At 28.0% G+C, this 119977-nt stretch overlaps 5 protein-coding genes across 6 annotated transcripts; 2 read left to right on the top strand and 3 right to left on the bottom strand.

Moving 5' to 3' along the window:
- The first annotated feature begins 1804 nt into the window (after positions 1-1804).
- Positions 1805-77063, top strand: LOC109594902 (segmentation protein cap'n'collar). The gene is made up of 9 exons (XM_049961686.1): positions 1805-2736; positions 47743-47928; positions 47984-48059; positions 69334-69671; positions 70288-70570; positions 70631-70852; positions 74209-74485; positions 74543-75305; positions 75365-77063. The coding sequence occupies exons 1-9, from the start codon at positions 2272-2274 to the stop codon at positions 75515-75517; spliced, it is 2763 nt and encodes a 920-aa protein (XP_049817643.1). The 5' UTR covers positions 1805-2271; the 3' UTR covers positions 75518-77063.
- LOC109594901 (la-related protein 1B) lies at positions 76599-79004 on the bottom strand. Of its 2 annotated transcripts, none has more exons than XM_020010162.2 (4): positions 78165-79004; positions 77921-78000; positions 77467-77863; positions 76599-77307 (listed from the first exon to the last, which is right to left on the bottom strand). In XM_020010162.2, exons 1-4 carry the CDS (start codon positions 78308-78310, stop codon positions 77232-77234), a joined length of 699 nt encoding a protein of 232 aa, XP_019865721.1. In that variant the 5' UTR covers positions 78311-79004; the 3' UTR covers positions 76599-77231. The 2 variants fall into 2 exon arrangements, with proteins under 2 accessions (XP_019865721.1, XP_049817644.1); XM_049961687.1 differs by having other exon boundaries at positions 77226-77307; positions 77455-77863.
- Positions 79005-79119: 115 nt separating this feature from the next.
- LOC109594893 (cysteine-rich hydrophobic domain-containing protein 2) lies at positions 79120-82149 on the bottom strand. The gene is made up of 4 exons (XM_020010154.2): positions 81883-82149; positions 81679-81804; positions 81408-81618; positions 79120-80566 (listed from the first exon to the last, which is right to left on the bottom strand). Exons 2-4 carry the CDS (start codon positions 81798-81800, stop codon positions 80399-80401), a joined length of 501 nt encoding a protein of 166 aa, XP_019865713.1. The 5' UTR covers positions 81801-81804; positions 81883-82149; the 3' UTR covers positions 79120-80398.
- Positions 82150-82529: 380 nt separating this feature from the next.
- LOC109594897 (short coiled-coil protein homolog) lies at positions 82530-83439 on the top strand. The gene is made up of 2 exons (XM_020010158.2): positions 82530-82726; positions 82781-83439. Exons 1-2 carry the CDS (start codon positions 82663-82665, stop codon positions 83137-83139), a joined length of 423 nt encoding a protein of 140 aa, XP_019865717.1. The 5' UTR covers positions 82530-82662; the 3' UTR covers positions 83140-83439.
- A 242-nt stretch (positions 83440-83681) lies between these two features.
- LOC109594886 (semaphorin-5A) lies at positions 83682-111516 on the bottom strand. The gene is made up of 6 exons (XM_020010142.2): positions 111198-111516; positions 89087-89200; positions 87239-87335; positions 86672-87182; positions 84478-86278; positions 83682-84181 (listed from the first exon to the last, which is right to left on the bottom strand). Exons 2-6 carry the CDS (start codon positions 89187-89189, stop codon positions 83853-83855), a joined length of 2841 nt encoding a protein of 946 aa, XP_019865701.2. The 5' UTR covers positions 89190-89200; positions 111198-111516; the 3' UTR covers positions 83682-83852.
- Positions 111517-119977: the final 8461 nt, after the last annotated feature.

The following is a 119977-nucleotide window of genomic DNA, read 5'->3' as shown; positions in this document are numbered from 1 at the left end:
AATTTTTAAAAACATATAAAACAAATAATTTTATAACGGAAACCTTCAGTTTATCTATAATAATTTTTATTAAATTGATACATTTTTTTTAAATATTGTTTAAAAAACGTTTTAAAAGTATATACCTATGTTTAAAAAATGTTTTAAAACAATACACTTTTAGAAGATACAAATTTTAATTAAAATTAATTATCGACTTTTAATAAAATTCTAATTAAAGCAACTTAAGAATTTGATATTAAAAACTATTTACAATTAAAATTATTCCAGTTTTGGGTTTTTATAATGGAATATATTTTATATCTATCAATATATTTAATAAATTATATACAGATTTCGATATAATCAAATAATTCCGATAAATAAAATTTGCTTCCGATAATTTTATATATCGGATGTTGCTAATTTTAAACATAACAATAATTATTATTGATTGATAAATTGTTTTTATTATTGTTAAAAAAATGTTTTAAAATAATACATTTTTAGAAGCTACAGATTTTAAATACGATTAACTTTATTTGTTGACTTTTAATAAAATTCTAATTAGAGCAATTTAATTTGATTTTTGTATATTATATTTAAAAACATAATTGATTAATGCTTAATAAACTATCGAGCATTATTGTATGTAACATAATTATTATAATAAGAAAATAATCTAGTTTTAAAATAATGCAAGATAGTGTATTTTATAATATATTTTATATCAATATAATGAATAAATTATTCACATGATAATAAAAATGTACAATTGAGTAAAATACTTTATACCGATAACAAGTGTGAAATGAAAACTGACACACATTAAAATAACATCAATAATATGACTAATCAGCATTTATCAAATTATATTAAAAAGAATAAAATGTTCTTAATAACACCGCAATAATTTATAATAAAAAGCTATCAAGTGAAAATAAAAATTCGTCAGAAATGGGTGGGATATCAAAGCTGGACTGTTGTCTTTGTGACTTAATCGCTTGTTTTTATTCCTTCAGATCACTAAACCCACATAATCATTATCCGAACGCACATATTTGGACTGTTCTTATTCGATTTCAGTGCGCAACAGCCGCACGCATCCACCGCCACTTTTAAAAATTCAAACTTCTAGAACGTTCCAACAATGATTATTAAATTTAAACTAATATTATTAATCTGTGGTGGCTCAATTAACTCACGGAAACCGGACAAGCATCAATTGAACGAATTTATGGTCAATAAAAGTGAGGTTTTAACTGTCACAAAACCTTAGGGTTGTAATTATTAATAAATATTCAATGCGTATTTAAATGTGTACCGTTTTTTTGGGGCCGATACGATACCGTTTACTGTGTCAGTGATTTTTTTGAATACGAAATCACTTCCTATGACAAGGGCAGGGGGCAAAATGAATATTTATACCGTTTTTAAAAACACAACCTGACGTCACTCGTGCCTTTGAACGTGCGAGCGTCGACGATTTCTAAAATAATTTAGTCCGGTTTATGTTAATTTAGCAAAAAGTTTTACGATATGATCCTGTTGGAGCAACGTTTTCACATGATCTACGGATTCACCGTCCAGGAACAAATATCATTTTGTCGGGTAAGATAATCTGTTTGTTTGCGTTTGTTTATTTGTCGCCGTACGAAACGGTGTTCCTTTATTGTTTTATTAAAAAACGGACGAAATGCGCAGATATTTCGGTCTGCCTTGTGAAAAATGTTGTTTTGGAAAGCGTGTGCATAAAACAAAGAGATGCAAGTGGTGGTCTATGAGTTGCCCCACTCTAGTTTTGTTGAGTTGAGTTGTGGCGAATTTTACACATCGCATTTGATCGCAGCGTTTGTAGGTACGGTCCCGTTTGCTCAGTGCGCATTTTGTTCCAACTTGTTTGTGTGTATTTGAGCTGGCGATTTCGAATCGGTGCGCCGCACGTCAATATTAATAATAAAACGTTGTCGGTACGACGTTATAAATAATCGTTGTGTCTGTGTGCGAACAGTCAAGTGAGTCATTTAAAAACAAAGAAACCAGTGTCAGGTAAAACTAACCCCAAATTTACCGGTCAAGTGTATTGAACTGTCAAACGAGTGCATCAGCTGTTATTTGCGTCTGTTACAATGAGACTGATTAAAGAAAACCACTACAAGTAAAATGTTCCCGTTATGTAATTTGTGATTTACCGTGCTGAACAATGAACCTGCCGCAAAGCCCCGAATAAAACCGCCTCAAACAAATTTATAGGTTAAGTGTCGCTGGTGAAAAACAAACCCACAAACAAACATGTTGCTGTTGAAAAAGGTGTATCGCGACGAGCTCCTGCAACTGGCCCTGATCCTGAGCCTGTTGCGGGTCAATCAGAACGGCGTGCTGGACTACAACATCTACAACACGGTGGCCAACCTGGACTTTGGCAACGGCACCAGTTGGAGGAGCCTCAGCCCGACCGCTTTAAGATCACACTTAGCTCACCCCAAAAGTTTGGACTCTGTACTATTGAATTACGAAAGGGACTTGTTCGCTGACCTAAACTCATTGGGCAGATACAACCGGCCTTACTATCGACACCCTGATGTCACTGCCTACTTGTTGAACATTGAAAGGGGTGCCCCGCTGGCCAATGCCGAAACCTTAGCTGAAACGTTGCCCGAGGTGCCTGCACCACAGAACACCACACATGAACCCCACACCGAACCTACCTCAACAAATGAACCGGCTACTGAACCAGGCCTAGAACTCACCCAAGAGGTAAACCAGTAGCCATATGTATTTTATAAATAGTTGTCAGTCAGTAGTTTCTTTGTTTTATTAGAATAAGCGTGTTTTGTTTTTGTGCCAGTCCAATAGGACCATTTGGCAGACGGTTTATTTGTTTTGTTTATGTTTTATTTATCTGGACTTAGATATACAGTAATTTGTATTAGAAATTGGAAATATATTTATAAATGATGCAACAATCTTAAAATGTGGAAGGTAATGATGATTCATCAATTGTTTATCTGTGTGATTTTGTGAATAATGGACCCAAATTGCGTGTTGACAGTGATGTTGTTATGCAAAGTCAAGACGTGGTGGTGGCGAAATGAGGATATACAAAACAATGAAACTATTTTTGCTTCACAGATTGAACGGATTAACGTCTGTGTTTTAATAAGTTAGAATAAATTTAGATAAGGCGAATATAAGTTACTATAAATAACCATACACAATAAAAAGTTGATACTTTCTTTAGTTAGTTTGTCCTGTTATTTAAAACACTTATTTCATTTTATAATATTCATTATTAATTAAATAAAAGTGCCAATAAGAAATATTATATACAGGAAACAATTTTCTAATAAGATATGTATAAGAAATTAAACATAAAAATAACTGAAATATTTAAGAATCAAATTAAGAACAAAAATGCAACAAAAAATAACATTATTAAAGGAATTTTCAGAAATTTACCAGGTTAATGAAATATTTATATTAAAATTATAATAATTAATATTTAATTCGTATCAAAGTATATATTATTTTTATTATTGATTTGGGTACATGTTATTTTATTTTTAATTTTAAATTTATTTTAACAATTATTATTTTTAATAGTACTTAACATGTTTTATGTTAAAAATGTTCTAATTAAATTAATTTTAATTAAATTCTAATGTCAAAAATATTCCATACTAAAAAAATGACAAAATTATATTCTTTAAGTTTGTAAAAAATATTTATGATTTAGTTTTAATAAAATTCTATTTAATTTCATCATGCATTTTAAAAAATGTCATATTCATTTTCTATTTAATGTTTTAAAAGAAAAAAAAAATATGCTTTGTTAAATTTGTATTAATTTTTATTGTTTATTATTTTAAAACTTAATAAACCACCAGTTAATTAATTTTTAATATTATGTATTTTAAAAAGTGACAAATGATTCTGATTTTTAAAATAAATAATGTTTTCTTTAATGAAATTGAAATTAGAAATTACTTATATTTTATGTTTAAACAATTGCACATTGAAATGATTTAAGTAATATTTATATTATATTCTTTATCCAAAAAATTCTCATATTAAATTATGAATATTCTTTTTTTTTTAATATTTTTATATTATTCTATTCCTTTTATTTAATTTTAATGAAATTATAATTTCTGGAACTATTGTGTTTATTATTTTAATCCTTAATAAATCATAAATTATTGTTTTGATATTACTCAACGTGTGTTGAGTTGAGAAATTATGTTTATATTTTTTATCAATTAAACTATGGATTATGATTCTTAATATTATCTGTTCTGTCTGTTTTAACCTTTCTTTAATATAACGGAAATTAGAAATTATTTTAATAATATTATAGTAAAATCTAAAAAATTTCATATTAAATTTAAACAATTGAGAGGACAATTAATTTTTTTATTATTATAATTATTATATTATTTTAATATATTCTATTTCTTTACTAAAATTTTAATGAAATCATTATTTCTATAAATATTTTAAATTAAATAAATTTATCATTATATTTAATATTTTAATCCTTAATAAATCATTTTTTTAAATATTACTTAATGTGTTTAGTAAGTGAATAAAATTTTATATTTAAAATTTTTAAAAGAAATAATGTTTTTATTATGAATATTAAAAATTATATTTATATCCTTATATTTCATTTTTATTCACTTCTATTAAAATTTTATATTAAAAAAAAAAAAATAATTTTTATTAAATTTAAAAAATGAAACTATAAATTATTTTTAATATCATTTAATATATTTTAAAAAGTGACAAATGATCCCTATTTTTATAATTTTAAAATAAATAATGTTTTTGTTAATAAAATGGAAATAAAAGATTATTATAATTCTATTTTTTGTTCAAACAATTTTTTAATATGTTTCTATTATTCTATTTCTTTATTTAATTTCGGTGAAATATATAATTTCTAAAAATATTTTATACTCAATTCAAAAAATTTAAAGGAAATTTGAATTTTTTAAATTATATTAAATTATCCTTTTCTTTATACCTAATTTGAATATTAGATTGGAATCTGAAATTTTAATTTCAGTAAATATTTTGTAGTAAATTTATCATTGTTTATTGTTTTAATACTTAATAAATCATCACTTATTATATTTATTTTTAATTTTTATTTGAAAGTTTTGAAAGAAATATACAATGTATGAATGTTTTTATCGCACAATGAACATTAGAATTATATTTATATTTTTATATTTCTTCTTTTCATCTTTGTACCAAAAAATACCTCTCATTAAAATTAAAAAAGTGAAACTACCAATTATTATTTTTAATGTTAATGAGTTTTAAAAAGCATAAAAATGATAATATATTTTTACGTTATAAAAATAAATACACTTTGCAAATAATTTCGTTGAATTATTTTGTTTATCTTGTTTTTAGCATTTTCACCTTTATGCACAAATGAATAACACAGTTATCAATTATTCATTACCCATCAACTCGAGTTTTAACAAAAACATGTAACGCAACTAGATTCATTTAACGACACACGCTTCGTTCAAATGTATTTTCCATTTAATCAAACAAAATTGCCCTTCATTATCGCCATTTAAAACTATTATGTATGCGTATCAAAGTGGCAATGGAACGCGTATATTTTTCCTCACCCAATTACCAACGTAATTTTGAATAATTATGAAACAAATGCGTTCTCTTCAAACGTCTAATAATTGGTAAATCATCGTTGGCGAAAGATTCCATTTACATCTCTCATACTGTATTTACAGTGTTGGAAAAAAGTATAGGAATAATTATTTACTTGTTACAAATGTTACTTAATGTTTTCCTTAATCTGTTGAAACTATGAAAAAATCTAATTTACTGCAAGATCGGCCCATTAATCACAATGATATTCACATGTTTTTGTTTTTTTTTAATAAAAAAAAAATCAATTTGGTCTGGAAAAAAGTTTGGAATATTTTATTAATATTCATAAAAAATTAACAATAACACAAATATTTCAATATTTTGTGCCGTAATCTTTGGCTGCTATACTTCCCAAGAGTGCTCAATAGGATTTAAATCGGGGGACTAAGACGGCCATTTAAGCACAGTTAAATTTTTCATTAGAAATCACACTTTAATAATTTTAGCCATCACCTTGAGTGGGGAATTTACACAGAATCTTCGAAACAGCACTCTAAGTAATGTTTTTGACATTCCACATTGCTATCGGCCACTTTTACTAAGTTCAATTACTCTTTTCCTAAATTGAAGTGAAAAGTAAACGTGTTTAGGCATTACTATCACGACACCGACCAAAAATGTTAAGAATTTAAGTACAAATGACCGTAAATAAAATAATATTCCATACTTTATTTCATGTCAAAAAATGTATCCTATAAAAGGACCTAAATAAAAAACGATGAACGTCAATATTAGTATACTGGACGATAAACACAAACAAACGAATTTGTTTAACACGATTACAACATATAAGAAAAAATCCAGGGCATAAAAACCCAATTTTTAAAAATATTCCTTACTTTTTTCCACCACTGTAAGTAACATGTCCGACGTTTATAGTATAAGATGTGTAACAAAAAAAAAAGCAAAAAAAAGTATAGAAATATTAAAACATATTTTTTATACAGATTGGACAAAATTTGTATTAAGTCCTATTTCTTTGGCCACCACTGTATATTACTATCAAGTAAATTTTTTAGCGTGATCTTGTGATAACTCATTTGAAAGGTATTTTTATTTTCTATTCAATGCGGTTTTATAGTTATGACCATTTAATGTGTTTAAAGAAACTTGGATAAATTCGATTTTCCTGCAAAAAGTAGACGTTACAAGTCAACATTTACAACAAAACAGAGGACAGTCGTTTACTTATGAATTGTTGTTTGTACTTATAATAGCAATCAGGGGCTGACCTCACTGTGTATATATGTTTATATATATATAAAGAAAATAAAAAACGCATCGATTTACCTTTGAAAATAGCCCGTACTTAATATAAAAATAAGTAGAATTGCATTCAAACTCGGCCTTGATCCATTTGGTGTGGGTTTTATTAAAATGCAGCCGGGACAAACGCGATATTATTGTCCGTCCGATGGCTTTCGAATTAGGTTCATTTGAATCGATCGCCTTTTGAACCCGGCTCATTAATATTGCATAAGCCATTGTTGCCCACCACCAAAAAAACATTTTTTATTCTTACAATTAGTTGTTTCTATTTTTTTTCTTGCTGTGTGTTTTCGTTTTATAAATAGAAGTGTTTACGTTCGCGGGCTGTTTTTGTTCGGTTCAGAAATAGACGGTTTCGGGTTGGGTTTTGGATGGCGCCCACCCCCACTACAACCCCAGATGCGAAGTACTTTGTACATTGTCGACGTTCGTTATCTTTTCACGAAAACAATTTTACTGGAATATGTAATTAACTAATTATTTTTGATACGTCACTTTATCGTTCAGAGTTGAGCAAGGACGCGACGTCGTTACCTTTGTTCTGGTGTTTGTGCGCTCCAAAACACGGTTTCTAAATGTGTAGAGGGTAACGCAAAGGCGAAACACCTAAATATTTACGAAAAAATTTGACTGGTGACGTAGCTAGCGCAAGGTATCGAGGTGGATTGTATGCGGAGATTTGTTTTATTTTAAATTGAACCAGAGAGTAAACAAGAAAATATTTTGGTAGTCCTTAGTGTTACCAAAACAAATTTGGCAAATTACAAAATTTGTGTTTTTCAATTAATTGTGTAGCTCTTTAATATTAACAACTTTTCATGTATCTCAAATTGACAAAACTTCAAGTAAAAATTCTAAAAAATTCGAGTAATTTTCCTATTAATTAATCCTTATCAAATATTTCTAAACTCAAAATTCTAAATAATTCATTATTTATAATAAATGTCAGATATTATCACAATTTTAAAATAAAAATATTAACCAAAAATGATAAAAAGTCCAGTTTAGTTTCTTATGAAAAATATTAAATTCTTAAATTTTCTTTAATCAAATAATTAAAAAAATAAAATTTATTTTTATAACCTTTTACTAAAGAGTTTATATTTTCCCTATTTTTTTCTCGTCAAAAATTTAAATTAATAAAAAAATTAAAATGAAATTATAATAAAATTAAAAATAAACAATTAACATAAAAAAATTAAATTTTTACTTTAAAATTATGAAGTTTAAAATATTAAATTTAAAAAATTAAAAATAAACAATTGAATGTAAAAAATATCGTATTTGATTTATATTTATTTTCTTTTTTTGTATTTTTAATTGGTATTTTATTGAAATAATATTGAAGTTGTTATTTTATATTTATAAAATTTAAAATATTAAGCTTAAAAAATTAAAAATAAACAATTAATTAAAAAATAATAAAATTTTTATTTTATATTTATAAATCTCGTCATAGTAAGTTTAAAAATTAAACAATTATTAAATTAAAAAAATAAATAATATTTATAAAAGATGAAATATTGGGCTTAAAAAATTAAAATTAAACATTTAAATAAAAAAATTAAAACTGTGAAATAAAAAATTGCCATTTAAATTTAAAAATATTGAAATTATTATTTTATTTATAATTATAAAATTTAAAATATGCTTAAAAAATTAAATATTAACAATTAAACAATTTAATTAAAAAACATAATATTTTTTATTTATATTTATAAAAATTGAAATAATAACCCTAAAAAATTAAAAATAACCATTTAAATTAAAAAAAAGTTAAAATTGTGAAATAAAAAATTGTCATTTAAATTTAAAAATAATGAAATTGTTATTTTATTTATAATTATAAAATTTAAAATATGCTTAAAAAATTAACAATTAACAATTAAACAATTTAATTAAAAAACATAATATTTTTTATTTATATTTATAAAAATTGAAATAGTAACCCTAAAAAATTAAAAATAACCAGAAAAATAAAATTTTTGGTTTATATTTATAAAATCTAAAACATTAAGTTTAAGAATGAAAAATAATCAATTAATTAAAATAATAATAATAATAATAATAAAATTTTTAATTTAAATTTATAAAGTTTAAAATACTAAGCTTAAAAATAAACAATTAAATTAAACAAGACATATATTTTTTAATTAAAATATGTAAAATTAATGTAACTAAGATTAAACAATTGAAAATAAACAATTAAATTAAAAAAAAATAAAATTTTTTATTTATATTTATAAAAATTGAAATAATAAATTCAAAAAATTAAAAACAACCATTTGAATTTAAAAAAAAATACGGTACTTAAAATATTAAATTTAAGAGATTAAAAGAGGGATTTAAATTTATATAAATTATTTATAAACTGAAATAAGCTCAAAAAATAAGTGACCATTTAAATTAAAAAAAAAATGTTATTTTAAATTTATAATACTTTAAATATTAAGTTTAAAAAATTAAAAATGAAGAATTAATTAAAATAGTAATAATAATAGTAATAATAAAATTATATTTAAAAATTAAAAATAACTATTTGAATTAAAAAAAAAATATTAAAATTTCATTTTTAAATTTATAAAATATAAACAAAATAATTATTTTAAATTTAAAAAATTGGATTAAATAGTACTTGTTATCTGTGAGTTATTTTCAGGCTTTCAAAAAACGTAATACTATTAGATAATTATCACAATTTGATAATAAAATGAAAAAATTCAATTAAAACAAAAATTGATATATATCAATAAAATATTTAATTTCCTATATGTACTTTAGTATACTTTTAATTGAAATATTTTAAATAAGAAAATAAATTATAGTTTTTTTTAACGATTAGCAGAATATTGTGCAAAGAAATAAACTAATTTTTATATAAGAAACAATTACTATATACTTACTTTTCTATAATTATTTAAAATTAGGACAAATTGATTTATAATTAATTCTTAGATAAGAAAAAATCAGATTGCTCATGATATCAGTGAGTTATTTAGTCAAATTTCTACGCGGGATCTTAATATAGTTATTAATTAATAATTATCACTTCATAATAATTAATTCATAAATATTATGATAAGTTTCAGTGATTATAATCAGCGAAGCATGTGTAAAATTGGAAAATATCGTGTAAAAATTATTTTTCAATGCAAATGAATACTATTTTATTTAGCAATTACTTGTTTAAAAAACAATCAGATTGTACTAGTTATCTGAGATTTCTTAATCTGATAAATTATTGTTTATAAAATGTAATTTGTGATGTAAATATTTTTAAATTAATCACTTTTGATGGTGCCAAATTTAGGGGCATTTAATTTTGTTAACGACAATTGTGTTTCTCTTGTTGTAGGTGAAAGCCTAAAAGCAAGTAGCAAAAACAATACAAAACTATTCAATTTCTCTTTTCAAACAAATTCTTGAACACTTTTAACAATTTTCTTGTGCAATGTGACAATTGATAATGACAATTTACATTTTTGTAATACAATAATAGATCGTTAAGCCGTGTAACATTCACAATTACTGGTGTATTAGGTCAAAGCGATATACACGCAGAAATTTACAGCCTTATTAGGCGCTTCATTAAGGTGATCAACTTGCATCGCTGGAATTGAACGAACTGTACAACCGAAAATAGAAAACACTGCCACTTTCTATAACGAATACTTTATTCACCCATTAACAATATGTTAGTTAATTCAGTTAATTTTAAATTTTTTATCAATATAAACGTCCAAAATTGTGAGGCGGAGCTGTTGACAAAATCGATTATATTCGGTATTTCGTAATAAATTGCCCATTGCCATATTTTATTTGGTCGTTGAACACTAGAGGAACCAGTTATTTGTTGTCTTGTTTGTAAAGCTTACGTCTGACACGGTTCATGGTCTAATAAACTGTCTTAATTGTGTATAAAGCAATTAATTAAATTATATTCTTCACCGTAATTCCGAACTGCATCCAGTTCAGTTGGCACATTTGAATAATGGAAGGATGGGGAGTTTGTTTCACCTCTCTAACATAAACGCGGCCGGCGTCCAAGGAGGTGCAAATAAAAAATTTAATTCCTTGACCTTCCCTAGGATTCGCTGAGTCATTTACGTGTTCGATAATAGAAAACCTGTTAAAATAGACGTGAATAAGACCACATTTTTTTTTCTAACATTATGCCATTATTAAATGGAATTAGAGGCTAGCCATCAACAACATGATTAACGTCAGTTGTGTTGACTTTCATGGATTTAAGGTCTTTTAGTGTGCAGTTTTTTAGACTTATGGAAATAATTATATTGTTCATATTTTATACATTATTATTATTAATATAATTATTATAATAAAAAAATATACATAAATTAAAATTAACTTAAAAACGTATTAATAATTACAGAACTAGTTTATAAAATATTAAACCATTTATTAAAAACAAATATACAATTTTAATATAAGAATACATTAAATTGTAATAAATCATGCTGTTTTCTATTTGAAATATAAATAATCTTAGCTGGAAACAAATTGTATAAGAAATATTGTATAATAATAATTTTGTGCAATAAATTTAAGTCTTAATCTGGTCTCTTAAATCAGCTCAAAGTATATTCAAAATGTATAAATTATTATTATTTTAATTAAAATTAAAAAAAAAATGCATTAAAAATTAAGGAACTAAAAATTAAAATGAACCATTTATTAAATACATATACTCAAATTTAATATAAAAATGTATTAGATTATTATAATAATGTTTTGAATATAAATTATATTAAATGGGTACATAGCAAATTTCAAAGAAAGTATTGCATATTAATAAGTTTGAGGCACAATTAAAAATCAGATTATTTTAAAGAACTTAACTATGGAATAAATATTTATATTAAAATTAACTTTAAAATATATTAATAATTAATCATTTTTTAAAATATAATGAACCATTTGTTAAATACAAATATACAAATTTAACATAAAAATGTAGTGCTGTCACTGTTTTGAATATAAATTGTATTAAATAGGCACATGCCAGATTTCATAAGAAAGTATTGCATATTAATAAGTTTGAGGCAGAATTTAAAAACACATTCTGCTGATGAATTTATTTCTTCTATTCAACTAAATTATGGAGTAAAATTTGTTTTAATTAATTAATTAATTATTAACTGTTTAATTAAATCATGGAATGAAAGTTATATTAAAGTTAACTTAAAAATATATTAAAAATTAAAAAACTATTCTTTAAATAAATTGAACCATTTGTTAGATACAAATATACAAATTTAATAAAGAAGTGTATTGATTATTATAAAAAAATGTTACTGTCACTATTTTAAATATAAATTTTATTCAAATGGATACAAACCAAATTTCATAAAAAATATTGCATATTAATAAGTCTGAGGCAGAATTAAAAATGCAATTTTTCTAATTAATTTACTTCTTCTGTTTAATTAAATCATGGAATGAAAGTTATATTAAAATTAACTTAAAAATATATTAAAAATTAAAGAACTATTCTTTAAATAAATTGAACCATTTGTTAGATACAAATATACAAATTTAATAAAAAAGTGTATTGATTATTATAAAAAATGTTACTGTCACTATTTTAAATATAAATTTTATTCAAATGGATACAAACCAAATTTCATAAAAAATATTGCATATTAATAAGTCTGAGGCAGAATTAAAAATGCAATTTTTCTAATTAATTTACTTCTTCTGTTTAATTAAATCATGGAATGAAAGTTATATTAAAATTAACTTAAAAATATATTAAAAATTAAAGAACTATTCTTTAAATAAATTGAACCATTTGTTAGCTACAAATATACAAATTTAATAAAAAAGTGTATTGATTATTATAAAAAAATGTTACTGTCACTATTTTAAATATAAATTTTATTCAAATGGATACAAACCAAATTTCATAAAAAATATTGCATATTAATAAGTCTGAGACAGAATTAAAAATGCAATTTTTCTAATTAATTTACTTCTTCTGTTTAATTAAATCATGGAATGAAAGTTATATTAAAATTAACTTAAAAATATATTAAAAATTAAAGAACTATTCTTTAAATAAATTGAACCATTTGTTAGATACAAATATACAAATTTAATAAAGAAGTGTATTGATTATTATAAAAAAATGTTACTGTCACTATTTTAAATATAAATTTTATTCTTCTGTTCAATTAAATTGTGAAATGAAAGTTATATTCAAATTAACTTAGAAATATATTAAAAATTAAAGAACTATTCTTTCAATAAATTGAACCATTCGTTAGATACAAATATACAAATATAATAAAGAAGTGTATTGATTATTTTAAAAAAATGTTACTGTCACTATTTTAAATATAAATTGTATTCAAATGGTTACAAACCAAATTTCATAAAAAATGTTGGATATTAATAAGTCTGAGGCAGAATTAAAAATCCAATTTTTCTAATGAATTATTTCTTTTGTTCAGTTAAATCATGAAATGAAAGTTATATTAAAATTAACTTAAAAATATATTAAAAATTAAAGAACCATTCTTAAAATAAATCGAACCCTTTGTTAAATACAAATATATAAATTTAATAAAGAAGTGTGTTAAATTATTATAAATATTGTTGCTGTCACTATTTTAAATGTAAATTGTATTCAAATGGGTACAAACCAAATTTCATAAAAAATATTGCATATTAATAATTCTGAGACAGAATTAAAAGTCCAATTTTTCTAATTAATTTATTTCTTCTGTTCAATTAAATCATGGAATGAAAGTTATATTAAAATTAAGTTAATATATATTTAAAATTCAAAAAACTATTCTTAGGATAAATTGAACCATTATAGAAATTTAATATGGAAAAATACTGAATTTCATAAAAAATATTGCATTTTAATAAGTTTAAGGCAGAATTAATAATCATACATTTTTCTTTATAATAAAATTTGTCTTGTAAAATATAAAGTACATGTTTTTCTCGTATATGTAAAATCTTTGGAAGAACTTGCATCGTCGCTGCTTTAGATGTGTAGGAAAAAACTTGTTTATTCCGCAACTTTTTCCATAAGATCATTCCATCATCAGCGTGGCGTTGTTGATTTGTTGTCGATCCTTGACTTTACGTAGACATGCAAATTAATACGATCACTGGTTTTAACTGTTGCAATTTAACAAAAAAAAAAAAATAGAAAGATTTCCAAGTGCAATCTTATCCCGCTCGTTGTTTACGAGATGTGATTTCATCTCGGGCCAGTTTAGTCAGTAAACTTAGAAAACTCCAACCTTGAAAAACATCGCACAACATTAACAAAGCACCGTAATCATCATCCTTTGTGTTCACGCCTTGTTAACAAAAAAATATATGTATTAGAAGTCGCAGATTGCCTCAAAACCAGAGTCGACATCCCAGAAAGTTGTGTAAGAATTGGCCAGCACCAGCGTCGATCGGTCTCCGCCGTTTCTGCCGTCCGCACTAAATTTAGACTCCGGTTAATAAAGGCTTCTGAGAAAGTGGCGTGCGAAAATAATAAATAGACGGCATCGGACGGACGCGTGGGCCCCGCTGAGGTCGTCGGTGGACGGCGAGAAAATATAAAAAGGCGGCCGCGAGGTCTCCGATGCACCGGCCGCGACGCCCAACGTTGTTTTGTTCTCGGGACCGTGCAGGACGGCGACACGAGGTCGTTCCCATCGTTTTCCTGGCACCGGTTCAGGAGCGGTCTTTCCTAAAAGTCCGTAAACGCCGGACCACGACGGTTTTCCTTTAATTGGATGTGGTCTGGGTGTGTGTGTGTGTGTGTGCTGGACGAAAATAGACGGGCGAAATTTGCACGATGTTTTTGTAGAAAGTAAATAAGATGTTTGACCTACTGCGACGCATTTTATTCGTACAACATCCGTAGTACTTGGTGCTGAACGGATTTTTCGGCTGCGTTCTGAGGTCGGCACGTGGGGGAAGGGGTAATTTCTCTTTTGACGGTCTAAAAATTTTTTTTCGCCACTGCTGTTACACGATTAGTGTCATCTGTGGAGCAGATATTAACCCAAAAACTCATTCAGTTGATCCCCAGATGAATGAAGATTTTTTGCCACAACTAAATACATATATTGAATAAAATGTGATGGAGATAAATCTAATTAAAATAAAAGACAGTTTCACGTGATCAAAATAAAATGACCACAATGACCACAAAAGCAGTTGCTAATCAGTGGTTTACAGGAGAAGGAAGTGTTGACCATAGAATTTTTCTTACCCCAGTTTGTGCTTCTCTTTATATGGCAACAACTTGGTCAAAGGTTGGATTAATGTGGGGAAGGACAACTTTAAGACATGGAATAGAATGGGCTGAAGGTGGGGTACTTTTTAGAAGGCACCTCGGAGAAGACGAAGTCCATAAGTTTTGTGGACAAAATAGCCGGAGTTATGGTGTGGTGTGAAATTCTAAAACCCCACTTTACCTTTCAACCCTGCAAAAACGATTTCATAATGTGGGGGTTACTTTGGATTCACCAAGATCTCATGATTTACCACATGACACTTCGAAATTCTGTCCTTTCTCCACAGAACTTTGATGGATCTTTAAGCATCAAGTAGAGGTGGTATGGAAGGGATGAAATTGACCACTTTATTAGATCAATGCCAAGGAGAGCTGAGGAAGTTTGAATCACTGAGGAGGATCAACTTATTATTAATTTTAAAAAGTGATTCTGATCAATATGTTCAATATTTTTGTCTGAATTTTTATTCATTTACTACCCTCTATTACCCCAAGCTTGACACCACAAATCAATGAAATGTGGCCACTGGATTTATGTGTTTTATTATTAATCTAAAATTACTCACATTTTATTTGGCAAATTTTATTAAGGGGATATTTTTACTCTATTTCTCTAATAGATTTTTTTTTGTTTTGTTTTTTTAATTTTAATTATATATTTATAAGATGTAAATACGTTACTATGTATTTTCTATTACTGGCACACTAAATATAACGATTCAATGAAGATTAAATGAAAACAAACTATTTTAATAATAGATACGTACTAAATATTTTCTATTAATTGCACAGGGAATTTATTTGTGTAAAAATCATTTAAGAAGATTGCGTTAAATGATCGAAGTAATAAACATTTTAAGAGAAAAAAATAAATAATTTTGTAGTAATAAACACATATTAAGTATTTTCCATTTATTGCTTATTAAATATAATTGTTTTTGTTATTAAATTATTATTTTTTAATACGTTTTCTAATTTTAATAAATTGCACAATATTACGTGAAACAGATTTTGTTAAAAATATATTTATTTAATAAAAAATTTAGGATACAAGTTCAATTTTTGTGTGGGAAAAACTTAAAATTTAAAAGATAAAAATACTTTCCTGCAGTATTACGTGAAACATTTCTTAGATTTTGTTAAAAATATGTTTATTTAATGAGAAAATCAGAATACAAATGTAATTTGTGTGGGGAAAAACCTAGAATTTAAAATATGAAGATACTTTCCTGCAGTAAAAGTGAAAATTTACATAGATTTTTGTTAAAAATATGTTTGTTTTATAAAAATTTCAGAATACAAGTTTAATTTGTGTGGAGAAAATCTTAAAATTTAAAAGATGAAGTTACTTTCCTGCAGTATTACCTGAAACTTCACTTGGATTTTGTTAAAAATATATTTATTTACTAAGAAAATCAAAATAAAAGTTTAATTTAAATGGAGAAAAACTTAAAATCTAAAAGATGAATATACTTTCCTGCAGTATTTCGTGAAACCACTTAGATTTTGTTAAAAATATATTTATTTAATAAAATAATCAAAATACAAGTTTAATTTATGTGGAGAAAAGTTTAAAATTTAAAAGATGAAGATACTTTCCTGCAGTATACGTTGAAATTTGCATAGATTTTGTTAGAAATATATTTATTTAATAAGAAAATCACAACACAATTTTAATTTGTGAGGAGAAAACCTTAAAATTTTACAGATGAAAATACTTTCCTGCAATATTACGTGAAACTTTACTTAGATTTTGTTAAAAATATATTTATTTAATAAAATAATCAAAATACAAGTTTAATTTATGTGGAGAAAAGCTTAAAATTTAAAAGATGAAGATACTTTCCTGCAGTATACGTTGAAATTTACATAGATTTTGTTAAAAATATATTTAATAAAAAATTCAGAATACGAGTGTAATTTGTTTGGAGAAAACTTTAAAAATTAAAAGATGAAAATACTTTCCTGCAGTATACGTTGAAATTTACATAGATTTTGTTGAAAATATATTTATTTAATAAGAAAATCAGAATACAATTTTAATTTCGTTGGAGAAAACCTTAAAAATTAAAGGATGAAAATACTTTTCAACAGTATTACGTGAAACTTACATTACATAGATTTTGTTAAAAATATATTTATTTAATAAAATAATCAAAATACATGTTTAATTTATGTGGAGAAAACCTTAAAATTTAAAAGATGAAAATACTTTCCTGCAGTATACGTTGAAATTTACTTAGATTTTGTTAAAAATATATTTGTTTACTGAGATAATCAAAAGGCAAGTTTAATTTGTGTGGAGAATACAAATTTAATTTGTGTGGGGAAAAATTTAAAAGATGAAGATACTTTCCTGCAGTATACGTTGAAATTTACATAGACTTTGTTAAAAATATATTTATTTAACAAAAAATTCAGAATACAAGTTTAATTTAAGTGGAGAAAAACATAAAATCTAAAAGATACTTCACTTCAGAATTACATGAAATTTTAAATAGATTTTGTTAAAAATATGTTTGTTTAATAAAAATATCAGAACACAAGATTAATTTGTGTGGGGAAAATTTAAAGTTTATTAGATACTTCCCTTGTCTTGTCTTGTCTTGTCTAAAATTATAGTAAGTAAACGAAATAAATATAAAGAAAATTAAATAATTAAAATTCTGTTACACACTTTTTAATTGATATTTAATTGCTTAATTAAGTAGATGTTATTACTAAATCTTTTTTAATTAATACTTTTTTGTTTGATCTCTTTATAATGATTTTTTTTAATTGGATTATATTTTATATAAAACATTGTATCTTATTATTTTCTTTTAATATCAAATTAAATTTACTTGAATGTAATAATACACAATAGAATACCTAGAAAAAGATTAGAAAAAGATTTTAATGATAAATGTCGAAAGTGTAAAAGTAAATTCCAACAACTACACAGTTTTATTTGACAAAATTGTTTGATTAAGATAAACCTGTTATGTAATTTATACTTAATACACATAGAAAAATTCTAAATAGTCTACTTAAATAGGAATACTAAATAAATATTAGCGAAGACCAGTCATTTTTGACATTTGAATACAATTGTACTCTAATCTAATGAAATATTAATAAATCGGACACGTTGCCTTGTGGGTCAATATTCCCTCGACCGTTTCGTTCCTTCATTCACCTGGTATCTAGTTTTTGTTTTGTTCTGGTTTTACGCAACGAAAACAACCGCAACCAAGATAATTTACCACCAATTCCTTCCCATTCGGTCACGTTGTTTTTGAATCGAAAAATAGGCGCAGAAAATCGGTGCGTGTGCTAAACTAGACAAAAAGATTTATAAATAACCCCATCACGGTCAAGATCAAACGTTTTTGTTTATTGGGAAATCGTTTTTTGGCCGACGTCTCATTCGAATTTGGCCAATGAACCGCGATGGGCCAACGCATAAATGAATAACACTCCGGAGTGTTTTCTAATTCGGAGGCGTAACCCGCGGTTTAACGGGTCTATCCTCGCGTCTGGGGGAAGCACCGAAAACGGCTTCGAAATTGACGTGCTCGTGCAGGATTTCCACGCGATTAAACGGAGGAAGAGACGGACAATAATTACATGCATTGCGCAAAATTACAACGTCGTTTCTTTTGCGTCTTAGAAAACGCGGAGAACTGAAATCCTTAATCTCGTTTAACGCCATTATCGATCGATTTTAATCGATATTTATTGCGTGCGAACGCTTTGGTATCGGAAAGGGACATTTATCTATCGTGCTCACAATTTGCGCATAAAACTAAAATAATGATGTACTTTTTATGTTGACGGTGTGTGACGTAAAGTGTTTGGAGGATAAATAAAAATTGTTTGGTTAATTTTGTTGTTGATAAAATTTGTCTTTGATTCGTGTACGTTTTTGTTATGTTTAATTTATTTTGAAATGTTTTAATGCGGAATATAACTGAAAGGCGATAAGATATGAAAATGTGCGATTTGAGTTGTTCAGTTTTGTCGTTTATGTTCTTGATTTTACGACGAAATAAAACGAAATTAGTGGTAGGCAATTTCTAATAGGAAATGTAAAAATAAACGAGTGCCATTATGTTATTTATTTTATCTGTTTTTGTAATTTTAATAAATTGCACAATGTTGCGTGGATATATCTGGATAGATTTTGCTAAAAATATACTTTCCAAATGTTCTCTGTGTCTCACAGTATAATTTTAGATATCTAATCCTTTAATTTAAATAATATATTTGGTTACCATGTAAAAATCTACTGTTTTGTTTGTTTAAAGAGGAATCTTGGCACAATAAACACAAAATAAAATGCATTATTCAAATATTTTGCTGTGGAATTTGGAAACTTTCCTGCATTAAAAATGTTGTTGATATTATTAAATAATGTTTAAAAACACGTATTTTTGATATACAGGGTGATTCACCTTACTGATATGAACTAATATATTTTTGTCAATGTGCATACCATGAATAAACTGTTCAACTTTATGATTGTTGATAATACTGACATTTTGACAGGTGTTGAAATATTTTTAATAAATTAATAATACTCTTTTTGACACAAAATAATAAAATTACTGTCGTCAAATTGGAACGTAAAAATAATAAAAGTATAATTAATTAAGTTTATATATTATTAATTTTAATACAAATTATTATAATTATCAAGGTCATAAAATGCTAATAATAGTATATTTTTTGAAATAATTTATTTCTTAAGTTTTTATTATTTTTTTACTTTATTTTTATTTTAACATAAGAACGTCAAATTGGATGAATTTTTTTATAAATTTATACATTTAGAACATAAAAATTGTATAAAAATATAGTTTTTTAGAGAAGAATAATATATTTTTAAATATTTCGATATTATTTAATTTTAACAAAAATTACTATATTATTGTGTTAAAAATCAGAAACAAATTCTGATAATAAATAGTAAATAATATTTAAAAAGTATATTTTTTAGAGTAATTGTATATTATTTAATTTTTTTAATATTTTTTTGTTTAAATTTAGTTTAGGGCCACATAATTTAATTCTTAAGCCCTTATTTTAACATAAAATAAAGGATGTCAAATTACATAAAATTTTCAATAAGATTTATACATTTAGAACCTAAAAATCGTATAAAAACAGTTTTCCAAAAAAAAAAAAAAATAAAAAATTTTTTTTAACATTAATTAAATTAAATTAAGATATTAAAAATAAGATTCTTATAATAAATAGTACATACTATAAAAAAATGATTAATTTTGTTACTTTAATTTGGGGCCTTTATTTTAACTGGATAAAAATGTAGACTACTCTATTAAGTTCTTAATATTCAGATAAACATTTTAATAGTAAATAAATAGTAAATAATATTTAAAAAGTATATATTTTTAGAGTAATTGTATCATTTAATTTTAATCCAAAGTAAATAATTTGTTAATTTAATTTAGGGTCTTTTAATTGAATACTTAGGTCCCTATTTTAACATAAAGGACATCAAATTAGATAAAATTTTTGACAAATTTATATAGTTTTAGAACATAAAAATAGTATAAAAGTTTTACAAAGAATGAATAATATTTTTTAATAGAAATTAATATAATAAGGTTTTATAAATCTAATAAAAATTCTAATAATAAATAATATTTAGAAGGTATATTTTTTAATTTTAATCCAAATAAATATTATTGTTAGTTTAATTTATAGCAACATATTTAATTCATATTTCCTTATTTTAAGATAAAATAAAGGATGTGAAATTAGATAAAATTGTCATAAATAATATTTAGAAAGAATATTTTTAGGGTTATTTTATTTTATTTAATTTTAACCCAAAATATATAATTTGTTCAGTTTTATTATTATATGATCAAAAATGTGAATTTAGAACAATATTAAATTAGACAAAAATGTAGACAAATTTTATACATTTAAAACAAAAGTCAAATATACTTAAAACAAAAAAAAATTCCGAATATTTTCATATTAGTTGATTTTAACACAAATTAATATAAAAAAAAAATCAAATTGTTTGAAAAATTTATGGTAAATCTAAAGTAAATTATTAGTTTTTGATTGTTCATAATACAATTCTTAAAAAAATTAAATATCTCAAAAAAAAAAATTGAAAATAGGAAATTTATTATTCCACTGGAAAAATAAAGTTGAAGTGACTTCCATTTGAACATATAACTTCCAATGAATCAGGAGAATCACCCTATATATTATATACAAACCCAAATTTAGGAGCAAGCGAGAAGAAACAACAGGAGTAAACTTTAATTTTTAAGGTAAGGAGAGTTTATTAGGTGGCACGGTATGCAACCACGCTTACACCGAAGTATAGTGCTGGTTGCCTACATCAATTCTCCGTACAATGGTGAATTATCTGCGGTCATAAAAACATTTTTTCAATTTACGCGATTGTGCGTCACAGCTTTAAATATAGATTTACTTTATTGTGCACTTTAGAGTCGTACGTTCCAACGTTCCTAACTACTTTAATAATCGTGTCATAGCGTATCATTAATTGGGCGTTGTGAACATCAAGGCGACCACCGTCGTAAATAAAAATTGTGCTTCACGTGTTCGAACGGCGCACAAACGTATTATCTGCAGCCACTTGTTGAATAATAATAATAATAAAAAAAAAACGTTGCGTCGAGTTATCGCCCCGATATATATCTAAACTGTGTGACTAACAGGCTTTTTTGTTATTAGTGGGTACTTGAATTTTGCATTAGCGAAATGTGTTTGCGATCTGTTGCAATAGAATGTCCCTGAAATGACACAAAAAAAATATACATAACGACGTTCTGCGTATGTGTCAATTAACGGTTCAACGTTCTTGGCCCACTCATGAATTTTGCGGTGTTTCGCTGTAAATTTCTTCGTCACATCTTCCTGACACGATGCGGTCCCCGATTTACTCATGTCCGAGTTTAAATGAATGCCCGGACAAGTTGTTTTATGTCTCGACACTGAAATTTAATGGTCGAATTATGCTTAGAAAATTCGGCCGATCTAAAACATTAATATATTTGATAATAACACGTTGTTTTATGTACGCAACTCTGAAGGATAAAGTGATGCACGTGTTGCACAATAACATATTATTATCTGGTACAGTTGGTGTACTAGATAATTTTTTGGGTTCGTAGGTTCGTGAAAACGTTTTATTACAATTTTTTTACGTAATCGACTTTCTCCGTGTGTTTGTCTACACGTGATCCTCGGTTGCGGCCTTATCTGTGAAGAGTTGTCGTCGTGAGGTCTTATCTAATTCGATTTGATACTTGTTTATGGTATTAGTTATGAAAAAAATGTCGATTTATTTAGATAAGGTAGTGCCAATTTTGAAAAAGTTTTGATAAAGTTATTTTAAGACTGGTTGAGGTTAATTAAATAACAATTAAAGCACTTGATTACAAAAAAAAAAAACAAGAAAATTGAAAAATAAATAATATTGATATAAAAGTTTTAATTTTCTTGCACAAATAATATTGTTTTAACTATGTTTGTTGCAGTTCTTATAATTTTGTTTAAAAACCTGTTTAATTTATATTTATATTTGCAAAACAATAACAATTGTTGTACCCATGGTAGCATTGTTTATAATATACAATTACAAAAATAAGTTATTATAATTTAAGTTTTACCTTCTCAGACCATTTAAAAATTACCTTCAACAAAGTACCCAATAATATATATACAAATGTGAGTAGATTCATTTTTAATTTATTTTTTACAATTACTTTAAAATATTAAATACAAAATGTGCAGTTTTAATAATTCAAGAATTACATTTAGATTTAAATTTAATTGAAAAAAAAATGGATTGTGTACCTACTCTTAAGATAAAAAGAGAAGTATTAGAAACTTATTTTAAATGATTTCTATAATTATTGTATACATTTTTTAGAATTATTATAATTCTATATAAAATACTCTTTTTGCCTCAAATAAAATAAAATTATATACAAATTGAAAAAATACAGAATGTGTTTATTTATTTAAAAAAAAAACAATTAAAATTAATTTAATTTATAATAATTATATATAAAAAATTGAAACATAAATATTTTAAAAAAGTATTGTATAAAAAAATAAAACAAAAAATAAAAATAAGACAGAAAGAAAATAGACAAAAAGAAATTATACGAATGATTTTAGCTTAAAGAAATATATAATTATTTGGTACTTTTTTTTGATTAATTTAGCGCAGCATAATTTAATTATCAATTCCTCATTTTAAAATAAAACTAAAGGACATCAAAGTACGAAAAAAATTGAATATTTCAATATATAATGATAAAAATGATTTAAATTAAAAATAAGTATATAATAATTAGGTATATTTTTTACCAACTAAAAGTAGTAATTATAAATAATAGATAATATTCAAAAATATTTTTAGAATTGTTAGATTAGTTTAATTTAGGACAACTTCATCTAATTTTAAATTCCTCACTTTCAAAATAATATAAAGGACAATCAAATAGAACAAAAAAAAATAGAATAAAAAATTAAATATTCTCTATATTAACATGATAAAAATCATTTAAATTAACAAGAATTTATTGGTTGGTACTTTTTCCAACTTAAAATACTAATATTATTTAATTTAACCCAAAATAAATAATTCAATTAGTTTAAATTAGGACAAAATAATTTAATTTTCAAATAAGACAAAAATAGAATAAAAAAATAGATATTCTCCATTTTAACATAAAATGATGGAAATCATTTAAATGAAAAAGTAATATTAATAATTTGATACTTTTTATCAGTTAAAAATAGTAATTATAAAAAGTAAATACTATTCTAAATATATATTATTTAGAATTGTTGAATATTATTTAATTTTAACCCAAAATGAATAATTTGATTAGTTTAATTTAGGGCAAAATAATTTAATTCGGAATTTCTTACTTTTAGAAAAATATAAAGTACATCAAAATATGATAAAAATAGAATAAAAAATAGATATTCTCCATTTCAACATAAAATGATAAAAATTATTTAAATAAAAGAGAAATATATAATAATTTGGTACTTTTATCAACTAAAAATAGTAATTATAAAAAGTAAATAGTATTCTAAATTTATATTATTTAGAATTGTTGAATATTATTTAATTTTAATCCAAAATAAATAATTCGATTAGTTTAATTTAGTCCAAAATAATATAATTTTCATTTCCTCGTTTTTAAAATAATATAAAAGATATCGAAATAAGACAAAATTAGAATAAAACAATTATATGTTCTCCATTTTAACAAAAAGTATTAAAAATCATTTAATATATATATATATATATATATATATATATATATATATATATATATATATATATATATATATATATATGTATACAATATATATTGTTTAGAGTAGTTGAATGTTATTTAATTTTAAACCAAAATAAACTGAATTTTAGTTTAATTTAAGACAAAATAAATTAATTTTAAATGCTTCACGTTTAAATTAATATAAAGTACAAATAGGACAGAAATAGAATAAAAAAATTGGTTATTCTTTATTTTAACAAAAAATGATAAAAATCATTTAAATGAAAAAGAAATATAAAACAATTTGGAACTTTTATCAGTAAAAAATGGTAATTATAAATAGAAAATAGTATTCTAAATGTATATTATTTAGAATTGCTGAATATTATTTACTTTAATCCACAAAAAATAATTCGATTAGTTTAATTTAGGACAAAATAATTTTATTTTCAATTCCCCACTTTTAAACTAATATAAAGGACATCAAAATAGGACAAAAATAGAATAAAAAAAATTTTCATAGAATGATAATTATTTAAATGAAAAAGTAATAAATAATAATTTGGTACTTTTATCATCTAAAAATAGTAATTATAAGATGCAATTAGTATTTTAAATATTTTAGAATTTTAACCTAAAATAAATAATTTGAATTATTTAAATTTATAACAACATATTTAATTCGGAATTTTTTAAATTGAATAAAGGACATCAAAATAGGGCAAAAATGTGGGATATATTGTTTAGAATTATATTAAAATCATTTAATTTTAATTAATTTGACTAATTTAATTTCAGATCATAAAATTTACATTTTAATTCATTTTAAGATAAAAAATTTAATTTACATTTGATTACATTTAATTTACATTTTAAAGTAAAATGAACGATGTTAATTAATAAGTAAGTTAAATATAAATAAAGTACAGAATATTTTAACACAACATAGATCAAAATTTCTAGTTATTAGTTAAAAATAATAATAATAATAAATAGAAAATAGTATCTTCAAAAGGTAATCATCAATTTAGGGTAATATTAATTAAATTAATTCCTTTTTTAAATATAATAAAAAATTAGACATTGATTTAATAATAATAACATCTGATATATGATAAATAATAAATAATAAATAATTTGACTTTTTACTTCATTTTAAAATTAAAATAAATACCAACACAATAAAACCATTTTTTGTTACGATAATGGAATTTATTTAATTTAAGTTCCCCTTTTTAAAATAAAAATATAAAAATTATAAAATATAAATAATTAATACAGAGAATTCAACCACAAACAGAATTTATCATTTATTGTGAAATAACGTCCAAAACCAAATAAAATACAAAATAAATATGTGTTATCAGCAATAAATTTTAAAAAACTAATTAATATCTGGCCAAGAAATTTCAACATTATCGAACTGTAAATAAAGAAGATTATTGTAATTAGACGAAAAAAATATTTAACCCGTCTTCAACTATTTTTGATAAAAGTTAAATAGCACGAGGCCCCTTCTCCAAAAATCCACACGAACAAACGAATATTTTAACATTTAATGTCCCATCAGCAGTTTCTCTTTTAATTTATTCGACGTCATTAGAATCTCCCGATCGGTACCAAAGCTGTTTTATGTTGCTAATCAAGCGTGTGCCACGGTCAAATTAAAACATACGAAAATCCATCACTAACTACCGAACGACAGAGAGAGAGATTTCCCAAAAATTACGTACAACAATGGGCAACCAATAAATAAGTCGTCGCATTATTAATAACTGTATAAGTGGATAATTAGTGGCGCGTTATCAGCGAACGAGCACTTTAGATACGGGGAAGCGCTCCAAAGGCAATCAGTCGAAATTCAGATGTCGATGCGAAATATTAACACAATTTATTAGTTGTTTATTTGTTGTAAACTTTCGATAGCTTAATGCACTACCACGTGGTGTTGCCGTCCGTGTACCGCTGTAGTAACGAAAGTCAAGGATATATGTATATTTTATAATAGGGTACTACCGCAAGCGCTGCTGTGTTTATTTCGTCCGTTATCAAAAATTAATTATTATCCCGCACGACGAATTGGTGACCGGATCGAGACGATTTGTGCGTTCGGAAGCGGAATCCGATCAGTTCTGTGTTGTTTGTGTATTATGAATAGTGATTATTTTTGAGGGAAATACGAGGAGAAAAATGGTGAGTTTTCTAGATTTTTAGGTCGACTTAATTGCCCCGCTCGAGGAAAAACCGATTAAATTGGCGTCGTGCTTTTGCTGCGGGACGATTTTGCGACGCAGTACGCGGTTTGGGGGCCGTAGGGCCTTAAAATATGTTCGGTTTTACGCACACACTGATCTTGTCATCTTGGAAAACCTGATGACGCAATTGCTTTAAATAATAATGTAAATAAATGTTTGCTGTCTTGTACGTTGTACGTGTCTATCCAACTAAATGTTGTCAGGGTTGTTTTATTGTTTATTTTCTTGAAAGTGTCCCCGTGTGCCAAATTGGATTAGGCCCTGGTGGCTTTTAAATTTGCAGCTTCCGTGAACTGGGTTGCGTCAATGGTGTTCGGTGTTTGTAATTTGAAATAAGAGATGGCGCGCGTGTGCACTGGTATAAACTGGGTTGCGGACGTTTTAACACTGTTCAAGTCGAAGAAGTAAGGATTTTTGATGTGCCTTGTAGCTACGACGACATAAAGTTTGGAATTCCATGATCGATTTTTAGAACCAGTGCCGTATCACGGAATACTGTAATCGTGGATTTTACTTTAGATTAGATTGCTAAATAAATATAACTATGTATATAATATAATATGCATGTATTGTTGATATGTGGAATGTGACGAAGGTTGAACAATAAATTTTTTGATAATAGATGTACCATAAATGTGTGTTATTGATTAAGATTTTAGTAAAATCCCATTTTAGTTTCTATTTAGATATTTTAGTAATTTTTTTAAAAGCAGTATATATCCCCTTTTTGTTCATATAATTATTTACATTAAAACCAAAGATTAAACATATATTTCTAGCATAAGCATTTATAACATATTGTTAAAATATTAAAGACTTAAGTTATTAAACAGTTTCATAATTATTGAATTTTTTGTTTTAAAAAAGCCCAAAATACTTTTAATAATACATATAAAGTATGTTTAATACTTACTACACAATCAGTAGATGATTTTACAAATATACACATAAAGGATTTATTACTATTTTTCTTTATTTAATTAAATATTAATTTTATCTGAAATAAAAGATTTCAAAAACAAGTTAAAAATCAAATGTTACAAAAGGTATTCATTTTTATGAATTTTCTTTTATAATTAACAGTATTGCTATTTTTTAATAGTTTTTTGTTAAAATTTTATGTGGTCAAATTAATAATTATTAAAATAATTTATAAACTGTAGATTTACTATTTTATTTACTATTTGTTGGTCCCCTTAATAATTAATTAATTATTTAATAATTATTATTAATTAATTATTTAATAATTATAAATATTAATTTATAATTCAATAATTTGAGATAAAAAATCAGTAAATGATTTAAAAAATATACATATAAAAAATTTATTATTAATTTTCATTATTTAGTTAAATAATTATTAATTATATCTTAATATTTTATATGTGATATAGAAAATTTAAAAAATAAGCAAAAAACAAAATGCTACAAAAGATATTTCTTATTTTCAAAAGGTTTCTTTCTTTTATAATTGACATAATTGCTTCTTTTAATATTTTTTTGTTGAAATTTTAAGTAATTGAGTAATGATTATTAAAATATTTTATAAACTCTATATTTACTAATTTTTCTATTTGTTTGTCCCATTAATAATTAATTATTTAAAAATAATAAATATTAATTTATATTTTAATAAATTTCACTCGAAAATATGAAAATACAACAAACAGTATGCTTTTTAAAATATCAATCAACTCAGACAATCAAAAATGAATAAAAAACAAATAAATATCTTATTATATTAATTATCAGTTAATTATTTATTGAAGTAATAAATGTACTTTTGGAATATTTGTAAAAAAATTCAAAAATTTTGCCTATAAAATATTTTATAAAACTGTATGTTTATCAAATTTTAATATTAATAATATTTTACTATAAATAATAACTTAATAAATATTGAAATATAAATGTTATATTCTTCTTAAAAATATAATAAAAAATAAATACAATTATCTTGTTCTATAATTATTTATTAATTATTATTTATTTATTGAAGTGATAGAATTTTTACAAAAGAAAAATAGACAATGGTTATTTCAAGTTAAATAAAATATTTAAAAAATTGTGTAATTTTAAAATTAATATTTCTGTTTCTTAGAAAATTATTTATTGTACCCGTGATGTAAATTTTCAAAATCAATATATTGTATTTATTTTCAAAATTCTATAAACTATTTTTTTAATTAACTTGTAGTTGAAATGTTCATATAAAATATTTTATAATCTGTATATTTACCAAATTTTTTATTTGTTTAGCTTTAATTTATTATCAATAATTTAAAAAATATTAATATTTTAAAAAATATAAAAATATAAATGTTATAATAAATAATAAAAAAATACGTATAATGTTCTATAATTTAGATTTTTATTAATTTTTTATTAATTTGTACTTTATTACTATTATTTATTATTATTAATTGTTGATTATTTATATATTAATGTAATAAATGTAATGCTAGAAATTTTTTACAAGAATTTTATCTGTTTTAAGAACTTTTTTGGTTATTAAAGAAGTATAATTTTGAATTTAATAAACGTGTCTCAAAATAACAATTATTTTATTTGAGATTTAAATATAATAATTACTAAAATAATAATTTTCTATTTATTTATTAATTAAATATCTAATATTAATTTATATTTCAATTATTTTCACTTAAAAACTATAATAATATTAATAAATAACCCTTTTAAAATAATAATCAGCTTAAAAAATACAAAAAAATTGTAAATTTACAGTTTTTCTTCTTTTTATTATTATAGTTATTTATCAAATATACTATTTTTATTATATTATTATTATTATTTTTTTGTATGAAAAATTTGTCTGTTTTACATATTTTTAGATTTTAATAATATTTAAACGATTCAATTATCTTAAATTAAATTTTTGAAAATTAAATTTAAACTATTAAAATATAACTTTATATTTATTTGAAAAATATACAAATAGTTGGTTCTAATATCATTGTTCTAAAATTGATTGTTTATTTTTATTAATTATTAATATTAAAGTTAAGGACTTTCTTGTTATTTTTGAAGTACACAAATATCTCATTGAAAGTACAAATTATATTTTATTAAACCCATAAAGTTATTTTCATTTAAGTATTTAAACATTTTTAATTAAGAAATTCAATTTTTTGATTAATCTTGATCATCAAAAATATTTTATATATAATTTTTATTGTATTATTAATAAGAGTGTATTATTTAATTTACTTATACATCTTCTATAAAAATAATACAACGAAAATATTACATTAATAATTATTAATTAACTTTTATTATTTATTAATTTTTAAAGGAAAAAAATATTGTATTTTTTTATATATATAATATAAATAAATAAAATGTACTATTCAGATGAAAAAAATATATTTTTTTTAATTTGTGAAGGAATTTATTGCAAAAATGAACACAATAATTAATTAAAAACCTTGTAAATTCAAAAATTATTTCAGTAATTTAATGGCAAGAGTATTAATTTCCGTACGTCCTCATTAAATAGTAATTAACTAATAGGATATTTAACAACTATTATCCAACAATTTGGAAAAATTCTTTCTGCTAAAAGCCAAAGATTTACTGGTCGGAATTTACAACCACCGTATTTAATTGCAATTGTTCTAGCCCCCTTAGTTTCATACACATTGACCAAAAACCAGGTAAACGGTACGTCTTTACACCGACGCTTAAGAAAGGGTTGCCAAAGTGGTGGAAAGTTGCGGTCAGACGATTATTCCTAAAGAAAACAATTGATATTTGACAAATGACTTTTTCATGTTATGGGGTGGTCAAAATGTAAAGATGACAAATGATGTTAGGACACATTTCGACTGTCGGTTTCTTACATGGAGACGGGACCACCTCCACGGTACACGAATAGTACCAGAACTATTAATATTTGTCCTGTCGTGCGTGTATATATATATAAAAAAAAACATCCGATACGTCAGTGATATCGATCATAAATCTATGTAAACATTATCTCATTTCATCTTTAATTGTTTATGCGATCTAAATAATCAGTGGTATTCAGGCACACGGTGTATCTGAAAGACATTTATCAAATGGGAGAATACCGATCGATTTTTGGTCCTTTGCTTTGATGCCATTGCGGCAACGACGTGTTGACCATCTTTAACTGGCTCAATAAAACCTTATTAATGGTGGTTTTTTGAGTGATATTTTTTGATTAATGTTACCACCGCAACCAATAAAACGACTTGCTGGCAGAAGAATATGCTTTTTTATGGTGGTTTAATTGTACCAGTTTGTTTTATCATTTGAACGTGTTTTTTTAGAATTAAATAGTTTATCTATGTTTCCTTTCAAGCTTTTTAAAATATTAATATTGTGTTAATTATTTATGAAATAATTGTAATATTTTTTCTGTTCATTTCTTATTTTTAGTTACTAAAAATAAGAAATGAATATTATTATTATTATTATTTTATTGTATTTATACTGATGATTAATTAAAATTAATTTGTGGAGTTTTTGACACTTCATTTTTACTTTTTAAAACTTTCATTCGTTGTTGTCATTTTCTTGTTTCAAAATTCCTTTTCGTTCAAAAATGTTTCTTTATGTTTATTATTGTTTTTTTAGATTTTCTTCTGTATTTTACTTTAAAATTTTAAAAATTTGACGTTTATTTCATGTTTAAGTTTTTAAATCTATTTCTAACTTTATTGTGTTTAAACATATTTCTTCTACACATTATCATCATTAAACCTTTTCCATTTTTTAATACAAAAATCCTTTCTATTCGTTTCCTTATTACAAGGACTGTCCGGAATTTTTTGTTTCATTTTATTAATTAATTAATATTATTCTAAATCACTATTTTAGAAAAAGTTTAACCTTATTTTTATTATAATTTATCTGAATTTCTTTTTTTGTTAACTAAAATGCTTAACCATTTTTATTTTTAATTTATTTCATCAAAATTATTTTTTTTTTGTTAGACAAATTCTTTATTTTAACATTAAAAATGATAAAATAAATTTTTTAACTTATTTTATCATTTTTCTTTATATTTATTATTATATTTTTAGTTTTACCTCTGTTTGTCATTATCAAAAGTCTTCTTATATTTATTTTCAATATTTTATACTAAAACAAAAGTTTGACGTTTATTTATTTCATGTTTAAGTTTTTAAAACTATTTGTTCTATACTTCTATTGTGGTTAAACCTTTCTCATTTTTTATTATAAAATTCCTTTCCATTCTTTTCTTATTACAAGGACTGTCCTGTTTCTTTTATTTCATTTTACTAATTAATTAATATTATTTTTCAGAAAAAAATTGAATCTTATTTTTATTAAAATTTATTTAAATGTCTGTTTCTGTTAATTAAAATGCTTCAATATTTTTATTTTTGATTTATTTCATACTATTAATTTATTTATCTAAACTAAATTTGTTTTTTTGTTAAATAAACTCTTTATTTTAGTTTTTTAAATGATAAAATAAAATTTGTAACTTATTTTAAACATTGTTCATTATATTTATTATTGTAATTTTAGTTTTTCTTTCGTATTTCATTAGTTAAATTTTTAAAACTATTTCTTCTACCTTTTATTGTGATTAAACCTTTCCCATTTTTATTATAAAATTCATTTCCATTATTTTTCTCATTACAAGAACTTGTTTGTTTGTGTTTCCTTTATTTCATTTTATTAATTAATTAATATTATTCTAAACCTTTTTTTAGAAAAAAATTGAACCTTATTTAATTAAAATTTATCTAAATTTCTGTTTTTGTTGACGAAAATGCTTAAACTATTTTTATTTTGGATTTATTTTATGCTGTTAATTTATTAGTCTAAATTAAATTTGTTTTCTTGTTAAACAAACTCTTCATTTTAATTCTAAAATTAATAAAATAAAACTTATTTTAAATATTTTTCTTTATATTTATTATTGTATTTTTAGTTTTTCTTTTGTATTTCAATATCAAAAGTCTTCTTATATGTATTTTCGATCTTTTATTGGCAAACAAAAACTTGACATTTATTTAATGTTTAAATCTATTCTTTCTACCCTTTATTGTGGCCACACTTTTCTCAATTTTAGACAAACTTTTCTATATTTCACTATTAAACTTTTTCTCATATTCTCATTAATAAATTTAAATAAAAAATTAAAAATATAAATTATACATATTTTAAAGCTCTTCATGGAGATTATTGAATGTTAATGTGAAACCATAAAACGTTTATTAATTATTAACTTCGAAGAAACCATTAAATATTTTCAAGAAATGGTTACTTTGATACTGTTTATTTTAAAATTGTGTTTTAATTACATTATTCCAAAATGTGGAGTTTCGGGTTTAAACTTCTGCACTTTATCATCAATAATTTTTTAAAATATTTTATCTTAAAATTGTTATTTACCAAGATTTAAATTTATCAGTTTATTTTTTCTCATTTAAGAACCTGATTAACATAACAGAGTTTATCTTATTCGTATTGTTTTGTAGATAAAACTATTATCATTTTCTAGAACGTCATATATATGTATGAAATATAATTTAATCTGTGAGTTTTGTTAAATATATTTATAATTAGATTTGCATTATATTTTATTAATTTTTGGATATCATTTTAACCAAACTAGTTTTCTAGAAGGTGCAATAAAATGTATTTTTTTAGTTATAATATTTGAATCTTTTTCATTTAACGTGCCTATAAGTTCTTGAAGACAAAAAGGTTTCCTTGTGGGTCAATAAACGTTGTGAAATCGTGGTTTTCCCTTGGCCACAACCTAAGGAAATCAGACCATCGTCTTAATTCCTAGATTAAATATGAATAATGTCGATATGAATCATCTTTATCTAAATAAAATGTAGACAATCGCTTTGTTATACACGGCGCCTGAATATCAATTAATAAATCCAATAAAACCGATAAAATCTACAATTTAAAAATACAAAAATGTGGAACGTCTTCTAATAAATTATGCATGTACGTATAAATATAATTATACGGGGCACCAAAGCAAAGACAATGTTTAATAATTAACGGCGGCCCCAGCGATTCGAGAACAATGGCGGTTTTATAGAAACATTATGATCGGAAACATAGGACCGGTATTATTCGTTTTTCGTTGGCGTTTAATTGGTGGAGAGCGATAGGTGTACGGAGGATAGGTATAGAATGGAAAACAAAGAGGTCCCGAGGTCACTACTCGCAGACAACAAGATATCAACCGTGACCGACGTTGAAAAAAGAAACCCGCAGACATAATCGCACTGGACCAATCAACGATCACTTTTCAACGGGTCCGGTACGGTCAGGCCGGGTACCACCGTCAGCTCACACCAAAAACACGATCTATTATGGCCCCATGCTTCACGTCCCGGTTAAAATTTGTTACGTTTCTCCCTTCGAATCATCTCGGCGATGATGAAGGTGGCGCCGGCTCCTCGTGAAGGCCCAAAGCGAAAGATGCGTTAGATCTGGAACGCTCCGGTTAGGTTCTTCAGCACACCAAAAGCCCTCGCCGGATCGTGACCGGTAATCGATATTACTTGAAGTTCCCATCCAATCTCGGCGGAGTTGAAAGAGTTCAACGTATCTGCGACGGAGGCAGTGCCTTTGCTATGTGAAAGGCGCGGCCCGATTTAGTGGGATCGACGGGGGTTCCATCGGACCTATCTTGCATCATTAGCGGGACTTTAGTGGGGTGCCTACCATAGACAGCGCCACTAATCGATTTTTTTTTCCTATCGTTCGGAGCCCTTCTGGAAATTTTTAATCACGTTATGCCCGTTTTAATCAGCTGGCGGTGCGTCATTTTGTTCGGGGAATGAAACCTAGAGATAATTTACTATAAAAATTTGTTACGTAGTTTGAAAAATTGATTAGTTTGGAGCAACAAATTCATGCTATTTTGTCGTGGTCGGTTCTGACAAGGTTTATCGTAGGAAATATAGAAAAATTTTTGGCAAGATTAATAGTTTTATTGATAATTTTCTATATAATAAATCAGCATGTCGAAATCCGTCTGTACACTTATGCAACAGCCATCAATCAATACAATAAAACAACACTGATATATACCAGAATTATCTGATAAAGGTCAATTGCTTTGTTTAAGCCGAAATTGTTGATACAAATATTATTAAAATTACAGAAAAACGCATATTTTGATATTTATCTCTTCATAACAATAGAAACTCGAAGGAGTAATCTGCATTTTTAACATTTACATCGTCAATTATTTGCCTTGAAACTGAAGAAAATATCAACTCTAGTTTAGACATCCTCTTCAAAATTAACTATTCATTACTTAAAACAACAATTATAAAAATAATAATAAATAATAGTTACATGGAGAAATGGTGGATGACGAAGCTTCCTTTGAGGTGACATTTAGTCTTCCTATAAAGAAACAGAAGATTTTTATATTGACTAAAGAAACTCGTTTTTGAAAAGTTTTAAGTCATCAAAACTTTTTTAAATACTGTACCACCAAGTTTACCAGCCCTTTTGGACGAAGCCTTTTTCTAATGAGTGATTCATCTCAGTTTAATGTCTTTAATTGAAGTACGATGATTTTGTACGAGGTACTGCTTTATTTCTTCCTTGGTGCATGCTTCAAGATGATCTTGTCGTTGTTCATCTTCAATTATTGTACTTGAATACTTCGTTTTTAACCCCAAAAATTGTTTTAAATACAATGTAGGAAAAAATAAATAATGTACTCAGAAAGGGCTTTCAAATAATATATAAAGTTTACTACAAAATTTTAAAATATAATATAAAAATTATTATAATAAATCTTGGTGAGTGGTCACTATGTAAAGTTCCAGTTACAGTCAGTTCATCATGAAGTCATACAAATTTTTCATCAGTTAAATGCTGTTCCTCCAAGTTTATTAGTCTCTTTACACGAAGCCTCTTTCTAATGATTGATTCATCCCAGTTTAATGTCTTTAATTGAAGTACGATGATTTTGTACGAGGTATTGCTTTATTTCTTCTTTGGTGCAGGCTTCAAGATGATCTTGACGTTGTTCATCTTCAGACCATCTTCATCACCTCCAACTTCTTGTCTAAAAAGATTGCGAAGTGGACTTCCTCTGTTCAGTTAATTATTGTACTTAAATACTTCGTTTTTAAACCAAAAATTGTTTTAAATACAGTGTAGGAAAAAATGAACAATGTAGTTAGAAAAGTCTTTCAAATAATATATAAATTTTACTACAAAAATGTTAAAATATAATATAAAAATTTATTCTAATAAATCTTGGTGAGTGGTCACTATGTAAAGTTCCACTTACAGTCAGTCCATCATGAAGACATACAAATTTTTCATCAGTTAAGACTTTTAAATGCTGTTCCACCAAGTTTACTAGAGTCTTTGTACGAAGCCTCTTTCTAGTGATTGATTCATCTCAGTTTAATGTCTTTAATTGAAGTACGATGATTTTGTACGAGGTATTGCTTTATTTCTTCTTTGGTGCAGGCTTCAAGATGATCTTGACGTTGTTCATCTTCAGACCATCTTCATCACCTCCAACTTCTTGTCTAAAAAGATTGCGAAGTGGACTTCCTCTGTTCAGTTAATTATTGTACTTGAATACTTCTTTTTTTAACTCAAAAATTGTTTTAAATATAATGTAGGAAAAAATAAATAACATACTTGGAAAGAGAGTAAAATATAATATAAAAATTTATTCAACTAAATCCTGAACCAAAAACGTAAATTACTTTTTTCATTACCTAACAGCAAATTAAATTATTGATAAACAAACAAAGTAAACATTCCTTGTACGCATCAAACACAATATTAATTAAATGTTTTATTTATTACTTCATTGATCTGAGATGGACTGATACAATGGACTAATGAATTATTAGAGCGAATTAATGTTGGTTGTGATTAAATTACTTTGTTTTCTAATGTAATTTTTTGCACACTACATGCACGATGTAGCATTTTAATTATTTTTCGAAAAAGCTTCGATTGATCGCATGTCCAGATAAGGCAATAACATCGCCCAGTTCGTTTCGATGTATTTTTTTTTTTTTCACCTTCCTCTACCATCGAGAGTAATCATTTTTGTTTAGTTTAATTAACTCATTTAATATTTTCGATATTCCTTTTGTATGTTGCATGAGTCGGCGTTTTCCTAGGGGCGTCCATAGTAATTTTATTGATGCCTTAAAACCAGTTCTTTTCTCGTCTGAGTTTTTCAATTTTTACGTTTCGGGTTTGGGGCCGTTCTTTGTGAAATTCTGCCTCACAGGTAAAACGGAATATTCTGCAAGTGAACGTTTTTTATAGCCGAGAAAAAAAACTTTTGATTTTTTATTTAAATATATGGAAACCATCAGTTACAAAGTTTAATATTTTTTCTTAATATAAAGTTAATATTTTTGAAACTAAAATTAATTAAGAAACACAAAGAAAATGTCAAATCTTTATCTTTGTAATTTGTTTTTTTTTAACTGATTCTTTAATTTTCAACCTTTGTAGCTCTTCATGAAGACCAAAATGAATCAATTTGTTTTAGTAATTACTTTTAATTGATTCTTTTATTTCTAAATAACATTCTTTTGTACTAATTGGGCACACCATTATTGTTCACCTAGTCACATTAATACATATTAATAAATTGAATATATAAGACGAATTATACGTGATTAATTGACTAAAGAGACTTAAAATACCAAAATGAAGAAAAAATAAAACAATTTAAATCAATATTGTTTCCATAAAGATAATAGAACATCTTCCAAACACGTTTAGCTCTTCATGAAGACTAAAATTAGTTAACTTGTTTAACTACTTACTTTCAATTGATTGTTTTATTTCTCAGTAACGTTCTTTTACATTAATTACAGAGACCATTATGGTTAATGTGGTCAGATTAATATATATTAGTAAAGTGAATGTGTGGAAGACGATTTCACATAATTAATTGATTAAATACGTATAAATTTGAAAATCAAAAACAATTGAAATTAATATTGTTTCTATAAAGATAACGGAATATCTTTAAAACAAGTTTAGCTCTTCATGAAGACCAAAATGAATCAACTGGTTCTAGTAATTGTGTTCAATGGGTTCTTTTATTTCTCGATAACGTTCTTTTGCACTAATTGTACATACCATTACAGTTATTGGTGTCATTTTGATATATATATATTAGTTTAGTAAATGTCCAAGACAATTTCTGTACAAGTAATGGGTTAAATAGCCTTAAAATTTGAGCACAAAAATAAAATAGATATAATATTGTTCGGGCAAAGATAATAGAACATCATCCAAACAAGTTTAGCTCTTCATGAAGACCATAACGAACAAACTTGTTTAACTAACAACGTTTAATTGATTCCTTTACTTGCCACTAATGTTCTTTTACATTAAACATGAACACCATTATTGTCTTGTGTATTTGAATTAATTATTGTGACGATAATCAATAAAATATTATTAATTTAGGTGTCAGTAGTAGTGGTACCACCTTAAAATCTCCAGAATCGAATCATGTCGGACAAAAAACAAAACGAGCCCGAAAAAAGGTCAAAAGAAAAAGAAAATAAAAAAAAACGTTTGATACGCCGTTGGTCGTGTTAAAGGAAACGACTGGTATTCCGATGATTAAAGTTAGAAGTGAGAGAGAGAGGGTCGGAGCTTTTATCCAATGAAGACGGTCGATAGAGCAATTCACATAGAACTGAATTCCTATTAAGAAGGATCATTTATCATCTGTCGCCACAAGCTTTAAGCCGGGTCGAATACATGCATGGTAGATACGCCGACGAACGGCGCACAACACAGGGTCGTATCCCATTCCCCCAACAATACGATATAAATGAATATAATAACTTAATTATTGCACGCATAAGATGGGGCGAATAATTTCATTCAAATGGCCGTTCTAATGAACTGTGACACCGATGATTGTGCCACAATGGCGGTTGATGCGTTCAATAAAAAGTAACTGTTCGAATTTCACGTGTTTGGACGTCTTGTTGTGTGCGGGTTTGTTCCCGAAACAATTCAAGATGTAATTAACTAATTTGTTGTGGTGCCCGCTAATGAAAGGACAAATTTTAATTTTTTCGGTGACATGCAAAACAAAAGCGTTTAGTAGAACGAAACGTTTAAGTCATACTATTTTGTGGTTACTTCCTTTTTGTTAACCAGACCTAAACCTTCACAGTTCAATAGTGTTTCAAACACTTCCTTGTCAAACGGATATTTGTTGCGTTTTATTTTGGTTGTTTGTCTGTTATTTCGACAGATTATTGTATTGTTTTTATCGTCACAAATTCATAAGTTAATATTTACTGATTATGTTATCAGTATTAACAATAGAATGGAATTGCGCAACATGAGCATTCACCATTATTTCAAATTTTCCAAATTGTTTAATATGCATTCATATTGTTTTAATTAACAATTAAATTCAAAAAGCTGAATACTTTTCATCTTTCAAACAAGTTTAGCTCTTCATGAAGACCAAAATAAATCAGTTTGTATTACTAATTACTTTCAATTGATTTTTTTACTTCTTAGTAATGTTCTTTTACATGAATTACACAGACCATAATTATTTTTGTGGTCAGATTAGTGTATATTAGATAAGCGAATTTCAAAGACAGTTTATAAATAATTAATTAAGTAAATGGGATAAATTTTGAAACTAAAAACAATATATAATATTTGAAATTAATATTGTCTTCATAATGACAACAGAGCATCTTCCAAACAAGTTCAGCTCTTCATGAAGACCAAAATAAATCAATTTGTATTAATAATTACTTTCAATTGATTTTTTTACTTCTTAGTAATGTTCTTTTACATTAATTACACAGACCATAATTATTTTTGTGACCAGATTAGTGTATATTAGATAAGTGAATTTCAAAGACAGTTTATATATAATTAATTATGTAAATGGGATAAATTTTGAAAATAAAAACAATATATAATATTTGAAATTAATATTGTCTTCATAAAGACAACAGAGCAACTTCCAAACAAGTTCAGCTCTTCATGAAGACCAAAATAAATCAATTTGTATTACTAATTACTTTCAGTTGATTTTTTTGCTTCTTAGTAACGTTCTTTTACATTAATTACACATACCATAATTATTTTTGTGGCCAGATTAGTGTATATTAGATAAGCGAATTTCAAAGACAGTTTATATATAATTAATTAAGTAAATGGGATAAATTTTGAAAATAAAAACAATATATAATATTTGAAATTAATATTGTCTTCATAAAGACAACAGAGCATCTTCCAAACAAGTTCAGCTCTTCATGAAGACCAAAATAAATCAATTTGTATTAATAATTACTTTCAATTGATTTTTTTACTTCTTAGTAACGTTCTTTTACATTAATTATACAGACCATAATTATTTTTGTGGCCAGATTAGTGAATTTCAAAGAAAGTTTATACATAATTAATTAAATAAATAGGCATAAAATTTAAAAATAAAAACAAAATATAACATTTAACATTAATATTGTCTTTATAAAGATAACAGAACATCTTCCAAACAAGTTCAGCTTTTCATGAAGACCATAATAAATCAATTTGTATTACTAATTACTTTCAATTGATTTTTTTACTTTTTAGTAACGTTCTTTTACATTAATTACACAGACCATAATTATTTTTGTGGCCAGATTAGTGTATTTTAGATAAGCGAATTTCAAAGAGAGTTTATACATAATTAAGTAAATAGGCATAAAATTTAAAAATAAAAACAAAATATAACATTTGACATTAATATTGTCTTTATAAAGACAACAGAGCAACTTCCAAACAAGTTCAGCTCTTCATGAAGACCAAAATAAATCAATTTGTATTACTAACTACTTTCAATTATTTTTTTTTTACTTCTTAGTAACGTTCTTTTAGATTAATTAAACAGACCATAATTATTTTTGTGGCCAGATTAGTGTATATTAGTAAAGTGAATTTCAAAGAGAGTTTATACATAATTTATTAAGTAAATGGCATAAAATTTGAAAATAAAAACAAAATATAACATTTGAAATTAATATTGTCTTTATAAAGATAACAGAACATCTTCCAAACAAGTTCAGCTCTTCATGAAGACAAAAATAAATCAATTTGTATTACTAATTACTTTCAATTGATTTTTTTACTTCTTAGTAACGTTCTTTTACATTAATTACACAGACCATAAATATTTTTGTGACCAAATTAGTGTATATTAGATAAGAGAATTTCAAAAACAGTTTATACATAATTAATTACGTATATGGCACAAAATTTGAAAATAAAAACAAAATATAACATTTGAAATTAATATTGTCTTTATAAAGATAACAGAACATCTTCCAAACAAGTTCAGCTCTTCATGAAGACCAAAATGAATCAATTTGTATTATCAATTATTTGCAATTGATTATTTTATTTATTAATAACGTTCTTTTACATTAATTACTCAGACCATAATTGTTTATGAAGCCAGATAAAGTCGAATTAATTGGTTTTAATGTGAATTATCTTTAACATGTATGTAACAACTTTTACTTTCCTTTAACAAAAAAAAAAAATTACAAAGCATATGTAAACATTTTTCACAGATTTCCCATTATCTAATATTATTTTATCTGGATTAATAATTGGAGTGTTGTTTACTTGTGTTGCTCAAGGTTTAAGTCGCGTTCAAGCAAGTTTTCACTAGTTTTCCCATTGTATTTTTATATTTGATAAGACCACTCCAAATCCTCATTGTATAAATCTTATCTTGTTGTCGTAAAAATAGACTGCGTTTGTTTGAAGTGGTCTTAGTTAAAGGCCGAACAGATCTAAACTCAACGATATGCTGATGTTTTGTTTGTTCTTTTGTAATAAGTTAATATTTGCATTTTACATATTTTCGTAATAAATTCTAATAAATAAAAATGTATTTTCATACACAATAGCATAGTTAATATATTTTTTTTTTTTTATTTAACATGGAAACTGTTGCCTTGTAACGTTGTAATTAACTCGTAATCTTGATGTGGCGGCGTTGAAAATAGGAAAAAGCCATTGCGTGCGTATTTTTTTCGCTATAATGTATTAAAATGCCGAAAACCACATTTGAGATTGCCTTTTCATTAGCCCCGACCAACTGGATGTATGTTAATTTCGAGTAACTTCAATTAAAATTGTAATGAGAAATTTTTAATGAATATTAATGGTGATTTTTTTGATTAATGATTGTCGATCAGATAGATTAATAATAAAAGTCGGGCTCTGTTTGATAGTCAGCTTGAGGTAAGTCTGGGCGTGGTGGGGGAGAAGATGGAAGACAAAGCCGTCGTCTTACATTTTACATTATGTTCAGTATACGGAGAAAATTAAAGCGCCACATGAGTTATATCATTAGTTATTATTAAAATGAAGCAAAAAGATAAACGGATCGAAAGCTCCAACGACAATTGTGCTTCGGAATACAGGGTCGAACTCATTCTCATCATAAGTTCAATTATATATAACTTTTGTCCTAATGGTGTAAACAATACAGGAACATATATTTTAAAATCAAATTTCAAGTATGGCGTTTTATTATTTTACGGATTTAGCACTTAAGTAGATTAATTGATAAGAATAACACTTTGAAGTGTTTAAATACAACTATTTCATAATATTAATTGCGTTTGCTGTTTTTTTCCATTTTAAGTCGTATTACAAGAGAAATGGATATTTAATAATCTTTAATTATGTATAATTCTGTTAATCCGTTTATCTAGTTTTTATCAAGCAATTAAGTCTAGAAAAATAATTTTATAGATTACAATAAAGTTTTTCTAAGTAAATATTATTTTCTTTTGAAATTTATCAATAAAAATACTTTATATAAAACATTTAATTTATAATATAATTATATTGTTTTCCTTTAGCTTCCAATGGCTAAAATAATCATAATTTATTAATAATATATCAGTAAAATTAGCTAAGAAACATTAAAACTCTTACTTATATTTGCTGCTAATGTAAAATTTCAAAATAAGAGACTAAAAATCTTATTTTGTTATTGTGATTTTATAATTTTTCTAATTAATATTTGAATACTCAAAATAATAAAAATATTATAAAAACTATTTTTTTGCATTTTTTCTTTGAATTCTAACAATCAGAACATGTGACAATATAGTTTTTATACTTTTAATTAAAATTCAACTTATTAGTTAGAAATTTTCAAGTAATACTTAAATAGAGTGTTGTAAAACGAATTTATTAATTAAATTCGGTAAAATCCAAAGAGATTTAATTAGATTTAATGTTAAAAAATGGAATATTTTATCTGTACTTTATATAATTATGTGATATAATTTTAATTAAGTTCTTTAAAGTACAAAGATAATACAATTAATTACATTTGATATTAAAAATTAGAAAGTTTTATCTTTTTTTATTGATTTTTATTAATGTGTACATGAATTTAAAATATATTTGTTAATTTTTCAAAAGACACATTTACTCATACTTTTATTGAACATATTTTTTTTTTGATTTTGAATTTTATTTTTTAATAATAGTATGTTTCTTGTGTATAATAATAACAAAATACTCGAAAAATAGTTTTTTTTTTAAATAATTTTACTAAAAATTCTTCTAACAAGTAGTACAAAATGAATTTTAATTAAATTCTTTAAAATTCAAAGATAATACAATAATATTTCATATTAAAATATAAAGTATAAAATTAAAATATAAAATTTAAAATGTAAAATAAATATAGAATATAGATATCCAAATAAAAGTTTAGTGTTGGTTAAGGAACATTTGAAAATCCTGTTTAATTTTTAATAAGTAGTATAAAATGAATTTTAATTAAATTATTTAAAATTCAAAGATAATACAATAGTAGAACTATTTTATAACTCAACCAGAATAGTTATTTATCATTTAGAAGGAATCCATCAAGTTTTAGAAAATGATAACAAGAGAAATTGAGTTTTGGGAACAAAATATAATTGAAGTGTTAAGTAAATTAGGTGTTTGAATCTAAAATATTATTTTTATAGTAGTATCTCTTGTTGGTGTTCTTCTATCTGGTAAATTTAATTGTTATAAGTTCTTTAATTTTCTATGCTTTTTGTAAAAATTCTTCAGAAATGAAGATAATGATATAAAACTTCAAGTTTTAAGATTTTAAATCAGCTAAAATTGATCAAAGAAACTTTTAGCAAGTTGTTATGACTTTACCCTTTATTGTTCTCTTATTAACCTGTTATAAGTATCAAAACGATATCCAAATGAAGGTTTTGTGTTGGTTAAGAGACATTTGAAAATAGTGTTATGAATTTTTATAGTAAATCTATTTTATAATTTAACAACAATTATTTTTTATCATCTAGAAGGAATCCATCAATTTTTAGAAGATAATAAAAAGGGAAATTGAGTTTCAGTAACAAAATATAATTGAAGTTTAAAGTAAATTAGGTTTTTGAATCTAAAATATTGTTTTCCTAGTAACAACTCTTTTTGGTGTTCTTCTATCTGGTAAATTTAATTGTTGTAAGTTTTTATTTAATTTTCCATGTTCTTCTCAATTGCTTTTTGTAAAAATTCTTCAGCTCCTCACAAATCAAAATATTGATGTCAAATTTCAGGTTTTAAGACTTTGAATCAGCTGAAATTTGATCAAAGTTTGTAAAAATTCTTCAGCTCTTTACAAATCAAAATATTGATGTCAAATTTCAGGTTTTAAGACTTTGAATCAGCTGAAATTTGATCAAAGAAAGTTTTAGCAAGTTGTTATGACTTTAACCTTTATTGTTCTGTTGTTACCCTATTATAAGGATCAAAAAGATATCCCAATGAAAGTTTAGTGTTGGTTAAGAGACTTTTGAAAATTCTGTTATGAATTTTTATATTAAAATCATTTTAAAATACAACTGTCTTTTATCATCGAGGAGAAATACTTGAGTATTTATAAGATGATATGAGGAAAAATTAAGTTTTAAGAACACATTATGTTTGAAGTTCAAAGTATATTTAATACTGTTCTTTTAGCTGTAACTGTTGTTAATATTTCTCTATCTGGTCATGTGATTTATTCTTATTATAAAGACAATAAAAAATATTCAAAGAAAGCTTTGAACATTCTTTCATAATTGTGCACAAAGGAATCTAAACAAAACATAATTAAACGTCCGTAACTGAACAGAAGTTCTAAGGATATTTCATGTGAATTACTTAGATCAAAGCACTTTGTGCATCCCTCCTAGTTTTTTCCCCAACACCAATAATCTTCCGCCAATTTCCGAGATGAAAGGATCGTCGCCCGATTAAAATTCCTAAAAAATCTATTAACCAAATCCATCTAGTCGGACCCGAATCAAAAACAAAACAAAAAAAAAAGAGGAGCTTGGCCCGCGGCCTTCCACGGCGACGTGCACGACAAGATGGCGGGCGGCGTGAGCGGAACGGCGTCGCTCCAACGTGAACCGAGAGAGAACCGGGCTCGGCACGTTGCGGGAGACAAAAGGTGTGGCGGCTCCGGGTCCGCATTCGGTCGCTTTTGCTCCGATAGTTTCGGGCTACCCCATGGTTATCTCACACCCATTGTCTTCCAGGCCCCTCCCAGTTCCAATCGAAATGTGAGAGGAGAGAGTCGCAGCGTCGTGCCGCTGTTCCGATTCACTCTGACGATGTGCTCGTTCACTTTTCTCGACTTTTTTTTTAACCATATATTATTATTTTTATTTTTTGTTTATTTATTTGTCTTATTTATTTGTGGGTTTGAATTAATTAAACAATAAATAGGTGTGTCTTTTCCAATTGACTTGATTGGCTAATATGTTGTTAAAACAAGATATTGGAGTAATTAAATTTGAAATAATAATAATAATAATAATAGTGATAAAAAATGTTTATAATTCACTCTCAAATTTAAAAAACAACTGATGTTTTTTATTGTTATATAAATATAATTTAAAAATAGCTTAAACATTATTTTTTTTATATATTTAAATTATCATAATGATCAATTGAATCAATTTTTTTTTCAAATTCATAACTATTAATAAGGTGATTAATGGAATATATTATAATAAACGAAGTTTTATTTCAAAAAATTTATTTAAGCATTTAAATAGAAGATGAAAAGACACATACAACAAAATTAAATACAACAAACAAAAATTTTATTTACATTATTTTAAATGTAAAAATTATATTCCACAAATCAAAATTTTTCAGTTAAAAATATGACAAAAAAACGTAAATTATAATTAAATAGTTAAATTTTGAATCATTTTTAATAAAAACTTGTTAAACCTTTTTAATTAAACACGTAAATATTATTATAAGCAAGAAATATGTTATAAAAAAATTAATAAAAAGAGACGAAATATCATTTTTTTAACCTTTAATGTGGTTGAACCTTTTTTTGTATTTTAAAGAATTTTATTAAGATTAATTTTAAATTTCTTTTTAAGTATTACTCAGGAAATTTTATGAGTATGTTACATGTATTTTAAATGAAATTCTTAAAAATATTATTAATAAAAATTATTCATCTTGGAAATTGACAGAAGATTATTGATTTTGGGAGGACTGCACAAAATGCTTTGATTTATATAATTTATATGAAATATCCGTAAAATTATTGTTCAGTTACAGTCGTTTAATTACATTTTGTTTAAATTCCATTGTGCACAATTATGAAAGAATGTTCAAAGCTTTCTCTGAATATTTTTTATTGCCTTTATAATGAGAATAAATCACATAACCAGATAGAGAAATATTAACAAAAGTTACAGCTAAAAGAACAGTATTAAATATACTTTGAACTTCAAACATAATGTGTTCTTAAAACTTAATTTTTCCTCATATCATTTTATAAATATTCAGATATTTATTTTCTTCGATGATAAAAGACAGTTGTGAGTGTATTTTAAAATGATTTTACTATAAAAATTCATAACAGAATTTTCAAAAGTCTCTTAGCCAACACTAAACTTTCATTGGGATATCTTTTTGATCCTTATAATAGGATAACAACAGAACAATACAGGTTAAAGTCATAACAACTTGCTAAAACTTTCTTTGATAAAATTTCAGCTGATTCAAAATCTTAAAACCTGAAGTTTGATATCAATATTCTCATTCGTGAAGAGCTGAAGAATTTTTTCAAAAAGAGCATAGACAATTAAATAAGAACTTACAACAATTAAATTTACCAGATAGAAGAACACCAACAACTGTTGCTAATAGGAAAACATTATTTTAGATTCAAAAACCTAATTTACTTTAAACTTCAATTATATTTTGTTACTAAAACTCAATTTCTCTTCTTATTATCTTCTAAAAGTTGATGAATTCCTTCTATATGATAAAAAAACTATTGGTTTTACTATAAATATTCATAACAGGATTTTCAAGTGTCTCTTAGGCAACACTAAACTTTCATTTGGATATCTTTTTGATCCTTATAACAGGGTAACAACGGAACAATAAAGGTTAAAGTCATAAAAACTTGCTAAAAGTTTCTGTGTTCAAATTACACCTGATTCAAAATCTTAAAACCTGAAGTTTGATGTCAATAATTTAATTTGTGAAGAGCTAAAGAAGCTCAATAAATTGCGAAGAACAATAAAAATTGAGTAACATTGTACAATAAAAGAATACCAACAAGAGTTGGTGTAAACTGATTTTTCTACAACAACATTTAAATTCTAGAACACACCAGATTAGTATGATTTAAACTTGTAGTATTAAGTTTGTAAATATTCAATAATCTTTATACTTTTTTGACGACCAAACAAATAATTCATAACAATTTAATCAAATGTCGATGCTTGAGGTTATCAACGGACTTAATTAAACAAACCCAATTTAATAGTTAATTTACGTCTAAAAATAGGTTTATATACATATTTTTATTATATTTACTACAAAAATAAACACTAATCCAGTTTATTTCTCAAATAATCTCACACCAAAAATCGTTTGCTTTCAGGATATGGATCTAATAGAAGTGTTGTGGAAACAAGACGTCGATCTTGGTTTCTCCATCGAACAGGCCAAAGCCGAGAAGCCGGAACTCGACGCCGACGCCGACGCCAGCTCCCCATCAACCAACGACAAAGATGAGGTCCACGAGAAGCTTAAGACCCTCAAGGCCATCAACGAGGGCACCATCAAAGTTTGTACACATTATTTAAAATCTGATCGTTGGTTGACCCGTGATTTTTTCTCAGGAGGAGCCCAAACGTGACGAGGCCGACGAAGTCGATCCATGGGCTGGCATTGATTACGTCGTCGACACAGAAACTGGTAAGTTTAGTTCTTTGGTTTTATTTCATTGGGGGTGGAATGATCATTTGGGTGTGTAGTATTGTAAATTGTGCTCAAGTTCTTCAAGAAATTGGAAATTCCTGAGAAAGGTAAGTGTTGAATATCTTCAGCAACAGTCTTCATCGAGTTAACGTGAGTAACTGAAGAATTTTCCCATTGAAATTTAAATCGAAGGGTTAGCGAAGCTGCACTTCTGCCATCCATTGTTGATTTAATATAAATTTGCGATGAAAAGATTGCCAACAATGCTGTAGATTAGTTATATTGAAGAAATGCCCATTGTGGCTTTACAACAAATTACCATATAAACGTCTTGCGCCGATATTACGTTGAATACAACTGTTACAATTAGAAAAGCCCTATTGTTGAGTAGAATCGTCTGAAAACCGTCGCTTTGCAAGTTGTCATGACTATAAACTTTACTGTTTTCCTAGTTACATGACGCCATGCTTTTGCTTCTTCTTACAGGTGATACAATAAACAATGTAAACAAAATTCATTCACTTTCCATCAACATTTGGATTAGTTTCATTCGCCTAGACGTTATTGCAGACTGACCAAAATGACTTACACTTTTTAGCCTTACAACTATATTATCGAATTGAGTTAACAATAGAATTTACAACTGTGCCACATTTAATTATTAACACTTACTCCCAGCCCAAATTGGATTAACAACACAGAAACTGAAAGTGATCAAAACGGTGTTCAATCTTGATTTTCACACATTCACATTTCTTTTTTTTTGGTCCCATAAACCAACAAAAATTAGATAGTCCGTGTTCAATTTTGGGGTGGTTCCACGGCCACATTTTTATTTCCCAAAAAACCGCCAAGTCATCCCGTGGGAAGTGGTAATAAAAAAATAAATTCGTCCACCACCTGCCTTTTCGATTTCCAATTTGAAAGAGCGGAGCGCTCCGTAATTATGGTGCCGAGCAAATAAATGTAATTTCGGCGTGTTATTCAACCCCCACTAGAAGCGGAGGGTCGGTGGTATAATTAACCTAATCAGTATCGAGTAATTAATGATTTTCACGGTCCCCAGGCCCGGCACATCCGAAATGTCACAGTTTCATGCCACCATGTTCTTAATTTAAATAAATTGACGGCGGAGACGCACATGTCATCAATTAGGACGGACCTTTTCTTCCACATGTCGCTGCCATTGGCCATTGTTGGGTTTTTGTTTCATGGATGATGTGCTGGGTCTTGAAATGGTTCAGGAATTGTTGAAGTGGTTAAGTTGGTGTATTATTTAAACTATTGCTCTCTGAAACCCTCAAGTACTAAAATTGGTGTACTAATTCAACTGTATTCTCTTTCGTTTTGTCACAGATCTTTATCTACAATAAAAGATTGAATAAAATATTAAGTCATGACAACTCGAAAAACTATTCATATTTTTCAGCTCATTCTGTAGAGGCATTGAATCATTTAAACCTTGTAAACTTTGGTGCTTTAAGTTAAGGTTTAACCCTACGACGAACGAGTAAACGGAATTTAGTACCTATATACTAAATTTGAATGAGCTTGTTAATTAATTTCTTTTTTATTTTTACATGTATTTTAGTTTTTAATAACGGGAACGCCAAAGAAGAAACAATAGGTTCTAAAATGCTCTCTGAAACTCTCAAGTACTAAAATTGGTGTACTAATTCAACTGTATTCTCTGTCGTTTTGTCACAGATCTTTATCTACAATAAAAGAATGAATAAAACATTAAGTCATGACAACTCAAAAAACTATTCATATTTTTCAGCTCATTCTGTAGAGGAATTGAATCATTTAAACCTTGTAAACTTTGGTGCTTTAAGTTAAGGTTTAACCCTACGACGAATGAGTAAACGGAATTTAGTACCTCTATATTAAATTTGAATATGCCTGTGAATTAATTTCTCTTTTATTTTTACATGTTTTTTAGTATTTAATAACAGGAACACCAAAGAAGAAACATTAGGTTCTAAAATGCTCTCTGAAACTCTCAAGTACTAAAATTGGTGTACTAATTCAACTGTATTCTCTGTCGTTTTGTCACAGATCTTTATCTACAATAAAAGAATGAATAAAATATTAAGTCATGACAACTTGAAAAACTATTCATATTTTTCAGCTCATTCTGTAGAGGCATTGAATCATTTAAACCTTGTAAACTTTGGTGCTTTAAGTTAAGGTTTAACCCTACGACGAATGAGTAAACGGAATTTAGTACCTCTATACTAAATTTGAATATGCCTGTTAATTAATTTCTCTTTTATTTTTACATGTTTTTTAGTATTTAATAACAGGAACACCAAAGAAGAAACATTAGGTTTTAAAATGCTCTCTGAAACTCTCAAGTACTAAAATTGGTGTACTAATACAACTGTATTCTCTGTCGTTTTGTCACAGATCTTTATCTACAATAAAAGAATGAATAAAATATTAAGTCATGACAACTCAAAAAACTATTCATATTTTTCAGCTCATTCTGTAGAGGAATTGAATCATTTAAACCTTGTAAACTTTGGTGCTTTAAGTTAAGGTTTAACCCTACGACGAATGAGTAAACGGAATGTAGTACCTCTATACTAAATTTGAATATGCCTGTTAATTAATTTCTCTTTTATTTTTACATGTTTTTTAGTATTTAATAACAGGAACACCAAAGAAGAAACATTAGGTTCTAAAATGCTCTCTGAAACTCTCAAGTACTAAAATTGGTGTACTAATTCAACTGTATTCTCTGTCGTTTTGTCACAGATCTTTATCTACAATAAAAGAATGAATAAAATATTAAGTCATGACAACTCAAAAAACTATTCATATTTTTCAGCTCATTCTGTAGAGGAATTGAATCATTTAAACCTTGTAAACTTTGGTGCTTTAAGTTAAGGTTTAACCCTACGACGAATGAGTAAACGGAATTTAGTACCTCTATACTAAATTTGAATGTGCTTGTTAATTAATTTCTCTTTTATTTTTACATGTATTTAAGTATTTAATAACAGGAACACCAAAGAAGAAACATTAGGTTCTAAAATGCTCTCTGAAACTCTCAAGTACTAAAATTGGTGTACTAATTCAATTGTATTCTCTTTCGTTTTGCCACAGATCTGTATCTACAATAAAAGAATGAATAAAATATTAGTCATGACAACTTGAAAAACTATTTATATTTTTCAGCTCATTCTGTAGAGGAATTGAATCATTTAAACTTTGTAAACTTTGGTGCTTTAAGTTAAGGTTTAACCCTACGGTGAACGAGTAAATGAAATTTAGCACCTCTGTACTAAATTTGAAAGTTATTGTTAACTCATTTTTCTTTTATTTTTACATATTTTTTAGTATTTAATAACAGGAACACCAAAAAAGAAACATTAAATTCTAAAATGTTTTCGGAAACTCTCAAGTACTAAAATTGGTGTACTCATTTAACTGTTTTCTCTTTTATTCTTATATTATTTTAAGTAGTTTCTCTTTTATTTTTATACATATTTTAGTATTTAATAACAGAAACACTGTTTTCCCTTTCGTTTTGTCGTAGATCTTTGTCTTCAATAAGAGAATATATAAAGTTTAAAGTCATGACAACTTGCAAAACTAATACATACTATTCAGCTGACTTCGTTCTGAAAGAATTTTATTAAACTATGTGAATATTGGTGTTTCAATTTACGCATTGATCCACTAGCAAATCAAATTTGGCACCATAGTGCTAAATTTTAAAAGCATTGTTAGTTATTAACGTTCTTTCCCCTTTATTTTGACACGTATTTTAACCTCTAATAACAGCAACCAAAAAACAACAAAATATGAAGTCATGACAACTTGCAACCGTCCTCCAGATCTAGAAAATTTCTTAATTCGTGGTTCACTAACTCAGGACGGATCCGTCCGTTCCGTCGTTCCGAATTGAGTGTTAATGATCGTGCCCATTTTTCGGAATGCGGGACCAAGAATGCTGCAATTGTTAGTCGGGAGTGCGGAGGGATTTTATTAAAATGTTTTTCCCTTTGACATTTATTTTTGTGCCGTAATATTTGCTGTCTCATGGTAAATTTAAAAACACCATTACTCGTAAGTTCCTTCTCTATTCGGCTGATGTAAAATTTGAAGGGTCACAATGGATCTAACTGCCATTGTAGGATTATTAATCTAGCAGTGGTAAACTGCTTCCATCAATCTGAACAGTCGGAGAAGTGTTTTTGCATTAAGGAATAGAGGGGTGGGCCCCCCCGGCTGCACGGCCTCGCCGCTTCCCTCCCCGAAGAATCATGGAGGCTTTCCGTTCGAACGGAGAGATAAATTATCTTGCATTCTGTGCGGATAAAAAATAATCTGTATCGATTCCTGCAATCGGCGATGTTTGTGCGGAGTGTGAAAAAAAGGAAAAATTAATAATTACAAGACGCCTCCGATGGTCGAGCCCCGCATACTTTTGATGTGACGGCGCTGACATTTTTCCCATGAAAAAGCTTTTTGTCTAATAAAAAAAAAAATACATACTTGTGTTGTGTAGACGTGTTCATAAAGGGAAATATTAAATTGGAAGACACTCAAACGCTGTCATTAAGTGGCTTGTCTGGGATGTAGCCAGTTCTTTGCTACCTTTTTTAAGTGGATTAACTTTAAGGTGTATTCTTTTTAAAGAATTTAACGTCGCATTGTTAGAAATCTTGAAGTGGGATCAAGGTCTCCACTTCTTTAATCTATTGTTAATGAATCTTTGTTCTTTTTCTAAGCCTATAATTTTAAGATGTTCTCGATGAGGAGAGGCACGGCTGTGTGTACACTTCATCAAAATATTTCTTGTTAGCACCGGCTTTTTGACGAATATTTATTCAATTAATTATATTTTTTTGACAATGCGTCTCTTGTTTTATTAATTTTATAGAAAAATCGAATTAAATTGTTATACTTTATTGAATACTTGTTATTAAATTATTACATAAATTATTTTGCGATATAAAATGTCGTAAATATTTGCAAATAAACTATTATTTCACGTTTGTGGCAAGTGCCGGTCATTGACCATAAAATTATAAAAATTACCTGTTAGATTTTGTTTGGCAAATGCGGAACTAAATATGTAAATATAATTTAGGTATGTGTAAATTTTTTTTCAATTTAATAACCACCACCATACATGTAAATAAAAAATGTATATTGGCTATGTTAATATTAAATGTTACTTCCTACTTAATTTACTCAAAATTAAAATTATTTGTCCGTATAAAAAATTAGAATTCAATATTCCTACATTTTTATAAATTAATTTATTACATTTACGAAAATATTAACAAACTGTTGGTCAGCGTAATATTTTTAAATAATATTTTATTTTGTAGTTTTCTTTTTGTTAATGCTTCAAATATTTTGGAATTTTGAAAATTACCATTTTTAATGTTATTCATTCATTTTATGTATTTAATTTTTCTTTAAGATGATTTAATAAATTATAAAAATACAAAAAAATATTAGTTAAAGGAATATTTTATTACTTATTAATAGACTGAGAAGTTTATTACTCTTTATTAATGCTTCAAATAAATCTTTTTAGTACTTTTCAGCCCTTTATTGTTAAAAATTGATAAGACTTATCATAAATATATTTTATCACTAATTAATAGTCTGAGAATTTTATCATTTATTTATACTTCAAGATAAATATTTTTTAATCCTTTTCAATCCTTGACTATTTAAAATTTGTAAGTCTTATAATTTATAAAATTTTTTAAGAAGTTATCAGTAAAAATGTAAAATTCTAGTTGAAATTTAAATATTTCATATAAATATTACAATACTTTACTTTTATTTACGAATTAAAATATAAAATAAAAATGAATAAATAATTTAATAAATTTTTCATTAAAAATGTTTAAAAAATTATAAAAATAATGAAACAAATTATCAGCAAAAAGAATATTTTATTACTTATTTATAGATTGAGAAGTTTACTATTTATTAATTCATATAAATATTTTTTAGTCCTTTTCAGTCATTCAATATTAAAAATTGATTTAATTGAAATTAAATAATAAGTCTTTATTTACGAAACTATGTAAGAAGTTATCACTGAAAATGTAAAATTCAAGTTGATTCAATATTTGACTAATATTTCATATAAATATTGCAATAATTTACAAGTTTACTTTTATTCTCAAAATAAAATATGAAATAAAAATAAAATTTAATATATTTAATAAACTTTTTTTTTATTTTTTATTAATAATATTATAAAATTAGAAAAATAATGAAAACAATTATTAGCGAAAAGTATATTTTATTACTTAAAATAAATAGATTGAGAATTTTACTTCAAATAAATATTTTTTTAATCCTTTTCAGTCCTTCATTACTTAAAATTGATATATCTTCTGTTTAAGAAGTTATCAGTGAAAATGTAAAATACAAGTTAGAATTTAAATATTTGACTAATATTTCTTACAAATATTGCACTAATTTACAATTAAAATATAAAATAAATGTAAAATTTGATGTATTTAATATAGTTTTTTCTCATTAATAACATTTAATAAAATATTATAAAAATAATGAAAAAATTATCAGCGGAAAAATATTTTATTACTTATTAATAGATTTACTATTTATTAATGCTTCAAATAAATATTTTTTAGTCCTTTCCAGCTCTACATTATTAAAAATTTATAATTCTTTACAAAACTATCTGAAAAATCGAGCTTTAATTATAAAATAAGAAAAAAAAAATTAATTTAAATTTAATAATTAATTTAGAGTTTTCATTATTAAAATTCGACATATTGTAAAAATAATGAAAAGAAAAAATCAACAAAAAGGATATTTTTAGTATTTATATTTGGAATTTTTTAAAATAAATATATTTTAATAATTTAATAATTTTGATATTTATTTAGTAAAAAGATTTTTTTTATTCTTCATTAACTAAAAATTCATTTTTTACCATTAGGAAAATATTAACTAGAAAAATTAATTATTGTTATTTAAAATATTGAAAAAAATATTCTTTGATTTCAAATTTATTATTTTTGTTTTTGTTTATCTATTTAGTAAAAAATATATGTTTTTATTTTTTCATTTATTCGTTATTAAATTTTCAAAATTATTAATATTAAGAATATTGAGAAACATAAGAGCAAATTTAATTTATTAAGACAGTTTCACAACTTTTTTCTTACTTGAAAACTTCATTGAATACAAAAAAAATTAATTTTTCAACGATATTAAATATATTTTATATTATTTTTTGATAAATATTTTTATTTCAAAAATTTTACTACAGCCTAAAATATTTGTTGGCACAACAAACAACAAAATTGTTATTCCAAGCTATATAAATATATTTGGAATTTTTTAAAATAAATATATTTTAATAATTTAATAATTTCGATATTTATTTAGTAAAAAGATTTTTTTTATCCTTCGTTAACTAAAAATTCATTTTTTACCATTAGGAAAATATTAACCAGAAAAATTAATTATTGTTATTTAAAATATTGAAAAAAATATTCTTTGATTTCAAATTTATTATTTCTTTTTGTTGTTTTAAATGAGCATATTATCATTATTATACAAATTTAAGTTTATCTATTTAGTAAAAAATATATGTTTTTATTTTTTCATTTATTCGTTATTAAATTTTCAAAATTTTTACTACAGCCTAAAGTATTCGTTGGCACAACAAACAACAAAATTGTTATTCCAAGCTATCGTAAAAGACAACACGAAGAAGAATATGACCGAGCAATGGTGATTAGTCCAATTGTGATCGCGATCGCCAATAACCGGCGTTAAAAGTTCAATCGCACGGCTATTTTCTTAGCCAGACTAATAAATATTTGCTTAGCGTTTTCCCCAATTGTCGGCGTTACATAACAAAAGCCGATCCATCGAGCCAATTAAAGAACAAAAACACATCGGCCACGGAACGGCCAGACTAATGGTATCATGGACTCCACGCAATGCCGGGGTTAGAGCAATTTTTTGGAGGTTCGCCCCCGCCCTCCCCACTACCCACCTCCCCGCGGTGTCGGCGTCCCCTCGTTCCGTGGGTTAGACGCGATGATCAATTCCCTTTCTCTGGCCCCCATTGTCTGATGGCGGCCATATTAGCTGGAACTCGCTTGGTCTCTCTTCTGATTGGCTTTCCACTTTTCAGCTCTCACGTTTCGCAGCCGCTTTCAGTTGTTGTTGTCGAATACCGTAGGCATGTGTGGATCTCCGTGATAACGTCGATTTTTCAAGACTTTTTTCAGTTGCGAGGACTGTGGCAATTTTTCTTCGGCGAAACGGTGTGTGATTGTGGACTGTGGATGCGGAGTGTGGTTTATTTGTGTCCGGACATGGATTTAGTTTGTTCGTAATGGGTGTTTTTGGAATAACATGTCTTATTTCGAGGTATGTGCCCTTTGCTTGCGGACCATTACTTCCAACAATACGAAAAATATTAATGATATTTCGTTGGTTGCACATTTCGAACGTCGAAAAATCTGATTGTGGGCCCCGGGTTATGATTAATGATCGCGGACTTGAGGTATACTCCAGGGAATTACACCGTGACTGGCCGAAATTATTTTCGGTTTTTGAGTAATGATTTTATTCGGGCCCACGGACGTTCTTTTAATTTAGATTTCAAGTCCCCAGCGGCACCTTTATTGTCCTCGCCCAGGAATCTACTAAAGACGTGCACATGGCAGTAGATCCTAATCCAATACCATATTACAACCACTTTTTTTAATCTACACATTTCCCTTATCTGCGTATCGCGTCGACTAACCACCTGCACCGAAGCGCACGTCTTCCTCAACCTGTCCGAAGGATGCTGGGACATGATTTCCCTTTTCTTTGCCAACCCTCCCGACAATTACTTTCGCCTGTTTCTGCGGTTAAATCTGTTGATAATCCTTTTGGTGTTGTATAATTTATGGTATTGAGTTCTTTCTTGGGCACTCCGGGCGAACAATGGCAGGCAAGACTCCGTCGGCAAAGACGAAGGGCTCGGACCCTTTCGTTGTTGCGTTGGTGTTGACTTTTAGCTCGTGCAATTAATCATTTATGAAAATATGTTTTGGTTTAGGTAAATTTTTTAGTTTTGTCCGGAATTATTGGAATTTGAACAAAATTAAAACGATGGCGGGTTCGAGGAAATTTATCGGTGTTGCTCAGAAATATTTATAATACAAAGGAGCGAATTACATCAATAAAATTATTAAAAAATGAAAAAAATAATTTAATTTTAATTAATCAATATGCTCAGAAATATTATTTTCGGTTTAATTGTTTAGTAACTCAGAACTGATTATGACTGAGTTTTCCGGCTGAGAAAGATAAACATTGATGTCGATGAAAACGTTTTTTGTAAAATTCTATACCAAAATAAATGCTTAATGTCTTAGCTTAATGTTTCCGTTTTGCTCAGAAATAATCAAGAATAAGAATTCATGTTTCCCTTTTGCTCAGAAATAATCAAGAATAAGAATTCATTTTTGTTTTATTAAAATGAGGACAGAATTAATTCATATAAGAACACCCAGTGATTCTTGAATTAATATGAAAATTAAAGAATGTATAAATATTTCTTCTAATTTTTTCTAAGAACTGTTTTAATATGAATTATTCTGTTTATTTTATCATTTTAGTTATACCATATAATTTCTTTACTGTCAATATGAGAGTTAAAATCAGTTCAGGCAAATTTATCAAGTTTGCTAAGAAATATTATTACAATTTATATTTAAGTGATTTTTTTAATTTAATAGCTCAGAAGTGGTTATTTATAAAAATATGTTTCAGTTTACATATTTAATTTTTGGTTTTGTTCAGATTTATTGAAATTTAGCCAAAATTACAATTAACTTGTGTTCAGGGAAAATTTCCGGTGTTACTCAGAAATATTTGTAATATTCTGATGTGGATTACATCAAAAGAATTATTATAAATGAGAACAAATTTGTGTGAAAACCTGTACTAAAGTATGTTCAGTCTTAGCTGAATCTTTCAGTTTAGCTCAGAAATAATCGAAAATAAGAATTCAGTTGCTATTTTATTAAGAAAATGATTATTTAAATGATGACATAATTAATTTATATAAGAATTATAAATATCCAGTGTTTCTTGAGTTAACATGAAAATTAAAGAATGTATAAATATTTCTTCTAATTTTTTCTCAGAACTGTTTTAATATGAATTATTCTATTTATTTTAGTTATATAATTAATAATATAATATTATTTTGTTCAGATTTATTGAAATTTGGCCAAAATTACAATTAGATTGGGTCCAGGGATTGCTCAGAAATATTTATAATACTGTGATGTGGATTACATAAAAAGAATTATTATAAAATCTAAGCTAAATCTTTCAGTTTGGCTCAGAAATAATTCTTTTCTGATAAGTCATGATGTGAATCAAGTAAATTATTATAAATGAGAACAAACTCAAGTAAAAATGATTCTACTAAAATAAATTCAGGCTTAACTGAGTATTTCGATTTTGCTCAGAAATAATAGAGAACAATAATTATAGTTTTTAGAATGGAAATAAAGACAAATTAATAGTTACAATTATTTAATTCCTTGTGACCAATAATAATAAGTCTCTAGTGTGATAAAATTTTCAATTTTCCTTAGAATTGTTGTAATAAGAATTATGGTATTTGTTCTATCAACATGATTATTGTAAATGAGGATGAATTAGTTCTAATTATGCAATTTCTTTTTGGCCAATTCGAATAAATTGATGTTAAATATGACCAATGGTAGCAGATACGTAATTTATCTTAGATTAACCTAAATTATATCACAACTCCGAATTCAAACATCAAAATGTGAGTTAATTGAATAGTTTTTATTACTTTAGATTTCCTTTTAAAAATGGAACAATTGAAAAAATCAATGTGGAATGTTTTTATCTCGAATACTCTTTTCAAATAAAACTATCTTTTAATTTTAAAAAATAAAATAAAATGTATTGAATTTAATGTAATTTAAAATAATATAGATAAAATAGATTATGTTCATTTTGTTATCTTATTAAATATTATTAAAAATGAACAAATAAGCCATATCTGATTTCTTAGTTGTTTGAAAAAGTTTATTCTAGAAGTACCTGGAACATTAATAAAATAAATTATTATTAATTTTAATATTTATTAAGTATAAATGTAAATTTATTTTTTTGTAAACTGTAGTGGGGAATAATAACAAAAATGAAATATTACAATAATCATTTTCTGGCTACTATGAAGTAATAATTAAATAACAAATTATATTTTATATAAAAAAAAATAAAAATTATTTTATATAATAGATATTTATAGAATTATTTTTATTTTTAAGTGAATCAGAGGATTAAGAAAATTAAAATATTAATAAAATTAAAATATTAATAAATTATTTTTTAACGAGAAAAAAAGGACCTTTCAAGATGTAAGTCTTAAAACATTTTGTACAGCTTTAAAACCAATATTAATAATGTTAATATAATATTATAATTATATTACAATTACACCTATAGTTAAATAAAAAACCTATTTATGTCGCAATAAAATAAATTCCACTGTAATCAATCAATCATTTATAAATGCGGAAAACAATCTTAACAAGAACTGACGTTTTGTTAATTACAGAATGTTCATTACATTTCGAATTATGTAAAACAAGGATATCAACCGCATTAATTATCAAGTTTTATGTGCCTTTATGTATAATTTAAGATTGTACAAATTACCCACGTTGAAATACATTTTTTAAATTTAACGACCTAATTATTATTATTATTTTGTTGTTTTACAATTCGATTTCAACTGAAAGTGACATACAAAAAAGTTAATTAAAATATTTCGTCGGTCGGTCTGTTTACATTAAGGATTTGAGTAATTTTTCGAAAAGCCCGTCCTGTTATTTCAGCGAACAATGCGCCGTGGCGGCCGTTCCGTATTTTCCATCGCAAGTTGAATTCATTACGTAGAAAAACACTCTTCGGGTTCGCCCGGTTAAAAATTCGATTCAGACTTTTATTGAAGTGGGGCCACGTCCACTTGTGCTGGACGGAAAGTGTCAAAAATCATATTTTCAATGGGCACAAAGGTAAATAAACAAGACGATTCGTTGACGTTGACAGGTAACCGCGGGGTTGGGGCGCACTTGAGACTGTCTTTAAACGCATTTAAGATAAAAATCTCGCTTTGAAATTTTATTTTTTTTTTTTCTCTCTCGATTCCACTAATGGTTTCGTAGAAACTGAAATATTAATTATGATTTTTTCCTCTCTCGGTGTTGGCGGTGCCGACGTTTTAAAAGCTTTAATTAGGGCGCTCGGGTGATGGTTTGAATTAACATTTTTTTTTTTCTTCGGGACTTTTACGGTAGCGCGTATTCTTTGGAATTTTCACTTGTGGATTAAGATCCTATCTTCCTTTTTTCGGATATTGGATCAAATTTCAAGAACTAATTTAATTTATTCGTAAAAAAAGTGGCAATTAATTTATAGACAATTTTTTAAACCAAAATTTGTAGAACATAATAAAAAACTAATTTAAATATGTATATTTTTTTATATTATTAATCCAATAATAAATTATACTTGTAACAAAATTATGATTATAGATCAAAAATATTTTTATATTATATTGTCAATATCATATTTTCATTTTAAAGGCAAACTAATATATTAGATATTAGTTTATTATCTAGTTAAAAGTTTATATGATTTAACTTATTGAGTCCTAAAATATTGAGCTTTAAAGTTAGCTATATTTTATTCACATTACTGTTTCTAACCGTGTTTTTCTTTCCATTGTGGACATTTTAATTTATTTTATAGTTAAATATTAGTTTATTATGCGGTTGAAATTTTATATGATTTAATTTATTAAGTCCGGAGATATAGAGCTTTAAAGTTAGCTACATTTTTCTCACATTTCTTTTATTAACGACCATGTTTGTTTTTCAATTGTGGACATTTTATTTTTATTTTTTAGACAAATATTAGTTTATTATGTAGTTAAAATTTCATATAATTTTATCTATTGAGTCCTGAGATACTGAGCTTTAAAGTTAGTTAACTTCTTCTATTGTGGACATTTTATATTTATTTTATAGACAAATATTAGTTTATTATTTAGTTAAAACTTCATATGATTTAACTTATTGAGTCCTGAGATACTGAGCTTTAAAATTAAGTAGCTACATTTTCTTCTCATTTCTGTTATTAACCGTGTTTTTCTTTCTATTCTGGACACTTTATACTTATTTTAAAGACAAATATTAGTTTATTATGTAGTTAAAACTTTATATGATTTAACTTATTGAGTTCTGAAGTATAGAGCTTTAAAGTTAGCTACTTTTTCTCACTTTTCTTTTATTAATGACAATGTTTTTCTTTCAATTGTGGACATTTTATTTTATAGACAAATATTAGTTTATTATGTAGTTAAAATTTCATATAATTGTATCTATTGAGTCCTGAGATACTGAGCTTTATAGTTAGTTAACTTCTTCTATTGTGGATATTTTATATTTATTTTATAGACAAATATTAGTTTATTATTTAGTTAAAACTTCATATGATTTAACTTATTCAGTCCTGGAATGTAGAGCTTTAAAGTTAGCTTCAATTTTCTCATATTTCTTTTATTAACAACCGTGTTTTTCTTTCAATTGTGGACAATTTATTTTTATTTTATAGACAAATATTAGTCCATTATGTAGTTAAAAAAACTTCATTTGATTTAACCTATTAAGTCCTGAGATATTGAGCTTTAAAGTTAGTTAACTGCATTTTCTTAAAATTTCTGTTATTAACCGTATTTTTCCTTCTGCTGTGGACATTTTATACTTATTTTATAGACAAATATTAGTTTATTATGTAGTTAAAACTTCATATGATTTAACTTATTGAGTCCTGTAATATAGAGCTTTAAAGTTAGCTACAATTTTCTCACATTTCTTTTATTAACAACCGTGTTTTTCTGTCAATTGTGGATATTTATTTTTATTTTATAGATAAATATAAGTCCATTATGTAGTTAAAACTTCATTTGATTTAACCTATTAAGTCCTGAAATACTGAGCTTTAAAGTTAGTTAACTGCATTTTCTTTAGATTTCTGTAATTAACCGTGTTTTTCTTTCTATTGTGAACATTTTATATTTATTTTATAGACAAATATTAGTTTATTATGTAGTTGAAACTTCATATGATTTAACTTATTGAGTCCTGAAATGTAGAGCTTTAAATTTAGCTACAATTTTCTCACATTTCTTTTATTAACAACCGTGTTTTTCTTTGAATTGTATACATTTATTTTTATTTTATAGATAAATATTAGCCCATTATATAGTTAAAACTTCATTTGATTTAACCTATTAAGTCCTGAAATACTGAGCTTTAAAGTTAATTAACTGCATTTTTTTCAAATTTCTCTTATTAACCGTGTTTTTCTTTCTATTGTGGACATTTTATATTTATTTTATAGACAAATATTAGTTTATTATTTAGTTAAAACTTCATATGAGTTAACCTATTGAGTCCTGAGATACTGAGCTTTAAAGTTAGCGTGCAACATTTACTGCATGTGGATATTTTATATTTAAAACTTATGATTTAAAATACTGTGTTTTGAGAACTTACATACTGGAGCTATATTTTAAGAATGTCTATCTCTAACTCAAAGTTTTAGCCTATTAAATAGTTTCGTAGTGGTTATTTTGCTTCAGAATTCCTTTTCTTGTTCACCTATTTGATCGAGGAACTGAACATTCTCCAAATAAATAAAACTTACGCAGTTGGAGAGTTCACCCGAGAGATTTTAATGAAAGATGAGACAAAGAAACGGCCGAATTTTTTCAATCCCTATTCCAGATCGCAAGATAAATTTTTGTGATCACGAACACACTCAGCATTCAAATCATTTAAATCAAGCTTTATTCAACCGCGTCCTTTGACGGTCATTAAAAAATATTTACAACGGACGCGGTGGAAATGATTAAGAGCGATTCTGTTCGGTTCGTTTTAACGGCCAGGTTAACAAAAAAAAAAATGTAAAAATAAAATCGACTATAATATCATGCCGTGTGCCTCCGGAGTCATTTGTGCATGTAAAGAATGGGGAGTCAAAGGATGCCGCCGCTCGTCGGCCATTTTGTTCTGGCCGCTCTGAAAGGCCGACTTTAATAAATACATTTCGACGGCAATAATTAATGAACTCGCACCATTGCCCGCCCGTACCACCTTCGAGTCATCGAATTTTCGAGTGTCCGTCGTTGTTTCAGACGACCGACATGTTGCAAATCGTCACGTAATTACCCGGATAATTTATTTTATTGTGCTAAGGTTGGCCAAAGGCAACTGCTTCGAAAAACTTGAACTCGAGCTTGAAATGCCATTGTTGGCGTCCTCTTCAGTCCACTAACCAAATGTTACCGGCACCATCTGTTTGTATGTTTTTTTTCTGGCATGGACGAAGACAATTCAAAGATGTTAGAACATGTAATTGAAAAAATGTTCAGTCAGTAAATGGATGAAATCGAAATACAAAAACGAAAGTGATTTTAATACATAAATAGTTGAGGTTGATGCATATTGATTAAACACTGACATGGAGATGATGAGGTTTTATTGTTCTTGGCAAAATATTAAAAAATTGGTTAATTAAAACTTAAATACTTGTTGGAAAATGTGTCGTCCTCCACTTCGACTCTTTAGATGCAGTTACGAACTGATCCCACTCCAAGAGTCTTGAAGCTGGTCCACCAAAACTAAATGTCACTCTTCTCTTCTACTATCACCGTTAATCACCATCCTCAGTTTACAAACAACCATCCACTAACAAAACGCAAGGTAATTTAACATATTTTCAAAATAAATGACAAGCACATTCCACATAACAGTACCTAGTACTATTTTGCTCGTACACCATGATGCAGCAATGTTAAACAGTTTAACTTCTCCGTTTGTTTTCACCAATTGCAATAAAAGTTATGCTGTTTACTTTCAGTTTCCCATAAACCAACGGCGTTGTGCTAATCCACGGATAATAGAACTTGAACGTTCAGAAATGGCGAAGCATTCAAATTAAATTGGGTTTCAGTATTAAAGAAACATATAAGTATTTACATTGCACAAAAATATATTTCAGCTTTACTCAGAAATGTTAATAAGATTTTTTCGATTAAGGCGAATGATTATCAGTTTTACTCAGAAATAATGGATTAAAAATTATTTAAATATTATTTAAAATTTTGCTTAGAACTGTTTTAAATACAATTCTACTCTTTGTTGATTCAGAAAAATTATTGAACGGGGAATGAATTCTTTCTCATTAATTTAATAAAGCTTTTATCCATATCAAAATAAAAGTTATTTGACAAGAAATATTTAGTTCTATTCAGAAATGTTAATAAGGCAATTTTGATTAAGGAGAATTATTATCAGTTTTGCTCAGAAATAATTGACTAAAAATTATTTATATATTTTTGGTTTATAAAGAAAATGATTGTTTTAAATGAGAACGACTTAAGCCCTAATTAGAGAATATCTTTTTAGCTAATATGTAGTTTAAAGGTGCTTTAAATATTGTTTAAAATTTTGCTTAGGACTTTGTTGATTCAGAAATATTATTGAACGGAGAATAAATTATTATTCATTAATTATACAAAGCTTTTATCAATATCAAAATAAAATTCAGTTCAGAAGAAATATTTAGTTTTACTCAAAAATGTTAATAAGACAATTTCTATTAAAGCGAATTATTATCAGTTTTGCTCAGAAATAATTTACTAAAAATTATTTATATATTTTTGGTTTATAAAGAAGATGATTGTTTTAAATGAGAACGACTTAGGTTCTAATTAGAGAATATTTTTTTAGCTAATATGTAATTTAAAGGTGCTTTAAATATTTTTTAAAATTTTGCTTAGGACTTTGTTGATTCAGAAATATTATTGAACGGGGGATGAATTATTACTCATTAATTATACAAAGCTTTTATCAATATCAAAATAAAACTCAATTCAGAAGAAATATTTAGTTTTACTCAGAAATGTTAATAAGACAATTTCTATTAAGGCGAATTATTATCAATTTTGCTCAGAAATAATGGACTAAAAATTATTTATATATTTTTGATTTATAAAGAAGATTATTGTTTTAAATGAAAATGACTTAGGTCCTAATCACAGAATATCATTTTAGCTAATATGTAGTTTAAGGGTGCTTTAAATATTGTTTAAAATTTTGCTTAGAACTTTGTTGATTCAGAAATATTATTCAACGGGGGATAAATTATTATTCATAAATTATACAAAGCTTTTATCAATATCAAAATAAAACTCAGTTCAGAAGAAATATTTAGTTTTACTTAGAAATTTTAATAAGACAATTTCTATTAAGGCGAATTATTATCAGTTTTGCTCAGAAATAATGAACTAAAAATTATTTATATGTTTTTGGTTTATTAAGAAGATGATTGTTTTAAATGAGAACGACTTAGGTTCTAATTAGAGAATATTTTTTTAGCTAGTATGTAATTTAAAGGTACTTTACATATTGTAATTTTGCTCAGAAATATTTTAAATACAATTCTATTCTTTGTTGATTCAGAAATATAATTGAACGGGGGATGAATTATTACTCATTAAATATACAAAGCTTTTGTCAGTATCAAAATAAAAATTAGTTTAGAAGAAATATTTAGTTTTACTCAGAAATGTTAATAAAACAATTTTGTTTAAGGCGAATTATTATCAGTTTTGCTCAAAAATAATGGACTAAAAATTATTTATATATTTTTGGTTTATAAAGATGATTAAATATTAATAAAAATTTTGCTCAGAAATGCATTAATTACAATTATGTTATTTTGTCTTTCTGTCAGTATATCCCAGTTTTGCTCAGAAATTTTGATACTTGAATTCGGTTTAGCAGACAAATGCTTTTTAACAAAGGACCATGATGCATCAATGTTATGCGTTTATTTTCTCTAATTGTAACAAAAATACCACAATTTACTTTCAATTTCCAATAAACCAACACCACCGTGTAGAATTATCGCTAATCCACAGATAATAGAACATGAACGCGACGCGGAGACGTCGGATTTTTGCCTCACCATCATGATACAGCAATGCTAATTCAGATCGGACTTTTCATTTGTACCATGAATGGACTGGACACAATTACTTGCATATACCAATTCGATTTCTGTACAGACAGGTCATCCGATTTAGTCAGTAATTTTTGTTGATACTCCTTGTGACACAATTTATCTAATTTTTGACTCCGGCGACGCCGAAACAAAACACTCTTGGGAAACAACAACAACAACAAGAAATTATCGATGTTGGTGCTTTTAAAGCGGCCATTTTTAATGCTATGCATCTGGATCAAGTGGGGTGAGGTACAAAAAAGGCATAAAAAATCCGGACGTCGCATACCCGAATCGCGGGCCAATGGGGTTCGAGCCAGAGTAATTTGAAGGAAGGCGTGGGGGCCCTCTCCGGTCTCGCCGCAGGTAAACATTTTAGTTTCACAGCGAGGTCCCTTCTAAAGCCGTCTGTGCCATTAAAAAAAAAACGAACCGAGGGATATTACGGCCGTGGCCATAACTGAAAGTCATTGTCCGGTGCCGGAGTCTGGTGTGGTTATTAAAATAATAAAAAAAAAACTGAAAACTTCGATTATGATTGTGACGGTGTGTAGTGGTTGTGGTGTGTGAAGGCCCAGTGATGAAATTGTATGTTTTGTGTAATGGGAATTGTGTTGAGGATATTATTGATAAGGTTCGTCTTGTCTTTTAGTTATGGAAAGAATTGTCCGGTCGCAAAGATGATGAAGTTTCTAATGTTGACATCTTTTGCTCTTCCTAACTGGCGCAGTCAGTAGAATATTATGTTTTTCTGTGCAAATTTGTCTTTGACGGTGATCAACTAAGATTTGAGTCAAAAAGATTCTTTTGAAGTGTTTACGGATTTGATATTGAATTACTATTTTAATATGTCTTCAAATATATTTTATTTGTTGGATTTTAGATATCTTTTGCTCCTTCAAATTAATTCTCTCAGTAGAATATTAGATGTGTTTGTGAGGCACAATCATTTTTGGGGGTCATCAATCAAAATTTGAGTCAAAAATATTTCTTTTAAAGAGTTTAAGGACTTGAAATTGATTTACTACTTTAATACATCTTCAAATATATTTTATTCCTTGGTCTTTTGACATCTTTTGCTCTTCCAAACTGATTCTGCCAATAGGATATTATATGTTTTTGTGAGCAACAATCATTTTTGGGGGTCATATACCAAAATTTGAATCAAAAATATTTGTTTTAAAGAGTTTAAGGACTTGAAATTGATTTACTACTTTAATACGTCTTCAAATATATTTTATTCCTTGAACTTTAGACATCTTTTGCTCTTCCAAACTGATTCTGTCTGTAGAATTTTATATGTGTTTGTGAGGAACGATCATTTTTGGGGGTCATCAACCAAAATTTGAGTCAAAAATATTTATTTTAAAGAGTTTAAGGACTTGAATTTGATTTACTACTTTAATACGTCTTCAAAAATATTTTATTCCTTGGACTTTAGACATCTCTTGCTCTTCCAAACTGATTCTATGAGTAGAATATTATATGTGTTTGTGAACAACAATCATTTTTGGGGGTCATCAACCAAAATTTGAGTCAAAAATATTTGTTTTAAAGAGTTTAAGGACTTGAAATTGATTTACTACTTTAATACGTCTTCAAATATATTTTATTCCTTGGATTTTAGACATCTTTTGCTCTTCCAAACTGATTCTGTTTATAGAATATTATAAGTGTTTGTGAGCAACAAACATTTTTGGGGGTCATCAATCAAAATTTGAGTCAAAAATATTTGTTTTAAAAAGTTTAAGGACTTGGAGTAGATTTACTACTTTAATACATCTTCAAATATATTTTTTTCGTTGGAGTTTAAACATCTTTTGCTCTTTCAAACTGGTTCTGACCGTAGGATATTATATATTTTAATAAGCAACAATTTTTTTGAGAAAATTTGAGTCAAAAAGCTCATTTTGAAGTTGAAATTTAAATCCTTCTCTAATACATTCATTCGCTGGACTTTGTTCAATAATTTATCTGGCGTTTAAACCAGTCGGACTTATGTAACAATGTAATTTCGGTGTTATTGAACACCGCAACACTGCTGCGTGTGAATAGAATTGTTTCTTCGCGGTTGACCTTGTGGAAGACCAACACAATTCAAGCTTCGTGTATATCCGCATTTTTTGACTACGGTTTGTAACAATGGGGAAGTACACAGACATTCTCAAATTTAACTTTTTGTTAAACGTTTGTAAATTAAAATATATATTATGGAAGATTATTTCTACATTGTATCTATTACATTATTCACACAAATGGGAATTTAAATTGATTTTATCAGATTACTAATTAATTTGATTATCTTGTGACTCGAGATACTTGAGAAATGATGTTTCCAACTTTATTGTTCACTGTTTTTTATTATTTTTTATAGTTGCATAGTAACGAAATAATAATTAATACATATATTTATAACTGTCGTCAATAATGATCAAAATAGAAAAAATACAACATAAAGGATAAAGAAGGAAAGCTTTCCCTAATTTTCTGTATTTGTTTATCTTCTCCGAAGCTACATATATCTGTAGATCTTTCAAAGAAAGAAATGTTGCCAATTAATTGTTGATAATTGTTCAATTAATGCATAAAATATAAGTTTTTCAAAACATTTTAAAAGTATGTAGGAAGAATCTTTAAAAACTTGTCAAATAATATTAATAAAATGAGTCTTCTAAGGATTAAAAAATTAATTGTTAATAAAAAACCACTTTAATGTTTTCCTAAATGGAATCTTTCAAAGAAGTGCAAGTTTTCAAAGAAACAATATAATTGTGGAAATAATGAAGAATTTTTCAAGTTATTTGAATATGTGTGGGAGGATATTTTAAAACGTGCCTCGTTCATGCACACTTTCAAATACTATTAATAAAATAAGTGTTTATTTATCCCCTTCCATCTTGATTGTCTACTTATCATTATTTTTTTGTTTTCACATCGAAGACTTGAAAGTGTTTAAGACCTGTCGTTAAGACAAATTAAACATAATTACTGAGTCTTCCTTAAACATCTGATTTCGCCATTAATAACGATAAATGAGTGTGTCTTGGAGAAACTTGCGCATTGATCATTCCACCAACAAACCACGCAAAACTAAAACATTGCTAAAAATATTGTTTGTTTTTCCCAGGGGAGTACGTCATCAAGGGCGAACAGAACGACGCTTTGTCTGGATCAGACTGTGCGGCACCTTGTGACCTGCCGTTAGGCGAACTACCGCTCTCCGAACTATTCCTAGACGAGGCCCTACGTCTTGTTGAGTTGGATGATGACAACATCGACGACGTGAACGTCAGGGAGTTGGAGAATTTGTCGTTGGACACGAGCACAAGGGATTCCTCCGGCGAGGAGGCGCAACCAGATTTGTATGGTGAGAACAACGAGGATCCAGAGGACGATCTTGACTTGCTAGCTGAGATGATACAGACGCCGCAGTTCCATCATGCTCATCACAGGGCGGCCTTCCAAGTAAGTGTTTTGTTGGAGTACCTGTACTAACAAAATATGATTTATAAGCCCCAAATTTCCGGCAATAGGCGTGCGTAACAAGATTTGGAAGTCAAGCCCCAACACAAGGCATTAAACCGAAGAATTTACAAGCTAATCTTTTATTATGACAAATGAGCGGTTAGTCCCCAGTCAGTAGGTACTATTGTCAGTTGCGGCTTCTTCCCATTGTCACATTATCATCGTGTATTTGGGGATGCGGCGAGACACGCCGATTATTTCTATAGTAGTGAGTACCTGCCACCCTCGAAAGTCAGGTGCTAGATCCACGTCAAGTTGGTTAGGCAGATAACCATCGACGGAAGGGATAAAATTAAAGTCTAGCGTTATTAAATCGCATTCCCTCACAATAATGATAACATAAATCGCCTTTCGTAGTACCCGTGAATCATTGATCGACTTCTGATTAATTTATTTATTACTATCATAATGATCTTTTCGCGTAATTATGCCGTTGTTAAATTTCTTCCGACGAATCGGGCTCGATAAACAAATACCAGTAATTAAATGTTACAATAGTACTAGTTGTTGGTGTGACTCATACTCCAGTTAGTAACATCCACGAAATTTTTTCCAGGGCCGCATGCCGTTCGTGCGCACGGTGAGCATGGAACAGAGATGGCAGGACTTGGCGAACCTTCTCAGTCTGCCGAACCCGGGCGATGGCAGTTCGATCCATCACCACCACCCGTTCAGCCACCATCACCACGCCGCCGCTGCGGCCGCCGCCCTACACAACTACAGCCACCCCCACGCCCACGGCATGGGGGGTTACAGTCCGGACGCCGCCCGAGGTGTGCTGCTGCACAACGCCACGTTGCCGACGCCCATGGGCGACCTCAACCCCACCGTACCTTATGGTGAGTGAACTTCCGGCTTACCCGAGGAGGTGATGACTTTATTTGTTTTTGGTGTTCTAGGAGGCACGAACTTGGGCAACGCGGTGGCGACATCGATGAACTTGACGAACAGCAGCGAACCTATGGGTGAGTCGAGTACTGCTCCTCATTACAAATTGGAACCATCCCACGATATGATGTACTACCAGAACGGCTCTTCGGAACTCAATCAGACCGATGGTTTTCTTTCATCCATTTTGAACGACGAGGATTTGCAGCTGATGGACATGGCCATGAACGAAGGTTAGATCTTGTTGGGTTTTCTGGTTTCTAATATATTTATTAAGTTAGTACTTTTAACCGCATGTATGGAAATTGTTAATTGCTTATTTATAAACGTTACTAACTATTCGTATGTTTTACTGACTCCAAAACTTGTCTATAATTATTTTTAATTTATTGGTTGTTATGGTACTTGTAATTTATTTTTTATTATAATGTCTATGTAGTTATCATTTTAATAAGACTTTTTCATTAATTACTTATTTATTAGTTTTGCTCTCTCTTGATTTAATTAATTAATATTTTGTTTCAATTACAATTACTAATACAATTAATTTAATTTATGTACTAAATGTATATAATTTACTTACGAACTCAAAGGCAAATTTCTATTATTTCATTTTCTTTGTGTACTTATATATTTTTTATAATCAACAAATTGGTTAAAATTGGTTAATACTTGTTAAAAAAATATTTGATTATAGTTAAATGCATACTTTTATATTTAATAGTTAATATATATTATGTAACAATTATAATAATAATATAATAAATAATAATAATATTTAATATACTTATTTATACGTAAATAATTTTAAATTAGTTTTATATTATGGATAAAAAATCATTTCAATATTTTAATTAAGTAATTTAATAAAAATGTAGTTATTTGTTCATGTTCACTTCTTTTACTTACAATTTTATAATTTATTCAGTTGAAAGACAAAATTACTATTATTTCCATTTTCTTGTTCATTATTTTAATTAAATAATCAATTTAATTGTCTTTTTTGTTATAATTAACTAATAATGTATCCATTTTTATAATTTATTCAATTGAAACTGAAATTTTCTATAAATCCTTTTTTATTTTTAATAAACAATAAATGTAGTAATTTTAAAATGGTGTTACAATATTATTAAAGAGGCATGTCAATATAGTAATTAAGTAATCGATCTTCTTTTTTATTATAATTAATTAATATTCTAGCTTTTCTAATAAAATTCTTTAATATATTTACTTATTCGTACATAATTTACTTGTTTTGCTTTACAGTTTTTATATTTTATTCAGTTGAAAGGCAAAATTACTATTATTTCCTTTTTCTTGGATGTTACTATATATCTTTTTATTAGTAATGTTCAATATTTTAATTAAATAATTCATTTTCTTGTTATAATTAATTAATAATGTAACAATTATACGTGAATAATTTACTTATTTTGCTCAAAATTGTTATAATTTATTCAGTTGAAAGGCAAAATTAGTACTATTTCCTTTTTCTTGAATCTTACTGTATATCTTTTTAGTAGTAACATTCATTATTTTAATTAAATATTTAATTATATTGTCTATTAACTAATAACGTAACAAATTTTAATAAATATATTAAATGTACTTACTTATACGTAAATAATTTACTTATTTTGTTCAAAATTTTTATAATTTACTCAGTTGAAAGGCAAAATTGGTACAATTCCTTTTTTGTTGGATATTGCTGTACAAGTTATAATTTTTAAGAATCAATAAATCCAGTAATTTTAAAATGGTTTTACAATATTATTAAATAGTTATGTCAATATTGTAATAGCTTTAATAAAAATTGTTGAATATATTTACTCATACGTAGATAATTTACTTCTTTTGCTTACAATTTTTATAATTTTTTCAGTTGAAAGACAAAATTAATATAATCCCTTTTTTTGTTGTATCTTACTGTACATGTTTTTTTTTAATAATCAATAAATGTGGTAATTTTAAAATGGTTTACAATATTATTAAATAGTTTTGTCAATATAGTAATTAAGTAATTGATTTCGCATCTTCTTTTTTATTATCATTAATTAATATTGTAGCAGCTTTAATGAAATTTGTTTGATATACTTATTTATACGTAGATAATTTACTTCTTTACTTACAATTTTTGTAATTTATTCAGTTAAAAGGCAAAATTACTATTATTATTTCCCTTTTCTTGGATCTTATCATATATCTGATTATTAGTAATGTTTATTATAAGTTATTCAGTTTAAAGGAAAATTACTATTATTTCCTTTTTCTTTTATCTTACTATATATCTGGTTATTAGTAATGTTTATTATTTTAATTAAATGTTAATTTTATTGTCTTTTTTATCATAGTTCATTAATAATGTAACAAATTTTAATAAATTTATTAAATATACTTGCTTATACGTAAATAGTTTAGTTATTTTGTTCAAAATTTTCATAATTTATTCAGTTGAAAGGCAAAATTACTATTATTTCCTTTTTCTTGGATCTTACTATATATCTTTTTATTAGTAATGTTCATTATTTTAATTAAATAGTTAATTTTATTGTTCTTTTTATTATAATTGATTAATAATGTAATAATTTTAATAAAATTATGAAATATACTTACTTATACGTAAATAATTTATTTTTTTTGCTTAAAATTTTTATAATTTATTCAGTTCAATTTTTTAAATGTTTAATAATCATTCTAGTAGATGTCAAAATTTCTATTATTTATATATTTTTTATATATTTCTACGTATGTTTGATATTAAATAATTTTGTATTACATAATAATAAATATAATATTTGTTATTTAAATAGACTCATGTGGGTTTATCTGTCAAAGTTAATTGTCACCTTAGTTGACCAAGAACCTGCGCGTCGTTTCTTATTAGATAAGCCGATCTATCTCACATCACTAATCGGACATTTACACGATACTGCTTAGATTGAACTGTGCGCATTAAAATGCTTCGTCATTTTTTATATTGTATTGTAGTTGCGCGCATTAGATTGTACTGTTTGGGCTGTCGCCGTCCGTCTATTCGAAGGGAAAATTTCGGGTCACAAAGATGTGTGTGCACCGTGCCGTATGCGAACGTGGCTTGCCAATTCCGAACGGGTTTTATTAATGAATTTTGTGTACACATATTATATTTTAAATCTCGCAAACAAAACTGTTGAGTCATCGTTATATATATATCCTTGAAACATGCGATAAGAATAATACGTGAATCCGCAGTTAATATTTATTCCTCGGTGATGTATTTCAAGCAAATTAATTATTGGATATTTTGCGAGGACTTAACGAACATGCTGCTGGTAAATATTATAAATTATTCTGATGTTTATGTAACACTTCGATTTATAGACAACTGGGACAATTGTTAACTCTACTTGTTGGTTTGGGGGAAGTACGTACATATGTACTTCGTTAGTTGTACCCAAATGAATGTTAACATATTCTATTATTAGTAATTAATGATTATAATTATCTAACTTAACAAGTAAATTTATAAAATTGATTAAAGTTAAGTCATGTAATGCAGAAGAAGACAAATTCTTGACCATCAGGTTAAAATGGTTGTTTGTTTCAGGAATGTATACAATGCGTATGTTAGACAACAGTACGAGCAACAATGCCACCTCGGTGACAGGTAACCTGAACATGACCACTGGAGGGACAGCATCCAACACGGGAGTCACACCAGTCACCTCGCGGACCGACATCGACAGGGTTGATACGTCCAGCGACAGCGCCGTCAGTTCCATGGGATCGGAACGGGTGCCATCCCTCTCCGACGGAGAATGGTGCGACGCCGGTTCCGATTCCGGACACACAGTCACCGACCACTACGTCTCCGATTACCAATCGTAAGTCTACCACCCAACGAATTAACGTGGCATACTAATCCTAACGTAAATTTCCAGTAAATTCCGGCCTTACGACTACAGCTACTCAAGCAGACAGCTGACCGGCTCTTCCGACTCAGGACGCATACCCCCGGTGGCGCAGAAGAAGCACCAGATGTACGGCAAACGTTACTTCCAGGAGCAGGGCGCCACCTCCTCGACCCCGCATTCGTCCCACCACTCGGTCAAGTACGAGTACCGCGACGTATCCTCGTACAACGCCCCCAATAACAGCGTACCCGAAGGAGGCGTCGGACCCAAGCCGTCCGAAATGAAGTACTCGTGCTCCATGGAGTTCGGACGTCAGCACCACCTGAACAGGAACTCCATCGATCACATCCAGCACAATCACACGTACCACCTGCCTGCGGAGAGCAGCGGGGCAGTACAGAGACCTGTCTCGAGGGACAAATCTAAAGGGAGGAAGTCAGAGGAGGAGCACTTGACCAGGGACGAGAAGAGGGCGAGGGCCCTCAACGTACCCATCTCGGTGGACGACATCATCAACCTTCCAATGGACGAGTTCAACGAAAGACTATCCAAGTTCGATCTGAGCGAGACGCAGCTGAGTTTGATCAGAGACATACGCAGAAGAGGCAAGAACAAGGTGGCCGCCCAGAATTGCAGGAAACGCAAACTCGATCAGATCCTAACGCTGGCCGATGAGGTCAAGGAGATGCGGGACAGGAAAAATCGGCTGATGAACGACCACAAGTTCGTGGTGCAAGAGTGCAAGCGCATGAAGGACAAGTACCAGCAACTCTACAGGCACGTTTTCCAGGTAACATCCCATATCATTTTACTCCAAACCCAGAATTTCATACCCTTATTCCATTTCAGAATTTGCGAGACCCGGAAGGCAACCAGTACTCGCCTTACCAATACAGTTTGCAGACCTCGGCGGACGGCTCCATTTTGATGGTGCCACGCTCGAACTCCACTTCCAGTCAGATCCAAGATAGAAAAGATCCGCCACAGGCACACAAGGAATAAACACATCCAAAAGAATTTCATATTTGTTTTTGTTTCGATTTTTCTTGATTCAAAACGGGGTATAACAAAATTTTTGCTCAAGATTTCCTTTGTTTTTTGAATTCTCTCGGGTTTTATTTTTGATTTATTTCTCTCCATAGTTAAAAGGCATTTAATTTTTTTTAAGGTTGTTTTTTTTATATCGCAGAATTGACTAGTTTGGTTTTTATTTTCTCATGGATACATAGGATAAAAATATAACGCATACGAAATATATATTTTTGTAACACATGTTAATATAACAAAAAAAAATCAGGTGATCAATATGCCTTTAACATAACTCATTCTAACAATAACTTTATAATATGTAAATAGTACCATAGTTGAAAATTTTCGCTAGTGAGTGAGTACTACTAAGTGTCTGACTGATAAAAATATGGTGTAGGATTTTGGGTTATAGATATTGTAGTGACTTTAGTAGTCAGGAACATGTTTTATAATCTTCTTAATATTTTGGATAAAGTATATGTGATTTATTTGTAACATGCAAGGTATTTCATGTATTTGATTTTTACTTTGTTCTATTCATTTGACGGAGTGCGCTCTTTTGAATGAGTTACTCTCATTGATATTCAATGCAGTTCGAGCCCCCTGACTAGAGAAACAAAATTTTCGTTACAGAAAATCGATTTTGCATAGTAATTGAATCCAGTTTAAAATAGAATTCAATACTTATTGTTTATTGCTTTTTAATTTTGACTTGGCTTGGATGGGAAATGGTAATTCATTGTTGTTTGAATCGTCTGAATAAATTGCAATAAAGGTTTGATTGAATTTTATTACGAATTTCAGTATGTTCGAACTCCTTGAATTGCATGTTGCGCTCTGTTGTTGGACAGTTACATTGGAATACCTTTTAAATGGATTTCATACCAAATAAAGCAACAACATTGGGTCTTTGTAATTTGTACAATGTGTTGTGTTAGTTGGTGTGTGCAATTGTAAAATTTAGTAACCGTACTCAGATAGTTTGGTATAAGTGTATCAAAATTTAGGTAATAATTGTTAAAAACGTAGGTTAATATTTTTATAATCAATATAGTTTTTGTACATTGTATATTATTAAGTAGGGTTTTATAAATTGACCCGAACACCATCGGTGGTCAGTAAAGCAGTTTTGATTGAACCAACATTTTCTTTATTTGATTGAAATACAAGAGAATTAGAAAAGTCAACGAAACTAAAAACATTCCAGTGTAAATTGTTCAAAATTAATTACAAATTTCAGTTCAATCACACTGTATATTGCAATGCATAATTGTGGATCTTATCCTGCTTATGTTTAGCCTATTGCATGATTGCAGCTGTTTGTACGGCATCGTTGTCGATTTAGGACTCCAAATATATCATTCTGCACAACATTGCTGACATAGTTTTAACTGGTGCCAATAAAGATCTCTGGAGTAATTGTGTGTAATAGCAGCGCTTGTCTTTTAAAATAATTGAATTTTTAAAATTGAATCCCAATTATGTTATTTTTTTGTAAATATATATTATATTAAACAAACCACAATATTTTATTTTACCCCTATTATCCTTTTACAGGATAAATTAAAACAGAATTCAAAAAATCCAATGAAATTTTAATATAAATAGAAAATATTCACATTCATTTCTTATTTTCTAGAAGTACAACATTAATAGAGCAACTAAGCTAACAATTAGGAACTAAATCTTAGTCTACTAACTGATAAAAATCCATTCCTCCACCGTTAAGTTCGTACGGTACCAATGGAAGCACGTTGTCGAGACTGAAAAAGACAAATATGTTATGATTTGTTATTATTCAACCTAATTTTGTATTGAGCTCTGTGAAGTAAAACAAATTTCAATGCACTGATTTAAGTTCATCTTCGAATAAGTGTGTAGATCGTCAAAATCCTTACGGAAAATATTACCAATATATTTACTTTGTTGTCATGTATCTCATTTCATACAAATCTTCATTGGACTTGTAACTTTCTAAATAGGTTGCAAGTTCTGGGGAAGTCAGGACCATCCAAGTGCACCTCTCCTTAAGAGTTTTGAATAATTTTATGGCCATAATAGAGCCGTTTTCAAAATCTGCCTTGGTCACCATTTGGAAGTCTTCGTACACTTCAGAAATGAAATTTTTCGATAATCCACTGATGTAATAGCTGCATAGGTATTTGAGACCTGTGCGCTTTCCCACGTTGGCGTCTTCAAGCGCATACAACTTGAATTTCCTGTACATAGTTTCGCAATATTCAATTTTAATATGGCGACTCCAAAAGAAATACAAGTTATCCATTTCTGTTGACTGACCCATTCCCAAACTCATTCGGTCTGTATCAAAAGATTGTGTCACAAAAAAGTGATTGAACTGTATAATTAAATTTATACCTTCGATTGCTCGTTCCTCGAACTGCTCATATAAAACAGGATTGAAATTGGTCAGCAAAACAGCACTGACATGTCGTGGACTAGAACAAACAATCGAAAGAATTAGATCCTGATGTGTCACAATGTCAGCCACCAATATAATTCCTATAATGTCAATGTAAATCTATAGATCGTATAAAACGAGAAACCACCAACACATGTCCTTCCAGTTGCAACATTTAAAACAAAACCACCAGCAACTTACACGCTGAGAAAATTTTCTTCGGTGAAAAGTTCATTAGACAAATTTTTCGTGATGGCCCTTCCCAAAGTGGGTCCCGGCGTTGGCCTCGGGGAGACTTGCACATATTGCGACCATCTGTTCAGTTCTGGTCCCATTGTTACTTGCATTCACTTACAATTTCGGGGAGCTTTTTAATCGTGCTATATAATTATTTTGAAATGTCTGACGTAACATAGTTGACCTGCGCAGTTGTCATGGGCCGCGGGAAGCGCCCTCTATAAGTCATTCAGGTAAATTGTGACGTTTTAGGGTTCAGGAAAATGAGTCATTTTAATTGTATTATTCTTAATTATATATAGGCAGTGATTATTAATTTGTAAAAAATTCAAACAAACAAAAAGAGTCGGACATAAATATAGCAACTTTAATTTTGAAAGGTTTTTCATTGATTAAATTTGTGTTACATAATTTAACATTAACACATTATATAATATTCTTTTAATTTTATATTTTTTGCCCATCTCCATGGCATGTTTCACTGTGGGTGTAACAAACTTGTGTAGTTTTGTCCCCAGACATTTAATTTAAGCAGAACCATCCTTTATATTCTGTGGTCTAGTGAATGTGATCCTAAGAAAGTCAAAATTAGATTGACATTTTTAGTAGAAACCAATCCTGGTTTTCTTGTATGTTTAGGGTCAAAGCAACCCCCATCCACTAACCATAATCTCACAGTCTTTGAACTAATTTCAGCAAGTCCCATTTCTCCAGACTGGCAGAAAAACCAAGAGTAAAGAATTGCTATAATTAATTAAAAGTACGCAATTTTTTGGAGAATTAAATCAGATTGGTCAGTTGTGTAGTAGATACAACAATAAACATTACGAGAACTCATTTTTATTGTCCGTAACTTGAACATAAGTTTATTTTGATTATGTTTAAATAAATGTTGAAAAATATCAGAACAATAAAACACTTATTTACAATTATTAACAATATATTAAATGCTACAAAATAACATCAGAATTAAATTTAAAAATTCAAGGACCAACTTATGAAACAATTTTTTCTAAAATAAGCATATTAATCGCAGATAAATTTCAAAAACTAAGGTACACTTCAACAATGCATTGCACTAAGCTCATTTTTCTGAATAACCCGTACTTAAAAATAGTAATACTAAAACTAATATAAAATAAGTTATAAAAATTTCTAAGCCGAATACAAGTAAAATAATATCAAAATTTCATTTATTATGCTTAACGAATTAATGATACAGTTTATTTTTGTAGATCCTATTATCACATACATATATCACACACCCAGTCAAATCAAATCACATCTGCGAAAAGTTGTTTCCTTTAAACGTGTAACTTAAAATGAGTGGAGTCGTAGATATGTTGCTTTTAAACTAGGGGTGCCATATGTTTTAGATTCATCTAAACGCAGATAGATATATTTACAACAATTAATGGTATCGTGTTAATTTTGTAACAGCAACCTTCAACAATAACAGGGAAAATTCTAAAACAACAATGAACGTTATCTACTATTATTTCATGTAAAAATTCAATAAAAATAATTAAGTTAAAATATTTGTATTTGTTTAACCCTAATAAATACGAACATTTGATCAATAGTTGTTGAATTAAAATTAAAATAACAGTAAAATAATCTTAACAAACACACTTGAGGAAGGTCACTGATACAAACAATTGTAACAAGTAAAATATTAGATTTACTCATAGTGAGTAATGTAAAAACACAAATTCCACATTAGGTAACAAGTAAAGCTAAGTAGATATAATAAGAACAGTTAAGAATTCTCTTCTTTCACTGGTGGTATGATATTAAAATACTCCCACATTTGCCATGTATCGATTCTAAGTATATAGTTTGGAGCCTTATAAAAATAATATTTACAAAATTAAACAACACAAACCAGTTTAAAATAGAGTAGTTTAAATAATTTGTTTATATGAAGCCTCCACAAAAATATGGCCCTTTTAAATTAAGTAATTAAGTATTTGTTATATTTAACAAATATATATGCGATAAATAAGTTCCTACTATTAGGAAATATATATAAATATATATATACACACACAAACATAGATGCTCCCTCTTTATATTAAAAAGTATCCATCAAGAAGTACATAGATAGAAAGATTTTTAGTACAGTATGCTTTATTTAGAAAATACGTGTTTTATAGGAATTTTAGTATAAAGAGGAAGGACATTGATCTGAATCTGTGCTAGTCTGGTCGGTAAATAGGAATTTTTGGTAAAAATTCTATTAGAATAACGTATTCCATCATCGACGACGAATCGCACTGTTGCTTGCTCAACCGCCAGTGCAATCCCAATTTGTTGTACAAGTAGCTATTTTCCCATTCCAATAACTTATTTAAGGAATGTTGAGTCTGAAAAACAAATTATATTGTTAATCAATTGTGTTGCAATTGCAAAAGTACATCATTAAATTAATTAGATGCGTTATTTTTAAATTAAATTTACTTTTTAAACGTAGGCATGAAAATGTAGTTATAGAAAAGCTGCTCATTCATTTTAAAATATTAAAGGAAAATCAGTTGTGAAACTGTAAGAAAAATTATAATTCAGCGTCACCAAGACCGACAGATACAAAAAGAGATGGCTAAGAGTTTACTGCTAAATAAGTCATTCGACTGCATAAAATTCGAATTCAAATCCTTTAGACCTCTGTATATGGCAAAAATTACTGTGACATTTGAATAAAGGTCAGACAGATATAGGTGGTAATTTTCAACATGTTGGCACTTAATAATTAAAAACGCCAAGAATGTAAATGAACAATCAAAACATAATAATATACATAAAATATAAACAAATATAACAAAATAGACAAAATAAACTGTACAACAGAAGATATTGGTCAATTAGCATAGAACAACTAAAAAAGTCTTAAAGACATTCCCCATTTACATTGATCATTAATATTTTAATTGCAGTTTCTTGTGTGGTTCAGTGGTTTTGAATAATTATTGATCCACAAACTTGATGTTAAATGGCAAATTTTTATAAACTTGAATTAATTGAAAATTTGAGTTAATATGAAAATAATTGTTTCTTAAAAGTCTCAAAATGACCCAAAAATAACTTGACAGGGTTCCAAATCTACATGACTCATACAAAGATATCTGTATAGATTACCATGAATTTGATAAGGTGAAATTTTCATTTTGATGCAGCCCTCAAGCAAATGTTTTAAAAATTATGACTTACCCTTTTACTTAAGCATATTACTGGCCAAAGTGAACAACCTAAAGTGCAACAACAGCACAAGCATCCACAGAACAACCACTTGACATTAACAGGTAAAGTTTTCTTGAGTATCGCATTGATTCTCATGACAGTCTCTTTGTATTCCTCTGGCGCGACTCTAGATACCAAGCCACTGGGGAATTCTGTGCTAAACCTATTACTTAAACCAAACCTAAAAAAAATCGAACAGTCTCAATGACCAGTTTTGAGGTGTTGTCACGTTAATACTTACACAGTCATGTTTCCAGCCCCTCGTATAACAACAGGGTCAGGCACAAGGCATACATCCGCCGGCTCGCTCTCTTCCTGGTTGATTTCTTCCTCTTCATAATATATGGCATCGAATCCTTCCATGTGGCTATACAAGAGCACAAAATCATTTTTTAGTCACACACATGTAAAACCACCAACGCCTTTTATGTGGGGCACTACTTACTATTTGTTGTTGGTGTGCTTCTGGGACAGGGGGTGCGGATGCAAGTGCGTTGGTTTCTTTTGTCCCGTGCAATTTGTGTTTGAAAATAATTCTTTGTTTACTTCTCAATATAGTCCATGGTTATTACTTGACGAAATTGTGGATGCACTGCGCGACATCTTTGTGAGTTCGTCGCAAATTTAGTATTGTGACTTTTAGTTTTAAATCATAAATTTACATTTTTTGTGTCTGAAACATTTGTGGAATTACATTTATATTTGTTCAATATAAACCTTAAATGTTTATTATTTTGATTTGTAAGTTTTTGTCAAGATTAATGAGTTAGATATTTAACAAATCATAGCCACAACTTTTGCTTGTAACTTACAGATGTCAGCACAAACACATTTTTAAACAATATTTTTTTATAAATTATAAACTATATTATAAAACTCTTTCGTTTGAAGCATTTAAAATGTTTGACAGTGCATTTTATTTTGTATAATATTTAATAAATATAAAAGCAAAATTATTATTGTAATAAAAGTGTACGGAAAAAATTGTTGTAAACATTTATTATTATTTTTTTAATAACAATTTAAATGTGCGGTCTTTTTATTTTACACAAATTAATATGGATTAATCTATATTCATATATCTATGTTTTATTAGTCATCTGTCAGAGTCTGTCTGTCTGTCAATATTTGACGTTTATTGTCAAAAAGTTTTGATGAAAGTTTACAGCCGAGTTTTGTACACAGTTCATTGTTTTAACCGTATTTCCTGCCAAAACTCTACACCATGTCAGTTACTAAATTACAGGACGATATAAACAACATTCCATTGGCAGATGATGACCCCCAAGGTGAGTTACATTATCCCTGTCTTTTACGTTAGTTTTAAACTGCCTCCATTGTAGTAATAATCAACGATGAACCAGAACAAAACTCAATGTCTGAAGGCAACTCTTCCAGTATGATCCACGGAAGAAGCATGGACTCGATTCAGTCGACATTCACAAACGGCAGTTCGAGCCCCCAACACAACAGTCTGGAGCCGGACTCAAGCCCCGACGAACAGGAAGAGAAGGCACGCTTAATATGTCAAGTACTGGAACTCCAAAATACTCTAGACGATTTGTCACAAAGGGTCGACAGTGTTAAGGAAGAGAATCTGAAGCTAAGATCTGAGAACCAGGTGCTCGGTCAGTATATAGAGAATCTCATGTCCGCTTCTAGTGTGTTCCAGTCAACTTCGCCAAAGATTAAGAAGAAATAAATTCTAGGTTTTCGATAAAAATTATTCCAAAGATTTGCATATTTTATTAATATTTAAAATGTGTTGTTGAGACCAAAACAGCACAGTGCTTAATTTAATGGATGCACTCTACACTATGTTAATTGTTCTTTTATGCCTGTGATTTATTTTATATTAAGTGACTGTTCTATTGAATTTTCATTTTGACGATTAACATAAGCCATAGAATTATGATATATTAATGTTAAATGGTTGCAATTTATACAATTATATTATTATAAATATGCTTTGCCATAAATAAAAATGCTAAGTATTTAAAAATGCTTTTCTTTGTTTACCAAGTTTTATGCCTACTCAACTCTGGCAATAGAAATTAACATTATATAAGAAGAGTATACTTTATGTCGTCATAATTTTAGAATATCAGCTATATTTTCGTTGTTAGTCTGTATTAATTGTTATATTATGACTCTTACGTATAAACATAGTATGACTTGAAGGAACAATATATTTTAGAGGTGGATGGTCCTCCTAGGATTAAAATAAATAAAACTCACAAAAAATATATATAAATTTTATATTTTATTAAAAATTTTATATATTTAACTCAATATGAGTCATAATAAATATAAAATAAATAATGTGATCTATGATGATGACCCTCAGGTTATATTATCTGTAATTATATACTAAATTTATCACAATATTTACAAAATAAAACATACTCAGTCGAACTATTCGTACAAATAGCTATCATCCCTTTTATAGTTATTTTTTTCAAGATTATTTCGTTTCAATGTATTAATTTCTACGTCATCAAAGGTGAACTTCTTTAAAGTACCATTGTTGGGGAGAAATGATTTGGCACTGCTTTGTTTCGACATCTTGTCCTTGGTGGGCACTGACATATACGGATTTGGTTCGGTTATGTAATGCGGAGAACTGGGAATCGCGTTTTTCTTTTTCTTGAGGAATGTGCAGTAACCCATGTAGATGAGACCAGGCAACATTCCCACAACAATTCCAATGACTAGGAAAACTATATTACTAGAGCTGCATTTTCCTGAAAAAGACGAGTTAATTAGAATATATTTTGGAATTTAGTAATAATTTGTTAATTTTTATATAATATACACTTTAATTTTCTTAGAAGATGGGACGAGAAAATGAGGGGAACATCCCAGAATGTACGCTTCTCTATTATAATGAAAAATGTTTATTACATTGAATTGTAGGTGTGTAATTTAGGATAACACATTTCAAATTTAAACACGATTGAACCAGAGGTTATAAAAATATTGAAACAACAATTTTTGAAATTTATATTTGAGGGGTATGTGTATTTTCTTGTATACTTACTGTCACAAGTCTGGTATTCGCATCTTCTCTCTTCCCGATGAGCTCCGTGACAGTTCAAGGACTTGCACGTCCTCGTCTTGTATTGAATCCCGTTAGAATCGCAAGGCGACCAATCCGACCAGCAGTTCCAGTCCTCGCACGGATGTGTGTTGCACGCCCGCGTTTCCGTACACCTCCTGCCTTTACAAGGTCCATGTTTTTTCTGTGTACCACCACCACAAGACGCGGAACACTCACTCCAAACGTCCCCGGAACAATTACTGTTCTCACAATACTGTATTTCCTCGTCTATGGTCAAAGCAATGTGATTTTTGTTCGTCACCGGCGCCTTACACGACAGAATGTACCTCTTTTGGTACTTCATCGACAGATTCGTGTCCACGGTGATCCATTCGGTGATGTTCGTGACCGTTCTCCTCTCAGTCTTCTCCTTGCAACTGTGGTGGTCACATTTGCCGATCATCACGTCGTTGCCCTTGCAATAGCTCCCGCCGTTCCTCGGCGCCGGATTATTGCACTCCCTCGTCCTGTTTCTGAACCCGCACGAATGGCTGCACGGGCTCCAGGCGCTCCACTCGCTCCAGCCACCGTGAACCGGATCGGCCGGACAGGGTGGCAACTCGGTGCAACTGGCCTCCAACCTATCCTGACCCACGCACACTCTGCCGCCGAAAGCCGGCGCCGGATTCGTGCACGACCTCGTCCTGGTCTTTACCGCTTCCCCACAAGTGGCGGTGCACGCCGACCAAGCCGACCAGTCGGACCAACCCCCGTGCACGGTGCAGTTCCTCACCGTAATCGAGGGGCCTTCGCACGGCTTCCCGTTGTTGGCGGGCGCCGGATTGTTACATTGTCTCGTGCTGCAGAAGCACTTGTCTTGGGGCTCGGACTGGAAGTTGTGGTTGCACTCGGTCCACCCCGACCACGTGGACCAGCCCCCGTCCACCGGGTTGTCGAGCACCGGGCACGTCGTGACCGATTGTTGCCAAATAGACATTGGGGGGTTGTCCATGGGTGGGGGCGAGCACCTTTCGTTGCGTTCGTTCCAGCCGCAGTACGGGTCCATGGCGTTGATGCAGCTTTCTTTGGACGTGTGCCTGGAGCAGTGTTCCGCCGGTATTTGCAGTAAATCTGTGCTGGTCGTCAGATATATCGAGTTGGTGTTCTTGAGGAACTGCATGTTGCTGATGAAGCTTTGCGTCTGCCAGACTTCCACCACACAAGCCTTGTCATGGCCTAGAGGCACGATCAACTTCTTGATCAACCCTTCTAGGGTTGATATGTAGATGACGTGTAGAGAGCTTTGTAGTCTGGTGGAAAGGACATCCACCGTTATATGCGTAAACCGTTCCAGTTCTCCAATGTGCAGGGGGTTGACGCTGGTTGCTTGTATGGCATTGTCCATCAGCGGGTATTTACCAACCTCCATCAGCTCATTTCTAGTACCGAAACCGGGTTTTCCGCATTCAAAGTGACGCTTCAACTTATTTTCGTGCGGAATCCAGGCGTCGTCGTTTGTTCTGGTCTTGAATGGGCCCGTGAAAGCTTCGTTGATGGCGGACAGATTGAAAGCGCACACAGCTGAACCCGCAATACTGTTGGTGGCGGTGGTGAATGTTGCGTAAACGATATTCTCTTCAGGTATGTGGGTCATGCTTTGTATTTCGTTGAAGTAAAAGGGGTATTCACCGCTGATCGAGCAGTTGAGACGAGCTTTTATGAACGTCGTCCAGTTATCACGTATTATTCCGCCGCCTCCCGAATCGTTTTTGCACACTCTGGCTATCCGGGAGTAGATTATCTGAAAAATAAATGTTTTTTTTAATTAAGGGAGAAATTAATTAAGTGTATTAATAACGGAGATGAAATATCTGGGAGATTTTATGTAATTATACCTAAGACGCCACACTGACGTTAGATAACTCAGCGAAGTGAGGAAATATAAAAGTTAAAAGCGGATCCGTGGCAACGAATTGAGTCAGCACTTTGCGGTTTTATATTTTTTAATTGCATTTCTTCCAAAGCCCGTAAGGAATGTCCGGATAATGGAGCAGGTTTCACATACAAGGGAGTTTAAAATTCGATTATTGTTTTCATTGCATGCACATCATTAAACGTCTAAAAGGTCAAGCAAGGAAATGTTTCTCTTTATGATTTTATCACAGAATAAATAACGAATGTACATAATATTTACCTTTCCACAGTTGATATATTCAACTGCAGTCTCTCTAAAAACTATATACACATAGTTTTCATTTTCAAAACTTCCAACAAACTGTGGCTCATTAAGCCAAAACCCATCCGACTGCTTAGTGTGCACAGGAAGGTCTTTCCCATTGGTTTTGGAAATGAGCGAGTCCGACCCTACCCAATTAGTGGGCCCCCCAAAGTAGTACTCCCCGTTGTCAGCAATGAAGCCGGTAACGTTGGCCGACGGGTTGTAGGGACACTTGGCGATCCCGTCCACGTACTCCATCACTTCAGAAAGCTGGTCCATGTCCCTCCAGGAGCACATGGGCGAAAACGCGTGAGTCCCACACACAAACACGTGCGTGCTGTTGCTCAAAAGCACTTTGATGTAGTTGTCGCAGTTCTCCCTGGTCTGGCCCTTCTGAAGGCAGCGATTGATTTTCTCTTCGGGTGGGCTCCATGTGACCCGTTCCTTCACTTCCAAGTCGTTGAAGGCCAGGCGATACAGCATGTTCCTGAAACACCACGTTGTTGTAGCTGGATCCAGATTTACTTTGCTATTAACACTTACTTCGCCCCCAATAAGATTTCCTGTCTGGATACATCGAAGAGCATCTGCGAGTAAGTCACCCCTTCCACCGGAAACTTCTTCATCGTGGGCAACAGGTCTGCGAAATTAAATAAAGAATATTAGAGAAGCCAGGGACGAAATTGCTGCGAAGTATTTTATGTATGGAGGACCACAAATTACTACCCACAACATTAGTGGGGATTTTATTGACGCTGTAAGATAGTTCTCATCTCAATTTAACGCTAATTGCAAATTCCATTCAAAGGAAAAGTTATTACCACGGCTAATTGTTTTGCACTCCTAAAATCGATAATGTTTACCACACAAGGATAATATTATCTGTTGTAAAATGTGAATTATTTTAATGTGATTAGTTTTCCTAGGAAAAATTGTACGTGTACGTAATTCGTGGTGGATGGGATTTAATTGGTGGGTTTATTTTGCTCGTAGTAATGTAAAAGTTTAGTAAAATCAACAGTGCAAATTATAAAGGGCTTATAAACTTTGCTGGCTAAATTGCATGTAGGAAACTCAATTCATTTTCCAAGTGACAAAGTGAGTAAAATAGTAAAAGTTGCAAACATTTTTAATTAAATTTAAATGTTTTAGAAAATAAAATACTTTTCTATTTGCATATGTATTAAACAATAATAATCAATTTATTGCGAAGCTCATTTTATTGACCATAAACGTTTATTGTTAATAAATTGTGTTTACACATGCGAGAATAGAAGTGGAGAGGAGATGTATCTAAGATACGTTAAAAATGTAATAATTTGTCATGATCGAAGTAACATACGTTCCCTAATTACAATAATCTTCGCTAATGGCAAACGCATATCCTGTTCGAAATCGTCGATTACCACTTTTAAGACAATGCACAGCAAATCACGTTGCATAAATATAAGCATCCATCGGCATGCTATTTAATTTTAATTATCGAAGAACCACGATAAATCAATATTTAAATCTAGCACCTACAAGTGTAAATATTCCTTCCATCTATTCCAACAAAACGTTCACCGTCCATAAGGCCTTAAATATGAGATCGTGTCTCTTGGTTTCATTGAAATCCGCACAATTCTTGCGTTTCCCCGACTTATAGTATAGTAATTATACACCTATGCCTATGTAAACACTTTTATATAACTGTTTATGCGTTTAGCCAATTACACATAGCAATTTAAATATTACTTGTGGAGTGGTTTTAATTAAATATTGCCGGATTAGATGGAACGTCGAGTTGCGAAAGAATTAAATCAGAGAATTAACTGTTCAAACAGTAATTAAAGCACTTCTGGTGATTTAAAGGAGTAAAAATCAAGTTAAAATGCAAGTTACTTAAAATAGGTGACCCAGAATAACAATTATTAGAGGGAATAATTATAATCCACATTTTTTTTGTTTCGTTAAAGTTATAAATCATTTTAAAAATAAAATGCTAGTAGTACATTTTATAACTAATATATTTTACCAGTGTATTTACAACTGATTATCAGTTTTGAAATAACAAATATTAGATAACCTGTTTATTACTCTTTTAAGATAAGCTGAAAGATATAATAAAATAATGTAAGAAATTAGATACGTTTAAACTTTTCCTTGTTATTAAGTTAGCTAAATCGTAGATATAAAGTGGCTTAGATCGTTGTTGACAAAACACTTGACAAAAAAATATTCTAGTGACATTCTAGATAAGTAATATAGTTTATTTACATCTTAACAGTACAATACTCTTGTCAACAAGACATATAGATCTAAAAATAGATAAATTGAACATAATACATTTTAGTGCGATGATCCAATGTTAATGCATTTGTAAGATTACAGATTTTTTTTAAGGCTTACCCTGATGAGAAATAAATCTGAAGTCATTTTCGACGATCTTGGGGGCGACCACAGCGAAGAAATGGAGGAAAAGGCAAACTCTCCAAACCCCAGAAAAGGACATTCTTGCATATTCTGAAAAAAAATGTATAAATGTTTAATAAACTGTAGTTTTATTAGTTAATATTAAAGTGAACAGGAGGCAGAAAATGAAAGTTACAACTAAATATTAATTTAAAATAAATGAAAACTTGGGAAAATACAATAAAAAGAGAATTACAAGAAACGTTTCTTGATTTTCATCAGCACATAAACTAATTGTATGAAGTAAGCAATTTACTTATTGACACTGACACTTTCATTACTGTCATAGTCAAAGACACATTACACAGGTGACCAGAGAAATAGCACACCTTACTATTTATTGTTAATTAGGAAATGCATTAACATATTTTATATTATATTTATTTATTTTAAAATAATTTCTACTAATTTGATGGTTTCTGGTGTTTTAACCGAGACTTCATGTCGTTCCATAAGTTTTTAATTGGATGTGGATCCGGACCTCAACATGATTATCTTTTAATCAATCAATTTTGAACAACTTTGGACGCATGTTTTGGATCATTATCATGATTAAAATCTGTTTAATTGGTAAATTATCATTGGCAATTGGTTCTGTCACATCTCTCACGATATCTGTATATATGAAACAGTGTATGTCACCAATAATTTTCCCTAATGGTACTATACCATGCCAAGAACGGAAGTCTAAACCATCCACCAGGTTTAAAAGTTGTTGTGAGTTAAAACTTTTATTTGGAGGATAACCAACGTATTGTTTACATTTGATTCTATTCTATTGAACTTGGATTCCCCACTCCAAAGTACTCTTCGTCAAAATTCTGGAGGATAATTAATATGTTTTCATCCTTACAAATTTTCTTCATTCTCTTGATGTTTGATTGTTCTACTACACACACTGATATTGTATGTCTAGATTAATTAATTAATTTTTAATTCGCCTGGAAGACAAGAAAGGATTTCATTTACTGAGTCTTTCAATTCGTCTGTGAAGGGAGTTGTTTTCTTTGCCCCCAAGACGTTTGCTTATTGTATTTTCAATCTACTACATTGTTTCATATTTGTTAATAACAGTGTAATCCATTTTTCAAGAGCATCTTAAGCTTCCCTACCGACGTCAGTAATATTTAATATGTTTCATGTTAATTATTATTCCCCTCTTCTCTGGAGTGCTGTGTTTCCTTCTTCCCACTAAAGTGAGTTATTCAAGAAAATAATTTAAATTCTACTGAGAATAAAGCCTTACTGTTAAAACTATAGAGTCACAAAACGTAAATATCTTTGAATAGTATTTATCAAATTAGATTAATTTGTGAGTTTAAAATAATAATAAAAAAATCATGGATAGAGTTCCCTTTAAAGTAACATAAGTAACACGTCACCTTTGCGATACTTTAGAGAAGTTACTGTAAGTGATGAACATCCATAAGTTTGGTTTAATCAGTTGATGAACATGATGAACAACGTCAAGGTCATACTGAAATCTGCACCAACGAACAAATTAAGCAATATCTCGTAGTGAAACCTATTTGAAAATAGGCTGGTCATTAAACTGATATGAATCAGCCATTAGAAGATGGCTTCTTCCAATGAATTTCATCAAAAAGTTGGGCAAATGGATTGCACATAAATTAAGTGAGGTTAGGTAAATCAGATCTTTAACAATTTGATCAATTCTCTCATTGCATCCAATGTAAATGAGCCTTTTAGTGATCATATAGTAAAAAATGAGTTGATTACGACAATGTTCACTGGTCCAGATAATGGGTTGAAAGCTGGTAAACTTAATGGGACAGTACTATAAAAAGGCATAACCCTAGAGGGACTTTGATAATTGGATGGTAAAGTGGGAGTGGAGACTTATTTAAAGAGAAGCTATTTTAATCAGTAGAAAACTCAAAAGAAGCTACAAAATGTTAAATGCCAAGTTCCACCTCATCCACCATGTGCATCTTTTATTTATTTTTATCATAATAAACTATTTAATTATGAAGATGTTAAAACTGAGTTTGATCTTCTCTTCAGTTCCAAGAACCAGGAATTTCTTTTTCTCTTGGCATCCTTTTCAAAACAATATAAGACCACATACCACATTAGAAACTCAACAGAAGCTTCAAATGTTAAATGACAATCTATGTATCTTTTATTTATTTTTGTCATAAACGATTTAATTTTGAAGATGTTAAAACTGAGGTTACTTTGATGAAGCTAAAAGAAAGTTACTACAAAAAAGGTAGAATGTTAAAAACCTAAATTGCTTTTTCCAGTACCTGATAGTATTGTAAAATTAAATGGGGTATTATAAAAATATATATTTTATAACTTATTGAATCCATTGAATTTAATTATTAATGAAAAATATCATATTAAGTAATCGTTTAGTATTATTGTCATTAAAAAAAGTGATTAGAAACCATGTAGATTGCAAAATCAAATGTGTCATTTTAGTGATTAAATGCAATATATTAATATTTTGCTCCAGGTGTTTTTATGAATGCAAATTTTCTAATTACCACGTTCAAAGAAAATTGAATATTCACGTCGATTTATTTATATCGTGTCTTTAGAAAGTATAAAAGTAACATTTTTAAAGGATAGTCCATCAATCAATGCTTGGATGAAGTGTGGAAAAATTTATTATATGTTATAGTTGTTTTTCTTTGTCTTCTAATTCGTAACGAAGTATACGGTGGAGAAGTTTTCCTTTCTTTCACGTAGTTTGTCGTGGACTAGACAATGTGTCATCTTAAATTTGTTCCGGAAATAAATGACTCAAAAATCCTGAAATATCGTTCAAAATTTCCAGTTTCTTTTTACAAAAAAAAAATGCACGTTTTTAAAAGCGATCCGCTTGAGTGCCAATTTATTTCGTTTATTGGGAAAATATATTTCACGACGATCCCGATGGTTTTATCAAGCTAAAAAAAAAATGACGAGAAATCCGAAATATGATTCGATGACGCAAAGTCGCCGAAGTGCTTGACCCACATGCGAACGGACAATGGAAAAATGGCCTCTCAGAAAAACATAATCGTGTTACGTACACCCGGCAATAAAATATTAAACAGTACTTGAATCTTAAAGTGTAAATTACGCCGGCCGTTAAAAATAACACTTGTCCGTTTATTGCGCCACTCAAACGGCCAATCGATTTAAAAGCCCCCCCTATATATAATAATTCCGTCTCGAGCAAAAAGCCCCGGCAATTCCTATTAATTTTTACGACTGCACCAAATCGAATTGGCACGCATTGTTAAAAATGTAGGGGGTGGATTTGCGGGCTTGTTTCAGGTAAGAAATGGCGTCGGGACTGTGCCGCAACTCGGCCATCTGTTTCCACGTTTCTGCGGCAATTTTTACAGATGCGTTCTCGTTCGTTTCGTCTACACGAACGATATTATCGCATTTACATGATATTAAGTTATAACACGTGAGCACAAGTAATCTGATATTGAATGTAAAAAAATATGTTTGTGCACTTTTACTGGGTAGGACGAGTTTGGAATGGAAGTTATTCTATCGGCTTCTTTATTTATTGACACACGGTGTAGTGATGTAAATAATCTTGGTAAACAAATAAAATGGAAAAATAATAAATGGAACTAGGTTGCGTCAAGCAAAATTAGGTTGAAAATATATAAAAAAAACAAAATTGTTATTTTATACAGAGTGATTCACTCAACTGATTCATTGCAGATTTATAGACAACTTCCGGTTTAACCGGATATAATAAAAACATTCCTTTTCAAATGGAGCCCCCTAAATATAGTAAATACATGTCCAAAGGTTATTGAAAAAAATGTGTGAAAAACTTTTTGTCACTGAATTTTTATTTCATATGTTATTTAAAATTTTAAACAAGTTTTCGTGACACGAGAAATATCACGAGTTAATAAATTTTACATAAATCAGCAATTTTTAATTTTTATGAACTTTAAACATTAAATTTTTTATTTTTTTTTTAAATTTTTAAAATTCTTTAAATTTTTATAATTTTCATAATTTTTATGATTTTTATAATTTTTATAACTTTTATAATTTTTATAATTTTTAAAATCTTTAAAATTTGTAAAATTTTCAATTTTTTTTTTTAATTTTTAAAATACTTAAATTTATTAAAATTGCTAAAATTTTAATAATTTTCAAAATTTTTAAAATTCTTAAAACTTAAAATTTTTAAAATTCTAAAATATTTAAAATTCTAAAATAAATTGTTACAAATATTTGATGGCATAACTTACTTCGCATTTAGATTAATATTTCAGTAACATTATTTTCTGATTCAAAGCGAATGAAAACTGAATTTTGTTCCATATTGACAAATTTACTATATAAATTTAAATAAATGACTATTTTTAACTTAATCAACATTAATTAAATAAAGTTGTTTAATACATGGGCAGATTTTAATAAAATTTAATTTTCAATTAAATAGAGTGTTCTATATAATTTTATTGTTTATATAATTTATTAAATGTATATATTATCTATATTATAATTAATATTTTAATTTAATTATGTTGACTTTGAGTGCCATACACAATCAAATATAATTAACTGAAAATAACTTTAAATAGTAACGGTATAGGACGAATCGACTAAAATATTGACATAATAAACTGAAATAGATAATAAATAATTCACATATTTTTTGTTTATTTAATATGAATCACAGAAACAAATAATTATATATTATTTCTCAAACTTTAAATTACTATAGATATTTGATGTCATAGTTTATTTCATATTCTCATTAATTTATATAATTTCTGTTTAATTTATATAATTCACAAAAACAAATATATATTATTATAATAATAATATAATAATTATAGATTATTTCTCAAATCACTTTTCTACTTGAAATAACTTAAAATAATTATTTCATTATTTTAAACATTGTTTAAATTATTATGGCATATATTATTTCGTAGTTAAGACAATTTTATTTTCGGGTTTCAATTAAAATTAAATTAAAGATTTTTAAAATTTTTATTTTATTATTTTTTTTATAATTTTTGTAATATTTATAATTTTTATGATTAATTAATTAATTTTTAAAATTTTTATAAATCTGATAACTTTTGTAATTTTTTTATAATTTTGTAATTTTTTAATGATTTTATAATTTTTATATTTTTGTAGTTTCTATAATTTCATAATTTCATAAGTTTCATAATCTTTTCAATTTTTATAAAGTTTATAATTTTTTCAATTTTTTTGAATTTTATATTTTTTATAATTTAATAATTTCATAAATGTTATGATTTTGAAATTTTTTTATAATTTTATTATTTTTATAATTTTTTAATAATTTTATAATTTTGTAATTTGTTTTATAATTTTATGATTTTTATAATATTGTAATTTTTTAATAATTTTATAATTTCATAATTTTTTAGTATAAAAAGTAGTAGTAAAGTATAAAGTAAGTATAATATATCAATAATCAATATTTTAGTATCTCGCAAGTACATATTGTAATATATTTATTATTTATCAATCAATTTTACGATGATCAACAAGATAAATTTCATTGTGTTTTAATCTGATTACCTAATGTCTAGGGTAGATAAATTTTTTATGCGAAACTATTTGTTTATATCGATCAATCAAGAAAAAATGAAACCTTAAAGAACAAGGATCAATATTGTGGTTTTGTTTGTTTAAATTTAGAATAACTACCGCCAACAATAAGCTACAGACACGTTCCTAAGTTAACACACACACAAGGAGTGTTCATAACAACACTTAACGTATAATAAAGCACATTTTTTGCGTGAACTAAGGCCAAGTTGACAGTTTTGCATCATAACTAACCCCATAAAATGTCAAAGTTTTCAGTGGTTAACTTGTTTAATTGTTTATAAACATAGAACTCGTAAATTATGGACATGTTGCGGCCGGGCCAGACTAAACAAATCCATACAGCAGCAGCCCATTTGCACCGTATAAAACGATATTGAATTCAATATTGTAATGCATTGTCCTGTCGTAAATATTGATGGTCGATCGTTCGCCAAAAACGCGAACACTTGCGTCTATTAAATTTAATGACGTCAAACGTACTTATTATTTTTGCATTGTGTCGTAGTATTGCATAAATTTTGGATGTGTGCAAAACCATATCAATGCCGAATAAATTTGTGTACGGTTTGAATGACACGTAGACAACTTGGCGGTTACATTTTAAGTAATTATTTTTATCAAACAACATTAATGAGATAATATATCATTAATTATATAAAACAATTTTGTATGTAATGTAAACAAATTATGAGTACTTTCTATTAGGTGTATTTTTGCCAAAGTTTATACACAAAACAAATAACACAATCAAACAGAAAAATTTCCTGTATGTCAGAAAATAAAGCTAGATAAATTTAGTTTTTATAAAATAAAATACAAATATATTTTGAGGTTCAAAGTAAAGGTTATTTAGCATACGTTGGCGTTAATTTGGGAGGCTGGGATAAACCTTGGGTTCCGCATTCTTTATGTAAAACATCTGTTGTACATTTGCGACAGTGAACAGGGGAAAGAAACAATGTCTAAAGTTTGGCCTACCAATTATTTGAAAGGTACCATGAAACCATAATAACGATTGTTATTTTTGTTTCCAAAGATATTAATAGGAACAATAGGATGGATTATAAATTAGATTCAACAATAAAACCTTCTACCTCCTGAAGAAATACCCGTCCCATCTTTGAATGCTGGATTGTTGGAAGATGTACAGAAACACCAATCTCTGATGAAGATTCCTCAACATTTCAATCAGCAAGAACTGAACGAGCTTATAGAAGACCTGAGTCTCTCAAAGGAATCTGTCGAATTACTTTCATTCAGGGTAAACGAAAAGAATCTACCTTATTAATAGATAAGTATAGATATAAATGGACACATCCTAATCTAGATTCAGTAGTAAGACCTTCTACTTTCTGAAGAAATACTTGTTCCATTTTTGAGCAGTCTTACTGGGCAGTTGGAAGATGTATAGAAACATCAATCTCCGATGAAGAAAACAATAGTGACTTTGAAGCAAATTTAACCATTTCTCAACATTTCAATCAGCAAGAACTGAATAAGCTTATAAAAGACTTGAGTCTCTCAAAGGAGTCTGTCGAATTACTTGCATTCAGGTTAAACGAAAAGAATCTTCCTTATGAATAGATAAGTATAAATATAAATGGACACAACCTAATCTAGATTCAGTAGTAAGACCTTCTACTTTCTGGAGAAATACTTGTTCCATCTTTGAGCAATCGTACTGGGCAGTTGGAAGATGTACAGAAACATCAATCTCCGATGAAGAAAACAATAGTGACTTTGAACCAGATTTAATCATTCCTCAACATTTAAATCAGCAAGAACTGAACGATCTTATAAAAGACCTGAATCTCTCAAAGGAGTCTGTCGAATTACTTGCATTCAGGTTAAACGAAAAGAATCTTCCTTATGAATAGATAAGTATAAATATAAATGGACACAACCTAATCTAGATTCAGTAGTAAGACCTTCTACTTTCTGGAGAAATACTTGTTCCATCTCTGAGCAATCGTACTGGGCAGTTGGAAGATGTACAGAAACATCAATCTCCGATGAAGAAAACAATAGTGACTTTGAACCAGATTTAACCATTCCTCAACATTTAAATCAGCAAGAACTGAACGATCTTATAAAAGACCTGAATCTCTCAAAGGAGTCTGTCGAATTACTTGCATTCAGGTTAAATGAAAAGAACCTTCCTTATGAATAGATAAGTATAAATATAAATGGACACAACCTAATCTAGATTCAGTAGTAAGACCTTCTACTTTCTGGAGAAATACTTGTTCCATCTTTGAGCAATCGTACTGGGCAGTTGGAAGATGTACAGAAACATCAATCTCCGATGAAGAAAACAATAGGGACTTTGAAGCAGATTTAATTATTCCTCAACATTTAAATCAGCAAGAACTGAACGATCTTATAAAAGACCTGAATCTCTCAAAGGAGTCTGTCGAATTACTTGCATTCAGGTTAAATGAAAAGAATCTTCCTTATGAATAGATAAGTATAAATATAAATGGACACAACCTAATCTAGATTCAGTAGTAAGACCTTCTACTTTCTGGAGAAATACTTGATCCATCTTTGAGCAGTCTTACTGGGCAGTTGGAAGATGTACAGAAAATCAATCTCCGATGAAGAAAACAATAGGGACTTTGAACCAGATTTAATTATTCCTCAACATTTCAATCAGCAAGAACTGAACGAGCTTATAAAAGATCTGAGTCTCTCAAAGGAGTCTGTCGAATTACTTGCATTCAGGTTAAACGAAGAGAATCTGCTTTTTAATAGATAAATATAGATATAAATGGACACATCCTAATCTAGATTCAGTAGTAAGACCTTCTACTTTCTGAAGAAATACTTGTTCCATCTTTGAGCAGTCTTACTGGGCAGTTGGAAGATGCACAGAAACATCAATCACCGATGAAGAAAACAATAGTGACTTTGAAACAGATTTAACCATTCCTCAACATTTCAATCAGCAAGAACTGAACGAGCTTATAAAAGATCTGAGTCTCTCAAAGGAGTCTGTCGAATTACTTGCATTCAGGTTAAACGAAGAGAATCTGCTTTTTAATAGATAAATATAGATATAAATGGACACATCCTAATCTAGATTCAGTAGTAAGACCTTCTACTTTCTGAAGAAATACTTGTTCCATCTTTGAGCAGTCTTACTGGTCAGTTGGAAGATGCACAGAAACATCAATCACCGATGAAGAAAACAATAGTGACTTTGAAACAGATTTAACCATTCCTCAACATTTCAATCAGCAAGAACTGAACGAGCTTATAAAAGATCTGAGTCTCTCAAAGGAGTCTGTCGAATTACTTGCATTCAGGTTAAACGAAGAGAATCTGCTTTTTAATAGATAAATATAGATATAAATGGACACATCCTAATCTAGATTCAGTAGTAAGACCTTCTACTTTCTGAAGAAATACTTGTTCCATCTTTGAGCAGTCTTACTGGGCAGTTGGAAGATGCACAGAAACATCAATCACCGATGAAGAAAACAATAGTGACTTTGAAACAGATTTAACCATTCCTCAACATTTCAATCAGCAAGAACTGAACGAGCTTATAAAAGATCTGAGTCTCTCAAAGGAGTCTGTCGAATTACTTGCATTCAGGTTAAACGAAGAGAATCTGCTTTTTAATAGATAAATATAGATATAAATGGACACATCCTAATCTAGATTCAGTAGTAAGACCTTCTACTTTCTGAAGAAATACTTGTTCCATCTTTGAGCAGTCTTACTGGGCAGTTGGAAGATGCACAGAAACATCAATCACCGATGAAGAAAACAATAGTGACTTTGAAACAGATTTAACCATTCCTCAACATTTCAATCAGCAAGAACTGAACGAGCTTATAAAAGATCTGAGTCTCTCAAAGGAGTCTGTCGAATTACTTGCATTCAGGTTAAACGAAGAGAATCTACTTTTTAATAGATAAATATAGAAATAAATGGACACATCTTAATCTAGATTCAGTAGTAAGACCTTCTACTTTCTGAAGAAATACTTGTTCCATCTTTGAGCAGTCTTACTGGGCAGTTGGAAGATGTATAGAAACATCAATCTCCGATGAAGAAAACAATAGTGACTTTGAAGCAAATTTAACCATTTTTCAACATTTCAATCAGCAAGAACTGAACGAGCTTATAAAAGACATGAATCTTTCAAGGGAGTTTGTGAATTTTTATATTAAAGACGTAAGTGTAGACATAAATGACATATCATAATCTAGATTCAGCAGGAAGACCTTCTACCTTCTAAAGAAGCCCTTGGAAGATATATAGAAACATCAATCTTCAATGAAGAAAACAACTTTGACTTTGATAAGAACAGAACGAGCTTAGATGAATCTAAAGAAGTCATTTCATTGGTAATTGGAGCAAATAGAAACGGTAACAAAGAGGAAATTAAAACTAACCAATCATAAAAACTAGTTTTGATAGACTAAATCTGTTGCTTGTGTAATCAGCATGGATTCTTAAGACACCAAACTTTAATTTTTTTTTTGTTAAAATGACAATCAACGTGACCCACAGCAACCCACGTATTTAGAAACAGCTACCTACCGCACGTAACTCTTAATATTTACATCAACAAACACAAAAGACATACAAATGTTCCAAGCCGGCTTTCACATAAGTTTTTCTCAGAACAAACGCAGTCAATTTTCTGCTTGGCGGTATTTTCTATTAATTCTACTTAATTTTATTAGCCTTCATTGTGCGGCGAAAAACAGTTCTCTGTGTTAACATTTCACCTGCAGACGTTCCAAATATTTTACAATTATACGTCTTCGCCAACAAGTTCTAACTCATAGGTAAAAGCAAAGCAAACCAAGATTTTTATTTACCACAGAAAGGAACCTTTGAATTTCTAATGGTTCGAATAATTTACGAACGCAATTAGAATACATAACCGTATTAATAATAAATAATGCTAAAACGAAACCACACACGGCATAAGACGCAATTACGTTATGATGTAATGCGAAATTTGGTCCGGGGACAAAGAAAAAACTGTCCGTATTTATTTGTACCATATTAAATCGTGTCGGTGGGATGTTCTGTGTGAATGTAAGGGAATCACAAATATAGTAATACGAAGTCCGACCGGTTGTAAAATATAAATAATAATGTAAAACTCATTTAAATATACAAATTTATTACCAAGTTTCTACCACTATATATATATATATATATATACTGGGCGTTACTGTTTCCGTTTCTTCTTGTATACAGTCCGTACATTTTTAAGTGCTCCTTGAAAGCCTCGCACGTCGATAAAAAATAAGACATAAGGCCCCGCTTTGTTTAGCAGACGTCTGGCGTTGAAAATTCTCGAATCCGTGCGAATGCACCAAAAACTATGATTTGCATTCGGTCGAAACAATGGCGGTTTTGTTTGTTAATTCCGAGAACCTCGACTAATAATTGACGCGTCGAAACAATATCAGGTGACTTTCAATAACGTTTTCCGGACTGGGCGATCAAAAATGTAACGAACACCCGTAATTATGTCGGAACAACTGGATGTTGGAGTGTGACGGTGTGATTGTAGTCGAAAGGAACATAAACAGGTGATACGTTTCGTATGAATGTGGAACGTTCATTGATTCTGATTGGTTTCTATTACGGCAACGTGTGTTATTATGTGAATGAATGACTGACGATTGCTTTCTAAAATTGAAAAGTGTTTTTGGTGCTGGTTTGTAAAATTGGTGCATCGTTTAATTGAGTATTTTTTGAGGCTCAAATGTCGATCAAGGTTGATGCTGTTTAGGATCTGTGAGATTATTTGATTTTGAAGATATATTTTTATGTATAATAAACCTGAAGTGAACTTGACATTTTTATGACATAATTATAAAATGTGGTTAATTAAATATCATAGTGGAATATTACTGTTTATAACTAGATAAAAAAATTAAATGAATATTTAATTTTAGAGAAAACTTAAAATTTCTCAATTGACGTCTTGTGTTGTAGACGAATTAATTATTTATAATTAGATAGTAATTCTTACAGATATCTATATATTTTTTTGTATTTTAATGAAATATTATTGTTCATAACAAAATAAAACAAAAATTTAATTTTAGAATAAGCTAATCCTTAAAAATATTTAAATAACTAGATAAAAATGGTTAAATAAAATTTTTATTTTTGAACAAATTAATTTTTAGAGAATACTCAAATAATTTTTTGTGTTGTAATTGAATATTATTGTTTATAAGTAGATAAAAATAGTTAAATAAAAATGTAGTTTTAGAGTAAACTTAACCTTAAAAAATACTTAAATAATTTTTTATGTTATAGTTGAATATTATTGTTTATAACTAGATAAAAATAATTAAATATAATTTAGATTTTTGATCAAACTAGTTCTTAAAGAATACCCAAATAATTTCTTGTATTGTAGTCGAATATTACTGTTTTAACTAGTTAAGAATAATTAAATAAACATGTAGTTTTAGTGTAAACTTTTCATTAAACAAATATTTAAATAATTTCTTATATTGTAGTGGACTATTACTGTTTTTAACTGGTTAAGAATAATGAAATAAAAATGTAGTTTTAGAGTAAACTTATCTTTAAAAAATCTTCTTGTGTTGTAATCGAATATTACTGTTTTAACTAGTTAAGATTAATTAAATAAAAATGTAGTTTTAGTGTAAACTTTTCATTAAACAAATACTTAAATAATTTCTTATATTGTAGTCGACTATTACTGTTTTTAACTGGTTAAGAATAATGAAATAAAAATGTAGTTTTAGAGTAAACTTATCTTTAAAAAATACTTAAATAATTTCTTGTGTTGTAGTTGAATATTATTGTTTATAACTAGTTAAAAAAATTAAATAAAATTTAGATTTTTAAACAAACTAATTCTTTGAGAATACCCAAATAATTTCTTGTGTTGTATGGTCGAATATTATTGTTTTTAACTGGTTAAGAATAATTGAATAAAAAATGTAGTTTTAGAGTATACTTATCCTTAAATAATTTTTTGTATTGTAATTGAATATTATTGTTTATAACTATATAAAAATAATTAAATATAATTTAGATTTTTGAACAAACTAATTCTTAAAGAATACCCAAATAATTTCTTGTGTTGTAGTCGAATATTACTGTTTTAACTAGTTAAGAATAATTAAATAAAAATGTAGTTTTAGTGTAAATTTTCCATTAAACAAATACTTAAATAAACATGTAGTTTTAGAGTAAACTTATCCTTAAAAAAATACTTAAATAATTTCTTGTGTTATAGTTGAATTTATTGTTTATAACTAGTTAAAAATAATTAAAAAAATTTAGATTTTTAAACAAACTAATTCTTTGAGAATACCTAAATAATTTCTTGTGTTGTAGACGAATATTATTGTTTTTAGCGGGTTAAAAATAATTAAACAAAAATGTAGTTTTAGAGGAAACTTTTCATTAAACAAATCCTTAAATAATTTCTTCTATTGTAGTCGAATATTAATTACTGTTTTTAACTACTTAAGAATATTTAAATAAAAATGCAGTTTTAGAAGTAAACTTTTCATTAAACAAATACTTAAATAATTTCTTATGTTGTAGTCGAATATTTATTACTGTTTTTAACTACTTAAGACTATTTAAATAAAAATGCAGTTTTAGAAGTAATCTTTTCATTAAACAAATACCTAAATAATTTCTTATGTTGTAGTCGAATAATTATTACTGTTTTTAAGTAGTTAAGAATAATTAAATAAAATTTAGAATTTTGAATAAACTAATTCTTAGAGAATATTCAAATAATTTCTTGTGTTGTAGTCGAATATTACTGTTTTAACTAGTTAAGAATAATTAAATAAAATGTAGTTTTAGAGTACACTTATCCTTATAACAAATACTTAAATAATTTCTTGTATTGTAGTTGAATATTATTGTTTATAACTAGATAAAAATAATTAAATATAATTTAGTTTTTTTAACAAACAAAGAATAACCAAATAATTTCTTGAATTGTGGTTAACTAATTAAAAATCATTTAATAAGAATGTAGTTTTAAAGTAAACTTATCCTTAAAACACTTAAATATATTGTGTTGTAACTGAATAGTTAGGATAAAATCAATTAACTAAAAATTTAATTTTAGAGCAAAAATACGCAATTAACTTCTTATGGTAGTCGTGTATTCGAAGAAGATCTTGTTGCAAACATTGTGCCTCGTTCTCAATTCAAATTACATATAAAAATAGAAAGAAAGTGCCTATAAACCTATTGAACTTATGAAACCACCTTTAAGAGTGCGTCCATAAAAATACTGCCGTGCACCCATTTTACTTTGTGTACGTTGCAAGGAAGTTTTCTTGGTAAAATTGCGTCGTCAACGCGTTTCAAAATATCCTCCGTTTCCGCGATTGTTTCCAAATTTCAATATTGGTGGGTGCGTTCAAAGGCCATCCTCGCGGGACACCTTTTGTGACGATTTTTACGTTTCCATAAGGTGTTTGCAGGTAGCCAGGACCCTCGTCATAACGTGCCAGCCACGATTGTTAACGTCTGACACTCCGAGGCGAAAATTAATGAAAACAAGTAAAAATGTCAACGTCTGTGAACTCGCTGGCTGGAAGATAATTACGCGAACAAATTAATTGTTCGAGTAACGAGCGATTGTCAAATTAGCCCGAGATTTATGGTGAGGAGTAATCATAAGATGTTACTGCTCTAATATCAGCAAGTCATTTTTATCAAACGGAACACCTCCATTATTTATTTCAGTTCTTTTGTTGTTCGAGTCGTTCCGCGTTGGGGTAGACGAAGATGAACGTCTCAAAACGTTAATGATATACAAATTTCACCGTGCCACTACATATATGGGCTGGACACCTACTTGTCACAGTTTTTTTTTTTTGTATTAGAAATTTTTATTGCGTACACCTAGAAAGAACTGTTCCAGCCTTGGAGCGATCATCCTCCGTTTGCCGTAATTCCTGCGACTCTTATCGAAGGTTAAACCACTGAACACCATGTATACTAATTACATTTATGCAAAACGAACGTACGTGAGCGTTTATGGAATTTGTTGTTTACCAGGCTGCATCTTCACGAACAAAAAAAAAATAATGAAACTGAATATATAATGAATAATTCCGATGCGTTCAACATTTTTCATGAGAGTCCGAGATGAAGTACAGTTACGGACAGAAGTGATAACACATAACATACCTCCAACACTAGGAACTAGTTTTTATATATACATATATATAGACAGGTTTACTATGACAAGCACTAAAACCACACATTTTTTATGTGAGTCAATTTGTACGGGCACGACAGAAACGTGTTTATTTAAGAGGGACTTTCGGGAAAAAGTTACTTTCGTTTTTTAAAATCTTCCAAATTGTTTGTTGACTCAATTGGCTGTCACACGTTTTGCTGGTTTGTTTGAACGGACGGTGTTTTCTTTAGCACCTGTACAAAATTGAATGAATATTTTTTAAATCCCTCCTTTGGAACGCTTTGATAAAAAGCAAAAGTTTTAATGCCCATTTCCTGCTTTGGATGTTTCAAATGCAATGTTTGGAATAAAATGAACAACTTTTTTGAGGTTATTTGTCAGATTCAGAAGAACTAACTTAAGAGTGAGTCAATTTTTTCTTAAAATGATACTAGTTTTGTTTTTTTTGTTATATAGTTCTATGACAAAACAAAATATTGTCAATCAATTATTTTTCTATAAAATCAACAGAATCCAGATGTATTTCAGATAAGATCAATCAGATATTACTTAATCAGTCCTGAGTAATAATGTTGCTTATCATGTACTAAAGCAATTTTAGATCTGGGGTCTAAGTCTCACAAAACAATGACTATTAACAAGTAAATGATTCTAATTTTACTCATAATCTAATAAAATTAAATAAAATTAAATAAAAACTTAATAACACATTTCCACTTAACCTATTACAAAAATATGTGATTATTTGTAACTAATTTTAGTCATAAATAGTGACCATTTGATCAATATTCTTCGTTCATGTTATATGAAGATTTCACAATTCTAGCATCGTGGTGCTAGAAAGTTTTTTAGAGGCTCTGCATTTCGACAAAATTAAATAAAATTAAATAAAAATTTAATAACAAATCTTCACTTAACCTATTACAAAACTGTGATTATTTGTAACGACTTTAAACTTATAGATGGTATTAATTTTACTCATAAAGAGTGATTCTTTGATCAATATTCAATAAAATTTAAGAAGAGAGTGACATTTTGGCCTCGTCTAATTTTGAGACAGCACCAATTAAATTGGTTTGGATGGAACATTTTATTTCTTCTTCGTTCATGTCAGAAGAAGATTTCACAACTATAGCACCGTGGTGCTACAAAGTTTTGAGAGTCTTGACACGTCGATAAAATTAGGTAAAATGAAATAGAAACTTAATAGCACATCTTCACTTAACCTATTACAAAAATGTGAATTTTGTAACGACTTTAAACTTATAGATGGTACTAATTTTACTCATAAAGAGTGATTTTTTGATCAATATTCAATAAAATTTAAGAGGAGAGTGACATTTTGGCCTAGTCTAATTTTGAGAATGCACCAATTAAACTGGTTTGGATGGAACATTTTATTTCTTCTTCTTCCAAGTCAGATGAATATTTCACAACTATAGCACCGTGGTGCTACAAAGTTTTGAGAGTCTTGACACGTCGATAAAATTAGGTAAAATGAAATAGAAACTTAATAACACATCTTCAGTAAACCTATTACAAAACTGTGATTATTTGTAACGACTTTAAACTTATAGATGGTATTAATTTTTTCTCGTAAAGAGTGATTCTTTGATCAAAATTCAAAAAAATTTAAGAGGAGAGTGATATTTTGGCCTCGTTTAATTTTGAGACAGCATCAGTTAAACTGATTTTGATGGAACATTTTATTTCTTCTTCGTTCATGTCATATGAAGATTTCACAACTATAGCACCGTGGTGCTACAAAGTTTTGAGAGTCTTGACACGTCGATAAAATTAGGTAAAATGAAATAGAAACTTAATATCACATCTTCACTTAACCTATTACAAAACTGTGATTATTTGTAACGACTTTAAACTTATAGATGGTATTAATTTTTCCTCATAAAGAGTGATTCTTTGATCAAAATTCAAAAAAATTTAAGAGGAGAGTGACATTTTGGCCTCGTTTAATTTTGAGACAGCATCAATTAAACTGATTTTGATGGAACATTTTATTTCTTCTTCGTTCATGTCATATGAAGATTTCACAACTATAGCACCGTGGTGCTACAAAGTTTTGAGAGTCTTGACACGTCGATAAAATTAGGTAAAATGAAATAGAAACTTAATAGCACATCTTCACTTAACCTATTACAAAAATGTGAATTTTGTAACGACTTTAAACTTATAGATGGTACTAATTTTACTCATAAAGAGTGATTCTTTGATCAATATTCAATAAAATTTAAGAGGAGAGTGACATTTTGGCCTAGTCTAATTTTGAGAATGCACCAATTAAACTGGTTTGGATGGAACATTTTATTTCTTCTTCTTCCAAGTCAGATGAATATTTCACAACTATAGCACCGTGGTGCTACAAAGTTTTGAGAGTCTTGACACGTCGATAAAATTAGGTAAAATGAAATAGAAACTTAATAACACATCTTCAGTAAACCTATTACAAAACTGTGATTATTTGTAACGACTTTAAACTTATAGATGGTATTAATTTTTCCTCATAAAGAGTGATTCTTTGATCAAAATTCAAAAAAATTTAAGAGGAGAGTGACATTTTGGCCTCGTTTAATTTTGAGACAGCATCAATTAAACTGATTTTGATGGAACATTTTATTTCTTCTTCGTTCATGTCATATGAAGATTTCACAACTATAGCACCGTGGTGCTACAAAGTTTTGAGAGTCTTGACACGTCGATAAAATTAGGTAAAATGAAATAGAAACTTAATATCACATCTTCACTTAACCTATTACAAAACTGTGATTATTTGTAACGACTTTAAACTTATAGATGGTATTAATTTTTCCTCATAAAGAGTGATTCTTTGATCAAAATTCAAAAAAATTTAAGAGGAGAGTGACATTTTGGCCTCGTTTAATTTTGAGACAGCATCAATTAAACTGATTTTGATGGAACATTTTATTTCTTCTTCGTTCATGTCATATGAAGATTTCACAACTATAGCACCGTGGTGCTACAAAGTTTTGAGAGTCTTGACACGTCGATAAAATTAGGTAAAATGAAATAGAAACTTAATAGCACATCTTCACTTAACCTATTACAAAAATGTGAATTTTGTAACGACTTTAAACTTATAGATGGTACTAATTTTACTCATAAAGAGTGATTCTTTGATCAATATTCAATAAAATTTAAGAGGAGAGTGACATTTTGGCCTAGTCTAATTTTGAGAATGCACCAATTAAACTGGTTTGGATGGAACATTTTATTTCTTCTTCTTCCAAGTCAGATGAATATTTCACAACTATAGCACCGTGGTGCTACGAAGTTTTGTGAGGCTCGGCACGTCAACAAAATTAGGTAAAATTAAATAGAAACTTAATAACACATTTTCATGCAACCCATTACAAAAATATGTTATTTTTTACTGCGACTTCAAAAGAAAACCTCCAGTTTTAAATCAGCTTTACCACGCAACCAAAGAATTAAAACGAACAGTATCGTTAGGACTCGTCGAACTAAAATTTAACCGTAATTAAGGCAACAAAAAATAAACATTTGGAAGTGGTCCATGTACATATTCTTATGTTAATCGAATTCAGAATTAACAACAAGCGGATTTCGTGATAATTGCCCGATCTCAATTAGCTATTTTCGTATAAAAAACCCGCCCCGGGGCTAGGTCAAACTAATATCCTATGCGAGGCACTTTCAAACCGTTCGCAATTGTCTTATCGGCCCGCAAAAATATTTTTGCGAAGTCTTGGAGAAAAAAAGACGGTTCTGTAACAGTGATTTGTTTTTAATTTCACGGCACAAAATTGAGATTTTTTAGCACTTCCCTTCGATTTCCAAGCATGAAATTAGAAATCGTAATTGTTAGGAGGTTATTTGAATTCGCTGATAAAAACGTACCGCTAATTGTTTGTGCGGCCGGAGGCTGTTGATTCGAATTGTTACAACTGTATCATTTCTTCGCCTTCGAAAACGTAAACAAAAATACGGCGCAACTGTATTTTAATGCGTTTAAATTGTTAGATTGCTACACGGTGAGTATGCAAATTGGCAATGCTAAAAATGTTCATATTAGATTGCACGTTTATGCCAATTTAAAAGTCAATACACTGCAGACACTATTGTTCTTCCTTTTTTTTTATAACAGTAGTAGTTCCAAATTGGTTGACTGTGGGTATTCCTTACTCTTTTCTTTTATTTCTGTGTTAAAATGGTCTTAATAACTAATTGATTAATTAATTAATTATGAATTAAAATTTATAATATCAAAAAAATATTTTATGCCAAGAAGACTAGTTTAGTAAGTGACTAGAAATGTCAAAACAAAGTCCAGATTTAGATTGTTATCAAAGTAATTTAACCACAACCATAACCATGTTTTGTGGTTGTTGAAAGCTTTCGTAGAAAAAGCACTTGCATTAAGAGGAAGAACCCAAAAAGGAACCTCTAACTCTTAGTCAAATTGTGAGACGATTTTATCAAGTGTGTTCTCGACCAAGAAATAAAACTTGTTAGATACATGATTAGAAAAACGTCTGATAAGGCAAAATGTACCAAGAATATCAAGTGGTTCATCTTGAATAGACATTAAAATTCTCATTGAATCAAAAGTTGCAGTACCAAAAATTATTTGGTGTCAAAAAAACTTTTTTAGTGATTAACAATGTCAAAACAAACTTGGAAACAACTAACCAGATTCAGATTATCATCTAAATAATTGAACCACGACCACATTGATGATTTTGTGGCTGTTGAAAGCTTCCTTCGAAAAAGTATTAGCATTAAGAGGAAGAACCTAAAAAGGTACGTGTCAAATTCTTAGACAAACTGTGACAAGATGTTATCAAAATTTGCAATATTAAACATCCCAACACAGGAAGTAAAACTTGTTCAGTACGTGATCAGAGAAATGTTTGCTGTGGTACGATATATTAGGAATCAATTAACAGATATCTGATTGAAATGTGAGCTGATCTGATATTTGACTGTTGTTTTATCAATATCAACAATATCAGTAAAATAATATTGGGCCAAAACAACACCAAGACAAAGAATACCAAGTGGTTCATCTTGACTAGACATTAAAATTCTCATTGAATCAAAAGTTGCAGTACCAAAAATTATTTGGTGTCAAAAAAACTTGTTTAGTGATTAGCAAAGTCAAAACAAACTTGGAAACAACTAACTAGATTCAGATTATCATTTAAGTAATTAACCACAACCACAATGATGATTTTGTGGCTGTTGAAAGCTTCCTTTGAAAAAGTATTAGCATTAAGAGGAAGAACCTAAAAAGGTACGTGTCAAATTCTTAGACAAACTGTGTCAAGATGTCGTCAAAATTTACAATATTAAACATCCCAACACAGGAAGTAAAACTTGTTCAGTACGTGATCAGAGAAATGTTTGCTGTGGTACGATATATTAGGAATCAATTAACTGATATCTGATTGAAATGTGAGCTGATCTGATATTTGACTGTTGTTTTCCACTATCAAGAATATCAATAAAATAATATTGGGCCAAAACAACACCAAGACAAAGAATACCAAGTGGTTCATCTTGACTAGACATTAAAATTCTCATTGAATCAAAAGTTGCAGTACCAAAAATTATTTGAAGTTAAGAAAACTAGTTTCGTATGTGATTAACAATCTCGTACCAAACTTGGAATCAAGTAACCAGATTCAGGTTGTCATCTAAGTAATTTAACCACAACCAAAGTAATCATTTTGTGGTTGTTGAAAGCTTCTGTCGAAAAAGAATTAGCATTAAGGGGAATAACCCAAACAGGTACGTGACAAATTCTTAGACAAACTGTGCCAAGATGTTATCAAAATTTGCAGTATTAAACATTACAACATAGGAAGTAGAACTTGTTCAGTACGTGATCAGCGAAACGTCTGCTTTGGCAAAATATACTAGGAATCAATTAACTGATATCTGATTGATATATGAGTTGATCAGTTGTTTTATCACTATCACCAACAATATCAATAAAATAATATTGGGCCAAAACAACACTAAGACAAAGAATACCATGTTGTATAGACATTAAAATTCTCAACGAATCAAAATTTGCAGTACTACTTTAGTACATGATTAACAATGCTAAAACAAACTTGTAATCAATTAAGCAGATTCAGATAGTCATCTAAGTAATTTAACCACAACCACAATAATGATAATGATTTTGTGGTTGTTGAAAGGTTCCCTCGAAAAAGCATTAGCATTAAGAGGAAGAAGCCAAAAATTCTTAGTCAAACTGTGTCACCATTTTATCAAAATTCGCAACATTAAGTGCCCCAACCCAGGAAATAAAACTAGTTCAGTACGTGACCAGAGAAATGTCTTCAATAACAAAATATACTAGGAATCAATTAAAGCAGTTTCACCACATAATAACGTTTCATTGGTGACCGCCGAAAGCGTGTTTCGGAAGACAATTCGCGTTAAGGGGAAGAACCACAGTACGGTACGTCTTGAATAGACACTCAAATTAATGGGCTGTGCCATTTGGTAATTCGAAAAGTGCCTCTTGAACACATTCAAATTTATTGCCTTTATTAAACACGTGTTCGCATTTGTGGGTGTTTGGGATCCCTTTTCGAAATGTCAAACGTCTCAAAATTTTCTACCTGCGCCGTACGGCCTCATAGTTAGCGAAACTGACTTCGGCTGTTGAATAACCCCCCCGTTGATAATTTTTCGTGGCACAATAGGTTGCTCTTCTGGCCGCAATCTGGACGGCATTATTCTTGTGCGGAGTTTATGTCCGGGGTACTTGGTGTGCCAAATGTTACGGAACTCGGTCCGCGTAAACAATCGCGGAGTGATGGGCCAATTTTTCTGATCAATGGGCTCTAATTAATGCGATAATATGGCCATTCATGCCTTAAAAATTGGTGTTTTGATCCTTCTTCAATCTTCATTAGGTACTTAAACGGATGAACGGACCTTTGCTGGTCAATTTTCATTGATAAATTGGAAGCATTAAAAGGAAGCAAGTCTAAAAGACAAAAAACAAATCGAACTGATTTAAAGAACCATAAAATAACAGTTTAATATCAACAAAACTTGTTGCCATAAACTCCTGAAGGCTTTTAAAGTTTAAATGTATTCAAACTTGCTAAAAAAATGTAATTTCTCCTCAAGACATCGAGAATCTGAACATGATTTAAAGCGAAAAATTCCTACCGGTTAATGATTTTCCAGTGGAAAACAAGTTTGCAGTGAACTTCTTAGAATTGCAAAAACACTTACAAGTATGATTTTCTATATACAGCATTGTGTTGTGGCCAAGTCAGGTCAGTGTGATGTTGGGGAGCGGCAAACTTTCCATCACATCAAAAATCTGTTCATAAATTCGCGAATTTCACTGAAAAGCAACATTTCCCGTCCACCACACGGTCACGATTTGATCCTACGCGAGTAAAAATCTATTAAAAACAATAAAAACGGTACAGATGCTGCGAAATAAAAGTTCTTCGTGAACGTCCTTGACTAGATCCACTAAGGTTATCCGAACATAAACAAACCAGTACGACGAGTGATGAACCAAGAACGATAGTAGGTACGTACAGTCGCCGTATCACGGTACGAACTGATATACAACCTCTAGACTGCCAACATACTGTCGTGTACTAGTACGCATGCTCGACTCTGAAACGAGTTTCTTCAACATGGTACTATAACTATTTTCAATCTTCAATCACATATTAATCCTGTTGGCAGCTTCTTTTCTAATGTTTCAATAGGACGCCGGTCATAATGGTCTTTATTCCCTGGTTTAACGTGCTACTGGTTTTGATAACAAAATTAATGGGGTTTATGGATTTTTTTTTTGTCAAAGGTTTAGGTTCCAAAACTGGCTGAGGAGGATTAGAACGCAGGAAGAATTTTAAAACTCTAAGACGGGAGGTGTATTAAATCTTACTTGTTCAAATCTATGACATTTTAAAAAAGTATTCTTTTGTTATTAGTTTATAAAATTTTAAGTTTCTTCGTTTAAATTTATATTACTATATACGTATTAATTTTTTGTACACGTTAAAATTGGTGATTCGTTATTAATGTTAAGTTACACAAAAATAATATACAGTGAAGTCTTCCTCCATGATAACTTCTAAATGGAACAAGATATGAATCTTGAAATATATTATTACTAAAATATAAAAAAATGTTTATCAATTTTACTAAATTTTGCCATTAAATTGCTCAGTACCATGTGGGCAATATCAACTATTTTTTAATGAAAGGGTGATCATGTGGTACTTCATCAAATTTTACTATAATGTTGACATGTACCAAATTGCTCAACTATGGAGGGGTGGCATCGTGGTACTTCATATAGAAGATATTTTAATTCTTTGATATGAAGTGATATAATATATATATATATATATATATATATATATATATATATATATATATAATATTCATAATAAAATTTTTGACTACATATATTTTTCATCATTTTTTATGTGCAATGTGGGCCTTTTAAAAAAATTAAATAAAATTAATTAAAATAAACACAACCAAAAGAGGTAAACGAGATATTTGGTCTTTTGTTGTATTAATATAATTGATATTCATATCACTTGTTTATATTTACTTTATTTATGTAAAATTTATTTATATGAATGAAATATTTAAATGATTTTTACTATTGCAGATTAATAGACTTTATTTTATGGATTTTTTTCTAAATCTAGGTAAAGGGCATTAGGAAGAGGGAATTATTTGAAGTCTATGGTTAAGAGATAAAGTTTATTAAATCTTATTTGGTTAAATGTTGTTAAATTGTATTCTAAAGGAAATAAGAATAATAATAATTTTATAATATAACTTTGTTACTTTTCATTAAACTTATATTGTTACATAATCACAATTTTTCGTTTTGTGGAAAGTAAAATCAATTCAGATAATTATTGTTAACATAATATAAATGATTAAATTACCCTAAAATAATACATAGTGAGCCATAAAAATAGTTTTAAATCATTTATTTAATGTATTAGGTAAATTTATATTAAAGAAAATAGATAATACAAGTTAATATTTACACAACAGAAGACAGTTTAGTATCTCGTTTACCTCTGAACTGTTGGTTGTGTTTAAAATATTTATCAGAGAGACTGGACATTTTTGGACTCCACTGTACTTAAGAAAAATAAATGATATGAAAAATAGTTACAAATTTTATTATTATTATTGTTATAATTTACTTATTTATTATTGTTTTAGTCTATTACTATAAAGTTTATTTATAAGATAAATTTTTTGATCTATGAAACTAATTTTAATTAAGTTCAGTATATTTTATTTTTTGTTTTTTTTTTTCTTAGTAACATGTGAGATATATTAAAGTTTATTTTATTAAATGTTTGAAATATTAAAAAATTTAATTTATTGTATTAAATAAACTTATATTTTTACAAAAAATAGGTAGTTCAGTTAATATTTACACAACAGCACAGTTTTAGTACCTCGTTTAATAAATAATTTTCCTTTTATTGTATTTATTTAAAATTACATATCAGTCTTATCTTAATTTTTAATGATTGTAAATCATGTAAAATACATTTTTTGTTTTTTTTTTTTGTATCGAATATAAATTATTATTGTGTCATATTTATTTTTTACGAATTGATAAAAAACACCAATATTTCATTAATTCAAATAATTTAATACGTAATAGGGGAAGTTTTATTTTCCTTTTTCTCTTGATATCAATAAGCCCACAATTTGAATTACAAAATATAAAACAATTTAAAATATTTCTGAAAAAAAGAATTAATTACTGAAATGACTGAATCATGAATATTCTTTCAGGCAATTATTTTTTCATATACACAATTTGTACATACCCTTTTGCCATAACGTTTGTCCTGTTAGTAATTTCTTGTCGTATTTATGTTTATTATTATATAACAATTATGTAACACATGCTTATAATAAATTATAATTTATAATTTTACAAACATAAAATTAAAGTAATTCAAATATTTTTGATCATCCTAAAATAATCGTAGTAACGTGTAAATCGTAATCATTTGTTTTATTTAACATTTAGAAAATTTCAATAATCGAATTTATGTAAATAGCCAATAAATTATCAAGTTATTAGAAAATTTCGTTTTAGTTCAGTACGTGATTATTTACGTGACCAATTTTAGAAGTACGTGGGCATTGTTTATATTTATTATGCCGTGTGTAAATAATGATTTATTATTTTAGCGCTACATAACTTAAGATTTATACCAACAAAGACCGTATTTTTAAATGTCGGATCATATTTTTATTCATTATTTATATACGCCGTATAATAAACATTTTCCTTGGCAAACATCAAAAATATATTCAAGCTAGAGAAGTAGAAATGTACACACTTATATTGGATTTTGAGTGGAATCACGTCTCATACGGATATTATTGTATAGGAATACGATACAAGCAAATATCAGCCAAGAAAACAAATTATTTTAAATTACATGCAATCAAAAACATGGTAATAACTAACAGAACCCAAAGCTCCGGATAAAATTTCATATTTTGTATCGATGCAATAAGAACTAAATTACAATGTCAATAGATTAACCACACGAATTTTATTCCCAATTTCTTAATTGGAATAATAATAAAAAAGATAATTTAGTTTATTTCAGGTAAAATACAAATTATTAAATATATTATTTAACTAGTACACAACCACAATTACCCACTCATATTATGTTCTAGTTCGATATTTTATTTTTTGTAAAAACTTTGTTGTGTTAAAAAACTTAATTTATTTACATGAAACTTTTCCTAAATGTACGTTATTAACCTTACAATAATTTAATGTCGAAATTTTTTATCGACATAGCAAAAAATGTATAATTTAGTTTACTTAAGGTAAAACGACTATTACCCATTCAAGTTGTGCTGATATTACAATCTATAATCTAAATATCAGTAAACTTTAGTTTATGTAAAAAACTTATTAATTTACATTAAAAAATTGAATTAATTTACATGAAATAAATACAAAGTATATTAACTACAAAATTTAATGTCGAAATTTTTTAATAAAACAGTTAGAAATGTATAATTTAGTTTAGTTTTCATTAAATGTAATAATAACTAATATATAATGTGTATTACCCACTAAAGTCATGTTGAGATAATGTTTTACACCAGTAGACTTTATTTTTTATAAGAACATTACTTATACATGAAAAAATTGAATTTAATTACATGAAATATTTACTACATAAAAGAATTTAATCTTGAAAATTTTTAATGAAACTGTAAGAAATATATAACTTCATAATGTATTATAATTTAGTTTAGTTTTCGTAAAATGTAATAATAAAATATTAATTAACTAGCATATAATGTCTATTACCCACTCAAATCATGGTGTAATATTCTCGACTTTATTTTACATAAAAACATTACTTATACATTAAAAAATTGTATTTATTTTCATGAAATATTTAGAAAATATACGTTGTTAACTACACAAAAGAATTTAATCTTGAAATTTTTTAATGAAACATTAAGAAATATATAATTTTGTTTAGTTTTCATAAAATGTTATAATAATATATTAATTAACTGGCATATAATGTCTATTATACACTCAAATCATATTAATGTAATGTTCTAGATCAGTAGACTTTATTTTATATAAAAGCATTACTTATACATTAAAAAATTGAATTTATTTACATGAAATATTTACAAAATATACGTTGCTAACTACACAAAAGAATTTATTCTTGAAATTTTTTAATGAAACATTAAGAAATATATAATTTTGTTTAGTTTTCATAAAATGTTATAATAATATATTAATTAACTAGCATATAATGTCTATTACCCACTCAAATCATGGTGTAATATTCTCGACTTTATTTTACATAAAAACATTACTTATACATTAAAAAATTGAATTTATTTTCATGAAATATTTACAAAATATACGTTGTTAACTACACAAAAGAATTTAATCTTGAAATTTTTTAATGAAACATTAAGAAATATATAATTTTGTTTAGTTTTCATAAAATGTTATAATAATATATTAATTAACTAGCATATAATGTCTATTATACACTCAAATCATATTAATGTAATGTTCTAGATCAGTAGACTTTATTTTATATAAAAGCATTACTTATACATTAAAAAATTGAATTTATTTACATGAAATATTTACAAAATATTCGTTGCTAACTACACAAAAGAATTTATTCTTGAAATTTTTTAATGAAACATTAAGAAATATATAATTTTGTTTAGTTTTCATAAAATGTTATAATAATATATTAATTAACTAGCATATAATGTCTATTACCCACTCAAATCATGGTGTAATATTCTCGACTTTATTTTACATAAAAACATTACTTATACATTAAAAAATTGAATTTATTTTCATGAAATATTTACAAAATATACGTTGTTAACTACACAAAAGAATTAATAATCTTGAAATTTTTTAATGAAACAGTAAAAAATATATAATTTTGTTTAGTTTTCATAAAATGTTATAATAATATATTAATTAACTAGCATATAATGTCTATTATACACTCAAATCATATTAATGTAATGTTCTAGATCAGTAGACTTTATTTTTTATAAAAACATTACTTATACATTAAAATATTGAATTAATTTACTTCAAATATTTACAAAATATACGTTATTAACAAAAAAAAAATAATGTACAAATTTTTTAATGAAACAGTAAAAAATAAATAATTTAGTTTAGTTTTAGTAAAATGTAATAATAATATATTAATTAACTACTATATAATGTATATTACCCACTAAAATCATGTTGATGTAATGCTCTAGATTTCTATTTAGATTAATGAGAAATATAAAATATTAAAAAAAGTCAATAAAACTTGAGTAGAATTTAATTAAATATAAGTAGTAATTATTGTCATTTTTATCTATTTTATCAGATTGTTTTTAAAGTTACAAACAATAGGTACTTGAAGATATGAAGTAGTTGATTTTGGGTATAATTATGTTTATTGTAGTTCAGTTATTGGTAATTTCCACTTGGCTTTCCCACTGCACCCTCAACCCCCCAAAATAAACAAAACCGATCTACCTAAATGTCCCATCGTTGGCGAAAAAAAACCCGCTCGACTCGTTTTCTGTGCATCTCCGATACGAACCAAACGACCAAATAATTTCACACGTATGGCAATTTATCAATAAACTAACGAGCCGCAATCGGAACATGTTTTTTTTTTACGTCGGAGTGGGCAGAAAACGATTGAAATATATCGCAGATTCCCGGTAAAAAAAATTCAATAATAAGTTTTTACGGGGAACCACCTACTTGCTTAGTTTACAAGAACCGCATCGCTTTAGTTCCACCCAAACTTCATAAAATTATTTGAATGTTTCAGATTTTAAACTTAAGCTGCGTCTCAATTTAATAAATAACTTTCCAGTTCCTTAAACTTTTTGGTAGTTGGTTTGAAGCTTCAAATTGGTGGCGCAAGTTTCGCATGCAAAACTAAATTGAAATTATCTAAATCAGTTTCAGCGAACAACAAAACGTCAAACCTCTAATGCCCCAAACAAAAATGTGCGAGTCAAGGTGCTTTCTTACATGCAGATTTATCGCATACCTATTAAATCATAGGCGAAGTAATCGCGTTCAATAACAAGCCAGTGGAACAATAAAGGACTGTGGAACTAATTTCAGACGTTTTCAGCTAAATTTTACTGCCACACACAAACCGCTAACAACCGATAAGCGTTATTGTTATTAATTGTTTATACCTACCAAGGAAGTCGTAAATCTCGTACTCGTTACGATTTTAATTTTCGTTCGAGATTTGTAAATCATTCCGCACGTAATAAACATCTCAAATTAAATATTTATTAATTAACATGGATTCGTGCACAATGGTACCACTTTAATCATAATCTAACTCGGTCGTCTAAATAAAAAAACTAGCTTTGTAGTTGAGATACGTTCCCTATTATCACAATTAACCACAATAAACCTTGTACTTAGTTTAAACACAAAACATCCCACACCGTACAAATTTCATCTTTGTTACAAATTAAATCAACGCAATAATTATTGAATTATATGACCGGAAACGCTTTTGTTAGTCGGTGCGAATTAACAAATTACTACATTTGTAATTAGTCAAATGAAGTGGCCCGTTTCCATGTTGAAATTAACGGTCAGTGTGTTCCTGGGGTGATAAATATAGGGTATATTAATTAAAGTAGCTTTAAATCTTTCATTGTTTCAGTTAGCAACGTGCATTTACTAAATGTTTCATGTGGATATATATAATTAGTTCCTTTGACGTGACAAGTAAAGCTTTTACATGAAATAAAAACTATTGAATTTCGACATTAAATTGTTTTGTATAGTTAATAAATAATAAATTCAATTTTTTAAAATTTTTTATATAAAATAAAGTTTATTGATCTAGAACATTATATCATGATTTGAGTGGATAATAGACATTATATGCTAGTTAAATAATATATTATTAATAAATTTTATAAAAACTAAACTAAATTATATATTTCTTACTATTTTATTAAAAAATTTCTACATTAAATTCTGTTTTGTAGTTAATAACGTAAATCATGTAAATAAATTCAATTTTTTAATGTATAAATAAAGTTTTTATATAAAAAAAAGTCTGATTAACATGATCTGAGTGGGTAATAGACATTATATGTTAGTTAATTAATATATTATTATTGCATTGTATGAAAAAAAGTATATACTTCTTACTGTTTCATTAAAAAATTTCGATATTAGATTCTGTCTTGTCGTTAATAACATACATTTTAGAAATATTTCACGTAAATAGTAATATATTCATATGTTAGTTTATTAATATATTATTATAACATTTTATGAAAACTAAACTAAATTATATATTTCTTACTGTCTCATTAAAAAATTCAAGATTAAATTCTTTTGTGTAGTTAATAACATATATTTTGTAAATATTTCATGTAAATAAATTCAATTTTTTAATGTATAAGTAATGTTTTTAAATAAAATAAAGTCTACTGATCTAGAACATTACATTAATATGATTTGAGTGTATAAGAGACATTATATGCTAATTAATTAATATATTATTATAACATTTTATGAAAATTAAACTAAATTATATATTTCTTACTGTTTCATTAAAAAATTTCAAGAATAAATTCTTTTGTGTAGTTAGCAACGTATATTTTGTAAATATTTCATGTAAATAAATTCAATTTTTTAATGTATAAGTAATGTTTTTATATAAAATAATGTCTACTGATCTAGAACATTACATTAATATGTTTTTAGTGTAAAACAGACATTATATCCTAGTTAATTAATATATTATTATAACATTTTATGAAAATTGAACTAAATTAAATATTCCTTACTGTTTTATTAAAAAAATTCTACATTAAATTCTGTTTTGTAGTTAATAACGTAAATCCTGTAAATAAATTCAATTTTTTAATGTAAAAGTAAAGTTTTTATATAAAATAAAGTCTACTGATCTACATTAACATGATCTGAGTGGGTAATAGACATTATATGTTAGTTAATTAATATATTATTATTACATTGTATGAAAAAAGTATATACTTCTTACTGTTTCATTAAAAAATTTCGATATTACATTCTGTTTTGTCGTTAATAACATACATTTTGTAAATATTTCACGTAAATAGTAATATATTTATATGTTAGTTTATTAATATATTATTATAACATTTTATGAAAACTAAACTAAATTATTTCTTACTGTTTCATAAAAAAATTCAAGATTAAATTCTTTTGTGTAGTTAACAACGTATATTTTGTAAATATATCATGTAAATAAATTCAATTGTTTAATGTTTTTATATAAAATAAAGTCTACTGATCTCGAACATTACATTAATATGATTTGAGTGTATAATAGACATTATATGTTAGTTAATTAATATATTATTATAACATTTTATGAAAATTAAACTAAATTATATATTTCTTACTGTTTCATTAAAAAATTTCA

The sequence above is a fragment of the Aethina tumida genome, chromosome 1, assembly GCF_024364675.1.
Source record: "Aethina tumida isolate Nest 87 chromosome 1, icAetTumi1.1, whole genome shotgun sequence".
NCBI classification, from domain to species: Eukaryota; Metazoa; Arthropoda; class Insecta; order Coleoptera; family Nitidulidae; genus Aethina; species Aethina tumida.
Note: the sequence above shows the minus strand (reverse complement) of the source record. Positions and strands in the feature narration are given on the sequence as shown.

What these genes read in the sequence shown, in the direction of transcription:
- LOC109594902 (XM_049961686.1), top strand. Translation starts at nt 2,272, where the DNA reads ATGTTGCTGTTGAAAAAGGTGTATCGCGACGAGCTCCTGCAACTGGCC. An exon ending in CGTCGTCGACACAGAAACTG is followed by an intron (nt 48,060 to 69,333) that starts GTAAGTTTAGTT and finishes TGTTTTTCCCAG; the next exon opens with GGGAGTACGTCATCAAGGGC. An exon ending in TACGTCTCCGATTACCAATC is followed by an intron (nt 74,486 to 74,542) that starts GTAAGTCTACCA and finishes GTAAATTTCCAG; the next exon opens with TAAATTCCGGCCTTACGACT.
- LOC109594901 (XM_020010162.2), bottom strand. Translation starts at nt 78,310, where the DNA reads ATGCAAGTAACAATGGGACCAGAACTGAACAGATGGTCGCAATATGTG. An exon ending in CGAGGAACGAGCAATCGAAG is followed by an intron (nt 77,864 to 77,920) that starts GTATAAATTTAA and finishes CTTTTGATACAG; the next exon opens with ACCGAATGAGTTTGGGAATG. An exon ending in ATGAGATACATGACAACAAA is followed by an intron (nt 77,308 to 77,466) that starts GTAAATATATTG and finishes TGTCTTTTTCAG; the next exon opens with TCTCGACAACGTGCTTCCAT.
- LOC109594893 (XM_020010154.2), bottom strand. Translation starts at nt 81,800, where the DNA reads ATGGAAGGATTCGATGCCATATATTATGAAGAGGAAGAAATCAACCAG. An exon ending in GGGGCTGGAAACATGACTGT is followed by an intron (nt 81,619 to 81,678) that starts GTAAGTATTAAC and finishes GATTTTTTTTAG; the next exon opens with GTTTGGTTTAAGTAATAGGT. An exon ending in TAATATGCTTAAGTAAAAGG is followed by an intron (nt 80,567 to 81,407) that starts GTAAGTCATAAT and finishes TTTGTTTTTCAG; the next exon opens with ACTCAACATTCCTTAAATAA.
- LOC109594897 (XM_020010158.2), top strand. Translation starts at nt 82,663, where the DNA reads ATGTCAGTTACTAAATTACAGGACGATATAAACAACATTCCATTGGCA. An exon ending in GGCAGATGATGACCCCCAAG is followed by an intron (nt 82,727 to 82,780) that starts GTGAGTTACATT and finishes CCTCCATTGTAG; the next exon opens with TAATAATCAACGATGAACCA.
- LOC109594886 (XM_020010142.2), bottom strand. Translation starts at nt 89,189, where the DNA reads ATGTCCTTTTCTGGGGTTTGGAGAGTTTGCCTTTTCCTCCATTTCTTC. An exon ending in CAGATTTATTTCTCATCAGG is followed by an intron (nt 87,336 to 89,086) that starts GTAAGCCTTAAA and finishes TTAATTTCGCAG; the next exon opens with ACCTGTTGCCCACGATGAAG. An exon ending in GAAATCTTATTGGGGGCGAA is followed by an intron (nt 87,183 to 87,238) that starts GTAAGTGTTAAT and finishes GTGGTGTTTCAG; the next exon opens with GAACATGCTGTATCGCCTGG.